Source organism: Lycium barbarum, chromosome 11, assembly GCF_019175385.1.
Source record: "Lycium barbarum isolate Lr01 chromosome 11, ASM1917538v2, whole genome shotgun sequence".
NCBI lineage: Eukaryota > Viridiplantae > Streptophyta > Magnoliopsida > Solanales > Solanaceae > Lycium > Lycium barbarum.
In genome coordinates this window covers 11,366,853-11,488,748 of record NC_083347.1, presented here as the reverse complement: position 1 = coordinate 11,488,748, position 121,896 = coordinate 11,366,853, and the positions used below count along the sequence as shown (strand labels likewise).

General features: G+C 35.6%; 4 protein-coding genes, 3 long non-coding RNA genes and 1 pseudogene across 7 annotated transcripts; 4 read left to right on the top strand and 4 right to left on the bottom strand.

The window, feature by feature from the left end:
* Positions 1-410: 410 nt before the first annotated feature.
* Positions 411-59,190, bottom strand: LOC132619420 (cytochrome P450 CYP72A219-like; annotated as a pseudogene).
* Positions 19,950-26,983, top strand: LOC132619135 (cytochrome P450 CYP72A219-like). The gene is made up of 5 exons (XM_060334089.1): positions 19,950-20,266; positions 20,696-20,913; positions 23,844-24,091; positions 25,265-25,649; positions 26,213-26,983. Exons 1-5 carry the CDS (start codon positions 19,987-19,989, stop codon positions 26,636-26,638), a joined length of 1,557 nt encoding a protein of 518 aa, XP_060190072.1. The 5' UTR covers positions 19,950-19,986; the 3' UTR covers positions 26,639-26,983.
* Positions 40,249-43,014, bottom strand: LOC132618033 (uncharacterized). The gene is made up of 2 exons (XR_009573922.1): positions 42,442-43,014; positions 40,249-40,626 (listed from the first exon to the last, which is right to left on the bottom strand). It is a non-coding gene; the product is annotated as an uncharacterized LOC132618033 (long non-coding RNA).
* Positions 59,191-64,314: 5,124 nt separating the features above from the next.
* LOC132618209 (uncharacterized) lies at positions 64,315-66,554 on the bottom strand. The gene is made up of 3 exons (XR_009574025.1): positions 66,141-66,554; positions 65,604-65,660; positions 64,315-64,726 (listed from the first exon to the last, which is right to left on the bottom strand). It is a non-coding gene; the product is annotated as an uncharacterized LOC132618209 (long non-coding RNA).
* A 3,599-nt stretch (positions 66,555-70,153) lies between these two features.
* LOC132619419 (cytochrome P450 CYP72A219-like) lies at positions 70,154-70,792 on the top strand. Its single transcript, XM_060334332.1, has 4 exons — positions 70,154-70,201; positions 70,258-70,318; positions 70,394-70,676; positions 70,759-70,792. The coding sequence occupies exons 1-4, from the start codon at positions 70,154-70,156 to the stop codon at positions 70,790-70,792; spliced, it is 426 nt and encodes a 141-aa protein (XP_060190315.1).
* A 9,258-nt stretch (positions 70,793-80,050) lies between these two features.
* LOC132619418 (F-box/kelch-repeat protein At3g06240-like) lies at positions 80,051-81,076 on the top strand. The gene has a single exon (XM_060334331.1). The coding sequence runs from the start codon at positions 80,051-80,053 to the stop codon at positions 81,074-81,076; it is 1,026 nt and encodes a 341-aa protein (XP_060190314.1).
* A 6,053-nt stretch (positions 81,077-87,129) lies between these two features.
* LOC132618834 (uncharacterized) lies at positions 87,130-88,993 on the top strand. The gene is made up of 3 exons (XR_009574350.1): positions 87,130-87,306; positions 87,647-87,702; positions 88,740-88,993. It is a non-coding gene; the product is annotated as an uncharacterized LOC132618834 (long non-coding RNA).
* A 4,558-nt stretch (positions 88,994-93,551) lies between these two features.
* LOC132619264 (cytochrome P450 CYP72A219-like) lies at positions 93,552-98,685 on the bottom strand. The gene is made up of 5 exons (XM_060334202.1): positions 98,296-98,685; positions 96,195-96,412; positions 95,667-95,902; positions 94,787-95,174; positions 93,552-93,977 (listed from the first exon to the last, which is right to left on the bottom strand). The coding sequence occupies exons 1-5, from the start codon at positions 98,570-98,572 to the stop codon at positions 93,552-93,554; spliced, it is 1,545 nt and encodes a 514-aa protein (XP_060190185.1). The 5' UTR covers positions 98,573-98,685.
* Positions 98,686-121,896: the final 23,211 nt, after the last annotated feature.

The following is a 121,896-nucleotide window of genomic DNA, read 5'->3' as shown; positions in this document are numbered from 1 at the left end:
TCACATCACTTTGTCTATGCCTAGATTTATTATATATATAAATATAGATAGATAGATTGCATCTCCTCTCCTTAAATAGGAGGCTCTTTTCGCTCCACCTTTTTGCATTAGCTTCTCCTTAGTTGGTGCAGAGATATTAATTTGACCATCTTTTTAATGGTAATATTGAAAATGCAAAAAGAAATGTTGATACTAATACAGTCGGTCAAATCTCACTTATATATGTGCAATAGTAAAATTTTAAAGTCGAATGTGGCACCTTTCTTCACACTATTATCTTCACCACTAAGGCACCAAATTCACTGTGAATGCTAGGATTTGTACGTTGACAACTTTGATTATAAAAAGCACAGATTTCAAAGTTACGATTACTATGCCTCGGTTTCAAACAAATTGAAATTATTCTGAATTTACAACTTACGTAATATTACTTGTGCTCCATACTGAGCTTGGAGTGTCACCACAAGATAAGGGGCATGGGCATAAGACAAGAAATTTCAAATGTAAAATGTTGTAAAAATGTGGCAAGTGCGACTTTAGCTTCTAACATTGCAAAATTTTATCCAATGCATACTCGAGGACCATAGCCAAATGGGAAATAACCAAATTTCCCCTTTATTGCAGTTGCAACACCTTCACTAACTCTTTCTGGGCTGAATTCATTTGCCTCATTGTATACGGTAAAAACCGGGTATGTGTCAAATCGGTGAGACCAAAGGCCGAGGGAAGAAAGGGACAAGAGCGTGCATGAAGACTGCCGTTCTGAACCGGGGGAACGCTTAGACCGAAGCGGAGGAAGGGCATCATTTGGTCCGGTTCTTTCATGACCGGGTTGTTCGAGGTCGTATGTCCGTTTGATCGTGGCCGGTGATCCGGGAGATCCGTTGCGCAGTTGCCACGCGTCGATGGCGTCCTGCTATGTTCAACTGCCAGTCATACGGGTGTCAGATCGTACGGTCTACCTAATCCAACTCAGAACTTTTTCTTTATTCTATTATTCTTTATGTTGTATGAAGCCCATGGGGCAACACTATAAATAGAGGGCATTGTCCTCTTTATAGAGGGTTGGCTCCTCATATCAAAAAAACTCTTTGTAATAGCAAACTATATATAAGAATCTCTCTCATATCAGATTTCGGTCCATATTTATTGTGCTTTATCTCTTATGTTTCTTAAATCAAATAACACTTATTTGCTAGTAGATACACGAGTCTAGAGCAAACCATTGGTCATCGATCGCTCCTTGTAGCATAGTCACATATTTCTTTTCTCTATCAAATAAGTTCAAGATATAACCACATATCCTATACCTCACCTACAATTTTTATTGATTATCCAAATCCGGGGTAAACAGTTTGGCGCCCACCGTGGGGCTAGGATAATAGTGGTCTTTTATCTTGATCTCTACCTTACCCATCTAAATCAAAAACACCTTTTGTTCGTGTCTGAAAAAACAGACTAAATGACTGACAGTGGGCAATCTGGTCACGTCAACAACGAAATCGTGGCCGAAAACGAAGGAAGTGGTCCACGAGGACCACCAAACCCCGCTGATCCTAACCCCGTTAATTCGAGGGAGGGCCTCAACCGTCAAAACACCGTGGACCAGGAGAATGCCACCTTGCCGGCCATTGATCCTCTAAATACCCACAATTCTGTTACTTTGTCCCGGGCACAGGACCGGAAAGAACTGGGAACACCTAATGATAATATTGACTTACGTTTAATTTTTGAAATGTTGCAGGAGTAGAGAGCGGCGATTGCCGAATAGGGAATCGCAATAGCCCGGTTGCAAAACGAAGGGGATACAACGACCCCGGAAAAAACGAGCGGTGTTGCTGAACCCAGAAGGGAGGAGGCATGCGTTATCGAGAGCAATGGATCCAGAGCTGGCTCTTCCACCGAGGTTCTGAATATGCTCAAGACTTTGGCAAAGCGGGTAGACTCGACCGAAAAGAGGGTCGAAATACACAACTCTCGGGTGGATCAAATACCGGGGCTCCGCCTTTACTGAAGGGGACGAATTCGAAGAGGTACATCCAAAGGCCTTTTCCTCCGAGTGCAGCCCCGAAATTAATCCCGAAGAGGTTTAAAATGCCAGATATCCAGAAATATGACGGCACAACGGACCCGTACGAACACGTGACCTCATACACATGCGCCATAAAAGGCAATGATATGGAGAAGGACGAAATTGAATCGGTATTGCTGAAAAGGTTCGGGGAAACCTTGTCAAAAGGAGCATTGACATGGTACGACCATCTGCCCGAACATTCGATCACTTCTTTCGAAATGCTCGCTGATGCCTTCATCAAAGTTCACGCCGGTGCCAAAAAGGTGCAGGCCCGTAAGGCCGATATTTTCCGTATAACCTAAAGAGACGATGAGTTACTGCGTGAATTCGTCAACCGATTACAAAGGGAACGGATGGAACTCCCCCCGGTTCCAGAAGAATGGGTCGCACAAGCTTTCACAAAGGGGCTCAATGTTCAAAGTTCAACAGCTTCGTTCAAATTAAAAGAAAGCTTGCTGGAATACGAGGCTGTGACATGGGCTGATGTCCATAACCAATACGAGTCGAAGATTCGGGTGGAGGATGATCAATTCAAGCTCCCCCCGGGGCCGATAAATGTGAATAAAAGTTTTGAGAGACTAAGGAAGGGTTACGAAACAAAGGCTGAATCGTCGAAGGAAAGGTATCGGCCATACTCCCATTCGGAGAAGCAAAGTTTTAGGTCGGAAAAATCAAGGGTGAGCCCAAGCCGTTTCTCCGGTCGGGGTAGTAAAAGGGTCGAGCGCCCATCGAACAGCCGAGGTCTCTCATTCAAGAGCGATGCCGGAAGCTCTGCCGGCAACAAAGACTCACCAAAGATATCGGGGTACAACTTCAACGTCAGTACCTCGGGTCTCATCTCGGCCATCGGTCGTGTCCCGGACGTAAGATGGCCGAGACCTCTAAGGTCGGATCCGGGCCAACGGGACCCGAGCATGGTGTGTGAATACCATGTAACCCATGGTCACAGAACCGAGGATTGTCGCCAGTTGAGAGAGGAGGTAGCCCGGTTACTGAAGAATGGTCATCTCCGAGAACTGCTTAGTGAACAAGCCAAAAGTCACTACAAAGAAAGGGAGGCTCATCGAAGGGTCGAGCTGGTAGAACCCCAACATACGGTCAACATGATAGTTGGGGGTATCGATGCCCCTCGTGGGCTGGTAATGAAACGGTCCAAGGTTTCTGTTGTTCGTGAGAAGCGCAGCCGAGATGATTTACCCGAGGGTTCTATCTCTTTCAGCAACGAGGACGCAGAGGGCATCATTCAACCGCACAATGATGCATTGGTAATTTTTGTACTTATCTTTAAAACTAAGGTTAAACGTATTTTGATTGACCTAGGTAGCTCGGCCAACATCATCCGGTGGAGAGTGGTCGAACAGCTAGGACTGCTCGATCAGGTCGTACCGGTAGCCCGGGTACTCAGCGGGTTCAACATGGCAATCGAAACCACAAAGGGAGAAATCTCATTGCCCGTGAACGTCGATGGCACCATTCAGCAAACGGTGTTCTATGTGATCGAATGGGACATGAAGTATAACGCAATACTGGGCAGACCCTGGATACATAGCATGAGGGTCGTGCCCTCAACACTGCATCAACTGCTGAAATTCCCCATCCCAGAAGGGATAAAAACCATCCGAGGTGAACAACCCGCTGCAAGGGAGATGTTCGCAGTTGAGGAAGCAACACCTTGGCCCAAAGAATCAGCTCAGAAGGAGGAAGGTCTAACCGGGGGAGAGGACACCAAATAGCAATCAAAGCACGTTGGGTCGGATCTGGGGTGTGAAGGGGATGATTTCGATGTACCCAGATTGTTTGTCATGCCGGATGACTCGGATGCAACCAAGTTGACTGTAGAGGAGCTGGAGCAGATCATCTTGTTCGAGTACCTACCGGACAGAAAGGTATACCTGGGCACGGGGCTAACCCCGAGGCTCAGGAATGAGTTAATTGAATTTCTTCGAGCTAATGCAGATTGCTTCGCATGGTCCCATATAGATATGACAGGTATATCACCAGAAGTAGCAGCTCACAAGCTTAGCTTGGACGGGAAGTTTCCCCCGGTGAAGCAGAAGAGAAGGCCCATGGCGGAAGCAAAACACGCCTTCGTAAAAGATGAGGTAACAAAGCTTTTAAAAATAGGTTCTATCCGGGAGGTAAAGTACCCGGATTGGCTGGCTAATGTGGTAGTGGTGCCCAAGAAAGGTAATAAATTTCGAATGTGTGTTGATTACAAGGATTTAAATAAAGCATGTCCGAAGGATTCATTTCCGTTGCCTCACATCGACAGAATGATCGATGCTACGGCCGGGCATGAGATGTTAAGTTTTCTCATGCTTACTCCGGGTATAACCAAATTCGGATGCACCCGGAGGATCAAGAGAAAACATCCTTCATTACCCGGTACGGGACTTACTGTTATAATGTCATGCCTTTTGGCCTAAAAAATGCCGGTGCAACGTACCAACGCCTAGTTAATGAGATGTTCGAAGAACAAATAGGAAAAACAATAGAAGTTTATATTGACGACATGGTTGTTAAGTCCCTGGAAATAGAGGACCATTTAAAGCATTTGCAGGAAACCTTCGGTGTGCTCCGCAAGTATAACATGAAGCTTAACCCAGAAAAATGCGCCTTCGACGTCCGGTCCGGTAAATTTTTGGGCTTCATGGTGTCGAATCGGGGTATCGAAATCAATCCGGACAAAATCAAGGCCATCGAGGATATCGAAGTGGTGAACAACGTCAAAGGAGTGCAGAGGCTCACCGGAAGAATAGCGGCGCTAAGTCGTTTCATATTAAGATCCTCGGACAAGAGCCACCGCTTCTTCTCCTTACTGAGGAAGAAGAACGATTTCGTTTGGACACCGGAGTGTCAAAAGGCTTTACAAGAATTAAAAAGATACCTGTCCAGCCCACCGCTGCTGCGCACGCCAAAAACGGACGAGCGACTTTTTCTCTACCTTGCTGTCTCCGAAGTAGCGGTAAGTGGCGTTTTGGTCCGAGAAGAATCAGGTACACAATTCCCTATCTATTACGTGAGTAGAACTGGAAAAATTGGCATTGGCACTAGTAAGCGCTTCTAAAAAGCTCAAGCCTTACTTTCAATGCCATCCGATATGTGTAGTAACTACTTACCCCCTAAAAAACATCATGCATAAACCGGAATTATCGGGTAGGCTAACTAAATGGGCTGTAGAAATTAGCGGGTATAATATCGAGTACAAACCTCGAACGACCATCAAGTCCCAGATCTTGGCCGACTTCGTGGCAGATTTCGCCCCGACTATGGTCCCCGAGGTCGAGAAAGAACTTTTTCTGACCCCGGGAAAGGCCTCGGGTATTTGGTCTCTACATACGGACGGGGCCTCGAACCTCAAAGGTTCCGGGCTGGGAATTGTCCTTAGAATCCCGGGCGGGGATGCTGTTCGACAGTCCATTAGAATTGCTAAATTGACTAACAATGAAGCCGAGTATGAGGATATGATTGCAGGTTTGGAACTGACCCGAGGTATGGGGGCCGAAATAGTCGAGGCAAAGTGCGATTCGCTTTTGGTCGTAAACCAGGTGAACGGCGTTTTCGAGGTCAAGGATGAACGGATGCAGAGGTATCTTGAAAAAATCCAAGTGATACTACATCGATTTAAAGAATGGACCATACAGCACATACCGAGGGAGCAGAACAGCGAAGCCGATGCGTTAGCAAATTTGGGATCCTCGGTCGAAGGGGAGGAAATCAACCCCGGTACAACGGTGCACTTGTTAAACACGGCGATAGAAAATGGACACGCCGAAATAAACGCAATGGGTTTAACTTGGGATTGGCGCAACAAGTACAACGTGTTACTTGACAAAGATAAAGGGCAAACGTTCGGATTCTCGGGGTCACACCCAACGAATGGGGACTTAATAGCACTCACCCGATCTTACAGCTCGGCTAAGATCTAGGGGACTATCACACCCACTCCGGAGGCCGCCCTCAACAAACAAAACCGGGCCAAAAATGTTAGGTTCCGATGTAAGGACCAAACGATCAAAATGAATCGTGTCCACCGAGTGTTTGCTACGGCAAAAGCAAGGCCGGACCTTCTGCTATAGGTTTCGGTGTAAGGACCAAACGATCAAAATGAATCGTGTCCATTTAGTACTTGCTACGGCAAGAGCAGAAGGAAACAAAATTCTCATGTATACAAACACTTTGCAATGCAAAATTATCGAAAGTTTGGATAGCAATATCTCGGTTATCTTCCTGTTAAAAGACTTTACCCCGGTGATAACCGCCGTATTTCGGCACTACTTCATTCACACACCCTATACCGGGAACTATGGTCGAAATTCGACAAAGGCGACAAGGTCATAGCGAACCGAGCCAATTTCGTCAAAAAAAAATTCGACTAAGGCAACGAGGTCACAACGATCCGAGCCGAAATTTTTTAACCTCCCCAACTGGGGACTGTTACGTCAAAATTCAGCCAAGACTGAGATTCGGGTGCCCGAAAAAATACCGGCCCTAAAATATTACCGAAAAATACCGGCCCTAAGGAAATGCCTATCGTGATTTGGAGGCGTCTGAATTTACAAAGAATTAGGTAAGTCCTACGGGCATAGTGAACTAATGACTACGAGTCAGCTTGTCCTTAAAACGGACCAACAATTCGGGCAAAAATAATAGCGAACATTCAAACGAAGAAATAAGAAAGATGCATTTTTCATTTATACAAGGTGTGTTTTTACATCAAAAAAAAAAATCAAAGTCCTACAAAGGCAAAAAATAAAATAACAAAAGGCTAAGTACAGGCCCAAATCTATCCGGAATGGCTGGAGTCGGAGTGCTCGAGCACTGTCCGCTCGGAGTCATCAGAGTCAGAACCGAGGGCACCCTTTGCCTCTTCCTCGATTCTTTTAGCCTCGAGAATAAGGGCCGGCAGATCCGTAAAACCGTGCTCGGCTTGCTCAAGGGTGATCCTCCGAGACTTCCATTTTTCATATTCAACGGCAATGGTAGTATGAGCCTCGACGGCCTCGACGCTCTTCAAAGCTTCATCCAAATCGGCCTCGGCCTGGGATAACTTTGCCGCTAGAGCATCCCGAGCCTCTCCAAGAACATTCTGCATTTGGATGGCCGATTGAAGCTCGGCCTGGAGAGTGTCATTTACATCGGCTGTCTCCTTAAGCTCGTTTTTTAGATCGTCACACATCTGGGCCCTGCTCTCCGCCTTCTCCTCGAACACCCTTGCACGCTCTTGGTATCGGGCACGCTCAAATTCGAGCAGCCGATTCCTCTCGGCCAGGCTCGCAGCGTCCGATTTCACCAAATCCAGCTCCCCCCGGAGTTGGGAGAAGGTGGTTTCGAGCTCACCGAGCCTCGAAGAAATTTGAGCGTTGTCTTGGCTAAGGCCGATCTTGTCAGCTTCGAGACTGTGATTGTATTCGGTCATCGCGGCCAGCTCAATTTTTAACTGACGATTTTTGGCCTTCACTGCGTCAAGCTCGGGTCGGAGATTGGAAAGAGCGACTGCTCGGTTCAACTCCTCCTCCTTCTCCTGAAGAAGGTGCAGATATTTCTCCGTTTCCCGGCCCTGGGCATCCAGTTGGCCCCTAAGATCATCCATCTCTTGCTGGGCGCGGATGAAGGCTTCGTTGACGAGCACCACACTCTGCAAGTGAAGCAAGTTAAAAACTTGAACAAAACAAGGCTAAAATTCTTAGTGAAGTTATGCAAGGACGACTAAAAAATCTTACCCGGTTGCCCGCATGTATACCCTCGTTAATGAGGCACTGCCAAGAGACCCTGATCATCTTCCGCTTGTCCGAATCCGAGACAAGAGGCCGCAGATAGCTCGCCACACCCACCGGGCGAGAAAGAAAGCTGCAGTCCTCGGGGGCAGTAACCATAACCGAGTTTGTTCTCCTCGGCTCCACGCTTGGGGCCGGAAAGATACTCACCAAGCTGTCCCTGGCCCCAGATTCGGAGATCCGGCTGGCTGACCTCGTGGCCCGAGGGATCGGGAGATGCCCGGATCCTGCAGCTTCGCCGGTAGCGGGAGGAGTGCCCAAGAACATATCCTCAAATTCGTCAGGCCTCGGAGCCAGAGTAGAGGAACTTGGAGCAGCCTCAGTATCTTCAGCAAAAGTCGGGGGCTCCGTAGTTGCAGCAGGCTCATGCTCGGGTGTCAGGTGAACGTCAATGGGGACTTCGATCTCCGGGATCGGCTCATCCATTGACCGGCTTCAGCAGCTGCCGCCTCCCCGGGTCTTTTTGTCATTTGCAGGGGCGCTTCTTCGGAAGAAGTTTCACCTGAAATGTCGACGAAATCAATCGACCTTAGAGGAGCCAGGGAAAGAATTTCTTCCGCACCTGTGTGTGAAACTGGAACTAAAAGCCCTTCACCAGCAGAAGGAAGGGGTGTAACGGCGACAACCTCCTCCGGGATCGAAGCCATGGGAGGATTGGCATCGACTCTCCGAATAATAATGTCGGGCTCTATTTCATCCCGTAAGGTCCGAGTGACGCTCCTCACCCTCTTCTTCGACTTTTGTCCTTTGTCCGAGGGCCTTTTCCTCTTGGCAGCAGCAGCAGCAGCAGCAGCAAGGGTACGAGATGCACCCGCTGAGTCAAACTCGGGTATCGATGTTGTGGGTTCGGCTGCCGACTCCGACCTGGGATCCACCTAGCCTTTGGGTAAACCTGAAAGTCAAAAACGTAATGAATACGGATAGGAGAAGGTGCAGTGAACACAGGAAGAAGCGAAATACTACCGTGGTTCTAGGCGACCCATCGACCACGTGACAGGTGGCCCCACGTCCGGTTATCATGGACATGTTGGCTAAGAAGTGCAGTGACCCATTCGCTCAGGTTCCGGACGACCGGAGGAATATACCCATTGGCTGATATGAATAAGAAAAACGGTGAGAAAGTGGGATCAAAATTTGACGAAACATACAGAAGCAATCACTTAAGGGTTCAGACTTACGCTTGTTGTTCCACTTCTCCGGAAAGGGCATATAACTGGCCGGAATGATATCCTCGGTCCTCACCCGGACATATTGTTGACACCCAATTTTGTCCCTCTTTTATTTAATTTACTCGGGTTTCTAAATTTTCTGACGAGCTAAATACTTTATTTTTCACAATATTTTATTGCCACTACTATTAATATCACTACTTTTATTTTCAACATTACGAGCATTACTTTACCACAAATTTTAAATGATTCGTCATCATTTCATTTTTTCGAGTTTGGACTCGTTAAATTAATTACAAGACAACACTTTGCAAAATATAAATTTCTACATACTAATTATTTATTGTCTTTACATAATATATATTGTACCAGTTATTAAATTAGAAGCCCAAAAATAATTAAATAGAGGAGGAAGGACCAACAATTTTCAGCCAAATTAATGGCCCAAAATACAGATACAATATTATTTCCCTACCCAAATAAATGACTTACATTTAAATACCCAACCCACATTTTAAACCCAACTAAAATTCTAAACAGACCAGCCCAAATCAGCCCATTTGCCTAAATTTTCAACCCAGTCCATTACCTAAAAAAACTACCCGACCGGTCCAGCCCAAAACAAAAAATATCCGACCCGGCCCATCGTTTTCTTTCTTTTTTCCCTAAACCTATTCTCTCTCTTTCTTTTCCCCTTCTTTTCCGTCTCTCTTTTCTCCTTCTTTTCCGCCTCTCTTTCCCCTTTCTCCTTCTTTCCGCCGCCTCATCTCCCTCGTCTCTCTCGACCCTACCTCTTTCCTCTTTCCGCCGCTACCCCACTTCCGCGCCTCCTCACCCCTACAGTACGCTCTGTCCCCCACTCGCTACACCCCGCTCCTCTTCTTCTTCCATCTAAAACCCTAATCACAATCCTATAAAAAGGGGGGATTTTTCGGTATTTGGGGAGGATTTTCAGATTTTGAGAATTGTTTCAGTACTTTTGAGAGATTCATACCATTTCCCACACTTGATTTTTTTCTTCCCGGTGAACTGTAGCCGTGGGGGGGATAATTACTCTATTTCCATTTCTTCGTTTTGAAACTTTAATTACTCTAATCGAGTTCGGGTTCGTTCGAGTTCGAGCATAGGTTCGAGACGTCTGACGCCTCACTTCACTGCACCACAAACAGGTACAATCTGATGCTATTTAGGTTTTTCGTCTTGTGAAATTTTGTTAATCGAAGTGCTGTTAGTTGCAATCCTGTTCTTATTGGATATTTGTTGGTTCATTAGCTATTAGGTGTGATTTATCACGAATCTTGATTAGCTGGGGGTCTGTTTGGTTAACCTAGATTAATCAACACATTTTAGGCTCGGATTATACTATTTTGATTTTTGTTTGAGTGCAAGCTAATTTGGTCTGAATCTCGTTTGCGATACACTTGACGGTTCATAAGTATGACTAAAGAATGTTATGTTTGGTTGTATCTGTTCTTACAAATGTGATAACATGAACAATGGGTCTGCCTCAAGCTTAATTATTATGGTTAAGTTGTTGGTTGTCGACGATTGCGTGAATTATACTGGTTCATTCAGGGCAGGTTCTGTTATGATTTGGGTAGTGTCATATGGATTCATATAGTAGAGAATGCTTAGGTGCAATAAAGGGTTAATTCTAAGTTTTATTGTTTAAGTGTATGATGAATTCTGCTTAGAATGGGTTCGTAAGTTCCATATATATTCAGCATATAAACTGGTTGGTTAGTTTTGGTCTTAATGTATGTTAGCATATGAGCTAGTTCTATCTTAGTTTATTTATCTGTGTTAGCATTAGCATGCAGTAATCGAATCCAGTTGGTCAATATGCATTATCACATGCCTGTTTGCTTATTCGAAACAACGATGAACTTGCTCTAGCTTCAACTATTGGGTCCATAGACCGTCTTTGTGATAGGAGTTTGTTGGGATTGTCTGTATGATATAGCTTATTGTATTTTTTGCTGTGTTGGTTAAAAAAATGGAATTGACAAATGATTTATGCTTGGTGGATATCCTGTAGTCCCCTTCCCCATCTCAGTCTTTCTAGGCTCAACAAACCAGTCCTGAAATCCTTCAAAATGTTTCATACTTGGAAGTTGGCTTGTTAAGTAGTTATCTTTGATTTTGCCCACTCTTTCCCTCTTGATCTTGATCCATGTTTAACTAATTTATAGTGCTATCTGAACTTGGGAAGTTATACGAAGTTGGGTTTGTAGTCTGCTTTTTCAACGCTTGCCCTATGAGAAGACTGTTTCCCTGGTTTCTTTATGTGTAATAGAAATCATGCCTTAAGTATTTTATTTTGGATATACGACTATTTTTTGAGGCATGTGTTTGACTGGGATTTCTATGTTTTAAGAATCATGTTCGGGGTTTCGTTCCTCAAATCGTTAAAAGCGAGTGTAAAGATCATAGTCCGAACATTTGCAATCTTCTATACAAGTTAAAACTATGATCATGGTTTTTATGTTAAAATGTGTGTTAAATGAAACGTTCTTGAGCTGGTAGCACGCTGACTGAGAGTAGTCCCCTGTTTTAATAAAAATCATTAAGTTGTTGTACTGCTATTTTCTGAGTTGCTGCTGTCTTCTGAATTGCTGAATTTACCGAATTACTGTTTGTAACCTTCTTGTCATTTATGTATTTTTATCTGCCCATTATGATCTTTTTTTTCATAATTAGCTGCTTATCACAAGTCTTTTAGTAAATTTCCTCTCTAGCTAAATTAGCTTCCCTGTATTGTTTGTACCAAAATATGATGTTTGTTCTTCATGTGTCCTTTGTTTAGTTGAAGTTTATGTTAGATTAAGTTTGTGTCGTTTAGGATATGTATGGGAATGTCGAATGATAGTTCATTTACAGAGATTTCTTCTTTATTTTCTTTCTTGTAAATCATACGCCATTTAGTACTTAGTTTATCTTCATTATCATTTCAAGTTCAAGTAAAATCAGTCCTTTAGTTATTGCTCCCCTGCATTTTGCGCCATTGTTTAGATTCGGAATTTCTTTAGGCATTAAGTACGAGTTTTGATCCATTTCTTCAATTGAATAAGTCTGCTCCTAATTCGAAATGTAGTAAAATGGGTTCTCCCAAATCAAGTGGGGTCTGGTGATTTAGGATCTAATGCTTGTTTTAATGTTCATCACCCCTAATGGCTATTCTTCTATGGTTGTTTCCTTTTCCCAGAATCTTTCTTTTTCCCTTGTTCGAAAAATCAAAAAGTACCTAGTTCATTTTGTGATCCTTTTTTTTATTTTATTTTATCATTCTTTAAGCCAAATTCGTGATGATTCTGTGCTAAAGAATTCTTAGCATACGCCTTATCCTGCATTCGCGGGGCTTTGATTGTGCTTATTTTTTGTATGGTGTTGTATATGGTCTGGTTATTACAGTGAATGTTGCACAGGGTATATTTGGATGTTACTGTTATGTGTCCGTTAAATAGCAATGCCGGCCCTTTGTTTGATTGCTGACCATAAATCTGTTGCTGAGCATTCATAGACCATTTTCTTATTGCCTAACTTTCATTTGGCTGATACATGTGTAAAGCATGGAATCAATTCCATTCCTTCTCAATTTTGTGTTCATTTCAATTATTACATGAGGCCATTCTTACTACTTGGACTGCCTATGTTTTCCCTTTGCTAATCCCACTTTTCTTTTCTTTTCTTTTGCATGACACACCGGAGCCGAAGAGTCTCACTGTTGGGACTCAACGACACCGCTACCGCATGGAATCCGCAACCATATACTAAATTCGCTGGGCTGAAGCCCAGCTGCAAACAGATCATAGCAGGCCAAATGAACCAAACCAATTTACATTATATCTACTCCTCAATTTTTATTTTTGTGTGCATTTAACATGTAACGTATGACTAACATTTGTGCTTGTTAATTAAGATAAATTTTAGTAACATTAAGAGTTGTAGTTTAGTAATGGGTAGTTAATTTCACAATTTATATTCACTTCTAGTTATGTTCGAAACTATTAATGGCATCTATAACATTTATTCGAGTAATTGATTTTCAAATAGCATGCCTACATATTTTTGAGTTAAATAAATCATCTTTCATTCTTACTATCTCATGAATTTCAAAACGTCGTTAAATAGGAATCCAATTATATTTTATAAACATTTTCAAGATTTATCCAACTATACATATTTTTAGCCGAAATTGGTTAAATAAAGAGTGATAAAAATAGAAAGAAACTTATGGACTTTTCATCATATTTAAGAACATAAGTCTAGGCATTTCTATACCACCATATTCATATAACATCATTTTATCTAAAGATAACATTTGACAAATCATCTTTTAAAAGGCTATTATTCATAGGCAAATTACCCTATTTTCTACAAAATCTTATTTTTCGAATAACATTATTATATTTTCATTTAAGGCCTTAGCAATATTTTTGAGTCTCATTTAACATTTAGAATCTTCTTTTACGCATATTATTACATTTTCTACAAGTATTATTTTAAACAACACTATTACACTTTCCTTTTAAAACCTTGACGACATTTATAAGTCGTGTTTACAAAATAACATTAGAAATACTCTTTTATACAAATCATTATTTTTATACAAGTTTTATTTTAAATAGCATTCACACATGGTTATCTACAACTTTAGTCATATTTACAAAGCTATTTCCTTTCCTATAATACTATATTTACACTTAGCCTAACTAATCATAAGTCCGGTCGGTTAACCATTGTTAATGGGTCTTAAAGGGTGCCTAATACCTTCCCTTTAGACTAATTGAACCCTTATCTAGAATCTTAAGTTTCGCAGACCTTAAACAAAGCTAACTTTAAAAAAAAATAACTTTAATAAACTTTAGGTGTCCTAATTCACCATAAATAATTAAGTGGCGACTCCTTAAAACAAATAAACAAAAACAGGAATCTCCAATATGTCGTACTTCTACTTTAATCTCGGTTAAAATGGGGTATGACACATATCGCTCCAACCAGCCCCTGTCTCTGTCCTCGTCCATTTTTGAGAAAAATGGATTTCGGCTACGCTTGGCAAGTTTTATTACGCCACCCCGGAACAACCTCAGGGAGTATAAGCGTATCATGTGGGCCAGCGTGAGCTCCTTTCCGGCATTGTTGGCCAACAGCCGTAGGAACGCTACGACCCTCCAAACAATTAGACCAATCTGTGCCAAGGTCACATCATAGGTCCGGCACATGTCCAGGATGACCGGATCAATCGGAGGGTTGAGCTTGAGGGTGAAAGGGTAAGTATAGACATACAAGTAGCCCTCTCGATGGTCGGTGACTGACTCATCGGGCCCGGGGGCAAAAACTCGGACCGGACGATTGCCCCATCCACAGTCAGACCGGACCAGATCAAGTTTATCCTCGGTAATGGAGGAGGGGTATCGTCTCACATCATACCCTCTGTCAGACACCGAGGAAGGTTTTTCGACCTCTAAGTCTTTGTTGAAATTGGTTTTGGACGGTATAATGTCCGAGGCCGTGGGCTCGAAGGAGCCCTTTGTCTTAGAAGGGGAAGTAGCCTCGGTTCCCGGAGATGAAACCGAGGGAATGTCATGAGAAGTGGTTTCAGACATCTGAAAATGTGAAAAAAAGAAGTTGAGTGGATTCGAAAGAGGAGTTAAAGAAGACAAAGGGGAATAAAGGAACAGACAATAAAGGAGAAGTCAGAAGACGAGAAGCAACAATAAACAATGGCAGATTAGTGTAAGGGAAGAGCAAAGTTTCTTCCTTTCGCGTAGAGTAAGCGATGAATCAGCAACAAACTTGGTATAGAGGGTGAACAGATGTGATGAAGACGAAGAAATGAAGTGAAAAATCGAAAGCAAAGAGGAAATGAGTTGAAGAGTTGAAACGTGTTCAAATGGAAAAATGAAGGGTTAGAGGACATTTTATAGTTATGGGGTTTAGGCGGTTACGGTTTTCGGCCGATCGGGAGGCGCCACGTGTCCCCATAATTAATAAGGAATGACTTGAAACGACGTGCGTGCGACAGTTTTCAGAACCGACCACCCGGGATAAGACACGTGGCCGACGAAAGGGGAACGTTACGCAACTGTTCCTGCCAAAATGAAGAGATAATTACGGGCAAATGGAATCACCGGTTTCTTGATTCATCCGCTTCCCGTTACTCCGATAAGGCTTCGGTCCGAGAAGCGTGGGGACTATCTGTATATGGTATAAACCGGGTATGTGTCAAACCGGTGAGACCAAAGGCCGAGGGAAGAAAGGGACAAGAGCGTGCATGAAGACTGCCGTTCTGAACCGGGGGAACGCTTAGACCGAAGCGGATAAAGGGCATCATTTGGTCCGGTTCTTTCATGATCGGGTTGTTCGAGGCCGTATGTCCGTTTGATCGTGGCCGGTGGTCCGGGAGATCCGTTGCGCAGTTGCCACGCGTCGATGACATCCTGCTATGTTCAACTGCCAGTCGTACGGGTGTCAGATCGTACGGTCTACCTAATCCAACTCAGAACTTTTTCTTTATTCTATTATTCTTTATGTTGTATGAAGCCCATGGGGCAACACTATAAATAGGGGGCATTGTCCTCCTTTTAGAGGGTTGGCTCCTCAGATAAAAAAAACTCTTTGTAATAGCAAACTATATATAAGAATCTCTCTCATATCAGATTTCGGTCCATATTTATTGTGCTTTATCTCTTATGTTTCTTAAATCAAATAACACTTATTTGCTAGTAGATACACGAGTCTAGAGCAAACCATTGGTCATCGATCGCTCCTTGTAGCACAGTCACATATTTCTTTTCTCTATCAAATAAGTTCAAGATATAACCACATATCCTATACCTCACCTACAATTTTAATTGATTATCCAAATCCGGGGTAAACACTCATTGCCCCACATTTCTTGGTCACTATGAATGAGAAGCGTAGGATATACATTATTTGCAACTATTACGAAGGTGGAAACTAGTAGTGCCTATCAATTGTTGTAGTATAGCTCGTTAGTATTCGATAAGTAGAGAAAGATTACGAGATAAAAGGTATGCATTTGGACATTGCTATTTTAATATGTATCTATTTTTTTTTGCACGTCTATCCACTTAGGAACAACTTCTTACATGCGGGAATTCAGACAAAAATGTATGAAGTTAGATATGACCGAATTTCGAGTATTTTTAGCAAACTTAACTTCAGACAACGTATATATAAAGTTGCTCTAAAGTGTGAGACTTGTAAATTTTTATACACTGAAATGGTAAGTCCGTTCTTAGCGGGCTGGACCCAACCCAACCTTTATTTGAAAGGGCATCTTAAATGACAACTCACCCTAACCCTAAGGGGGCCGCGAGCTAGCATTCCAAATTTTCTTTTAGAGAAACCTATGATATACTAGTAAATTTTCTGGGTGGAGAAAAACTTTTAAATGTAAACATAAATAAGGTTTGCTATTTTTTTTTCTTACTTGTTGAATAAAGACTTTGTACATTTCCTCCTAAAGGTTCTCAATTCTTTTTGATGATATGTTACCGGCTTACCACATTAACAAGAGGAGCTTAAGGTAAGAACAAGAATTATGAGCAACGAAGACTGTAACAATCTGTAACTATTGTTCTTTCTTGAATTCATCGAAGTATTAACTAACAAATATACTTTTCTTGCAACTATATATCCCTAGTTTACCCAAACAGTACCTACATAGAGCCTCGTCAGGCGTTAGCTACAAGCATCCAGACATTGAAATGAGAAGAGTGAATGGATTCAAATAATTAATAAATAATGGGTGACCCCTGGGAAGTCCTCTTGTTGCATCCCTTAAAAAATAAAAGAAAAAAAAATAGCTTGCGTCACTGTGTCGGACTAGCTAACCATTTAAAGTTTCTAACCTCAAGCCTCGCTAGCTATTCTCACTTGTTAGCAAACTCTTTTTTAGTTTTCATAATTTTACCCCCTCCGTCTTAAAATAAGTGTCACAATAGCCCCTCAAAAAAATCCAAATAAGTATCACCTTAAGAGTTTAAGACAAAATTGGCATGTGTTTTCAACTATGTCTTTAGCATTAAAGAAGTATTCCTCTCTAATATTGCTCAATTCTTAAAAAAAAAAATAAAAAAAATAGGGATAATTTAGTAAATTCCACATTGTATTAATTTATTAATTTCTTAATTGACGTGATTTTTGCTAAGATGACACTTATTTTGAAACGGAGAAAGTATGTACTTTTCGCTTATAATTAATTGTTAATTTCTTGTGAAAATTCCGTCTCGTCAGGCGGTCCAACCCATCTTCATGAGATTGTTGGCTGGTTGAGGCTTGACTTAGAGATTTGGTCATGCTTCTAGGAAGCCAAAAACACTTATTTAGGGCGGGTGTTGTGGGGGTGGGGTGGGGGGGGGGGGCATACTTTTTTGAAATTTTGAGGTGTTCGGCTAATAAGTAAAAATGCTTTTGAGTAGAAGCAGAATGAATTTTTCTGATGTTGAGAAGAAGCTAAAAATTTCTACTTCTTCAAAAAAGCAACAACAAAAATAATTTTTCTCAAGACAAAGAGTCTCGTCGCTTGCTGCTCTAATTCCTGTTCTGTCTCAATCATAAATACATATTTATCAAGCATATCCCTCATCAATTCATTATTTTTAATTACTTATAAAACAGCCGGCGTTTCCTTTTCGTTGGGTAACTACGTTCTACTTTTCAGTGTTTTAGTTTTTATTACTTGATGTATTTTAGTAATTCTAAAATATTATATTTTTAATATTTTCTTTGATTTATCTATGTATCATAATGCTTAAAAATTTAATATGTATTTTTAATTTTAATTTATAAAGTACAAGCTTAATTAAAGCCTTTCATAATTAAAAAAAATAACTGATATAGTACCTTTTAATTAATTATTTTTATTTTTTTCGAATATCAATTATCAAAAAACAACTTATCCTAGCATATAGTATATCAAATCATATATTGTTGAAGTATACTGTGATACTTACACGATATATATCATATACTCACAGCGTATCATAGAAGACTGGTTCATTTATTAAAAAAAAATTGCTCAGTCATCTATGATACCCTCGTGATATATATATATATATATATATATATTTATATCATGGTATCATAGAGCACTTGTCATTCATTACAAGAAAAATACCAGTCTTCTATGATACCAACCTGATATATATCATATACAGATAAAGTATCATAGATGGCAGATTTATTCCTTCAAAAGAACATTATCCATTCCTCTATGGCGCTCACATGGTATATATGTATATATTATATACTGACATAATAACATAAAGAACTGGTTCATTCCTTTTAAAGATCACACTTCTCAGTCCTTAATGGTACCCACATGCTATATATCATATATCAACAGGGTATCATAGATGGTTGGTTCATTCCTTTAAGAATAACCCAACTCTGATACCCACATGACATATTTGAGCCTTTTCCGTTTAGCCAAAAAAATATAATTTCATTGACCATGATTTTTTTATATGCCTTTTAAATATTTTTAATTATAATATATTTTATGTAATTTCAAATATGTATATTTTATTTCAAAAATTTTAAAAATTTATATCTGAAAAATACAATCAAAATTAAAAAGCTTGATTTTCAAAATCCAAAATAAGACAAATAAATTAAATCCATGGCGGGTTCTAGGATTTGAGGTTATCTTTTTCGGTCGTATAATGTGGATGAGGAAAATAAGAATAGGGATTTGGGTTAAAAGTATTATGGGTGGGTCGGGTTTTTATTTAATTTGGGCTGGTTTAAGTTGGCGACATGTATCTCTAATTGGAGGCCACGTTAAAATCTAATATTCTAAAATCAGTCATTTGAGCTGTTAACGATGAGTGGCATAAATGCACCATTTCGGTGACGACAGTGGCATAAATGATCTCAATTATTAACAAATGGATACTTTTGGCTAAATGTATGTAGCATATGACACCCTTTCTAGAAGGTTGTGATGCAATTAATTTTTACAATCAATTTGGTATATATACAAAAAAAAAATGTTACATTTATATTGATATTTTTGGCTAAACGTATGTAGCATATGACACTAGAAGGTTGTCTTTGCCACTGCATCTGTATATATTAATTGTATGTATATATCTGTCCTTTTTTCTCGTCGATGAGGAAAAAGAGAAGTTAATTGTGATGGAAATCAAGAGTATCTTGTCGTATTCAATTGATTAACTTAAGGGTCACATTTCAGCACACCTCATGCACCGCCACCGGGGTGACAAAATCAGCTCATGAAAAACATGATCCACCTAACCGGCTCAAATTTGGGCTGGTCATTGACCCGCCCAATTATTAGTTCAGTCGGTTTCAGCCAACCCATTTCAGCCTATATAAAGTTGGGTTGATATCATGGCGGAGCCAGGATTTATGCCAAGGAGGTTCAAAAATATAAAGAAACCATAAATGAAGAAGCTAAGGGAGTTCAACGTCTACTATATATATATAAAAAATAATTTTTAGCTTGTATATACAGTGCAATTTTTCGCCGAAAGGGGTTCGGATGAACCCTCTGGGCTCTTACTAGGTCCGCCACTGGTTGATATGTAGCTCAAATTGACCCATAAAAAATCTGGTCAAAATATTTTTAAAAATACATTTGTTTTTATTTCATATGTTATAGTTAGTCATGATAAAGAAAGAAAATAATTTTATTTGATACTAAAATATTATTAGAAAACAAATAAAGAAATTAAAACTTTGTAAGAATTAGGCAGGATGTGTTATGACCCGCTTTTAATTAACCCATTTTAACCCAATGCATTTCAGCCCAAGTACTATTTATTAACTAAGCCTATTTTGACCTGCCAAATTCAGCCCATTTGACAACCCTAGCTACCAGCTACTTAGCTTCTTGCATATATAAATATGTATTAATGGAAGGTCCACCTCTGGAAAGACTGTCTTAACACAAAAATCCCTTTTGTGAAAAGTAATGGAGATTGCTTACTACTTAGTCTCATTTTTATTTGCATTTACTTTAGTAGTAATATATGCATGGAGGTTGTTGAATTGGGCATGGTTTAGGCCAAAGAAACTGGAAAGATGCCTCAGAAAACAAGGTCTCAAAGGAAACTCTTACAAACTAATTTCTGGAGACCTCAAAGAGTCGTCCAAAAGCATTGAAGATGCTAAGTCCAAGCCATTGAATGTGTCTGATGATGACATATCACCCAGAATTCTCCCTTATATCGTTGAAACAATCAAGAAACACGGTAAGTTTTCTTTTTTGTTTCCTATGATAGTATCTACAGTTCGGTACACGCAGTGAAATCCGATTAATTCGAATTCATGCTGGGAAGTCTCACTCAGACGATTCCATTCCTATGACTTGTATCCAAGCCATCTAATTAAGAATGGACGGATACATTAAAAAAATTAGGAATTAGCTAAGAAATGTGTTGCTATCTATCAGTAAATAGCCCGTGGTTAGGATGATTTATTGATGCTAATCCGTCATTAACTTAGATTGGTGATAATTTTTTATTATTTAACTACAAAAGTTATTATCGCTAATTTGTATTCTTTTCATAGTGTACTTACCAACCCGCCACAACTTTTGGTGGGGGTAAATTAAGTTTTCAATTCTTATGGGATGTAAGAAAAAGTTGAGCTAAGAATTTTGAAATTACAATATTTTACAGGTAAAAACTGTTTTATGTGGGTTGGGCCTAAGCCTATGATACTTGTAAAGGACCCTGAGGTAATAAAGGACGTGTTTATCAAACATGCTCCCTATCATAAGCCAAATTCAACTCCCCTGACCAAGTTGTTGGTACAAGGAGTTGCAACTTACGAAGACGATAAATGGGCAAAGCACAGAAAAATCCTCAATCCGGCTTTCCATATGGAGAAGATAAAGGTATTCTTCATTCTTTCCTTTCCCAACAAAATTTCCAAACATGTAATTTAAGTAAATAAAAGTGTGTCGTTATTAAATGAAATGGTCACCCAATTCTAGAGTAAACTTCTCAATTGGTCACTCAAGTTGAGTAAATTATGTAGTAAAGTCACTCTGCTTTGTTTTGTATCAATAAAAGTCACTTAACTTGTGCGTTATATCTTAGAAAATCACTATTGCCGAATTGTGAACTAAGATTAGCCGGAAATCCTTGTGATTGCCGGATTGTGAACTAAGATCATGGGAAACTTCTAAGTCTAAAGTTTAATTACCAACATGTCCATCAAAAGTTGAACGACCTTTTTACCCTTCAATCAATTAATGCTCTTATAATCTTGTTGTATATAAATGTAAATACATTTAAATAAATACCTTTTCTGCCATATTATATTAATGAATCATTAATAAGTAATTAATTCAGTTTATGAACTTTTCACCAACTTACATATTGTATCATGTCATATCTAAATTCTTTTCACCTTTTAAAGTTTAACCTTTGGGCTTTCTCTATGTATCAGTGCAAGTACTCCCTCTATTCACTTTTACTTGTCCAGTATTCTAAAAATAGATTTTCACTTTTACTTGTCATTTTTAGCATATCAAGAAAAGACAATTTACTTTTTCCTGTTTTACCCATAATATTAAATACTCACTTCAAATTATTTTTCAAATCCAATAAAAATATGCACCAATTAATATGGGTACATTGGTAAATTATGCACTTCATTTATTATTTCTTATACAACGTGAAAAGTCCAAAGTGGATAAGTAAAAGTGAATGGAGGAGGGAGTAGTATACTAGACGAATCATTAATTCATAAGTTGGTGCACTAAATACTAAAGAGCAATGAAATTTCTTCCTATTATTGCATCATTTGCACTCTTTCACTTTAGCGGTCTAAATTCATTTGCCTTGAATTCATGATGACATTTCATGACACTTAATATTTAACAAAAATAGTGACTTTTTAAAAAATATATATGTGTGTTATTACTTTATGGCTATTAATTATTCTTGTACGTTTTGGATTAAAATTATTTCTTTTTCATTACACACATTGAATTGTAATAAAATTAATTTGGGAATAAATAAAATTACGTAACACCTTTTCTTTTGTCTAAAAGTATAAATAGTTTTCTCCTTCTTTTTTTTTTTTTGGCATTTTTCATAATTTTTCCTATTTATGCGCTAGACTAAAAATGAAACCTCAAAAGTCACTACTTTAACTCTCTTAATTATGTATCTATATCCCTCTTTTTCTCTCCTATTTAATATATTTCAGAAATCATTATACCACATTAGTTACAAAAAAACATTTTACCTATTTGACTTTACCACAAAGATAAAAGATTCCTCCCCTGTGCTTAAATCCCCACGGTTTCACCCATCTCTATATACTGCCTCCAGTGTCCACTTAGTCATTTGAACACCCCCTAAGAAAATACTAACTCCTACGAAAAAATAGGTAATTTGGCTAAAATTCTCCTAATTAAATAAGTATTGTCATTTAGTCACTTAATACTTAATAAGGGTCAATCTGAAAAGAAAGGTTAATTCTTTCTTAATTTAGTAAGTGGACACTCTTTTTGAACCAAAAAATAAAGGCTAAGTGAACACTCTTTTTTAACCGGAGGGAGTAACACTTTGCACCTAAAAATGACCTTAGCAAGCTCTTCCCTTCTTTTCCTCATCCTAATTGGTGGCCAGATCAAAGACGATGGAGTTCTTTCTTTTACTTATTTATCTAACAATTTTTAGTACTCTTCCTACCAACTAGTAGCTGTTGATAATTTGAAGTGTCAGCCAAAGTATTATGCAAATAAGTGATTTTGCCTTTTAACATTTTAAGATAATATGTATGTATATATATATATGTGTGTGTGTGTGTGTGTGTGTATTCTTGGAGCTTTTGATTTTACAGTAAGAAGTTTCATCAGTTGAATAAATTTATTCATTTAGCTTATGCAGATTGTTCCCATCAATTTGTCGTGGTTTCTGCGTTTTGCTGTAAAAAAAAGTTGTTTTAAATTAAAAAAATTCAATGTTTTGAATATCTCTTTTGAAATGTATGAATTTTTGTATGTCTTAAGATAGTTGGACGTCTCAATTTCTCTATAAAAGTATTCTGTAACAACTGATATATTATCGTGCATCAAACTCTAAATAGCTTCTACAAATACTTCCTTTCATTCCACAACTTCTTGACATGTACTTTACAAGTTTATTTTCTAGCAATTTCTCAGTACAATTGTGTTTTGTAATGACAATAATATTGATCCGATTAAGCTCGTCCCATTTATTAGTTTGAGCTTGCATTTTCTCCTTCAATTTCAATGCAACTCATTACACACTTATTGTCATATTTGTAAAATGTTTGTACTAATTAGTATGGAATGCACGTGCAACGCGCGTGTTCGCGAAAACTAGTTTGTATAAATATGGTAGAATAGGCAGAGAATTTAAATTTAGATTTCCTCGCCACCCAAAAGCATAAGATATTTCCACGGAAGGGCGGAACTAGGGGAATGAAGGGGGTTCATCTGAATCTTCTTCGTTGAAAATTGTATATATATAAGATATTGAATAACCTTGGCTTCTTGGTTCTCCATCACTGTTCACGTGTTTGGGGTATGAGAAAAAAGATCTGGCTTACGTGACGTGTTGAATATGAAGTGTTAATAATTTAAGCTTTTAAACAAGATACACATTTCAATTAAAAAACCTCATCTCCAAGGTCTCACAAAAAAGTTTATTTCCACTTGTATTCACACCACAAATTCATGACATCAACTTTTCTTTCATTCTGTTTTCTTATTTTCATTTTCACCCCCTCTAGCTTGCAAATATAGCCTAAGTTTCTTGCACTAACGAGTGATTCACAAATATGTAGCATATGCTTCCAGCATTTCATATGAGCTTCAGTGAGATGGTGAACCAATGGGAGGAGGCTGTCTCAGTGAAGGGAACATCTTGCGAACTCGATATATGGCCTTACCTTCAAAGATTTAGTAGTGATGCGATTTCGCGCACAGCCTTTGGAAGCAATTATGAAGAAGGGCGAAAGATATTTGAGCTTCAAAAGGAACAAGCTGAGCATGTCATTGAAGTGTCTCGTACGTTATATATTCCAGGATGGAGGTAATAAAAAGTTATTTTTCCCGAGTTTAAGTTATATATTACGAAATTCGTCGCCAATCTGTTGTTAAATGGTCCCTAGCTAACATATTCTTTTTTAGTAATGATGTCTAATCCATCATTTAATAGGATTAGTAATGATCTTTTGCTATTTAGGACAGAAGTTTTCCTTTAATAACAAGTTTGATAAGCTATGCTATTTTGTGTTTTGATGATTTGACAAACCTACTCGAGGAACTAGGTATGTCTTCAGAGGGACCATATATGTTTACAGAGGGAATGAATGAGGGACCAAATGCGATCAGGTTCCCTAGCCGTTGCTCGGTCAACTCTACATCTGTAAAACGGCTGACACTGTACCGACTGGACAGTGCAGTAGCACAGCTGTAGTGTGCTAGTGGACACTATAATGTCCCTTTCATCTCAACACTTGATCCTCATATATAAACAATGTTATACAAGAGAAACCCTAACACTTTGAAATCAAAAAGAATATGTTGTTCTCAAGAGGCAGTTGTTGCTGCTTCCAAAGTGCTCTTTCAAAGATCAAAGCTGCAACAACTAAAAGAACCAGTTCCGTATTCAATGTCTAGGTCTTAGGTTCTTTTAGTTGTTAAATCTTTGTTTTTTATTCTTAACTTGTATTCCTACATGGCTTTCAAGAAGTGTAATAATAGGATAGATCTACAACGTTTGTTGGTTTATATTCTTGGCTAGAGTTAGTGAAGGCGTGATTGGGTTCTTGGCTAGAGTTCGTCAAGAGTTGTCTTTGCAATAGAGTTATTGTAAAGGGCTTACAATAGAGGTACTGTAAGGGGTAGGGATTAAGAGTTAATTCGTAGGTTACAATAGGTTGTACAGTTTTGGAAATCCTACTGGGGTAGGTTGTGGTTTTTAATCTCTTGAGCAAGGAGTTTTCCATGTAAATATCTTGTTTTATTTACTTTCTATTTCTACTTGAGGGAACAGGTAGAGAACCTGGTTCTCTATCCTATTTGATGGACTTATATATTCTATCAAAGTTAAATACACTGATAGGAGTGAATATTCTTTAGGCGTGTATATAATTTATACCCTTCTTTCCCATATCTAAGTCCAAATAGGATCGGGAAAAGAAGTAAAAATGGTGATTGTTTGATGACAATATACATGTTTTTGTTTGTTAAACTAATGCAGGTTTATGCCAACTAAGAGAAATAGAAGGATGAAGGAGATTGAGAAAGAAGTTCAAGCAACAATTAGGGGAATCATTGATAAAAGAGTGAAGGCAATGAAAGCAGGGGAGGTCAATACCGGTGACTTATTAGGCATATTGTTGGAATCCAACTTTAAAGAAATTGAACAACATGGTAACAAGAATTTTGGTATGACTAGACGAGAGGTCATCGAGGAATGTAAATTGTTCTATTTTGGGGGGCAAGAGACCACCTCTGTTTTGCTTGTATGGACTATGGTTTTGTTAAGCAGGCATCCAGACTGGCAAGCTCGTGCTAGAGAAGAGGTTTTACAAATCTTTGGTGATAACATGCCAGAATTTGATGGACTAAATCGCTTGAAAATTGTAAGCTATTTAGAATTTACCTTTTTTAAAAATAAAAAATTAAAAAATCTCCACGATATATGGTGCTACTTTTATTTAGCGCGGATTAAGGATTTAAACTTGATAAGTTTGAAGTTTAGGTTCTTAGCATTGAACTCATTGTATTTTTGAAATTATAGGTTCAGAATTTAAAATTTCTTAAAATTTTAGTGCACACAAACAGTCCCTCTGTTCCATTTAGTGGGACACATTTTTTTTAGTTTTTTTTTTCTTTCTTTTCTGAAAAGAATAATACATTTCTAATTGAAAACAATTTAATCCTTAACTTCTCATTTATCCTTGATGACATGCTTTTATAGCCAAAGAAATGTCAATGAATGTTAAGGATTACAAGTTTAAAAGTCTTCTTTTCTTTTTAATTCTGTGCCTAATCAAATAGTGATTATGCGTGTGTATATATGGTTTGTGGAAAATATTATATTCAGTTGAAGATGCTGAACATAGGCTCCATCAGCCTCAGGTTATCTCTTTCTTGATTTCTTTATTACTATGCTAATTCTATGCTAAACTCCTTTTAACCATAGGTGACAATGATTTTAAACGAGTCGTTAAGGCTATATCCACCAGTTGGAGCGCTTGATCGACGTATTGCAACCAATACCAAGCTAGGGGAACTAAGTTTACCAGCTGGAGTGATGCTCTCAATTCCAATAATTTTAGTGCATCATGACAAGGAAATATGGGGTGAAGATGCAAAAGAGTTCAAGCTGGAGAGATTCAGTGAAGGCGTTTCAAAGGCAACAAAGGGCCGAATGACATTTTTCCCATTTGGTGCAGGACCTCGGATATGCATTGGACTAAACTTTGCAATGATAGAAGTGAAGATGGCTTTGGCTATGATTCTACAACGCTTCTCCTTTGAGTTATCTCCTTCTTACACACATGCGCCGCAGTCTAGAATAACTATGCAACCCCAATGTGGTGCTCCTCTTATATTGCACCGGTTGTAAGTGTAGAGACTTGCATGAACTTCCTTATTCGATGAATAACTATGGTAAAGCCAACATAAGTTGAAACATTTTGCAGCTCTGGCCTCTGCTTTCTTGCAATCAAAGGCTAGATTATTCAATTACGTGATTGTTTATGTGGAAAGTCCCTTTACCGATACCAAGGGGAACCATGAATTAGAAAAATAGGTACTGCTCTCCGCCGGTCGTAACAATGTTCGATGTTAAGAAATTTCTTAACTAGGCTTTGTTTGATCTTTTTTTTTTTTTTCAATGACTCAATGTTGGAGAATTTTACAGAAATAATGGATGTTCTCTAATGGCCTAGAGCTAGCTCTATCTATATCTTGAATTGAATGAATTGTCTAGTGCATGTTGGCTGGAAACGATACATATATTTGTGTAATTAAAATCTATATTATATATACTATATGTAATTTAGTATTTAGTTTATATTTAGTAGTAGTAGAGACAAGAAGCTTTTAGTCTTAAGGATTTTAGGTCTTTTGTTAATTTACTAGACGGCAGCACGGGTCCAACACATTGAATTATAGTGTATTTATGTGTGTGTAGTTGCGTTTGAATAGTGATAATATATATATATATTTTATATTGCTAATAAACATACATAAGTTTGCACTATTTTTATGCATATATATATATATATATATATATATATATATATATATATATATATATATATATATATATATACTATGTTCAAAACACGATTAATATAATATTGTAGTTTGTGCTCCGTATGCAAAACTTTATTATATTAGTGTTTGCTATGCTGACACCCAATTTTGTCCCACCTTTCCTCCGAAATACCTATTTTTCGCTTCCAATATTTTTGCAACTTTAAAAAATAATTATATGCATTTTTTACTATAATTATTAGCTTTTATTAATACCGGCATTTCACTATCCTGTCATTATCTTTTACTACCGTCACTACTACCATTATTATTATTATTATTATTATTTTTTGTTATTATTATTACCAGTATTATCATAATTTGCGTTTCAGCATTTTTTTTACCACCTTATGCATACGCATCGCATTTATTTCGCACAATTAAATGATAACGTTTATTTGTTTTCAAAATATTATTGCACGGCTATTACAACGTCATATGACTTTATTACCTGAGCACTAATAATTACATATTTTATATTTTAGCACACTTAGTATATAGTTAATTAAAATGGGTCTTTTATTAAATTTAGAAGCCAAACTGTTTCTTTCACTCAACCCATATTTTTAATTCATCTGGCCCAAATCAAAGCCCAATCGACAACATTATTTTTTGGACTAGCCCAGTATCACTTAAAATAATTACCAGCTCATCCATTTTAATACCCAGTCCATTAAATCATTTGACCCGACCCAATTCTATTTGAACAAAAGGAACCACTAGGGTTCCTTTCTTTCTCATCAGCGCCGCACACCCCCTCTTTTCTGCTCTCTCTTCTCTCCCTCTTTCATCGTCATCTCATCCCCACCCCCGCCGTTTGTCCTCCACGCCTGTCTCTTCCACTTCCCTCTGTCCCCCCGCTCCTCTCTCTCTTCTTCACAAACGAAAAACCTATAAATAGTGGCTAGTTGAATCGAAAAAAGAGGTTTTTAAGTCGCAAAAAAAAAAAACCCCTGCAAAATTAAAGTTCTGAAAAAGAAAGTTTTTCCAATGGCAAAAAAATCCCCTAAGCAATATTAGTACATCAGCTTTACTTCTGCATATCGGGTCAAGAATACCCAAATCAAATTTTGTTTTCATTTGTTTTGGTACTGCTTTGAATCCGAACATCGCAAGCTTGGATTTGATAGTGTTCGAGTAGATTGGAAACCCTCCGCACCCACTTCGCTGCACCCGAAGAAGGTCAGTGAAGCTTCTCTTTTTAGTTATCTTGAATTTATAGCTGCTTCCCCGCTTAGCTGTGTTCTAAGATGGTATTGTGGTAGCTTTTAATTACTAGTTCAATATCTGCTTATGTGTGTTGGTTGTCGTTCTTATTTGGTTATGTTCCTTAATGGTTGCAAGCATGTTTAGGCGCATTAGCTTTTTAGCATTGTTTCGGGTTCAGTCGTATTGTATTGTTTAGTTGGTAATCTTCATCTCCTTTTAATTTTATCGTTTTCTTATGTGTGTTTTAATTCTTGCTCGTTTGTTTCAATTCTCGCTTAACATAGTGTTTAGTATTCAACAGTATGATCTCATGTTAGCTGCTTAAATGATTTGCCTCCATGTTTCGTGTTAATGTTTTAAGGTAGTTTGAAGTGTTAGTTTCATGTATATTTAGCTGCTAGTCTTTATCCCATTATGTCTATGATTCAAGTATGGTAGTGTAGTCCAGAGCAGCTTGAACTATTAATCTGTTATTTGTTTGAAGTATTAATCTGTCAGGAAGTAGATCTCTGTAGCATGTTCTGTGTCTATCGGATGCTAGTTATCGTGTGTGGTAGGAATAATCCAATAAATATTACGATGTTTGATTCAGTTTATATTGAGTGTTGCCCTGTTCATGTGTCATAAATGTGTGTTGGCCGAATTGTGTATATATACTTAAATATACACAATATATATATTTAACTTACCGATCTGTTTTGAGTTTGTATCTTATATGTTTAGCCATATTTATCGATTACATACTAATCTTTTTCCTTTCGTTTTTATGCATGACCACCGCGTGCGAGTCCAAGGAACTCGTCTTCTTCCACATTCGATGTTGGGCCAAAGCCCAACGAAACATTCTATCGAGTCAGCCCCCATCAGCTGTGTAAAACGATTCTGGGCCGAGGCCCATAACAGCAGCAACAGTGCACAGCAATTGGCCTGAAATGGGCCGATCCATTTAATTTCTTTCCTCCTCTATTTTATGCTCCATTGTGCATTTTTGCTTTGGTACTGAATGACTAATGCTTTGCCATGTTTCGTTTTCTTAACATTAGATGAATCCTAGCGGATTAGTGGGGATAATGTTAGTAGTAACGGGTAGTTGAATTTAAAGGAGAAACCAATAGTTAATTCCCTAGGTTTCAGTTCTTATGTTAAAATTATTTAAAGTCTTCTTTTATGCAAATTATTATATTTTCTCTAAATCTTATTTTAAGCAACATTCTTATATTTTCCTTAAAACCTTAACAACCTTTCTTAGCCCTTTTTTTTTTCTTAAAATTCAAAGCACCTTATTTAGCATTAATTAATTAACCTAAGTTTGGCCGGATAACCGTAGTTAACGGATTCTAAAGGATGCCTAACCCCTTCCCTTTAGGATAATATAGAGCTCTTACCTAGAATCACACTGATTAAGCAGACTATTAACAGAGGATTAGTTAGCTTTACCTTAGTTAATAATTAGGTGCCCTAATTCACCTTAAATCAATTAGGTGGCGACTCCTTAAAACAAAGCAATTTAGGAATCACCAATATGTTGTACTCTAATTTAACCCGGTTAAAATGGGGTATGACATGCTACGAATACAAAGTTGGCAAAAACTTATTAATTCTTTATATCATTATAATACTAGGATAATAAATTTAATAACTAGAGTAAATAGGATATAATTTAGTATTATAATCTTACTAGTAATAGTAATAAAATGTCATCTGAGTTATATTTTTTGATTAGCAAGTGATAAATTAGTAATAATGTAAGATCAATAATAAGATAATTATAGATGTAATAATTAAAATAAAGATGTCTATTAATAGTAAAAGTAGCAATAGTGAATTGTAGGAAGTATTTAGTTTATTAATAAACTGAGAAGCTCGAGGAAGTGAACTGGAAGAGGAAGGGTCAAAATTGAGTGTCAACAACTTGCCCCTTGTTGACCGGAGATGATGTAAGAGTTTTCGGGCAACGAAGTTGACATAATCGACAATTTTGTCCCGACCGACAAATACGACCTTGGGCAAATTAGAACAATATCGCTATAAAAAAGGACTATGCGTATGAAATGTTTTGAAGATTAATGGGGTAGAAGGGATGTTAGAAAAATTTATGGGTTGGAGGGATGTTGGAAAATATTATGGAATGGAAGGGATGTTGGAAAATTATGGCCGAACCTCGATTTCGAGTTGCCTACATATCTCGGGCTCCATGAGAATTAGGCCATATGTAGTTCGAGATTTATATTGGGAGAATGTTATTTATGAATTTATAACTTTGCGGGGTTGTAGCCAGGTGACAAGAATGTTCGAAAATGGAACATATGTTTAGAGCCTCCTAATTAAATGTGGCGCGCAACACACCTATAAGTAGGACTCTACTAGACACGATACGAATTCTCAAATATTGCCCCAGTGTCGAGTTACGGGGTCACTGGGATATAGGAAGGGGTAGGATTATGAAAGAGTTGATTGAATTTAGATTTAATGGTATATATGAAAGAAAAATTGGAAAACCCCACGTATCACATTTTTTGGACAAGGGCGGAGTTTAAGAGTAGATCCGTGACCTTTGCTAGCGAGTTTGATATTCCTCTTCAGCAAATTTTGCCCCAGTTCACTGCATAAGATAGAGTTCCACGTTGTGTTACGTCTCGTGTAGATTGTATTTCCTGTCAAAACTTAAAGTAAATAATTAGCAAATAAAGTACATAAAGTAAAATGTAAAAGTAGAATATAAATTGAGATAAATGTGAAGCCCTATGGCTATGAAAATGAAGTTGTGACGAGTTAAAATAATGTATTTATAATCTTGATGTGGTTTCCTCAGCGAACGGTGTGTTGTAATGTCTCAAGAAAAAGTTACTTGAAATTTATGTTAAAATCATCAGTAAAGTTGGGCATAAAGTTAAAAGTATAAAATGCATATAGAGTTTAAAAATGATAATGACTATGAGTGTGAGAATGAGGATGAAGCCGTATGACTTATGAGATAATGAGGCCGTGTTGCCAAATTTTATCTCTGGTTGTCTTCAGGGACTTGAATGATGAATGATGTCTCTGGTTGTTTTCGGGGACTCGATGGTAAATGATGTCTGTAAAATTTGAGGTAAAGTCGTTAAAGTTGGTAAAGTCAATGATAAAGTATAGAGTAAAATAAGAGTGTAGCCGTTTGGCTTATGCAAATGAGGCTGTATAGCCAAATGACGTCTTCGGTTGTCTTCGGGGACTTGATGATGATTCCTGTAAAGATCAGGGTAAAGTAGTTAAAGTAGGTAAAGTGAATGATAAGAGTGTAGCCATTTGGCTTATGCATATGAGGCTGTATAGCTAAATGACGTTTCCGGTTGTCTTCGGGGACTTAATGTTGATTCCTGTAAAGTTCAAGGTAAAGTAGTTAAAGTAGGTAAAGTGGATGATAAAGTAATTGATAAAGTATAGAGTAAAGTAATAGCATAGCCATTTGGCTAATGATGTTGATGAGATCGTGGTAAGCCAAATTAATGACGTCTTCGATTTTCGACATGTAATCCTGATTTAATTCGCCTTCGATCTCGACAACCTACGAAAACAGGTGTATTTGTTAATAAAGTCATAAAGTTATTGTGATAAAAAATAAAATTAAAGACAAAGTTAGAAATAAAGTCGTTTGGCTTTTAAGGCGAGGCCACAATGAGCCAAATGATGCTTTTCGGCCATGATTGATAGACTTGACTGTTGATCTCGCGGTCTTTGATTCCTGTACTCAAAGAAAAACTCTTAGTTTGGGAGGGGGAAGTTGATTCGTGTTGACTCGAAGCTTGACGTTGTTGGCGCTCCATTTGTCTTGTTTTTTTTGGATATTTTGATCTCCGTTCAAGCATCGGTAGATGAATAGTAGTGAAAACAATTGAAAGAAAGTGTTTCATTTGAAAGATATATATGTAAGTCTATGTATATAAGGAAAGATATATATGTAAGTATGTGTATATAAGGAAAGATATATATGTAAATATATGTATATAAGTTGTAAAAATTTCTGCCAACTTTTAGATTGTGACACTTCCAAAACAATTGAAAAGTCATTTGTCTATAATACTTCGTGTCTGGTAGCCTTAATCTTGTCGATGTCCAACCATTCTCTTGTCTATATCTTTCAAAATCTGCCCCAGTTTTGACTTCGGGAGGGTACACTAAACTTGTGTTGTGGTGTGACCGAACCTTATATAGGTTGCCTACGTATTCTGCCAAGGGAATCAGGTCAGAACGTAGTTCGTAAGGTACATAAAAATGGTTTGAAATTTTTCTAATAAAGGGACCGAACCCGATGTGGATTGCTACGTATCCCACCAAGGGAATCAGGTCAGCGTAGTTCCGTTACATAAATGGCAAAAGGTTTGTTGGACTTCTACCTAAATATGACTGAACCGTATGTCGGTAGCCTACGTATCCCACTGAGGGAATCAGGTCTGGCATAGTTCTTCTTACATACAAATAATAAGGATTTTTTTGGATTTTCTGCTATAATGCAACCGAACCCTATGTGGGCTGCCTACGTATCCCGCCGAGGGAATCAGGTTAGCGTAGTTCGTAATTACATTAAACGAAAGGTTGCAAACTAGGCAATCTAATCTAATGTCGTCCTTTGATTTCTTCTTGAATTGATAGCCTTTATGCTTATGTCATTATCTATCGGCTATTTCAATTTCTTCCAAGTGGAATCTTGTCTTGTCCTCTAATTTCTTTGTTATTCTCTCGAGATGTATGTTGTTTTCCCATTCTTCATAATCGTGTTCGGCACATAAACTTTATTCATTCGTTTCATTATATGTCACAATCATAAAATTGGCAGATTTGATAATTTATATACTAAATAAAATAGAAAATAACAAATAATTGACAGTTATGGAAAATTAGAAATGCATTCATAGATTTTGCAATTAAGCTTCCAAAAGATGAGGCAAAGCAACAAAAAGTTTTGGGCACGATTCAGGCCTCAATTTTTAAAATCGTGCTATTTCAAAAGTTCACTACATGTTAAATCTACCAAGACTCCCGGCGAACCAAGGACGAAGTAGAAGTCCAATTCTTCAAAATCTCTCCTGGTTCAGCACCCCAGATGGTCGGTGTCTCGGTATTGCGAGTAGTAACCTTCATTGGTTCTTGTCTTTGGACTGTTTCCACGGGAGCGACAAAGGTTAATGACGTGCCCCTTTCCACCTTTCCAATTGACATGATGGTTTCTTTCAAATCCCAATCTTCCTCAATAGTTATCATGTTCACATTAGCATTTTCGTGAGTAGGTAGAGGGTTTTTGTCCACATTGTGCTGAGCCCCAGTAAGTTAAATTGCCCCTTCCTTGATTAAGGCTTCGATCTTGTTTTTGAGACCATAGCAATCTTCGGTATCGTGCCCAGCAACTCCAGAATGATATGCACAACGCTTGGAACCATCAAACCATCTCGGAATAGGATCCGGAATTTTCCCTTCAATTGGTTGTATCACGCCTGCTATTTTCAATCTTTCAAATAATTGAGCCAAAGGTTCGGCAAATCAGGTGTAGTTGCGAGTCTTTCTGATTTCAGGGTTTGAACGGGCTTTAGGTGTAGCATGTGGTCGATTTTGGTAAGTTGGAGCTTGAATGGGTTGGTATGGACGTGGGTTTTGGTAGACAGGGGCTAGAGGTTGGTATTAGTTTTCTTGGGCGTTGTAGACAGGGTAAGGAGTTGGTGGAGCTTGGTAGGGTTCAACATATTGGTAACGGTAGAAAGGTTGTTGTGGATGGTTAAGGTATGTAATGGCTTGGCTTGGCTTACGTCCTTGGATATTCATGACTGCAGCTACATCTTCTTTCTTCTTTTTGGTCCCGCTGATAGAACCAAATTGAATAGCTTTGCTTGTAGCTTACAAGGCAGTGAGATCTTGAATTTTTCCCGATTTGATTCCTTCTTCTAAGGCTTCTCCCATTCTGACAACTTCTGTGAACTTTTGTCCCATCATGCCTATAATTTTCTCATAGTATATGCCAGCTTGGCATTCAATGAAGGTAGCAGTCATTTCTCTATCACTCATCGGGGGTTGAACCCTGGCTGCTTCTGACCTCCAACATAGCGCATACTCGCGGAACGACTCAGTTGACTTCTTGGTTACCTTAGTCATGTAGAATCTATCTGGTGTGATATTGGTATTGAAACTGAATCGGTCCATGAAGTCTTATGCCATATCACTCCAACCACACCATTTACGGATATCTTATTGCGTATACCAAGTAAGAGCCTCACCAGATAAGCTTCTTATGAATAGCTTCATCCTTATATTCTGATCTCTACCTACTTTAACCAGTTTGTCACAATAAGCCCTTAAATACGTATGAGGGTCGCCTGTTCCATTAAATGTATCAAATTTCGGCGGCTTGTAGTCTACGGGCAAATCAACGTCAGGCTGAACACACAGATCTTCATATTCTACACTCTTGCTTCCCCTAGCAACTTGAAGGTTTCTCATTGCTTCTTTAAGAATGTGGATCTCTTTTAACAACATATCATCTGCCCTTGCTTTTGCATCCTTTTCCATTTCCTCATATTGATCCACCTCGGGTTGGAACCTGGCCATCATTAGGTTGGTAAAGGCTTGTGGTTCCGATGTATATACTGGAGGAACATATTGCGCATTAGGAGTGGCAAAATGTGCCCCTTGTATATGCTGGGTTGGATAAGTTTGGACGGTGGTAGTATTTTGGATTGGAGGTGGTGTGTTATAAGTGGTATTTATAGGTAGTTGGTTTGGTGGATTTAGAGGAGTAGTTGTAGGTGGTGGATTAGTGTTAGTGGATAAAGGAACATAAAGAGTGTGAACTAGCGATTGACTTGGTGGCTTGACGGGTGGTGGATTAGGAGTAGCATAGGTAGTGTAGGTGAGTGGTCGACTTTGGGGAGGAGTATAGACGGATGATGGATTTGCGAGGGTGATTGGAGGTAATTTGTTGTTGGTAGGTGCATTATTTTGTGGAGGGAAATGTTCAGGAACTGGAGATTCAAGTGATGGAAAACGAGGTGGGTTTGGTGCGACATTTCTAGGTTCAGGAGGTGGACTTTGGAGTGTGATGGACAAATTGGTCAAGTCCCTAACCCGATTCATCTCTCCACGTAGATCCTCAATCTCTTGAGTCAGGCGGGCGATATGTTCATCATGTTGAATAGTAGTTCTATGTTCGGAAGTCTCGGGAGGATCACTAGAGATCACGATGTTTTCCAAACCAGTTGAAATAGATGCAGCTGGATCAGACATAGTAGTTTTCCTTCCTTGAACGACCCAACTACGTCGAGGTAATACTAACGTCTTTAACCTTGTGAAGTAAGGATGGTCGGCCAGTTCGAATGTCAACACGAATCAACTCTTTTGGGAATAAAAAATAAACAGGAAGAAACATAAAATGCAAATGATATTAGTCTCATATTAAAATATCTAAGTAAAGTCATAATCACATAGAGTCAAATAAGTCATGTAGCAAATAATTCATCAAATAAAGGCAAATAAGTTGTCTAGCAAAATGTAAACAAGTATATCAAAAAACAATAACACGTCCTAATATGCATGTGACCTCTTTGTGCCGGAAGTAGGCCTAACGTCTGTTGGAAGGGTAAAATGTGCCATGATACGTCATCCCATTGCTCTTGGCTAATTAAACAAATTCTATTTCCCAAAAATAAAGTACAAACGTGGTGTAATATTTATTACATATCAAATGAATACAACATAAAACACTTCCTAACCTAAGCAAAATAAATACAATTTGTCATGTCTAAATTTCTGGCTCCATTTTTTGATGTCCTTGGTTCTCATCAGTTATTGATCACATACATACTCCAATGTAAAATCCATTCCTTTCATAGAAAGGTTAGTCATTCCCTCCCTCCTAAAGTTTAATTAGTTAGAGCAAATAGTCAATATTTAGGCACAATTATCCTCCGAACATGCACATAAAGTATGAATAGTGTCACTTGGGGTTGTGGACCCACTTGGACGTTTGGGTAAAGTCATCTAATGGGCTTAATACACCATGGGTATTAAACCTCCTAGGTCATGAAATGTATGCTCCTAATAAAGGGTGTTGGTTTAGCTCTACGCTAGGTTGACTAAGAGTGGGCTCACTAGACACAGGGTTCCCGAGCGGACAACAAGAGTGAGAAGGCTACGCGGTCACACGAAAAATTCGGACACCCCACGCATATGCCAACTCTCCTAAAATTTGGGCTTTTGAAATAAATTTGCGGGTGCGCAAAACACACCTCGCATGTACGTGTGATAGTGTGAATTTCCAGAAGTGGAGAAAAGTGAAACAGAATGACAGTTTATATCAAAATAGTAACACATACAATTTATATCAAACAAACAATTAATAGCAAGTAAAAACCGTTAACAATAAATAAAGTAATTAAAAAAAGCACACAAAGCCTATTTAAACTAAGTCTGTTATGGTAAGAACCTAAGTAAGTCTCCAGTAGAGTCGCAAAGTTATTATACCCCATTTTAACCAAAGTCAAAATGGTTTACAACATTCCGGTAATTCCGGGGTTAATTAAAGTTAAGGAGTCGCCATCTAATTATTTATGGTGAATTAGGACACCTAAAATTTACTAAAATTATTGTCTAAAGTTAACTCCGTTTATGGTCTGCGAAACCAAAAGATTCTAGGTAAGGGCTCAATTAATCTAAAGAGAAGGTATTAAGCACCCTTTAAGACCCATTAACAATGGTTAACCGACCGGACTTAAATTAATTAGCCTATGTGCTGAATATGCTGAAGGGTTGTTTAAAATATATAAATGTCTATTGACTATATTTGAATTATCTCTTTTTAAAACAAAATGTTGAAAACAATAGGCAGTGATTAACGTAAAACTTGTAATATTGCATTCACTTTTGAAAATATTTCTAACTGGGCAAGGGATATAAATGTACAACATCAATAATGTGATTTTAGCTGGTAAGGTATTGTTTAGAAGCTGATTTTTAAAGTTGATAAAAATCTTGAGTATATTAGCCAAAAATCAGTAAGACATCCAATGATGATTAAAGCACAAATTTTAAAATCTTTAAAAAAACTGGCGTCATAAAATAGATAATGAAGTAGCTTACTAAGTCCGAGAAGCACTTAAATGATTGAAAATAACCTTGTTATTAATCCTATGTTAGTCATGGGTCCTAACAACTAATGAATAATTAAAAGTTTCAAATCACACCAGCAAATATATAACGAAGCAAATCAATGGCACATTCCGCCGAGTTTCGACGGTTTTTGTGCAACTAGAATATAAAGAATATGTAGCGGACAACTTGCACTAAAACTCAGAATTTCGCCTTGCTCCTCTTTCGTTTCTTTGTTCGGATGCATTTAGGAGGGAGCGAGGGAAATAAATGGCGAGGAATGGAGAGGTAATGCAGACTCCTTTGCGAGGCATCGTTGAGTTTCAAATGAAACTCTTCGGCTCCGGTGTACATGCGAAACAAAGTAAAAAAAGAAGAAGGAAAAAGATTAGAATGAGAAGCAGATTTGGATATGGAAAATAAATAGACGAGATAAAACCATTATAATGTGACCCGCAAATGTCTAACAAGATTCAAAGAGAAACAGGAAATGAAAAAAAAACTTTGGCTTCAATGAATAAACTAAACTCCAGAGAACTCAAAGTAGTTTTTTTTTGTTTTGTTTATCCTGTTCATTTTCGATCATTAAAGCAAGTATTTGTAACTTAGTCTCTAAACTCCAAAGTGGTAAATATGGAACACGAACTTAGGTGAATTCCAGAGCCACATTGAACATTACAGATTGTCAAATTCAAGATTTAGCCTATGAACACATTGTTAAGAACTTGGTTTAACTTTAGTTTAACTACATTACTTAAATGCTCAAATCATTTTTCTAACTGAACTTAAATATAAAGATCACATCCAGAATATATGAAGGAAAATTCCCGACAAGTATTTAATGCTATATTTCAAACAGAGAAAACACGTTTCTTATTCAGCAAAGTTCAAACATAGGAGAAGCATTTAGACGCCTAAAAACGACTACTAAGATGCATACTTATATGAATATTTCAGAACTCATCGAAATTTTAAGTCATGATCTTCCTACAACAGAATACGATGTTTGGACAGAAATGAGAGAAGAGCAAGGTCGAATATTATCTCTTTGTGGTGCAGTGAACGTAGGGCGTCGGCAGCCTTGAATCTACTCTCTCGTTATGAATAGATCCGAACCTCAACACAAATGAGTTCGAAAATCTTTGTTGTGGCTAAAGTCCGCCGAAATAGAATGAAAAGTTTAAATGATTCTAGGTTTGAAGTAGTAATCAAAGGATGAAAATGTTGAGTGTGGTAAGATTTCCAGGTTGTTCCTAAAATGGACCTTTTGCTGTGGAGTTAGAGAGATATTTATATATGAAAAGTTGTAGGGTTCTTGAGACTTTGAAATTCAAAATTTCCTCCCCAGAGTGTCACGGGTTGGGGGCTTCTAAACGGACAGAATAGTGGCAAGAAGACAAGAACGGGGCAGCTTTGTTAGTGCTGATGATGAACGTTGCTATCACCAAAAATGGGGAAACACATCTGCTGCAACAAAAAGATAAAGAGAAAGTGAGAAGAAGGGGAAAGCTTTTCAATTTTTGGTCAAAACTCACGTGAAGGAGATGGACAAAGAAGCTAAGTAGATTTAAATGAAGGGTAGTTTGGTATTTTTGTTATTTGATAAAGACCTAGAATACATATTGTCACACCCCCTTTTTAACCCCGGAGTTAAATTAGAAGTATGACATATTGGAGATTCCTGTTTTGTTTATTTGTTTTAAGGAATCGCCACCTAATTATTTATGGTGAATTAGGACACCTAAAGTTTATTAAAGTTATTTTCTAAAGTTAACTCTGTTTAAGGTCTGCGAAACTTAAGATTCTGGATAAGGGTTCAATTAGTCTAAAGGGAAGGTATTAGGCACCCATTAACAATGGCTAACCGACCGGACTTACAATTAATTAGGCTAAATGTAAATATAGTATTATGGAAAAAAGAAAGTAGCTTTTTAAGTATGGCTAAAGTTATAGATAGACATGAAAGAATGTCATTTAAAATAGAACTTGTAGAAAAATAATAATTTGTATAAAAAGAGTACTTTTAATGCTATTTTGAAATAGCACTTATAAATGTTGTTAAAGTTTTAAATAAAAGTATAATAGTATTGTTTAAAGTAATACTTATAGAAAACATAATAATTTGCGTAAAAGAAGATTCTAAATGTTAAATGAGACTGAAAGATATTGCTAAGGCCTTAAATGAAAAATATAATAATGTCATTCAAAAATAAGATTGGTAAAAATAGAATGATTTGCTTATGAATAATAGCCTTTTAAAGGATAGTTTGACAAAAGTGATCTTTAAGTAAAAATGATATTACATGAATATGATGATATAAAAATGCCTGGACTTATGTTCTTAAATATGATGAAAAGTCCATGAATTTCTTTCTATATTTTTTATCACTCTTTATTTAACCAATTTTGGTTAACAATATGTATAATTGGATAAATCTTGAAAATGTTTATAAAAATACACTTGGATTAATATTTAGGTATTAATATATTGATGTCTGGAAAGTTCATGAGAATAACATGATTCCCGTGATTTAATATATATCTTCATGCCATTTTGCAAATCAATTATTCCAATAGTAGAAAATATAACGGTATAGATGCTATAAGTAATTTTACCATAAAAGAGGAAGATGAAACTTATGAAATTAATCATTGGTTCTTCCTACCCATTTTTTACTAAAATCAAACCCATTAATTTCATTAACTTCACTACGGTTCACCTAATCTAGTAAGACAAAATAAAATGTTAGTCATACAAAGCAAATAAAATACACAATAATAAAAATAAGGAAGAGAGTAAAGAATGAGTGGGTTCGGCCCATTCATTAAGGATTGACACTGTCCACTGCTATTGGGCTTCGGCCCAGCGAAAATAAATGTTGCGGACTGTTGCTGATGGGGGTGACTCGAGCGAAATTATGCTGGACTTTTAGCCCAACACCGGATATGGAAGACGATGAGTCCCGAATTAGGACTCTGTTTTTTTTTCTCCGATGTGTACATGTAAAGAAAAAGATAAAGATTAGCGACAAGGAAACTTACCCACGAATATTCATGGTTTTAAATTCACACATAACATTTAATGAACGCATAGTTACTGATTTTTATTTTTGTTAATTCACGTGACAAAACATGGTCCAATTCCGATAGTAAATGCAAGAAAAAAAAAAGAACAAGCTTAAACATAAAGGAGGGGGAGCAGTCCCAAGTATTATTAAGGCAGTGAAAGGAGGATAAATGCAACCAACCTGCGATAATGTTTATAAGGCCTGTAACATGAATCTCTCTAATGATATACGTAGTATACCTTCTCATATACACCTAAGTGTATATCAGCCATGTATATCTCATGTATTCCACATATATAATCAAGATTTTAACCCAGCAATGCAGCAAAATGCTCACAAGCTAATTTTGACTAAACCGACCACACAGAGATCAGAGTATATGGACAGGTGATGAAAGCAAGAAAAGACACAATGGGTTAAAACCATTCCTTTACTTATTCCAGCAGAAACAGAACAATATATTATTGGCACGAATTTCCCATTCAATAAATACAGACTTATGGCCTCAACTTAAAAGAGCAAAACAACATTGATATTCAATTTAATGGGCACACACAGTTCTGAACAGACGTACGCTAAACAAATTGAATCCAAAATAATCCTCCATTTTCAAATTAGGTGTATAATTACTCATGTTCGAATAAGGGGACAGGTTCTAAACAAGAATGTAAATCAAAAATGCATATGCATCCGAAGATTAGATCATGCTATCTAATAGCCCATACTTTTAGTGTCTTCTTAAACTAAATCGTTTTTGAACCGATAGAAAGAGTACTAAAAGCTGCAAAGGATTCATACTTCTTAATTCGCACACCAAATCTGCGTAATACTAAGATGCTTACAGAATTAAATCAATCAAGCCATGTTAAACTTTAAACAAGTAGCAAACACGAACCTACACGAATCCTATCAAGCTACTAACCAAAGCTAGATTCACTAACGACTGAACACCCATAAACAAACTAAACTGATTGAAACGACAAGCATATATGAACACATGAACACTTACAAACTGAAATTATAACACACCAGCTGGAAACATAAACATGTAAGACTGTTAACTACTGAACTGAAAAAAAATTAAACCAAGCCGCGAACACACGAACATTATTAGAACCGCGATTAAACTAATTAAACATGAATATACATAACTCGGCTAAGTTACTAAACTGCAACCCGAAGCTGAAAAATGGAATAAGGTCTAATACACCCCTGTTGATGAAACTACACTCAGAATCTAGATTTGGAATCAAACAGAATTCAACAACCAACGTCGAAATGCAGTATAATCACTTTATCGTATTTAAATCTAAGCATATTACATTCATCGCAGGGTATATTACTTAGAACAAATAGGGTAAAGAGGGATAGTTTAGAACTGTTTTAACCATATACACAATATACCTAAAATATACATATCAGGTGTGTATATCGCATGTATATCTCCTTCTTATCTTGTTAACCCGATAGTATATCCTATGTATATTTGACTCTAAATGGATTCTAAATCCTGGAAATTTAATCTAAACACCCAAATCACAGTGACATCTTTCAAAATTCACTATTTGGCGATTAACACCCTATCCTAACAGCACTCAAACATCAAGCAAATAACAGGAAAACCGAGAAATTACCTAGCTACTACAACGAAGACAGAAATGAGCCAGAATTTTAACTAAAGCAGAAACTAAAGATTAAAAGCAATAAATGTATCAGGGTCTACCTTTTTTGTGAGCAGTGAACGAGGCGTCGGGGTCTCGAATCTATGTTTCGAACAGATGAACTCAAATTCTTTTGAGTTCTAAACTCAACAAATCCGCAGCAGAAAGTTTTAAACCGGAGAAATCAAATTAAATTTTTTGAGAAACCCTTTGTCGCGGCTAAAGTTCGCCGGAAAAGGAAAGCCAGTCTGGAAAAACAGCGGTGTATTTTCTGAAAACGATGAAATGATCCTTTCACAGTGTAAGCTTATGTTTTTTGTAGGAGGAATCTTTGGATTCTAGATCTTGTTCGATCTCTTTTTTTTTTTTTCTTTTAAAACTCCGATTCCCCCCTTAATCAGATTTTGCTCCTCTCCTTTATAGAGTGAGGAAAGAGAGGAGCGGAGGGGAGCGTAGGTGATGATGAAAGAGGAGCGGGGGGAACAAGTGGGGAGTGTAGGGTAGGGGGGTGCGGCGGTATTGAGATGAAGAAGAGAAAGAGAGAGAGCTGAAAAGGGTGGGGGTGAGGGAGATGAGGCGAGAATGAGGGAAAAGAGGGAGGAAGGGAACGTGAGGGAGAGAGAGGGAAAATAAAGAAAGGGGGGGGGGGGGGGGGCGGCTGAAGGGTTTTAGGGAAAAGAGAAAGAGAAATTAGGTTAGATGTTGAGATGTAGTAAAAAAAAAAAAATATGTGGAGCCCATTAAAGAAAAGGGGAAAAAGAAATCAGATTATGGGGAGATGTGTGGCGTGGAAAGAGGAATACAAATGCAAAGTTTTCTTTCTTTTTTTTTTTTTTTCTTTTTTTTTTCTTTTGGGGGTAGATAGCTATTATCAAGAATTTACCCCTTGTAAAATAATATTTTGATGAAATAAAAATTATAATACGTTGTTTTAAAATACGAGCTTCAAAATGAGTCCAACATTGATATACTTCCGAGCAATTGCTTATGAGGTGAAAATTGTTGATTCTTCCTCCTCTATTTAATTATTCTTGGGTTTCTAATTTAGTAACTAGTACAATATATACTATGTAAAGACAATTAATAATTAATATGTAGAAAATAAGGATTTAACAAAGTGTTGTCTTGTAATTAATTTTAACGATTCTAAACCCGAAAAAAAATGGAACGATGACGAATATTTAAAAATTTGTGACAAAGTAATGCTCGTGATGTTGAAAATAAAAGTAGTGAAAATAATAGTAGTGAAAATAAAGTATTTAGCTCGTCAATAAATTTAGATGCCCGAGTGAATAAAATAAAAGAGGGACAAAATTGGGTGTCAACACATATACATGGGCTGCTATGTCTTGGGCTTACTTTGGATAGATTTGGGTTGCGTTTTGGGCTGGTCGTTTGGGTTTTTGGCTATTTAACTAGGTGCAGCAATGGGCTTAAATGGCTGAACTTTGGTGTTTTTCTTTCTTCAAAGCATTCCATGTGCTTCTTTATATCATTAAAATACTAGGATAATAAATTTAATAACTAGAGTAAATAGGTTATAATTTAGTATTATAATCTTACTAGTAATAGTAATAAAATGTCATCTGAGTTATATTTTTTTATTAGCAAGTGATAAATTAGTAATAATGTAAGATCAGTAATAAGATAATTATAGATGTAATAATAAAATAAAGATGTCTATTAATAGTAAAAGTATCAATAGTGAATTGTAGGAAGTATTTAGTTTATTAATAAACTGAGAAGCTCGAGGAAGTGAACTGGAAGAGGGAGGGTCAAAATTGAGTGTCAACAACGAAGAACTACTATTTTTTAATTTTTGATAAATATTCTTGGTTTAACTCATTTTACTTGTCATGTTGTTTTTTGCATGATTTTTTAAGGAAACGTCAATTAGAATTATAATTTGACTAATTTACCTTATTAATTATTTTATCTCCATTTAATATTATTTTTTCTTTTATGATATTAATCTCTTTTCACATTTATTAGAGTAAGAATGAAAAGTAATTAAATTCTATCTTATTTTAAAATATAAATATTTTAAGTATATTTATTTAGTAAACATAACAAATAAATGACATGGCGGAATAGTAAATATAACAGTTAAATATCTAGATTAGATCTCAGGCTAATATAAGAAAAGAAAGGAAATTGTATGGTTTGACTACTTAACCTTTTGAAGAAATAATTTCATTTGTTCCCACTAATGAGTTGATACGCATGTGGCAATGGATCCACCATTATTGACTCAATGGGGATACTTTGGGAATTACATGAATATTGTTTGATTTTTTAATAAGGGGTGCACGTTTTTTATTTTATTTTTTTATTGCTTATTTTTTTAATGTGGGATCCACTTTTTTTTTTTTACATGAGTTTGGAGATGGTGGGGTCCACTTGTTTTCCTTTTTTTTTTTTTTTTTAATATTGCTTGGTGTTTTTAGTATGAAGCTCACCTTTTTTTTAAATTTTTTTTTTAGGGGTGACTGATGAGGAAGCGTGGGCAAAACCCATGCTTCTATATAGTAGAAATATTAAGATTAATTAAGTTATTTTCTATAAAAAAATAACCGCCTAGATTTGGAAACGGGGGTGGGGGTCTAGGGGGACTGGGCCGGGAAAGTTGGGCTCGGTTGTCCAGCAGTTAATAATTTTTTTAAAAAAAAATTCAAAAACGTGGCAGCGAGTAGCCATTGAATTGTAATCAACTTAGAGAATACAACAAACCCTCTTTTTAGGACAAATTTCTTTTGAATGTTAGACAAAAGGAAATAAGACAATGAATCTTGTTTTATGAAATAAGACAATGAATCTTGTTTTATCTTTCGGAAATAATAGGAGTATTTATTAGAAAAGGGAAAATAGCGCTTTTGGTCCCTGATTATGATGCTTGGCATAGGAGATTTTCTAACTCTTTAAAAAAATAACTTTTGAAATCAAACTAACCCTTTAAAAAAAAAAAAAAAAACTAGGCTTCACGCACAGAAAGGAGGTACTTTTTCCCCCCTTTTTTTAAGCTATCAAAAATCACGTTTTTTTTCATACTTTGGGCAAAGATTAGTCATGTTTCAAAACCCCAAAATATAAATATTTTATATAGAACTTAATATATTTTTTTGCGTAAAATAACGTCGGCTCATTACATTAAGTATACCTAAACGTTTGGATTGTCGTTTTAGGGGTTGTAGAGCCCCGAAGTAAGTTTTGTTTGCTTGGAAACTTATCATTTTTAGATCTAAGTGTCATATTTTATAGGGTTTTGATTTAAGTGTTTTGAAATAAAAATATTATATTAAAAAATAATTCATCAAATACGAGAGGTTCAATCAAGGTATAATATATCTCATTCAATGCTCCCACCAAGGTTTGATCCCATGTTGTTGGCATAAAAAAGAAGTAGTAAAAAAAAGAGGCTAAACCACCAAGCCAAATTGGTGAAAGCAACAAAGTAGACACTTTTTATTTTTTATAATGTTCACTAATGCTATCTAACTCGTTTTCATAAATTGAATTTCGAACCTCGAAATTGACATTCAAAACATCATTACCACGGGATTAGTATCTCGAAATAGATTTTTTATCATTAAATTTTTACTAAAAAATGAAATTTTTGCACAAATTTGGGACAAAATTCAAATTGAATGGGATAACGGGCGTTTTTTCGAAAATCGGCTAGGCCAAACGGCAGTTTGTCCGCGTAGATCTCGAAAAAATACCCTGGGTAAAAAAAATCGCGTAAATCGGACATCCGAGTGCAAAGTTATGACCATTTAAAGTTTCAACAATTTACAACTAGTTTTCTACCTATGCTCCCATCCTTATTTTTAATTTACGTGAGTGAGAGGCATATGTATACTTGATGTAATGAGCCGATATTATTGTACGCTAAAAAAAGTATTAAGTTCTATATAAAATATTTATATTCTGACGTTTTGAAACGTGACTAATCTTCGGTCAAAGTACGAAAAAAAACTTAAAGATAACAAGTTTCCAAACTTACTTCGAGGCACTTTACAACTCCTAAAACGACGATCCAAACATATATGTAAACTTGATGTAATGAGCCGACATTATTTTATGCTAAAAAAAGTATGAAGTTCTATATAAAATATTTATATTCCGGTGTTTTGAAACGTGACTAATCTTCAGTCAAAGTACTAAAAAAAGCTTAATTTTGAGTTTGATTTCCAAAGAACAAAGATGACAAGTTTCCAAGCAAACAAAACTTACTTCGAGGCACTCTACAACCCCTAAAACGACAATCCAAACGTTTAGGTATACTTGATGTAATGAGCCGACGTTATTGTACGCAAAAAAATATATTAAGTTTTATATAAAATATTAATATTTCGGGGTTTTAAAACATGACTAATCTTTGCTCAGAGTATGAAAAAAAAAACGTGATTTTGATAGCTTAAAAAAAGGGGGGGAAAAAAAGTACCCCCTTTCACGCACAGAATCTGTGCGTGAAAGGACCAAACTCAAAAAGTTACAGTTTGGTCCTTTCACGTACAAATTCTGTGCGTGAAGCCTAGTTTGGTTTTTTTTAAAAGGATTAGTTTGGTTCCAAAAATTATTTTTTGGGTTAAAAAAGTTCCAGGCTCTTCTTTTTAGGACAAATTTCTTTTGAATGTTTGACAAAAGGAAATAAGACAATGAATCTTGTTTGATGAAATAAGACAATGAATCTTGTTTTATCTTTCGGAAATAATAGGAGTATTTATTAGAAAAGGGAAAATAGCGCTTTTGGTCCCTGATTATGATGCTTGGCATAGGAGATTTTCTCTCTGTGATTGAGATGTTTGATAGAATTGTTCGAGAAGTGACCAGAGCTTTTATGGATTTATGCCTCGGAAAATCAGTCATGGTGATGATCACGTAGAGGTTGACTCAGATATCCTCTCTTTTCATTCATTTTTTTTTTTACTTTTCTAGTATTTATTTTTTGATATGTGATTTTATTAATTATTTAACATATGTTAGGTTAAAGGAGTAAAATCACATATTTATGTTAATTGAAGATCTAATGCACTCAGTTGAATAACACAAGGACTAAAATCATAATAAAGTAATAATTCGGGATCGCAAACACCATTTGCCCTTAGAAGAAACATTTTTTCTTTTTGTAAATAATGTTAAAATTCATTCCTTATGTGGTGAGGATTAATTAGGAAAAGTTTGTTTCCTAGAAGGAAAGAAATTTTAATTTTTGTGGTATGTTGTTTTCTTTCTCTAAAAGCTAGCACACTATCGTTCTTATTTAATAGCCTATATTACTCCTATTTAAGTTAACCCCTAGTATTTTTCTTGCAAAAACTGAAAAACCTTGGGAGTTTAATCAGGTAGTATTAACCGCAGCCCTTTCACGCTGAAAACCAAAGGAAAAAGCATCACGTCAAAAACCAAAACAGCTAATGGCAGATCATCTACCCAACGAGATAACTGTTATTATTCTCTCAAATTTACCAGTGAAATCCCTCTTACGGTTCAAGTGTGTTTCTAAGTCGTGGCATTGTTTGATTTCAAGTCCAAATTTCCAGCGTATGAAGCAGGGACAAGAAGGGGCAATCACGATGATGTATACACGTCGTTCAACGTCGAGAAGAAGCTCTAGACGACCCTCCTTCAGCTTCATAAACAAACAACTCACTTCAGAAAATCTCAGTTTTCCTTTAAGAAAAAGGCGTGGTATAGAAGATTGTAAGTTTTTGGGTTCTTGTCATGGTCTTATACTATTTAATGTAAATGAGCATATTTACTTGTGGAATCCCGCCACTCGATTTTGCACCAAAGTGCTTGAGCTTTACCACTCGGTATGGGATTGTTATGTTACAAGTGGGGGAAATGACGCAAACGAATTGAACTTGCAACACCTTCACCAAATCTTTCTGGGTTGAATTCGTTTGCGTCCTTTCCCCATATTTCCTGGTCACGATGAATGAAAAATGTAGGTATGTTGACTTGAACTCCACTAGGTAAAGTTATGTTTCCCAATTTGGTTGTTTCTCCAAGTATTCGTGAAAACATAACTCCTGGTGGATATAGCCTTAGAGTCTCAAGAAGAATCATATTGACTTGTGAGAATAAAAGAGATCATCAAAAGTAGAATTTACACTATTTTTGTTGGAAGAGTAAAGTGAAAAGAGAAAAATGAATGTTATTTTAGTAGCTAGAGGTGTCAAATAAGCAGATTGAATTACATTTGGACGGGTTAAAGTAAGCCGAATCGATAAACGGAATGTGCTATACCCATCCAACATTTGTTTGGGACTTTGGGTCAAGGTGAATTTGTCTATGAATCTTAGCACAACCCACCCAACTCTGCAAAAATAGTGTTCATTTGCCATTTTTAGATTTGGAATTTGAAAAATAGTAATGTCCTGGATTTTGAAACTTCATTATAATAGCTATTTTTTCAATTTACAGGTTTGAAAAGTGCCGATTTGTGAACTTTACCCCCTAACTCAAACAATAATTTCATTTGCTTGTTGGTTCTTTATAGTTTGTTTAATTATCAAATAACACTAAATTTGTTTATATATATTTATTTATCATGACTATGTCAATCTAATCAAACCTAGAAAACTTATTTTCCTAATTCCTATTTCTTGATTACTATATATATAAGTTTTCTTAGAGGTCAATTTGGAGCACAAACTAACATAAGCTTTTATATGAACTAACTTGAGCTATATGCTCAAAATGATGGACAAATGAAATTACATCTGGTCCAACCCGGCCCAAGTCAGGAGAATTGTGCCAATTAAATATTTATGGGCTAATTTTATACCCTACATTTGAATAAATTTAAACTCAAAATGAGATCATTGAAGAATGGAGAGAAACTTACGACTTTTAATCGCGATAAATCATCAAAGTCTGGGTTTTGGCCTCCAAGAACTTGTAAAATCTCTTGTCTAGCACGTTCTTGCCAGTCCAAATGCTTAGACAATAATATTAGTGCCCACATTATCAGAACTGAAGTAGACTCATGCCCAGCAAAATAGAAAAACTCACATTCTTCAATGACCTCATCCATACTCATCCCCAAATTATTTTCTTGACCTTTAATTTGCCTTAAATTGGATTCTAATAATACTCCCAGTAAATCATCATGTTTAATACCAGCTTTTGTTGATTCCATTGCCTTCAACCTTTTAGTAATAATACCTTGAATCGAAGATCTCACTTCCCTAGCAATCTCCTTCACCCTTCGATTTGTTTTAGTCGGCAAAAGACTATAATAAAGTTCAAAATAAACTTGTCAAGAGACGTAAAAGGTAGATAATAGTCACTGAACTTCTTTCACTGTTAATAAAGTTCAAAATAAACTTGTCAATAGACATAAAAGGTAGATAATAGTCACTGAAATTCTTTCACTGTTTCAGTAAAGTTACAAAATTAATTTTTGTCACATCAGAGTAAGCAATTTTTACCCACTATTACAGTTAAATCATAAAACTATAATTACTAGTATTACAGTAAAGTTACCTTGATGTATAAGTTTTGTTGATATAGTCAGTGAAGTTTATAGACTTTACCGTTATAGCTAGCCGGTAAAGTTAGGTGACTTTACTGTTATAGTCTATAAAGTCAAGTTACTTTATATTGTGTCAAAAAAATAGTTTTATGATTTTATTGTTACAGTAAATGAAGTTCCGTGACTATATGTGAAATTTAACCCAAGGGAACATTTATCTAATACACAATCTACATATGTAATGGTAATTTTACCTTGCTCCTGGAAGAGGAAATGGTTTCATAACTAGCTCAGTGAGTTCCATTTGAAGATCAAATATTATTTTACCTTCTTCATAATTTGAACCAAATGCAGCTCGTGAAAGTGCATCTGAAGTCAATATTTCAAGATTGGGCCATAAATCCAATTCATATGACCCATTTTTTAAATCAATCTTCTCCCATTTGCTTACCATATCACAACAACTTGAGTGAAATATTGGTAACATAATCTTTTAAAAAAATATATATCAATGATAATGGTAAATATATAAGAGTTTAAGTTATGTAAATTATCAGTATAATATAAATTTTACACTATCACGTCACGGAGAGGATATTTACAGGTAAATTTCCTTCAGAAGTTGGATTTGTAAATTGTAATCATGAAAATAAGACAAATTATCTGCTACAACAAATAAAAATGACCTGATAGTATAAAACTTATGTATATAACTTAAAACTCAATATATGAACGTGAACCTAGCTATGAGAATTTAATTCATATATCTATAAACAAACCTTAAGTTTTTCAAGGTGGAAAGCAAAATTGATGATTTTACGTTGTCTTGACCATGTGTGTTTGTTAGCTGCTGCTAATCCTTTTATTAGTAGCTTAATTGTATGATAATTCTCTGACTTTAGAAAAATGTAAGGCTTTGAGAAAATCTCCTTGACGATTTCAGCATCATTGATGAACACAGCAGGTCTTGGCCCAAACCATGTAAAGGCAATTTTACCTGCAATTATTAATTTTACACAACTTAAAGATAAATACAGATAATTGTTCATAACAAATAATATTAATAACATGAAAAAATTTAAACCATTTGAGGTGTGTTTGCTATGGACCAAAGTATTTTTCAGAATTATTTTTCAATTTTGTCATGTTTGGTTGATTAAAATACTTTTAAAAATATTTTCTCTAGCAAAACAAATTCCTTAAAAATAATTCTTTTAGTGGAATTGAAGTAGGGAAAACATATTTCATAAGTGACATTTGATGCAGATTGTCTTCCTCACCTCCAACTAGGGGTGTCAATGGTTTTGTAAAAACCGACTTAACCGACCGATTATTAGAAATTCTTAATAAAGTCGACAGTTTTTATATAAATTTCTAACCGTACCGAAAAATTGGGTAGGTTTTTTATTTTATAGAAATAAACTGAAAAATACCGAACCGTACCGAATATATTTATATGTGTAATATATATTTTATATATTAAGTTTAAAATTAATAAACCATTAAATGTTTCGCCTTGTGCCTTGGATGATGGAAATGACTACAAGTCGGCAACAAGTAATTAACACTAATCGAAATATGAAACCTATAATGTTACCTGATAACGTCCAAATACACTCCTCAAAGAGAAAGTGTACACGGTCGTATGCAATATATTTACCCAACTATGAGTCGGGGTCGATCCCACAGGGAACAATGTGCTAGGCGATTAAGAAAGTAAGGAACTTTAACCAACTAAGCTAAAGCCAAACGATAAATAATATTTTGGGTTTTTGAGAAAGATTATGACTAATGCGGAAATGTAAACTAACCTAGAAAGCAAGTAAAATGATCAATGACCACAAGTATGGATAATAGGAGATTACACTCAAGTAACGATCCAACGTATTTTACGATTTTACAACTAAGAGCAGGTTTGTGTTGATAGATAATGATATCTAAAATCTCATTGAAAGTCTTCCAACCAAATCAATGAATTTCACTCTAAGCTTTTCCAAGCCTTAGAGTGTGATATTAGGCACAATCAATTTAACCTCAAGTAACTATCCTCTTCCGAGCTCAAGTTATTAGATGAATTTAATGACCCAAATTCTTGTTAATTAATCTTTCCCAACCTAGATTTCCTTTTCCAAGCTCAATCTAAGTAAATGGGTGAGTCCTAGGGTTAGCTAATCCCTTTGGAAACATTCAAGAACGAGATTAATTAAATCAACAAAGACCCACTTCACTAGCAATAAAAATCATTCAATACATAAGCAAAACAAGAGTTTCAATCCAAACTTTAATCAAGAATATTTTCATAAACAAGATTCAAGTCTAGAAATGAAATACTACACACTAAAATATTCAATACAAAACAAGGAATTGAAGAAAGGTTTAAGAATTATCTCATTAAAGTGCTCCAATCTTCTCCTCCAATTGTGTAGGTGAAACCCTAGCCTCCAAAACTTGCAAAATGACCAAAGATGATAATGTTTTGCCCTAGCCTCTCTTTTGTAGCTCCCCCCAATTTTTCCAAGTCCAAAAAAATGTCAAAATCTGCCCCCATATTTCTGTTTTTGCAATTCTGCCCGTTTTTGCAAAACTGTCCACTTTTGACAGTTTTGCAAATCTGTCCCGTTGTTTTGCAAAACTGTCCAGTTTTGACAGTTTTGCAAAAATGTCCAGTTTGGCCTCTTTTTGACTTTGTTTTCACTTGGTTTCTTCCGATCACTCATTTCAGCTACTTGGCTTGTTTTGCTCTATTTTGTTCCATTTTGGTCCATTTTGCTCTTTTATGCTCTCCGGGCATCTTTTCCTACAAAACAACATAAAAACACAAAAAGTAACAACAAAAGTGCTTAAATAGTCGCAAAAACTTAAGGAATTAGCATCGAATATCGCGTAATTTCACGACTCATCATTACCCACGTTGAAACTAAATTAGTTCTAGCACCTCAAGTAATAACTAGTTATAAGGTATTCCAACAATCTTTAGTGACAAGCTACAAGGTATTAGATATTTTTCTTTTCTTATGATTTAAATTCTTTTATTGGATACCGAATCTTACTAGACTCAGTTCTTGTGTCTCATCTTGATTGATTACTTCCCATTCGTGTGATCTAAATTTTTTGTCTTTATTTAATATTATCGTACACTACTAGAAAATAGTGGAATGAATCTCTATTCTTGTCGTGATTCATATTTTCTTAATTCTTCACCTTTTAAACAATAAAATGTCTAGAGAGTTCTTGCCAAAGTCTTATACAAGTATGCATGGTATTGTGTACAACTTCTACTTGTGACTTTTATATGACGTTTTTAAAAAAAATACCGAAAAATTAACCGAACCGTATCGATACCGAAGAAAAACCGAGATGATGGGACGGTTTCGAAAAGTCCAATTTTGGTTATAAAAAATGAAGTAAATGAAAAATTGGTATGGTATAAATTTTATAAAATAACCACCCGAACCGTACCATTGACACCCCTACCTCCAACACTCACACTTTACCCCATCTCCACGCTCACCCTTCACCCAGAGGCGGATCCACATGGAAGGATGTGAGTGCATGTGTACTCGTTAGCTTCGGAAAAAATTATGTATATATATGTGTATATATCTTGAGAAACTAGTATATATTTAATTGTGCACTCTAACAAACAAAAGGCATTGGAGTACGATCGATGAGCTCGCCCAGATTCGAACCTGCACTGTCAACACATGTTGCACAGCCTTAGCCAGTGATCAATCTCTTTCATTTGCTTCACTGTGTTAAATTTTATTACACATATTTGACCTATATACTTGTATTTTCGTCACTGCTACGCTATTAGTGACCGGTCCGACACGGCATTATCCTCAGACGTCATTAAAAATTTTGTTGGTGTTTATGTCAAGATAATGGTGCCCCCGCCGTCTTAAAATCCCGGGTCCGCCTCTGCCTTGCTCAGGAACAAGAAATGGAGCTATTAAGTTCACCCCCACCCACCCCATCTCTGCCTTCACGATATTTGTCTAAATTATATATAAATGTCTCGTGGATAATATTTTTTGTTTCCTTACCAAACATCAGAAAATAAGTAAGAAATTACCGATTTTTCAGGAAAATATTTTCCTTTGTACCTATTTTTCAGGAAAATGTTATTAATTTGCTCAGACCAAAAATTAAAAAGCGTTCATGCATATATATGGGAATTACAATAAATTTGATTTATACTTACCATATTTGGTGAAGGTTTTGTGGAGGAGAGGGGAAACTCTTGGTGCAATATCATGAGAGAATTTCATTGGTTTGGACTAAGCTTCTTTAGACATCATATAACCTTCTTTCAAGTCACCAAATAATAATCTGTATGAGTTCCCATTTAGACCTTGCTCCCTCAGGTATTTCTCTAACTTCTTTGGTTTGAACCATACCCAATTCAATAATCTCCATACCCAAATCCCAACAAAAACTGCACAAATTAACACTGCAATTGTGCTTGGTATTATTTCCATCTCTCTGGTTATTTGTTTTTCAAATGTACTACAAGAAAAATGTTCTTTCACCCCATCTAGTGACAAAGTTTACTTGGTCACATTTTAGTTATATAATGAGTAATGTTTGTTGTGTTAAATCTATCTGGTTGGTAGTATTTATTAGAGGAATAATTGGAACAAATTCAGATCCTTTTTTGTTTCTTTCATAAGATTAATGGTAATTAAGCTTGTATTTGAATAAAAAAGTCATATCCTTCGAAAGCTATCTTCTTGACATTCTTGATGTGTAATAGTATGATACAAACACATAATTTCCTGTTTAACTAATTAATTAACATAATCATTAACTTAAGAATTCTAATTTTTACTTTATATTATTACCACTGAAATACTTAAAAAGAGAAAGATTCCAACTTGAGCTGAGTTAGTCCTAATCCATATTCCAACTGAATTCAAATGGAGCAATGTGCAGTTAACTTCTAATTATACAGGCCGGCAAGAAGATAATTTTGGTACAAGAAAAAAGAAAGAAAAATTAATTATACAGGCCGGCAAAGAGAATTATATGAACAAATCTTCAACACATATTGGTACCTAGCAAAGCATAGACTACGCTATCTATGCATGTGCTTTTTCCTTGGCTCGTAATTACTCACTAATTAATAGATGAAAAAATTCTGCTAATTTGATTATCGGCAGAATCCACTACTAGAAATAAAGGTTTTTCCCACCGATATTCAGTGTGAAATCTGTGCTTTAAAATATCATTTTTCCACCTCATTCCTACCGAACTAGCTCACTGGAAAAATGCATGGTGGGAAACAGGTTTCCATTGAAATGTTGAGAAATTTCTTAATTTTTCCGTGTGAAAATATTACTACTATGTAGGTTTTTCCAACCAAAATTCAGTGAGGATAGCCACTGAACATTTTTCAGTGAGAAATTCAAGGGAAAAATAGAGATGTTTTAGTAGTGATCCTTTGGCTAAGAACTTAGATTAGATGTATTTCTCTTACGCAGTGGGTGCCTTAAATTTCTTTTGATCACTCCAGTAGCAGTGGCGAATTTATGCAGCTTAGTATGACATTCCTCGTACCTTGAAAATGGTTTCATTTCAACAAAATCCATCTTGAAGTTAACTCTCTGATCATTATCAGCTGTATAATACAGAATCTGGGACATTCCATGGAAAATCCAGGACACTATAGATAAGATCCGTGAAATGATTATTGATGAGGAATTTAAGATCGACCTCCCAGTCTATGAGATCAATGACTTCCTAGCCAAATGCGTTGTCGATCATCAATTAACTAGACAACTTTAGATTGACCAAAGACCGCAGATAGACACACAAAATTTCTTTCTTAGTACTGTTATCTTCACTAACATGTTCTATCGTTTTCAGGTAGCTTGCAGATTACAGGTACTTGGACGCAGAAAAAGGCATTTTAGAAAAAAATGTTCATAACCGATTAATCTCAAATAACAAATGAACGAGTAATTTTACTAATCTGTAATACTTTTGTATCAAAACTAACATTGCGTTGTCCACATACTTCTATCCATGAAACCTTGTCAAATATGTATGTCTTTTCAAAACAAACCTTTTAACTTGACATCGAACGATTTTTTTTAAAATGTACAGGCGTAGATGTTTTTTCTTTAAATTTTAGCTTTTCAATTTTAATAATTTATCTTTGACCATCAAAGTCTCTTTAATACCAATATATGCTAACTTCAGGAGTATCTGGAAAATTTGCCATATAACTCTCATTGCCGGCCCATATAATTAGACCAAATGGAAATCCTTCCACGTTGCTCCATTTGGGTCTTCTGTATATCCAATAAAGAAAAGGACAAGTATTCCAACCACTGATTGTTGAACAGGACTTTTATATTTGTAAAAGCTAAACCTAACCACTAATTGTTGTTATCCAGACTGTGCTCAAAACGACAAACGACGTTAGTAAAAGAAGATTCAAACAACGAAACAATATCTCAATAAAACGAGAAAAGAAAATGACAAAAACAGTAAACCAGAAACTGGAAACGATATAAATATTTAGAAAATAAATATCCGAGTCCACAGAATTCACTGTGTGTCCTTAAGGAATTTAATCCCCTCAAGTACCCGAGGTTAAGGATTACTTCCTCCCAGGATAAAACGGATAAACCTGTCAAAGATGTAGCAATACTTCAAATGCCTTTGACTTTACGCGAACTCAAAAATGACAACGAATCACACAAGACACTGACTTAGTTTGTTTTGTAAGAAATATGCAGAATGGCAGAATGCAAATTGTATTTTCGAAAATTTTCAGTAGTTGAAAAATGAGGCATTGCCTTTGTATTTATAGCTTGTGAAATACCTGTTCTGAACAGGTATGGTGTCTGTTCAGAATGGCCATGCCTTTTTCCGAAAATAAGAAATATTTCTGTTAGGGAAAATATTACATGGAAAAATGAATAAAATAAATTTGGTCTAAAAAGATTATCAATCAATCAGATCATTTGACTAAATCCGAAGCCAAACGACTACGACGGCGTGAGAGGAGTCCCTCTTCTCAACTCTTTAAGAGCTAGAAGAAGTGCTTCTATATTAAGCACACAAATGTTACTTTCTACCACCAATGTGGGAGAAAGAGCACTTAGAAAATTTACTTCTCCAAATTTCAATTTTCCCTCAATTTCTCATTCACACTCACTGAGCTAGCTTATTCATTAGCTAGCTTCAACAATCCCCCACATGAATGGAGAATGGCTATATGACGAAAAATATGCATGCATGAAAAACTGTGTGATTCGTAAGCAAGAATTAATTGCATCTGGATAAGTAGGTTCCCCTTTGAACTTTCTGTAGTGAACATATGTCGGATATACTCAGTCAATCGGTAGATTTGATATCTTTGAACCGTCGAACTTTGGTGATACCTACACAACCACATGTCACACAATTAACCCTTTAACCGTCTTTGGTTCTCACTATTGTGTTCGTTTCAGCCATGAACACCGCCTGGTTTCATGAGTGCATAGGGCATGGGCCTTTACCTAACATACTACTTGAAGCGGCTTACACTTGACACTCACATAGGTGATTCCTAAACGTGGCATCCCGTAGATACACTATCTGGCCATACTTGCCAAACTTAGAAACCATTAAAAACCTTAAGCTTTATTAACTCATTAAAAAACCTTAATGCTTTATCCTTGTTTATGAACATTGTCTTTATCGTGAGAATGGGTTGAGTTATTTGACAATGTTGAACCTTCATTCACAACTTCATTTGATCTCTTTGAACCTAGCTCTTGGGATCTCCAGTCTACTAGGTAGAGGTACTGCCATGATGACTTGTCCTAGGCCTTAAACCTATTCCCCTCGATGATCTTTCAACCACCTCTCTAGTTAGGCCTTTTGTAAGTGGATCCGACACATTATCTCTTGACTTTACATAATCAATTGTGATAACTCCACTAGAGAGTAGTTTTCGAACGATATTGTGTCTCCGTCGTATGTGACGAGATTTCCCGTTATACATAACGCTCTTTGCCCTTCCTATTGCTGCTTGGCTACCACAATGTATGCATATAGGTGCCACAGGTTTGGGCCAGAAAGGAATATCTTCTAAGAAATTCCGAAGCCATTTAGCTTCTTAACCGGCTTTGTCTAGAGCTATGAACTCAAACTCCATTGTAGAGCACGCAATACACGTGTTTTTATACGACTTCCATGACACTGATCCTCCACCAATCCTGAATACATATCCACTTGTGGATTTAGATTCTATTGATCCGGTGATCCAATTTGCATCACTGTGTCCTTCAATAACTGCGGGATATTTATTGTAATGCAATGCAAAGTTTTGGGTTTGTTTTAAATATCCAAGAACTCGTTTCATTGCCATCCAATGCGTTTGATTGGGATTACTCATGTACCGACTTAGTTTACTTATAGCACAAGCTATATCTTGTCGCGTACATTTCATGATGTACATTAAACTTCCCAATACCCTAGCATAGTCCAATTGACACTCACTTTCACCTTTGTTCTTTGCAAGGGCAAGGTTTACGTCAATTGGAGTTTTTGCAGTTTTGAAATCTAAATACTTGAACTTCTCAAGTAATCTTTCAATGTAATGAGACAGAGATGGAGCTAGACCTTGAGGAGTCTTGTGGATCTTAATTCCTAAAATTAAATCGGCAACACCTAAGTCTTTCATATCAAATTTTCTAGCTAGCATACGCTTAGTGGCATTTATGTCAGCAATGTCTTTACTCATTATCAACATGTCATCAACATACAAACAAACAATGACTATATGATTCGGAGTGTTTTTAATGTAAACACATTTAACACACTCATTAATCTTGAATCCATTGGACAACATCGTTTGGTCAAATTTTGCATTCCATTGCTTGGGTGCTTGTTTTAGTCCGTACAGAGACTTAACAAGTCGACTTACTTTCTTTTCTTTCCCGGGAACTTCAAACCCTTCAGGTTTTTCCATGTAGATTTCTTCATCTAAATCCCCATTTAAGAAAGCTGTCTTAACGTTCATTTGATGGATTTCATGATCATACACAGCGGCTAAAGCTATTAACACCCGAATAGATGTTATTCTTGTTAACGGTGAGTATGTGTCAAAATAATCAAGATCTTCTCATTGTCTGAATCCTTTGACAACTAGTCTTGCCTTATATTTGTCAATAGTACCATCATCTTTCATCTTCCTTTTGAATATCCATTTAGAACCTAAATGTTTGTTCCCGGGTGGAAGATCAACCAACTCCCATGTATGGTTGTTTAATGTGGATTCAATTTCACTATTGACAGCCTCTTTCCAATATTGAGCTTCCGAAGAAGTCATAGCTTCTTTAAAATTTTGAGGCTCATTTTCTAACAAAAATGTTAGAAAATTTGATCCAAAGGATATAGACACTAGGGTGTACATGGACCGGGTTGGTTCAGATTTTTTAAATACCAAACCAAACCAATTGCGTCGGGTTTTTAAATTTATACACCAAACCAAACCAATAAAATTCAGGTTTTTCAACCTCGGGTTTTCTCGGGTTATTCGATTTTCTCGGATTTTTTTCAGGAAAAGTCTTCATACAAAACATATAACTTTTACTTCAAATATTTCTTTAGTCCTAATAAGATACAACTATATAATTAAGGGTTTTCTTAAGAAAATAACACAAAATGTGAGATGAGTGATGAGTGATGGCATTGTATTAAAATATTCAACAAAAAAAGATAATAAAATTGATTAAAATAAATATTACTAATTAATAAGCCATAAAGAAAATGACCATAATCTAAAAATACTGAGTCATGCTAAAATAAGTACGGTTAATAAGTATTAATTACATGACAAAGAAAAAAAATTAAGTTATGTATTTTCACTCTCTAGACCATTTATGCAAAACTAAAGAATAAATATCCAACATTATTGTCATTCCTAGTCGTAGAATTGATTTTTTTTTTAGCATTAGCGTTGAGTTGGTTTTGGTTTGGACTTTCTTTGAGTTACTAACATCCATGGGATATAAAACTCATTGACATTCAAAATTCTAAGTTCAAGCTTGAAATAATATGATAATAGACAAGAAGCTACGAAAAAATTTAAGAAATATTTATAAATTACATTACAAATAAATATTTTTATGTATAAATTATTAAAAATTGAATAAATGTAATGTTTGGTTAGTTTGGTTCGGTTTGACTTTTTTTAGCTAAAACCAAACCAAACCAATTATGGTCGTTTTTTTTTTCCAACACCAAATCAAGTCAAACGAAACCATTAGTCGGGTTTTTTTCTCGGTTTATCGGTTTGATGCAGTTTGTTGGTTTATTTTGTACACCCCTACCTTTGACGTTTACTACACCTTGTATTTTCGTTACTTGATGTATTTTCCTTTAATTCTTCCCTAGGTTGTTTAGATCCTTCGCTAGATGAATCACATTTACATTTATACGGATAAATAGTTTCAAAAATTTTGACATTATCTGATTCTATTATGGTATTGGTATGAATGTCGGGATTTTCTGATTTGTACACCAAAAATCGATATGCTTTACTATTTGTAGCATATCCAATGAAAACACAGTCAACGGTTTTGGGTCCTATTTTTACCCTCTTGGGTTATTTGTACACCAAAAATCGATATGCTTTACTAGTTGTAGCATATCCAATGAAAACACAGTCAACGGTTGTGGGTCCTATTTTTACCCTCTTGGGTTTAGGAACCTGCACCTTTGCCAAACACCCCCACACTTTAAAGTATTTCAAGTTGGGTTTTCTTCCTTTCCATACTTCATATGGAATGGACTGTGTTTTGCAATGGGTTACTCGGTTGAGTATTCGATTAGCTGTAAGTAAAGCTTCCCCCACAAATTCTGCGGTAATCTAGAACTTATCAATAAAGCATTCATCATCTCCTTTAAAGTTCGATTCTTTCTTTCCGCAATCCCATTGGATTGTGGCGTGTAGGGAGCAGTTGTTTGAACCTCGTTTTCACCACCCCTATCACTTCGTATCATTTTGATCTTCTTTTCGAGTTGTGTTTCAACCTCGTTTTTATATTGCTTGAATGCATCTATTGCCTCATCTCTACTATTAAGTAAATAAACATAGCAATGTCAAATACAATCGTCAATAAAAGTTATGAAATACTTCTTTCCACCGCGAGATGGTATTGACTTCATATCACAAATGTCCGTATGAATTAAGTCTAACGGATTAGTATTCCTTTCAACGGAGTTGTAATTAAAGATGCTTATAATATTTAGATTCAACACAAAGTTGACATTTTGATTTGTTGCATTCAAACTTAGGCAATACTTCCAAGTTGATCATTTTCCGCAAAGTTTTATAATTAACATGTCCCAAATGTTCATGCCATAAAGAATCTCACTTAAGCAAGTAAGACGAAACCTCAACTTTAAGCAAGTAAGACGAAACCTCAACTTTATTATTATTGATAGAAATTATATTAAGTTTGAAAAGGCCCTCGGTAAGGTAACCTTTTCCCATGTACATATCGTTCTTACTTATAACAACTTTGTCGGATACATAAACACACTGAAGACCGTTCTTCACTAGAAGTCCGGTAGAAACTAAGTTCTTCCTTATTTCTAGAACATGAAGAACATTCTTCAAAGTCAATGTTTTGCCCGAAGTCATTTTGAGAGTAATATTCCCAACGCCTTCAACCTTAGCTATTGCGAAATTTCCCATAAAGATCGTCTCTTCGGGACCTGCAGGAGCACATGAGATAAAACATTTCTTTGTTGGAGCAGATATGGCGTATGGCGCCAGAATCAATCCACCAATCTGTTGGATTTCCAACCAAACTGCATTCGGAGAACATTGCACACAATTCCTCCTCTTCTTCATTCTTATCGTTTATGTTTACTTGATTTTTCTTCTTCTGGTTCTTGGGGGCACGACATTCTACAGATTTATGTCCAGTCTTGCCACAATTGTAGCAGTCTCCTTCAAACTTTTCTTCTTAGAATTGTTCGCCGACCGAGATGATTTCTTCTTCTTGCTGGACTTTAGTTGAGCAGTCTCAATAATATTTGCGCCTTATATTATTGAATTACTACAAACCTTCCTCTCTGCAGATTTGTTATCTTCCTCGATCTTTAGACGAATCACAAGATCTTCTAGCGTCATTTCCTTGCGTTTGTGTTTGAGGTAGTTTTTAAAATCTCTTCACGAAGGAGGCAATTTTTCAATCATAGCATCCACTTGAAATTCCTCATTAATTATCATTCCTTCAGCAAGGAGATCATGGATAAGGACTTGAAGCTCTTGGACTTGAGTTCCGACAGATTTATTGTCCATCATTTTATAGTCAAAAATTTTTGCAACTACAAACTTTTTCAAACACGCGTCTTCAGTTTTATACTTCTTCTCAAGAGCATCCCATAACTCCTTTGAAGTCTTTGCAGTACTGTAGACATTGTACAAATCATCCTCTAAACCACTAAGGATGTAGTTTTTGCACAAAAAATCTGAATGCTTCCAAGCCTTGATAACCACGAAGCGCTCGTTGCCCGACACTCCTTCAGGAACTAGAGCATCTTCCCTTATGAACCATTGCAAACATAGGGTGGAAAAATAGAAAAACATTCTCTGTTGCCATCCTTTAAAATTAATTCCAGCAATTTTTTCAGGTTTCTCCGCCGGTTGCGGTGCCGGAGCATAACGGCTAGAACTAGCAACATTGCTCGTAGAGTCAATGACAGGGGTTGTTGTGCCAGTACCAGTAGCAGTCACATTTGCAGTTTAGTCTCCCATAGCTGTTTTGAAAAACATAAACAGGATTAAGAAAATTGGTAAAGTTTTTATATCTTTAAACCGTATATACTCGATGAGGTTTTATATCTTCAAATCGAGTAAACAATTGAGTAGAAAGTTACGAAAACTTTAATCTCAATACCAGAGTAGAAAATCCAAAGATTTTAGTCTCCAAATGAGTAGAAAGTTACGAAAATTTTAATCTCAAAACTGGAGCAGAAAATTTGAAGATTTTAGTCTCCAAATGAGTAGAAAGTTACGAAAACTTTAATCTCAAAATTGGAGTAGAAAATATGAAGATTATAGTCTCCAAAAAGGTAACTTTTTGCTCCTGAAAAAGTAGTTTTTTTTTTCCTTAAGAAACGAGTACTTTTATTTCTGAAAAAGTAGGTTTTTCCTTAAAAAGGAATACTTTAAAAACCAGCGAAAATGTTGTTTGTTCAAACCAACACAATTTTCTAACTTCGGCAAAGTTTTGAATTCTTTAAACTGAATTTACTAACTTGACAAAGTTTTTATATTCTTTAAATCGAGTAGTAACTTAGGAGTAGAAAAGAGCACAGAAAAGTATACATTTAACTCCTTAAGATTGTTATCCAAACTGTGCTCAAAACAACAAACGACGTTAGTAAAAGAAGGTTCAAACAACTAAACAATATCTCAATAAAACGAGAAAAGAAAATGACGAAAACAGTAAATGATAACAATATTTAGAAAATAAATATCCGAGTCCACAGAATTCACTGTGTGTCCTTAAGGAATTTAATCCCCTCAACTACCTGAGGTTAAGGATTACCTCCTCCCAGGATAAAACGGATAAACGTGTCAAAGATGTAGCGGTACCTCAAACACCTTTGACTTCACACGAACTCAAAAATGGCAACGAATCACTCAAGACACTGACTCAGTTTGTTTTGTAAGAAATATGCAGAATGGCAGAATGCAAATTGTATTTTCGAAAATTTTCAGTAGTTGAAAAATGAGGCATTGCATTTGTATTTATAGCCTGTGAAATACCTGCTCTGAACAAGTATGGTGTCTGTTCGGAAGGGCCATGCCTTTTTCCGAAAATAAGAAATATTTCTGTTAGGGAAAATATTCCATGGAAAAATGAATAAAATAAATTTGGTCTAAATAGATTATCAATCAATTAGATCATTTGACCAAATCCGAAGCCGAGCGACGAAGGCGCGAGGGGTGTCCTTCTTCTCAACTCTTTAAGAACTAGAAGAAGTGCTTTTATATATAAGCACACAAATGTTACTTTCTACCACCAATGTGGGAGAGAGAGCACTTAGAAAAGTTACTTCTCCAAATTTCAACTTTCCCTCCATTTTTTTTCCTTCCATTTCTCATTCACACTCACTTAGCTAGCTTATTCATCAGCTAGCTTCAACAATTGTTTCATATTTAAAGGAATAAGTGGGTGACAGGACCCCGAAAGTCTTTTCCTTGGTGGCAGGTCCCCTATTTTATTTTTCATTTATTTTTGGTCTAGAAATTACTATTCAACTTATTAGCAAACATGCGGGGGCCTTTGTGTATTTTTAAAAACTTTGGGGTTTAGTTTTAAATGTCACGACCCAACCCCATGGGCCATGACTAGTGCCCGAGCTGGACACTCATATACGTACCTGTTAGATGTAGTCAAACCAGATCTATGAAACAGTATGGAAACTCGCATAAGAACCCCAAAGGTTCATAACGTCATCATATATATACATACTCAGATAACCTGTCTCATGAGGAGTCACAACTAGTCAAAACATAAAATGATACACAAGCCAACAAGGCTGCCACTACATATCAATATCATGCGCAAGCCGACAAGGCTGCCACTACATACGAACATGTCCATAGCACCTCGTATAGACACAGCTGAACAAACTTATACACAACCCACACACATGGCTACAGACCTCTAAGAGTATCGATAGCGAAATGCGACGGGACAGGGACCCGCTGTACCCCTGGGTAAACATATACGTACATCATAAGATCTGTACCAAAAGTCTAGGCTCCGGAACAACAGAGCTCTCCAAGACAGCTGAGTGGAAGTCCTATGCTGAAGGGTCACCAAACCGACTATCTGTACCTGCGGGCATGAAACGCAGCCCCCCGAAGAAAGGGGGGTTAGTACGAGATATGTACTGAGTATATAAAGCATGAAATATATTAAGGAAGATCATAACTGAAGTAGAGATTCCAGGAGACAAGTATGATAACCAAGGAATCACTGTACCTGTGCCTTACGAAACAAAATCATGCATATCATTATCATATACCGTACCCGGCCCATTATGGGACTCAGTGAACAAAGTCGTGTACACATATACCATACCCGGCCCATCATGGGACTCGGTGCCATAATCATATCATCATATCGTCATATCATCATATCATCATGTCATCATGTCATCATATACATATACCATACCCGACCCTCTAGTGAGGGACTCGGTGAACAATGCAGTGAAACTGTGCACGAATACATACCCGGCCCGGGACTCGATGAATGATACAATAACAGTATGCACGAGTAGAATATCATGAGCAACCATATGCAACTAAATCATCATCTGAGACTCAATAGAATAAGTAGAATAACTAACACTCGAGTATCAAGGCGATAGTCATGTTGAGTACCCTTTAAATGTCACTATGGACTATATCAAATAGATCCTCACGAATCATAGACATATATCAAGATAATATGAAATAGTTTATGGAAGTCAAGGACATTAGTCATCGTAGAGTCTCTAAGAATAGGAGCTTATACATACCGACTACTATCCAACGTATAGAAGACCCGAGAGGCAATAGCTGAATTACCTTAAGAGTTCTAACATCAAGAAGTGAATAAGGATCATGGATCACACTTAAAACTTATGAATAGAATTACCCCAAAGATCATATCATATGTCACTTATATCTAAGACATGCCAAAAGAAAGAAGGGATAACTTTACATACCTCACGTCGTTCAAGAACTCAGTCCAACCACGAACTTCCACAATTAATATGCCAAACCTATAATCGTAAGAATATGCACATGACTTAAGAAGGCTTTCGTATATCATATATATTAATTGATAACTTAATTCTAAAATGAAACAGGCAGCATCTCCCTTATATCATTAGTATCTCCCAATTCGGTATATCACCACAACAGCTCAACAACAAATAAATCTCAAAAACACCATGCATGTCCATAACATCTCCATAATACTCTATAACAAGCGACAAGCTCGAATTACAATCCGTATACTCCATAGCACCTTTTCGTATGTTTCCTTCTTAACCTTAAAAATATTCTCAATATGATAAGGGCATCATTTACCACAAATCTCAGCTTTATATCATAAAAATTACAACAAGAAAAAACAGCCCACAACTCCAACTCTATCAAATGACAATTCCATTCGCAAGTTCGCGTTTATTTTATCAATTCCCATAATTTAGCTATGACTTAGATGAATTTAAAAATATCTAGGAGAGAGGATTTTTTACCTTATATGCCAAGAATTACTCTTCTTTCATCTTACTTCACTTCGAAGAAATCTCCGATTCACCATGGTCCGATTCACCATGGTCCGGAGGGAACTAGCGTTAGAATCATAAACTCGTTGAAGAAATAATTATAGAAGAATGAAAGCATACTTAGTTGCCCTTCATACAAACACTTCTCCTTTACGTTTTGGTGCTGGTGCGGAAATATATATATGATGCCTTCCAACACAATCAATATAAAATTTTCCTAACTTGCTCAAGACCTCTTACACGTTATAAATTATTTCCTTTTGATAAAAACAACCAAAATACCTTGTAGTCATTTGCTGCTCACGTTAATTAATCCCTTAATCATAGAACAAAATATTTGTTTGTTGTTTGCTTCTTTTGCTGAATTCCAAGGGAATTATGTTGCCCCTCCCTTCCATTATGTACATAAAAATATGACACAAAGTCATTACTAATTCGGCCTTTTACACGTGCACCATGGCTGGCCAACTCTTTTAAATAGTCATCATCCAATTGACACCAAGGCACCACGTGTTATGTATATATTTGCAAGCTTGCAGCCCACTTTAAATAAAACACGTGGACTATGTCCACTAATAGCTATCCAATGATCTTAATTAATTTCTAGATCTCAATTCACTTTAATAACAATTATTTTTAATACACTTCATGTACTCATTGCCATGATTATGTGACATAGCACTAGTCCATAGTCCCCTTTTGGTACACATAAAATATTATTCTCAATCACTGTGGTCGCACTTATTACGTCCTAAATTATTTCGGGACCTCAAACTCTTTGTACACCGAGCTCTCGATTTTCATGCTTGAATATGATCGAATTCTCCGGGCTCGGGTAATTTTGCTCATATTGGACGATTAAATTTTTCTAGTCCAAAAATACGGGATATTATAGCTTGGACCATATTTCATCAAATAAATTTCGAACCTCGACAAAACTTATTTTCTTAGGTTTGTTTAACTTCAAATATTTATAACACATCTGTACCATCACTACAACCACCCATAAGCTTGGGAGGATAACCTCATTTTCGTTACTAATAACATTTATCTCGCACGCTTTCCAACACGTGAAAATACGGGATGTAACATTAAACTAACAAAAAACTTTCAATTTTTTGTCCAGCTGATGATCATCACCGTCATGTTCCCACCATATCCATTGTTTGATCTTCCCACTTCTCGAAACTACAAAAACAAGAGGAAATCCTAATTTACATTAGCAGTTATTGTAAGTTCTTGAATATCCCATTCGTCAACCTCCTTGAAAAATATGATTTCAAGATTTTATCTACCTTGAAGATATAGGTATGGAACCCCAATTTTATCCTTTTTTTATTTATTTTTGGCATATCGGTTTGTAATATTTCCTATTTTTGTTCACAGTTTGTATCTTGGGGTTCAAGTTTTCATTATATTCATGGCTAGGATGAAATATGTTGGGAAAAATTTGAGAAACATGAATCAACAAGTAAAATATTTGTTGGGAAAGTTAAATTTACGGTGGAGTCCACTGAAAATAACATGCAAGGTCGGAAAAGGTTGAGAGTGGAGGAGGAAGAAGATGAAGACTTTGTGCTGTGTAATTTCATGAATAAACAAAAAAATGTTCTAATATACCAGTAGAAAAAGAAAAGAATGGTGATGTTCAGGAAGAAGAATCTGTTGATGATGATGTTGAAGAAGAAGAAGAAAAAAATGATGATGAAGAAGAAGAGGAAGAAGAAAAAGAGGAGGATGAGAAGAAGAAGAAGAAGAAGAAGAGGAAGAAGAAGAAGAAGAAGAAGAAGAAGAAGAAGAAGAAGAAGAAGAAGAAGAAGAAGAGGAGGAAGAAGAAGAATAAAAGGAGGAAGAAGAAGATGGTGATGATGATGAAGAAGATCAAGATGAAGAGGAAGAAAAGGATGAAGAACAAGAACAAGAACAAGAAGTAGAAGAAGAAAACAACGTTGATGAGATGACCATAGACCTCGCAAGTTATGGACTGACCACATGAAGGGCTAAACTTGGTGGTACTTTCCCTGGCAAGATCTCAGTAAGGTCTAGGATGTCAGTTTTTTTCGAATTGCTAGAAATTATTAAAGCTCAAAAACATACCGAAGAATTTGAACAATCTTCTTTTGGCCACATCATGTCATTGTCAACTTTATGGAATGGATTCAATGGGAAATTTGTTCATTCTCTTCTTCTTCGTCAAGTTACAAAGAATGAGAAGAAGCATAAATCAAAATGAAGGGGGCGCTTTGTTGTTTTGGGTTGAAGGAGTTTGCACTGGTCACAGGTTTGAATTGCAGAGCTTTTCCCAATGAGGAAATGAAGAAGGTTATTTTCTCAAGAGGTTTGGGTTTTTGGAATAAACTAAAAAATCTTACTGGACCCTCGGGGTTTACCACTGCTGAGTTGCTGAAATTGGTTTAAAAAAAGAAGATAAATTGACCAATTTAGAGAAGTTTAAGACTGTAATGGCTGTATTTGTCCATACTGTCTTGTTGGCTCATGATGTTTCGAAAAAAGTTGATAATGAGTGGATCGCCATGGTGGATAGTATTAATTTATTTCAGAAGTATCCATGGGCCAAGCAATGCTTCAACCTGACCTTTGAATATTTGAAGAAGGTGGACATTCCGAAGTTGTATAAACTATCTTGTGAACAAAAGTAACCACCACAGTATGCTCTTTATGGCTACCCCTGGGCCTTCGTTGTAAGTATTTTATTACAAACCAATATAAAGATTATATTATTATAGATTAGTGATTTCTATCTTACTGCTTATTCTACTTATTTGTTTATTCCTGTTTACTATAGGCATGGGCATACGAAGCTATGTCATTTGCTGAAAAAACTGCTGGCCTATCTAAACAACGTCCTTTGCCGATTCCAAGGATTTTGAGATGGCGAATGGAGGAGAAGCTCGAAACTGTTGATCCTTTCAAAAATGCAATTCACAGTCGTGCGGTAATGATACAAACTTACTAATGCATTAGAACTTAGGTTGGTGAATGTCTATTATGATTTAAGCTGTAGTTGTTTTTGTTAACTTGAGGTGGTGAGACCTTTCTACACCCCGATGATGCGGAGAAGAGGACGGACTACATTAAAAATCTTGTAGATTATGATGAAGAAGTACCAAACCCGAATATTGATGCCCTAAAGAGGGAGATTGGGGATACTCGTCAATTTTGCGTGAAAATGGTATTTGCATCAGGTTCTGAGCACGAACATGATCATAATAAAGACCAAGTTCAAGATCGAGATCTTGGAGGACTGGGTAAAGAGGCGTGCAACCATTGGGGTCGTGCGCCGAGTGTCATTGCAAATGGATTGACATCAATTGAGGAAGAACAAGTTAGCATTCGCAAATTGCTCGAGGGAATACCAAGAAGGCGTTCTAAATGTGTTTCTCCTTAAATTAGGTCCAGTAGGAAGAGAATCAGGAACGTATTGCAATGTACCAATGCTAAGAAGACCAAAGGTAATGTCAACTTCTGTGACATTCAAGTTAGTTAGTAGAAACTTGTATGGTCTATTGTCAATTACTGTGCTACTCGCCTCTGTTAATTTTGACCCAATGAATGCTTTTGCTGGTTCTCCTTTCAGTTATCCTGCCCATGTCACCAATGATGATGATCCTAATTGCAAGATTCTTCCTTCTTCTCCTTTGAGTGATCCTGCCCAAGTCCCCAATGCTGATGGCCCTTCTAGCTTTGCTTGATCATGCTGATGATCCTAATTGCAAGACTCTTCCTTTTTCTCCTTTGAGTGATCCTGCCCAAGTCCCCAATGTTGGTGGCCCTTCTAGTACTTCTCCTGATCATGAAAATAATTTAATCTTTAACTTCTCATTTACCCTTAATGACATGCTTTTATAGCCAAAGAAATGTCAATTAATCTTAAGGATTACAAGGTTTAAAGTCTTCTTTTCTTTTTAATTCTGTGCCTAATCAAATATTGATTATGCGTGTATATATATGGTTTGTGGAAAATGTTATATTCAGTTGAAGATGCTGAACATAGGCTCCATCTGCCTCAGGTTATCTCTTTCTTGATTTCTATGCTAATTCTATGCTAAACTCCTTTTAACCACAGGTGACAATGATTTTTAACGAGTCGTTAAGGCTATATCCACCAGTTGGAGCGCTTGATCGACGTATTGCAACCAATACCAAGCTAGGGGAACTAAGTTTACTAGCTGGAGTGATGCTTTAAATTCCAATAATTTTAGTGCATCATGACAAGGAAATATGGGGCGAAGACGCAAAAGAGTTCAAGCCAGAGAGATTCAGTGAAGGCATTTCTAAGGCAACAAAGGGCCGAATGACATTTTTTCCATTTGGTGCAGGACCTCGGATATGCATTGGACTAAACTTTGCAATGATAGAAGTGAAGATGGATTTGGCTATGATTCTGCAACACTTCTCCTTCGAGTTATCTCCTTCTTACACACATGCGCCACAGTCTAGAATAACTATGCAACCCCAATATGGTGCTCCTCTTATATTGCACAGGTTGTAAGTGTAGAGACTTGCATGAATTTCCTTATTCGATGAATAACTATGTTAAACCAACATAAGTTGAAACATTTTGCAGCTCTGGCATCTGCTTTCTTGCAATCAAAGGCTAGATTATTCAATTACGTGATTGTTTATGTGGGAAGTCCCTTTACCGATACCAAGGGGAACCATGAATTAGAAAAATAGGCACTGCTCTCCGCCGGTCATAACAATGAACGTTGTTAAGAAATTTCTTAACTAGGCTTTGTCTGATCTTTTTTTTTTTATTTTATTTTTTATATTCAATGACTCAATGTTGGAGAATTTTACAGAAATAATGGATGTTCTCTAATGGCCTAGAGCTAAGTCTATCTATATCTTGAATTGAATGAATTGTCTAGTGCATGTTGGCTGGAGACGATACATGTATTTGTGTAATTAAAATCTATATTATATATGACTATATGTAATTAAGTATTTAGTTTATATTTAGTAGTAGTAGAGACAAGAAGCTTTTAGGCTTAAGGATTTTAGGTCTTTTATTAATTTACTAGTATTAGTACCCGGCGATGCGCGGTAAATATTAAAGAATATTAATCATGAATTTTTGATGTCTTATTGGAGATTCTTTAAATGTACTTTTAAAATTCATCTTATTTTTTTAATAATGCATTATACCTTATAACAAAATCCTTATAAAACTAAAGGAGATGAATTATATAGCCGTTCAGTAATTCAGAGTTACATCAGGATCATAAAATGAGGCCTCGGGTAAATTTATAAAATTTTAAAATCTGAAATGCAGAATTAGATAATTCACTCAAGTTTTTTTCCTGGCTTCTATCAAATAAAATATAAAAAAGTAATACATTGTGAACGTAAACAAATTAGATAAGCATTAACATGAACCAACAACCTTTACACAAAAAAATATAACAGGATGCTACAAATTATCAAAATCTACTTCTCAATTAATTCATCTTCACTTCACCAACTTTCTCCTTCACAATTCTTAAAACACAAAGAGATCCATGATGTTTAATAGACGATTTCAAGAGATATTAACAGATAAGATTATATATTTTTCCCGTACATCAAACAACACACACACAGGGGCGGATCTACACACAAGTGAGGGTGTTCTCGGCAAAACAATTACACTGTATATATAAGGTATTTTTTTTATATATACATATATAGATTTTGAACACCCTGAACCCTAGAGTAAGGGTTGGTTCAGTGGTTTTCGAACCCCCTTAATGAAATTTCTAGATCCGCCACTGCACACACACTTGAACTTCCATATATGAATTTGAAAATGATCTTATGCTTTTCTGCAAAGGATCTTATTCATTAACTTTTCTCATCATATTCTAAGAAGTTTTTCCATATTTAATTCAAATAAATCTTATCTTTATCTATTTCTAAATTGAAATTATATATTTACATATTTTTCCTCTTCTTTTTTAATTCATTGTTTTGTGTTACCATTCTAAATGTTAGTATGTTACTAACTCTTTTATGTGCTCGCCACATATTTCATATCTTTGTCCGCTACTCCCATCATAATATATTATAGATAATATGATTTTTCTTTCTCTTGAAATAATTTTTTAATAATTTTTAGTCTTTTTATTCAATAACGTTTAAATTTATCAATAATATGTTTTAGAAAGTATTTTTAATTTGATTTATTTTATATTTTTAATTTAAATAAAAATTTATATCCTTCACACTATCTCTATCCCCCTCTTTCATATTATTTTCCCTACTATGATACTTAATTTAATTTTAGATTTAGTGTTTAATCCATTAAACTAAAAAAATGTATATCATGTCCTACTTTAAATATTTCACCAAAATATCATAGTATTTCATTATTTAATTTTTTAGTGATTTTTTTTTTTGCAGATAAGTAAGCTTTTAGAGGTTTTATTTTATTGTTATATGATAATTTTTGCAAGTTGTGAATGCTTATAACTTATTTTACTTTGTACGTTAAATTTAAAAAACCATCAAATAATTGGAAGCTTTGAACAGTCATGTTCATTTCAAACTCGTAAAGTAGACTCAAATTTGACTCTCTTTTTTCTTAAAATCATATGAGTTGGGATTTTTTTTAATAACCCAACATTAAATCTTTTTTTTTTCTTGCACAATATTTCAAACGTGCAGAATCTTATAACGAAACTAAAGTCTATCTAAACAAAGACATCCTCACTAACAATGTACACATAAAATAACTAAACAAAATATTAAAAAGACAAAAATAAAAAAAAGTAAAAGAAATTAAAAAAAAAAACACGAACGAACAATATATATAATTAAAAAATTAAACATAATAAACCTATCATGAAAATTCATAGAGAAATGGGATTTTTCTAATCAATTCTATTTTATAATCTCCAAAAACTTAATCAATTCTATTTTATAATCTCCAAAAACTTAAGAACTCTCTTCCTTGAATTCTTTTTTTTTTTCCATTAAATATAAATGGAACTCTATAAAATATAAGTACATAATTACTTCATGGTATCTTAATTGCTTCAAGAAGGACAAAAAAGAAATTCAATTTTGTATTCCAACATTTCAAAAAATGTCCAATACTTGCATGTTTGCAAGAACATCCATTGCTATTTGTTTGTAACTTTGTATTATTGAGAAGACTGATTGCCACCTAAAAATCAAATAATAATAGCTTAAAGCATGTCAAAAATAAAAGTGATCGATATCTTTAATTAAAATACTGCTCGATCAACATTAGTAAGTTAATTATTAAAGCATTCAACTGAACAAATCATTTAACTTACCCACTTTATGCATTAATACCTAAATTTCTTGATTCAAAAGTCAGAATTCATAAGCTTTTTTCGTTGCTTTATTATAACTTTTTGAATCTGCAATAGATAAAGATATAGAAGTCAGTAATAATCTCGTGGACTATAAGTAGAAAAATTTATAACTGAAATACGGTAAAATAATTGATCAATAGATAAATCGAAAGTCATAGCATATACACATACTTAAAACTCATAAAATTACAAATCAAGCAAACAATTAATTGCTAATTTCTTCAAGCAAGCAAAAATGCACAATTTACCGATAAATCTATAAAACTTTAATAATTAAAAAAAATCAAGAAGCGCCAAAATGAGACAAACTTTTGCATTTGTAGGCCAAAATCCAGATGTATAAAATTTTCTGCATCGAAAATATTTCATTCCATCTTCTGATAAATAAAATTTCTCCATCAATAGCATTTTTGCCATTCCCTAGACCGTCTTTATATAGCACTTGAATAAATTTTTTTTCCCATTTATAAGTTTTAACCATACGGTAAAAACTTGAATATATTTTATTTCCGATTCTTTGTTTAGTTATACTCTAATAGTGTAAGCAGTCTATTTGTTTCCTTATATATAATACTAGACGGCCTATGCCCGTGCTGCGCACAGGCCCAACACTTTAGATTATAGTGCATCTATGTGTATGTAATTGTCTTTGAATAGTGATTATATATATATATATATATATATATTATGTTAAAAACACGATTAATATAACGTTATAGTTTGTGCTCCGTATCTAAAATTTTATTATATTAATGTTTGCTACGAATACAAAATCGACAAATTTATTAATATTTTTTAAAAGAAAAGACTTGTTTAAAAGGAAACTATTTTCCTCTCTTTGAGATAAAACAATAGCAATATGTAAGCATTAGTTGATACTTTTAATTTTAATTCGATTAATTTAAAGGTGTAAAATACTTATTATTTTTATCAAATTTTGATTTGGATAATTCTAATTCAAATTATTAAATTAATTTTACATGCTTAAAACGAAACAAAGTAGAAATTAATTTTCTATTTAAACGAAGAAATACTATTTTTTAATTTTTGATAAATATTCTCGGTTTAGCTCATTTTACTAGTCATGTTGTCTTTTGCATGGTTTTTTAAGAAAACGTTGATTAGAATTATAATTTGACTAATTTACCTTATTCATTATTTGATCTCCATTTGATATTTTTTTTACGACATTAATCTCTTTTCACATTTATTAGAGTAAGAATAAAAATAAAAAAGTAATTAAATTCTATCTTATTTTAAAATATAAATATTTTAAATATATTTATTTTAGTGAACATAACAAATAAATGACATGGCGGAATAACAAATACAACAGTTTAATAGCTAGATTAGATCTCAGGCTAATATAAAAAAAAAAAAAAAAACTGTATGGTTTAACTACTTAACTTTTTGAAGAAAAGCAATTTCATTTGCTCCCACTAATGGATTGATACGCACGTGGCAATGAATCCATCATTATTGACTTAATGAGATACTTTGGAAATTACATGAATATTGTTTAATTTTTTAATATGGAGTGCACTTTTGTTTTTTGGACATTATTAATTTGCACTATTTTTATGCATATATATATATATATATATATATATATATATATATATATATATATATATATATATATATATATATATATATATATATATATTTTTTTTTTAAAACACGATCAATATAACATTGTAGTTTGTACTCCGTATCTAAAACTTTAGTATGGGGTTCATTATTTTTTTGATATGGGGTTCATTTTTTATTTAGTATGGGGTTCATTAAAATATAAAGTCTGCACTTTTTTTGACATTATTTTTTTAATATGGGGTTCATTTTTTATTTTTTTTTATATTGCTTGATTTTGTTAATATGGGGTCCACTTATTTTTACAGTGAATTTGGAGATGGTGGATTCTACTTTTTTTTTTTTTTTATATTGCTTGATGTTGTTTAGTATGAGGTCCACCCTTTATGGGGGGGCACTTTTTTTTTGGACATTATTAGTTTGTACTATTTTTATGCATATAATATATATACATATACTATGTTCAAAACACGATTAATATAACATTGTAGTTTGTGCTCTGTATCTAAAACTTTATTATATTAGTATTTGCTACGAATACAAAGCCAGTACTTTTTTTTTAACATTATATTTTTTTTAATATGGGGTTCACTTTTTTTTTTTTTTTTTTTTTTTTTTGATATTGCTTGATTTTGATAATATAGGGTCCACTTTTTTTTTCTTCCCTTTTTTTTATTGCTCGGTGTTATTTAGTATGGGGCCCACTTTTTTTTTAAGGGACAACGGACGACGAAGCATGGGTCTAAACCCATGCTTTATATAGTTTCTTTTTTATTTTTATTTTTTTTATTTTTTATATTTCTTGGTGTTGTTTAGTATGGGGCCCACCCTTTTGAACATTATTAGTTTGCACTATTTTTATGCATATATATATACTATGTTCAAAACACGATTGATATAACATTGTAATTTGTGCTCGGTATCTAAAACTTTATTATATTAGTGTTTGCTACGAATACAAAGTCTGCATTTTTTTTTACATTATTTATTTTTTTAATATGAGATTCACTTTTATATATATATATATATATATATATATATATATATATATATATATTGCTTGATTTTGTCAATATGGGATACTATGTTCAAAATACGATTAATATAATATTGTAGTTTGTGCTCCGTATTTAAAACTTTATTATATTAGTGTTTGCTATGAATAGGCACGTGGCAATGAATCCATCATTATTGACTTAATGAGATACTTTGGAAATTACATGAATATTATTTGATTTTTTAATACGGGATGCACTTTTTTTTTTACATTATTAATTTGTACTATTTTTTAATATTAATTATTATTTAAATAATATATATGAGGTCCACAATTTTTTTTTTTTATGAAATTACAACGGACGACGAGAAAGTGAGTTGGAACTCACTGTTCTTAATAGTAGTAAAGTAAAGTAAAGTAATAGAGTCAGTGATTTGATCATGTATATCTTATGATTAATAAGTCAATTTTTCTGTCAAATCTTTCTAGTCAGTTAGGAGATTGATTTGGAAAAAGAGAATTTTTCTGATCCATAATTAATAAGTTGATTGACAATTAATATGACAACCCTTCCTTTTTATTGTTCTACTGATTATGTTCCACGTTCATTAATATCCTGTCACGATTCCTTGCTTTACTCAATTTGAAGAAAATCGTGAATATTTTGTCATATATAATTATACCTATATGGTAGTGTTGTAATCTAATTATTAAAAGATCTTTAATACAATAATTCTTTTCAAAATTAGTACAAATAAAAACACTGCTTTATTTTTTTTATTTTTTTAAATTCTATCATGTAATATTATATCTTACCATTTAAGAGAGTATTCTTGACTATAAATTAAATCCAAGAATATCAAATAATTATATTTCTTCAATCAAATCTAATTATCTTTCAAAGCAAATTTAAACTATTTTCTAAATCTTAATTAAAATATGGCATTTGGTTAATAAATACCTCGTTTTTTAGAAGATCGTTGAGCTTTTAAAGTCCTATAGATTCATATGTAATAAATATTTCATTGTGAGTTTAAGTTAATTTTAAGTTTGAATTAGTTATTCTTAGTTCTTAATTCACACAATTAATCAAATACTAATTTTAAAAATATAAGTATCTTCAAGGCAAATCTAATAGTACAATTTTTCATTTACTAATTAATAGTATATGAAGATTGCATATTTTATTTCATAATTTCAAAGGTAGCATTATAAATTCGGACTATTTCTTCAAAAGTATTCCTAGAAAATAGTAATTGATGAGTTAATTGTCCGTAATTATAGGAATCTTCCAGATAAAATAGGAATTCTTATTTTTCAAAAGCTTTTGAAATTTATTGTGAAAATATGAGTCAATTGACTTGTTCATATTACGCCACTTGGCTTAATATCAAGCTAGACTACCCTCCTTTTATTATACGGAAAAGGGCCAAAATTACTCCTGAACTTTGAAAAATAGTTTATCTATACCCTTCGTTATACTTTAGGGCCAATTATACCTTATCGTTATACTATGGGGTCAATTATACCCTTATGTCTAACAGCTGCCACGTGGCATCATCCCAGCCCTTCAAAATTATTTTCCCCTCAAATAATTTTTTACCCACTAAAAATAACCCAACCCGACCCAAATTTTTTTTCCAGGCAAACTGATACAGACCCAACCCATTACCCCTTGGCTGGAAAAAAAAATATTCGGGTTGGATTGGGTTATTTTAGTGGGTAAAAAATTATTTGAAGGGAAAATAATTTTGAAGGCCTGGGATGATGCCACGTGGCAGCTGTTAGATATAAGGGTATAATTGACCCCATAGTATAACGGTAAGTAGGGGTGTACATGGATCGGGTTGGTTCGGTTTTTTTAAACACCAAACCAAACCAATTGCGTCGGGTTTTTAAATTTATACACCAAACCAAACCAATAAAATTCGGGTTTTTCAACCTCGGGTTTTCTCGGGTTTTTCGGTTTTTTTTTCTTTCGGAATAGTCTTGATACAAAACATATAACTTTTACTTCAAATATTTCTTTAGTCCTAGTAAGGTACAACTATATAATTAAGGTGTTTCTTAAGAAAATAACACAAAATGTGAGAAGAGTGATGACATTGTATTAAAATATTTAACAAAAGCTAATAAAATCGGTTAAAATAAATATTGCTAATTAACAAGCCATAAAGAAAATGACCATAATCTAAAAATATTAAGTCATGCTAAAATAAGTAAGACAAATAAGTATTAATTCATGACAGAGAAAAAAAACTTAAGTTATGTATTTTCACTCTCTAAATCAATTATGCAAAACTAAAGAATAGATATCCAACATTATTGTCATTCCTAATGGTAAATTGAATTTCTTTTGTTAGCATTAGTGTTGAGTTGATTTTGGTTTGGCCTTTATTTGAGTTACTAACATCCATAGGATATAAAACTTATTGACGTTCAAAATTCTAAGTTCAAGATTGATTAATATGATAATAGATAAAAAAACTACGAAAAAATTTAATAAATATTTATAAATTACATTACAAATAAATATTTTTATGTATAAAATATTTTAAAAATTGAATACATGTAATGTCGGGTTGGTTTGGTTCGGTTTGACTTTTTTTAGTTAAAACCAAACCAAACCAATTATGGTCGGGGTTTTTTTTTTTCAACACCAAACCAAGTCAAACCAAATCACTAGTCGGGTTTTTTTTCTCGGTTTGACTCGGTTTATCGGCTTGGTGCAGTTTGTCGGTTTACTTTGTACACCCCTAACGGTAAGGCTATAATTGGCCCTAAATTATAACGAAAAGTATGGATGAACTATTTTCTAAAGTTCAGGGATAATTTTAGCCCTTTTCCGTTTATTATAATATAGATATTAAGATTAATTAAGTTATTTTCTATAAAAAATAACCGCCCAGATTTGGAAACGGGGGGTGGGGTCTAGGGGAACCGGGCCGGGAAAGTTCGCTCGGTTGTCCAGCAAGTAGCCATTGGGTTGTAGCCAACTTAGAGAATACAACAAACCCTCTTTTTAGGACAAATTTCTTTTGAATGTTTGACAAAAGGAAATAAGACAATGAATCTTGTTTTATCTTTCAAAAATAATAGGAGTATTCATTAGAAAAGGGAAAATAGCGCTTTTGGTCCCTGATTATGATGCTTGGCAATTGGCATATGAGATTTTCTCTCTATGATTGAGATGTTTGATAGAATTGTTCAAGAAGTGATCAGAGCTTTTATGGATTTATGCCTCGGAAAATCAGTCATGGTGATGATCACGTAGAGGTTGATTCAGATCTCCTCTCTTTTCATTCATTCATTTTTTTATTTTTATTTTTTTACTTTTCCAGTATTTATTTTTTGATATGTGATTTTATTAATTATTTAAAATTTGTTAGGTTAAAGGAGTAAAATCACACATTTATGTTAATTGAAGATCTAATGCGCTCAGTTGAATAATACAAGGACTAAAATCATAATAAAGTAATAATTCGAGACCAAAAACATCATTTGCCCTTAGAAGAAACATTTTTTCTTTTTGTAAATAATGTTAAAATTCATTCCTTATGTGGTGAGGATTAATTAGGAAAAGTTTGTTTCCTAGAAGGAAAGAAATTTTATGGTATGTTGTTTTCTTTCTCTAAAAGCTATCACACTATCGTTCTTATTTAATAGCCTATATTGCTCCTATTTAAGTTAACCCCTAGTATTTTTCTTGCAAAAACTGAAAAACCTTGGGAGTTTAATCAGGTAGTATTAACCGCAGCCCTTTCACGCTGAAAACCAAAGGAAAATGCATCACGTCAAAAACCAAAACAGCTAAATAGCTATTGGCAGATCATCGACCCAACGAGATAACTGTCATTATTCTCTCAAATTTACCAGTGAAGTCCCTTTTACGGTTCTAGTGTGTTTCTAAGTCGTGGCATTGTTTGATTTCAAGTCCAAATTTCCAGCGTATGAAGCAGGGACAAGAAGGGGCAATCACGATGATGCATACACGTCGTTCAACGTCGAGAAGAAGCTCTAGATGGCCTTCCTTCAGCTTCATAAACAAACAACTCACTTTAGAAAATCTCAGTTTTCCTTTAAGAAAAAGGCGTGGTATAGAAGATTGTAAGTTTTTGGGTTCTTGTCATGGTCTTATACTATTTAATGGAAATGAGCATATTTACTTGTGGAATCCCACCACTCGATTTTGTACCAAAGTGCTTGAGCTTTACCACTTGGTATGGAATTGTTATGTTACAAGTGGGGGACTTTGTTTTGACTCCTCAAAGAATGATTACAAGGCGGTGATGTTTACATATGATGGGGATTCCCCAGATTGGACTAAGTTTGTTGCAGTTGCTAGTCTTAAAGGCAAAAAATGGAGGCGACTCGAATTTGCTTATGATATCATTTCAGTCCATGATGGGATTACATTGCATGGACGTCTTCACTACCGGGTAAGAGACATAAATTTTCTTCCACATGAAAGTATGTGGGACAGTTTTGGTCATAACAAAGTAATATGTTTTGATCCCATCTCTGAAAACTTCCATATGTTGCCTGTCCCTGAGGCTGATCAAGAAGAGAAAGAGAATACTATCGCTGCTTTAGGAGTTTTAAATGAATGTCTTTGCATGACTCGTTTGAAACATGATAGGTGTATTGAGATATTCGTCATGAAGGAATATGGAATAAAGGAATCATGGACATCCTCATTTTTGATAAAGAATTTAGAAATATATTGTTATGGGTTTGTAGCGCCTTTTTCCGTGACAGAGAATGGAGAATTTGCTTTGATAATAGATCAAATTGAAAGTAAAGTTGTTATATACAATCCAAAGAATGATAATATGCAAGACATCGTGATCGCAGATGTGGATAGATCTACCATTATGTATGTGGAAAGCTTGATATCGCCGAAGGGATACTACTGGTGTGAGAAGCGGCACAAAAAGTACTTTGGAAGAAGAAAGCAAGATTATTTTTGGAATTAGGTTCTGAATCCCAATTTTTAGCAACAAATCACACATATCTACTGCATAAAACAACAATATAGTAGTACCTGTTATGAATGAGCCCCGACCCACACTAACAACTATTGGTCCGAGAAGAAGCAATAGGGTCAAAAGGTTTTCACAAAGGCTGATTTGGGATCCAGGCGCATTTAACAACTAGATAAAAAGAACGAGGAGTTAGAAAGAGCGATTACGCTTATTATGATGTTCAGTATTCTCTCTTGTCTCTGCTCTGTATCTCTGAGTTCCCATCTCCTTCTGTATCAATGTCCTTCTCGTCTCCTCCTTCTTATCGTGTCTTAGTTACTATTATTGCTATTTCTATTCTTGTAATCGACTTTCAGTAGTTAATCAAAGGCTATTGAACTTTCCATGTTCTCTGTTTGTTCTTGAGTTAAGCATTTGTTGCATTGGTGCTTTCATCGATCATACTCCAATGGCTTCGGTGGTACTAGATAGATATAGCGGCAGCAACCTGGAAGGGTGGATTCTTAGGGAGGAACAGCAATTCAAAGCCGGACCAAGTGTTTGGCGCAATGTCCAATGGAGTTTGTAAGGTATCCAATCCCACGTCCACTTCATTACTGGTTGGGGTGCTCATTGAAACAGACAAACAAATAAAAATTGTTCAGCAATGCCACTTTAAAGACGATGCAAATTTTTCTAATTTCTTTTGGTAGTCAAGAATCTGAAATGTCAGTTGTACGTTCCGCAAGAGCCCTACCAGCGAGGTATCTTGATTCCAACTCTCATTATAGTGACTTGACTAGATGGAAAACTGATTTTGGGACATTTGAAGACATATATCTGTAAGAATATTGTCTTTTTAATGAGACATTTAATGTGGCCCACAATTATGGTAACAAATTATTTACCTTCTCTTCCAAGTAAATAATATTATAGCAGATAATAATTTTGATTATGCATATCCGGAAGTTTCCTTGATTGGAGGAAACATTTATTAGGTGTCCCTAGGGTAACCTTAATTTATGGAGAAGTCCCTAGGGTTAAAGTTATTGCCTAAGAGTCCCTAGCCTACCTATAAATACGCCCGTGACTCCATCAGTCCAGCATTCTAAAATTGTGATAGGCATAGGCTAAAAGGCTCTAGGGTTTTCTTTTCACTATTCTTTCAGGGTTACAATTCGGTAGTAAAACAAAGAAGACGATTCTCACACTTGAACAACTATGGCTGAAGGTAAGTTCCTGTTTAATATTCCGCTGCGATGACTCTGTGTGTATGTGTTAAGAATTATCACATGTGGCATCAGAGCTTATACTTTAGCCGTGTTATTCAGTGTTCTATATTGATCTAAGCTAGTAATAACCTACAATTGTGAAAGTCTCCTCTTTGTGGTTTATTGCGGTCTTTGCTGTGTTGGTCAGTATCCTGTTGTTACGCTAACAAAATTTGTGAAATAAATCTGAGAATTATATTTCAATTGAAAGTATTCAGGACTGGACAATTATAAGTTATTTTGTAATTACCTTATTGAGTCCCATGATTGAATTTCTGTACTTGTCGGATATAATATTCAAAGCTTAGTTCATTAAAGTTCTCTGCATGTATTTATGGAGTATTAATACTTGTCAGAACACTAGAACTTTTAAAGTGTTTGTCATGAATATGAACAAGTGCTAATGCTATGGACTTATGTAATATTCAATATTTGTTTTAGTAGTAATTACTCGATTTTAACCTGAGATACTGCTTTGTTTAAGTAACGTTGGAAATTTCAGATTTTTTTTTTGAGTCTTGTCCAATTGTTTGTTAATTGATTAAATACTCCCTTCGTAGATGTGTGCCAGTATGAATTTGGTTCTAGTGTTCAGAATTTTAATTTTATCTCTCAGAGAGGGACTTGGATTTAGAATTAATAATAACAAATGTTTGTTTAAGTTCTGGTACATTCATACATATTTGTTTCCGTTCCTGCTACTGTCATAAGAAATTATTACAATAATTATAATTTGGGGTTACATGGGCATTGCGCCTACAGTGTTGTAGTCCACTTTGAATCTAATTAACGTTCGAATTGAGTTGATTATTATGATGTCAATTTTAAGCCTTCTTTATATCTTGTGCTTAGGACTAGCCACAGCATCTTGCGTACTTGATATAAAGGAAATAAAGTTGTTTAATCACATAAAGTTTAGTGGTTAAAATTATAATGACATCTATTTAGTTCAGTTATTTCATTAAAATGGTAACCCGGCCCCACAGGGAGGTAACTATTTTGGTGAGATTAATTGGAAGGAGATAGTAAACCTTTTAGTTTGAAAATTTTCCTATACCCACAGGTACGGATTGTTTTCTAGTTTTATTTTGGTTTACTAGTCTAATAAAGTTAAGTAAATTCTGTGCACATGTTGCAACCTCTACCCACAGGAAGGTCTTGAATTTACTTAGAATCGGTATTTACGCGATTCAGTTTGATGGTTTGTACTTCATAGCTTATGTGTGCATCCTTGTTTTGTAGTTTTCACAGCTTTTCCTACTGCTATCTTTAATGAGAATGCTCGAATTCCGATGCTGTCTGGTGACAACTTTACTGAATGGAAGGAGAAAGTCCTTCTCACTTTAGGGTGCTCGGATTTGGATTTGGCAATCCGTGTGGAAGAACCACATAAACCCACGGAATCAAGTATGCCAGATGCTAAGGCTTATTATGAGCGGTGGGAACGATCTAATCGCTTAATCTTGATGCTCATAAAGGCTCATATAAGCCAAAGCATTAGGGGTTCCGTCCCTAATAGCGATAAGGTCAAAGCTTATATGAAGGTAATTGAAGAACAATTTGTAAGCTCTGACAAGGCGCTGGCCAGCACCCTTATGAAGAGTCTCTCAAGTATGACCTTTATAGAAGTCGTACAGTGCGCAAGCACATTATGGAGATGAGAGATATTGCTGCTAAGGTTGATATGTCTGCACCATTTCTTGTGCATTTTATCCTCAACTCTCTTCCTGCGGAATATGGTCCGTTTAAGATATCTTACAACACACATAAAGATAAATGGTCAATTAATGAACTCCTGACCATGTGTGTTCAAGAAGAGGAGAGGTTGAAGCATGAGATACCTGAAAGTGTTAATTTGGTGACTCATGATAAGAGAAATGCGAAGAAGGGCAAAAGTGTTCCTATGAAGAAGAAAGGCATTATTGATAAAGATTCTTGTCGTTTCTGCAGAAAGAAGGGACACTGGAAGAAATATTGCCTGAAATACAAGAAATGGCTTGAGAAGAAAGGTAATTTTACCTTTGTATGTTATGAATCTAATTTTACTGAAGTTTCTGATAATACATGGTGGATCGATTCTGGTTCCACGACTCATATTGCCAAAACCATGCAGGATTTTCTAACTCTAAGGAAGCCGATGGGAAGTGAACAAAAAGTTTATTCTGGAAATGGGATGCCATCAACTGTGGAAGGCGTGGGGACTTATAGGCTTATTTTAAAAGATGGTTGTCAATTAGATTTAGAAAAAACCTTTTATGTTCCATCATATTCTAGAAATTTAATTTCTCTTTCAAGACTATCAGTTGCTGGTTATGATTTCAATTTTCATTATTCTTCAGTTAAACTTTTGAAAGATAATAAAGTTATTGGTTTTGGAAATTTGGATGGAAGATTATTTAAATTTGAGCTAGATCCCATGATTGAATGTAATGTTTTAACTCTGCATGATAAACAAATTGGCACTAAGAGATGTATTATCAATGAGAACTCATCAAGTCTTTGGCACAAAAGATTGGGACACATCTCAATTGACAGAATCAAAAGGTTAGTTAATGATGGAGTTCTAGAAGCTCTTGATTTTTCTGACTTTGGGACTTGTGTGGACTGCATAAAGGGTAAGCAGACCAACAAATCCACTAAAGGTGCTAAAAGGAGTTCTCAATTGCTTGAGATCATACATACAGATATTTGTGGACCTTTTCCTACCCCTTTCTTGAATGGTGAAAGATATTTTATCTCGTTTATTGATGACTATTCAAGGTACATGTATCTTTATTTTCTGTTTAACAAATCAGAAGCACTTAATGCTTTTAAAGTTTACAAAACAGAAGTAGAGAAATAGACAGGAGCTCAGATCAAAATCGTAAGGTCTGACAGGGGTGGAGAATATTATGGTAGGTACACAGATAAGGAACAAGTTAAGGGTCCATTTGCTGAGTTCTTTGAAAGTGAAGGTATAATTGCTCAATATACCATGCCAGGAACACCACAACAAAATGGTGTGGCAGAAGGAAGGAACCGAACATTAATGGACATGGTAAGATGCATGATTAGCAGATCAAGATTACCTTTATCCTTATGGAGTGAAGCCTTAAAAACCGCTCTGTATATTTTAAATAGGGTTCCATCCAAGGCTGTTCCCAAGACGCCTTTTGAATTATGGAAAGGATGGAAACCTAGTTTAAGCCATTTACACATTTGGGGGTGTCCAACTGAGGTGAGGGTTTATAACCCTCATTTGAAAAAGTTGAATGAAAGAACAATAAGTGGTTTCTTTATAGACTATGCAGTTAACTCTAAAGGATTTAGGTTCTATTGTCCTTCTCATTCTCCTAAAATTGTTGAGGCTAGAAATGCTAAATTTCTTGAGGAACATGAAGTAAGTGGGAGTGGTTCGACTCAAGTGGTGGAATTGCAAGAGATAAGGGAACCGCCTGTGGTACCTTTATATATTGGGAACTTGAATATAGTTCAGACAAATTCTCATGAACTGTCTGAAGAGCAACAAGTTCAAGAGCTACCACCACATGAGGAGCCACATGAAGATCAACCCACTTTACCTGAACCCATTGAAGGAGTGTCTGAACCAGTGTGAGTAAGAAAATCCTCAAGAGTTCGCAAGTCAACAATTTCTAGTGACTATGTTGTATACCTTCAAGAGTCTGATCATGATATTGGACTTAAAGATGATCCATGCTCTTTTTCACAAGCCATGAGTGGAGAGAACTCCACACTTTGGTATGATGCCATGAAAGAAGAGTTGGAATCTATGGCCAAGAATAAAGTCTGGAATCTCGTTGAATTACCAGAAGGAGTCTCTACTATAGGATTCAAATGGGTTTATAAAACCAAAAGAGATTCATCTGGTAATATTGAACTGTAACACCCCGCATTTTGGGACTGAGTTTAAGCTCATATCATTAGAGTTCTAGTGGAAACATGGAAGGTTTGAACGTTTTGCGAAAATGGTTGATAGGCCTATTTCGGGCAGCGATAACTCCTTGATCGGTTTGGAATTTGGGAAAGTAACCCCAATGAGGTTGTAGTAGGTATAAATACCTTTCTAATGATATAAGGATCAAGCCAATCAGAGATCAGAGCAAGGAGATATGATCGTCTCAATATGGCTAATAGTAAGGCACTTGAAATCCTATAGAATCGGCTAAGTTTTTGATACGTCTGGCTTCCAGTCAAATTTCATGAAAATCCGTTGAGAATTTGAGAAAACTTCCTTGACGAAAGTTGTAACCCTGTGAAATAGCTTTCCAACGGTATCTTACGGGGGTCAAACGGACATCTGTGCAAAGAGTTATGCCCATTTTACTGAAGCATGTTCGCTGGAAATTTCTGCCAGCGTAACGGTGACGTTACGGACCGTAACACGTGTTACGGGCCGTAACAGTGGACCGTAACGTCCCAAAAATTTCCAGAAACTCACTGGAAATTTTCACCAAGATACGGTGCCAAGTTACGGTCCGTATCTCGTGTTATGAGACCGTAACAGTGACCGTATCTTGGTCCGTATATACGTTTCGGGTCACCTGACTTCGGGAGGCCATAACCCTATCATAACTTGGGAATTTGGGAAAACTCAAAGAACGAAAGTTGTAGATAATTGAAAAACCTATCCAACCATAGTCTGTGGGTTCACAGGAGACGTCGGGATAAGGAGATATGGACGTTTTAAGACAGAAAGGTCTAAACCCGTTTTCAAGTTGGGTCAAACCCATTTTCCCTTGGTATAAAAGGGAAATATAACCCTAGCAGCCCATTTCTTTCTCCAAATTCAGATTTTAGAGAGAGGAAGTGAGAGAGAAGGGAAATTAGAGAGAGAAAGTAGAAAATCAACCAAGTTTAAGGCCCCGAATCCCAAAGCTCGTGAAGGAAAAAGTGTAGTACAAGTCGTTGTCGTCATTTTAAGCCCAAGATCGGACTTGGGGGTGTTGATTTCGTGATTACTACTCTTGAAAGGTAATATTTCTACTCCCTAATCCTTTATGGTTTTGAATTGATGAATTCTTGGGAGAATAATAATTGGGTTGTTGAAGAGAATTATATGAACTATGCTAGGATTGTTGGATGGTTGATGTGGGATTGTTGGATTCATATGTGTGATGAAGAATGATGTTAATTACACCTAATTGAGATTGTAGATTTGGCTAGAAGTAAAAGAATGGGGATTTGGTGAAGAAAACACCATTAATGAGGGTCATAGAGCTTCATGCCCACTAAGTGTTTGATAAAATGCTTAGATGAACAAAACATGGATATTGTTGCTAATATAGAATCCCTATGACTTGTATTGCTATAGATTGAAGTTGAAGGGATTGAAGAACATTGTGATACGCTCAAAAGCGGGAAGTTAAGGTATGTAGAACTTCCATCCACATGTGGGAATCTCTACGTTCTTCCCCATGATCCGTTTCGTAAAATCTATGAAGTTCAAATCCTAGGGCATTAAATCCAACATATTGGTAGCCCGTAATCATGTATGTATGTATACGAATTTCGTATCTATGTTCGTTATTGTATTCCTAATCTTCCATTATTGATATTAGGAATCCCAGCTTAATCCATGAATCATGAATTCCTCCTCATGTGTTCTCATTATGTTCATATGAAACTTTATGATTTTATCTAGTAAGTTACAAGCATGTTTTCAAGTCAATTATATATATGATTTCGAAATATTCTTATTACTCATGAATCAAGAACATGTTTGCAAGATTATGACAAGTTATCTTATGAAACTATTTTACAAGATTATTTCATGAAACCATGTTTACAAAATTATTGCATGAAACCATGTTTACAAGTTATTTCATGAAATCATGATTACAAGACAAGTACAAGTTAATTCACGAAACCATATTACAAGTTATTTCGTGGAATCATGATTACAAGTTAATTCACGAAAATCATGGGCTTCTTAGCCAATTATATTATGTTCATGTTTTTGGGAGTTGCACGAATTACCGAGAAGGCTCAGATAGCCTGAAACTATGTAGCCACCATAGGACAAGGATCGCTCCGCCCAGTTAGGACGATACCTTAATTTCACACTGAATGGTTCCATCAGGTACGTTATTACCTTATACCCTGGCAAGGTATAGGGGCTCTGCTGGTCCGGCGAGGTACCAGACTCCACGTATCCACGTGGTGATATCATGTTGTCGGTTTATGAAATGCTCTCCCCACTTATCATGTTTTACTCATGTTATATATATATATATATGTACTCATGCTCATGCTCATGCTCATGTTCATGTCCAAGTTTTCAGTTTCAGTTCTTATCATGTTATTCCATGTCCCATGTTGTTTCTTCCGGTTGCTTTACATACCAGTACATTCAATGTGCTGACGTCCCCTTTTTATTGCCCGGGGGCCTGTATTTCACGATGCAGGTACGGATTTACAGGACGACGCTTCTGATCATTAGGATTTGCTCGTATCAGCTTATTGGTGAGCCCCATCTCATTCGGGGTTTAGTCAACTTTTACTTTATGATTAATTATGCATCTAAAGGTATGCTGGGGGCCTTGTCCCAGTAAGTATGTTTTCCAGTCAGACTCATGATAGAGGTTTCATAGACTAGACAAGTCAGTTATGCTATGTCAGACATTCGGAGTCGTATAGCCATTTTTGGCTCATTCGTGTTATTTCCGCACTCATGTTTAAACAAGTGTTTTTATTAAGTATTATGACTTACTACATTTTATAAAGGCTCATCATGCATTCACGTTATATTTCCGCTCATGTATGCCTCATGATAGTTCAGCAGGCCATGTGGTTCGCTCGGTCACATGCAGTCAGGCACCGAGTGCCGTGTTACGTCCAGGCCATGGTTCGGGGCGTGACATGAACGATATAAAGCCAGACTTGTAGCCAAGGGTTTCACTCAAAAGGAAGGCATTGATTACCATGAAACCTTCTCTCCAATTTCAAAGAAGGATTCATTAAGAATAATCATGGCATTAGTAGCTCATTTTGATTTAGAGCTACATCAAATGGATGTGAAAACGGCTTTCTTGAATGGAGATCTTGAAGAGGAGGTATACATGCGTCAGCCTGAAGGTTTTTGTGGTAAGGATAATAGTCACCTTGTTTGCAAGTTGAATAAATCCATTTATGGACTAAAACAGGCTTCCCGCCAATGGTATATTAAATTTGATAATGTTGTTTCTTCATTTGGATTTACGAAGAACGTCATTGATCAGTGTATATACCTTAAGATAAGTGGGAGCAAATATATTTTCCTAGTCCTATATGTGGATGATATTTTACTTGCTAGTAGTGATTTGGGATTGTTGCATGAGACGAAACAGTTTCTTATTCAGAATTTTGAAATGAAGGATATGGGTGAAGCCTCCTATGTCATTGGCATAGAGATTCACAGAGATAGATCTCAAAGATTACTTGGACTATCTCAAAAGGCCTACATTGAAAGAGTTCTGGAAAGATTTGGAATGAAGAACTGTTCATCTATTGCAGCACCCATCATTAAAGGTGACAAATTCTCATTGAATCAATGTCCACAAAATGCATTGGAACAGGAGCAAATGAAAGCCATTCCCTATGCTTCGCTTGTTGGGAGTCTTATGTATGCACAGGTCTGTACTAACTTGATATTGCCTTTGCAGTAGGAATGCTTGGCAGATATCAAAGTAACCCTGGTCTTGATAATTGGAAAGCTGGTAAAAGGGTTTTGAGATATTTGCAAGGAACCAAGGATGTTAAGCTCACATACAAATATTCTGACTCATTGGATGTCATTGGATATTCAGACTCTGATTTGGGTGGATGCAAAGACTCTGGTAAATCTACTTCTGGATACATTTTCCTTCTTGCTGGAGGCACTGTATCTTGGAGGAGTGTTAAGAAAACCATTGTTGCAACATCCACAATGGAAGCTGAGTTTATAGCATGCTATGAAGCTACATCACAGGCGTTATGGTTGAAGAATTTCACTTCGGGCCTTAGAGTTGTCGATTCTATAGCAAGGCCATTGAGAATTTTTTGTGATAATTCAGCTGCAATATTCTTTTCAAAGAATAATAAAAGTGGAAGCCGAAGCAAGCACATCGACATAAAGTATTTGATGGTTAGAGACTATGTCAAGAAGCAAGATGTGAGTTTTGAACATGTTAGTACTACTTTGATGATTGCTGATCCTATGACTAAAGGTTTACCAGCTAATGCTTTCAAGGATCATGTAACCCGTATGGGTCTTAGTAACTCAGTTTAGTCTTGCTTTGTTCTCTAACACTTTGTCTAGACACTATCGTTTCTTTGTTATACATGACAGTGCACATTTTGGTTTTCATGTATTATGTTGTGATCATTGGATCAATAAAGTTGGACTCTGAATGACTTATATTAAGTTTATTCATAAAGATGTTGGACACTTTGTTAGAATATATTATACATCGTAATACATGGAAGGAAGTGTTTGTTTAAAAGCATGACCGCCATGATTCGTGTAGTAATGTGTTCTAGTTGAACTGATTGTTGCATAACAATTTAGATGAGTGAATCAAGTTTATGGCCATGATTATCACTCAAATAATTGTCTGATTATAATATGAGGGCCAAGTGGGAGAATGTAAGAATATTGTCTTTTTAATGAGACATTTAATGTGGCCCACAATTATGGTAACAAATTATTTACCTTCTCTTCCAAGTAAATAATATTATAGCAGATAATAATTTTGATTATGCATATCCGGAAGTTTCCTTGATTGGAGGAAACATTTATTAGGTGTCCCTAGGGTAACCTTAATTTATGGAGAAGTCCCTAGGGTTAAAGTTATTGCCTAAGAGTCCCTAGCCTACCTATAAATACGCCTGTGACTCCATCAGTCCAGCATTCTAAAATTGTGATAGGCATAGGCTAGAAGGCTCTAGGGTTTTCTTTTCACTATTCTTTCAGGGTTACAATTCGGTAGTAAAACAAAGAAGACGATTCTCACACTTGAACAACTATGGCTGAAGGTAAGTTCCTGTTTAATATTCCGCTGCGATGACTCTATGTGTATGTGTTAAGAATTATCACAATCTTGACAAAGTTTTCATGGAACCTAGGTTAACTGAGGATCTATATCTTGATAAACTAGTTTCGGAGACTTCGGGTGGTGCTCCACTTAGTGAAATGCATTCTGATGATTGATGTTGAAAATGCAAAATTTAATAAGGGAATAGGACATACTGAATGTATCCTTCCATTCGATCCCAGTGTGCCTCTCCGCAAGCAAAGAGTGCCACGCACGAGCGGAGCAAAAAGAAAGCAAGAGGAATTCTTCGGCGAATTTATTCCTTGTTATGATTGGTAGAACTGTGATGGTTAACTATATATGGGAATCAGGAATTAGTTGTAAAACTATGAACCCAAATGGTCTTACTGAGACCATTGCGACACATCTGTTGTTGTGGTCTACTGATGCTACTTCTCCAATTTCACAATGCTTCTATAATCACTTGGAAATGAATACTCGATCTGACGAAGAGAAGCAGAGGATATCAAGGGGACTCTTTATATTCCCTTAGTTGTGGCTGAGTTTGGCACTGGAAACATGGTATATCTTACTTTATTTCTTGTTTCCACAAGTAGTGTTTAAAAGCTCAATGATATTAGAACAGCCACAGGGTGCGTGGGGTGACAAAATTTTAACCATTGAAAGGATATTGGAGCATCTAACTAAATGTGCCAACAGACCAATGTGCTAACTTATGGTGTTTGATAAAGATATATATATATATATATATATATATATTTCTCATGATGGCATCTCATTTTGGCCAGCTTATAGTTATTGGGACTTGCAAATGGGTCAATGTTGTTCAACCTATTAAGTTGGTTCCGGGATACAATGACTTCCTAATATTATCCAAGACAATTGGTGAAAAGTGTGCTACGAACATTGTTATTGTCTTGAACCTTGACGACAAGGTTCTTATTGAGGACGGGAGTATTGTTATGAATCCGCCCCGACCCACACTAACAACTATTGGCCCGAGAAGAAGCAATAGGGTCAAAAGGCTTTCACAAAGGCTGATTTGGGATCCAAGCCCATTTAGCAACTAGATAAAAAGAACAAGGAGTTAGAAAGAGCGGTTATGCGTATTATGATGTTCAGTATTCTCTCTTGTCCCTGCTCTGTATCTGGGTTCCCATCCCCTTCTATATCAATATCCTTCTCGTCTCCTTCTTCTTATAGTGTCTTAGTTACTGTTCTATTGCTATTTCTATTCTTGTAATCGACTTTCAGTAGTTAATCAAAGGCTATTGAACTTTCCATGTTCTCTGTTTGTTCTTGAGTTAAGCGTTTGTTACAATACCCAGTGTCATATCAACTGCTTATATATATTTTAAAATACTGTGTGACACATTATGGTAATAACTTGTTTTGCGAGCTCATGAGCTATTGGGATTTGGTTCTGAATCTTCACAGGACATGGCACAAATTTAGTATATTTTCCTGACAAGAACTTTTTGGTTGCCCTTAGGGTGATGCCTTGGTTGTGGGGAGCTTATTTTGTTTTTGTACATTATGTGTTGGGGTACCAGCTATGACAAGATGTTGAAAACTATAATATTAGATAGTTTTCCTAATTGTTAGGATTTCAAAATTTACTATTAGTTCTTTGATTTAAATATCTCTCCATACTAGATCTTCTTTATGGATTGTACATGTAATTTAATATTTTGGTGGTACTTTTATAAATAACGAATAACGTAGCAGAATCCAAAATATTTTGAAGTACATACAAATACTCAATACCAAAATCGAAATGCCGAAAATTTTGATTTCATTATGTGAATTCGATATTTACCAAAGTATGCGCACTCTTTGGTGGTCACACTCTGATCAAGTCGAGTAATTATACTCATAAAGATTAACTGATAATGAAAAGGAATTGAGAAATATAGAGTGAATGAAACCTCACATGCAAATCAGTTTGCAGTAGTGTGTGTAGCTTAATTTTTAAATTCGAATGAGGCACCTTTCTTCCAAAAATTCTTGGTTCATGGACATATGCAATTGGGTACATTATAAGAAATCATCATACGATTCTCTTCATAATTGATGCACCAAATTCACCATGTGAATGCTATTTAATTTGTTTGACCGCATACATTATGAGAGGTAAATCGGTGATCGGATTCCAAAATAACTATTACTATGCCTCAGTTTCAAGCAATCGAAATTACTCAGAATTTACAACTTACGTAATATTACTTGTGCTCCATACTGAGCTTGGAGTGTCACAACAAGAAAAGGAGCATGGGCATAAGACGGAGAAAGTTCGAAGCTAAAATGTTGTAAAAATGTGGTAAGTGCGACTTTAGCTTCTAATATAGCAAAATTTTGTCCAATGCATACTCGAGGACCATAGCCAAATGGGAAATAAGCAAATTTTCCCTTCGTTGAACTTGCAACACCTTCACTAAATCTTTCTGGGTTGAATTCGTTTGCGTCATTTCCCCATATTTCCTGGTCACGATGAATGAAAAATGTAGGTATGTTGACTTGAACACCACTAGGTAAAGTTATGTTTCCCAATTTGGTTGTTTCTCCAAGTATTCGTGAAAACATAATTCCCGGTGGATATAGCCTTAGAGTCTCAAGAAGAATCATATTGACCTGTGAGAATTAAAGAGATCATCAAAAGTAGAATTTACACTATTTTTGTTGGAAGAGTAAAGTGAAAAGAGAAAAATGAATGTTATTTTAGTAGCTAGAGGTGTCAAATAAGCAGATTGAATTACATTTGGACGGGTTAAAGTAAGCCGAATCGATAAACATAATGTGCTATACCCATCCAACATTTGTTTGGGACTTTGGGTCAAGGTGAATTTGTCTATGAATCTTAACCCAACCCACCGAACTCTGCAAAAATAGTGTTCATTTGCCATTTTTAGATCTGGTTTTTGAAAAATAGTAATGTCCTGGATTTTGAAACTTCATTATAATAGCTATTTTTTCAATTTACAGGTTTGAAAAGTGCCGATTTGTGAACTTTACCCCCGAACTCAAACAATAATTTCATTTGCTTGTTGGTTCTTTATAGTTTGTTTAATTATCAAATAACACTAAATTTGTTTATATATATTTATTTATCATGACTATGTCAATCTAATCAAACCTAGAAAACTTATTTTCCTAATTCCTAATCAAACCTAGAAATCTTATTTTCCTAATTCCTATATCTTGATTACTATATATATAAGTTTTCTTAGAGGTCAATTTGGAGCACAAACTAACTTAAGCTTTTATATGAACTAACTTGAGCTATATGCTCAAAATGATGGACAAATGAAATTACATCTGGTCCAACCCGGCCCAAGTCAGGAGAATTGTGCCAATTAAATATTTATGGGCCAATTTTATACCCTACATTTGAATAAATTTAAACTCAAAATGAGATCATTGAAGAATGGAGAGAAACTTACGACTTTTAATCGCAATAAATCATCAAAGTCTGGGTTTTGGCCTCCAAGAACTTGTAAAATCTCTTGTCTAGCACGTTCTTGCCAGTCCAAATGCTTAGACAATAATATTAGTGCCCACATTATCAGAACTGAAGTAGACTCATGCCCAGCAAAATAGAAAAACTCACATTCTTCAATGACCTCATCCATACTCATCCCCAAATTATTTTCTTGACCTTTAATTTGCCTTAAATTGGATTCTAATAATACTCCCAGTAAATCATCATGTTTAATACCAGCTTTTGTTGATTCCATTGCCTTCAACCTTTTAGTAATAATACCTTGAATCGAAGATCTCACTTCCCTAGCAATCTCCTTCACCCTTCGATTTGTTTTAGTCGGCAAAAGACTATAAGTTCAAAATAAACTTGTCAAGAGACGTAAAAGGTAGATAATAGTCACTGAACTTCTTTCACTGTTAATAAAGTTCAAAATAAACTTGTCAATAGACGTAAAAGGTAGATAATAGTCATTGAAATTCTTTCACTGTTTCAGTAAAGTTACAAAATTAATTTTTGTCACATCAGAGTAAGCAATTTTTACCCACTATTACAGTTAAATCATAAAACTATAATTACTAGTATTACAGTAAAGTTACCTTGATGTATAAGTTTTGTTGATATAGTCGGTGAAGTTTATAGACTTTACCGTTATAGCTAGCCGGTAAAGTTAGGTGACTTTACTGTTATAGTCTATAAAGTCAAGTTACTTTATATTGTGTCAAAAAAATAGTTTTATGATTTTATTGTTACAATAAATGAAGTTCCGTGACTATATGTGAAATTTAACCCAAGGGAACATTTATCTAATACACAATCTACATATGTAATGGTAATTTTACCTTGCTCCTGGAAGAGGAAATGGTTTCATAACTAGCTCAGGGAGTTCCATTTGAAGATCAAATATTCTTTTACCTTCTTCATAATTTGAACCAAATGCAGCTCGTGAAAGTGCATCTGAAGTCAATATTTCAAGATTGGGCCATAAATCCAATTCATATGACCCATTTTTTAAAACAATCTTCTCCCATTTGCTTACCATGTCACAACAACTTGAGTGAAATATTGGTAACATAATCTTTAAAAAAAATATATATCAATGATAATGGTAAATATATAAGAGTTTAAGTTATGTAAATTGTCAGTATAATATAAATTTTACACTATCACGTCACGGAGAGGATAATTACAGGTAAATTTCCTTCAGAAGTTGGATTTGTAAATTGTAATCATGAAAATAAGACAAATTATCTGCTACAACAAATAAAAATGACCTGATAGTATAAAATTTATGTATATAACTTAAAACTCAATATATGAACATAGTGAACCTAGCTATGAGAATTTAATTCATATATCTATAAACAAACCTTAAGTTTTTCAAGGTGGAAAGCAGGATTGATGATTTTACGTTGTCTTGACCATGTGTGTTTGTTAGCTGCTGCTAATCCTTTTATTAGTAGCTTAATTGTATGATAATTCTCTGGCTTTAGAAAAATGTAAGGCTTTGAGAAAATCTCCTTGACGATTTCAGCATCATTGATGAACACAGCAGGTCTTGGCCCAAACCATGTAAAGGCAATTTTACCTGCAATTATTAATTTTACACAACTTAAAGATAAATACAGATAATTGTTCATAACAAATAATAATAATAACATGAAAAAATTTAAACCATTTGAGGTGTGTTTGTTATGGATCAAAGTATTTTTCAGAATTATTTTTCAATTTTCTCATGTTTGGTTGATTAAAATACTTTTAAAAATATTTTCTCTAGCAAAACAAATTCCTTAAAAATAATTCTTTTAGTGGAATTGAAGTAGGGAAAACATATTTCATACGTGACATTTGATGCAGATTGTCTTCCTCTCCTCCAACTAGGGGTGTCAATGATTTTGTAAAAACCGACTTTACCGATCGATTATTAGAAATTCTTAATAAAATCGACGGTTTTTATATAAATTTCTAACCGTACCGAAAAATTGGGTAGGTTTTTTATTTTATAGAAATAAACCGAAAAATACTGAACCGTACCGAATATATTTATATGTGTAATATATATTTTATATATTAAGTTTAAAACTAATAAACCATTAAATGTTTCGCCTTGTGCCTTGGATGATGGAAATGACTACAAGTCGGCAACAAGTAATTAACACTAATTGAAATATGAAACTTGTTATGTTACCCACGTTGAAACTAAATTAGTTCTAGCACCTCAAGTAATAACTAGTTATAAGGTATTCCAACAATCTTTAGTGACAAGCTACAAGGTATTAGATGTTTTTCCTTTCTTATGATTTAAATTCTTTTATTGGATTCTGAATCTTACTAGACTCAGTTCTTGTGTCTCATCTTGATTGATTACTTCCCTTTCGTGTGATCTAAATTTTTTGTCTTTATTTAATATTATCGTACACTACTATAAAATAGTGGAATGGATCTCTATTCTTGTCGTGATTCATATTTTCTTAATTCTTCACCTTTTAAACAATAAAATGTCTAGAGAGTTCTTGCCAAAGTCTTATACAAGTATGCATGGTATTGTGTACAACTTCTACTTGTGACTTTTATATGACGTTTTTAAAAAAAATACCGAAAAATTAACCGAACCGTACCGATACCGAAGAAAAACCGAGATGATGGGATGGTTTTGAAAAGTCCAATTTTGGTTATACAAAATGAAATAAATGAAAAATTGGTATGGTATAAATTTTATAAAATAACCATCCGAACCGTACCATTGACACCCCTACCTCCAACACTCACACTTCACCCCATCTCCACGCTCACCCTTCACCCAGAGGCGGATCCATATGGAAGGATGGGAGTGCATGTGTACTCGTTAGCTTCGGAAAAAATTATATATATATATATATATGTGTGTGTGTGTGTATATACCTTGAGAAATTAATATATATTTAATTGTGCACTCTAACAAACAAAAGGCCTTGGAGTACGATCGATGAGCTCGCCCAGATTCAAACCTGCACTATCAACACATGTTGCACAGCCTTAGCCAGTGATCAATCTCTTTCATTTGCTTCACTGTGTTAAATTTTGTTACACATATTTGACCTATATACTTGTATTTTCGTCACTGCTACGCTATTAGTGACCGGTCCGACACGGCATTATCCTCAGACGTCATTAAAATTTTTGTTGGTGTTTATGTTAAGATAATGGTGCTCCCGCCGTCTTAAAATCCTGAGTCCGCCTCTGCCTTCACCCCCACCCACCCCATCTCTGCCTTCACGATATTTGTCTAAATTATATATAAATGTCTCATGGATAATATTTTTTGTTTCCTTACCAAACATCAGAAAATAAGTAAGAAATTACCTATTTTTCAGGAAAATACTTTCCTTTGTACCTATTTTTCAGGAAAATGTAATTAATTTGCTCAGACCAAAAATTAAAAAGCGTTTATGCATATATATGGGAATTACAAAAAAATTGATTTATACTTACCATATTTGGTGAAGGTTTTGTGGAGGAGAGGCGAAACTCTTGGTGCAATATCATGAGAGAATTTCATTGGTTTGGACTTGGCTTCATTAGACATCATATAACCTTCTTTCAAGTCACCAAATAATAATCTGTATGAGTTCCCATTTAAACCTTGCTCCCTCAGGTATTTCTCTAACTTCTTTGGTTTGAACCATACCCAATTCAAGAATCTCCATACCCAAATCCCAACAAAAACTGCACAAATTAACACTGCAATTGTGCTTGGTATTATTTCCATCTCTCTGGTTATTTGTTTTTCAAATGTACTACAAGAAAAATGTTCTTTCACCCCATCTAGTGACAAAGTTTACTTGGTCACATTTTAGTTATATAATGAGTAATGTTTGGTGTGTTAAATCTATCTGGTTGGTAGTATTTATTAGAGGAATAATTGGAACAAATTCAGATCCTTTTTTGTTTCTTTCATAAGATTAATGGTAATTAAGCTTGTATTTGAATAAAAAAGTCATATCCTTCGAAAGCTATCTTCTTGACATTCTTGATGTGTAATAGTATGATACAAACACATAATTTCCTGTTTAACTAATTAATTAACATAATCATTAACTTAAGAATTCTATTTTTTACTTTATATTATTACCACTGAAATGCTTAAAAAGAGAAAGATTCCAACTTGAGCTGAGTTAGTCCTAATCCATATTCCAACTGAATTCAAATGGAGTAATGTTCAGTTAACTTCTAATTATACATGCCGGCAAGAAAATAATTTTGGTACAAGAAAAAAGGAAGAAAAATTAATTATACAGGCCGGCAAAGAGAATTATATGAACAAATCTTCAACACATATTGGTACCTAGTAAAGCATAGACTACGCTATCTATGCATGTGCTTTTTCCTTGGCTCGTAATTACTCACTAATTAATAGATGAAAAAAATTCTGCTAATCTGATTATCGGCAGAACCCACTACTAGAAATAAAGGTTTTTTCCCACCGATATTCAGTGTGAAATCTGTGCTATAAAATATGATTTTTCCACCTCATTCCTGCTGAACCAGCTCACTGGAAAAATGCATGGTGGGAAACAAGTTCCCATTGAAATGCTAAGAAATTTCCTAATTTTTCCGTATGAAAATATTACTACTATGTAGGTTTTTCCAACCAAAATTCAGTGAGAATAGCCACCGAACATTTTTCAATGGGAAATTCAAGGGAAAAATAGAGATGTTTTAGCAGTGACCCTTTGGCTAAGAACTTAGATTAGATGTATTTCTCTTATGCAGTGGGTGCCTTAAATTTCTTTTGATCACTCCATTAGCAGTGGCGAATTTATGCAGCTTAGTATGACATTCCTCGTACCTTGAAAATGGTTTCGTTTCAACAAAATCCATCTTGAAGTTAACTCCATGATCATTATCAGCTGTATAATACAGAATCTGGCACATTCCATGGAAAATCCAGGACACTATAGATAAGATCCATGAAATGATTATTGATGAGGAATTTAAGATCGACCTCCCAGTCTATGAGATCAATGACTTCCTAGCCAAATGCATTGTCCATCATCAATTAACAGATTTCATCAATTAACTAGACAAATTTACATTGACCAAAGACCGCAGATGGACACACAATTTCTTTCTTAGTACTGTTATCTTCACTAACATGTTCTATTGTTTTCAGGTAGCTTGCAGATTACAGGTACTTGGACACAGAAAAAGGCATTTTAGAAAAAATGTTCATAACCGATTAATCTCAAATAACAAATGAACGAGTAATTTTACCAATCTGTAATACTTTTGTATCAAAACTAACATTGCGTTGTCCACATACTTCTATCCATGAAACCTTGTCAAATATGCATGTCTTTTCAAAACAAACCTTTTAACTTGACATCGAACGATTTTTTTTAAATGTACAGGCGTAGATGTTTTTTCTTTAAATTTTAGCTTTTCAATTTTAATAATTTACCCTTGACCATCAAAGTCTCTTTAATACCAATATATGTTAACTTCAGGAATATCTGGAAAATTTGCCATATAACTCTCATTGCCGGCCCATATAATTAGACCAAATGGAAACCCTTCCAAGTTGCTCCATTTGGGTCTTCTGTAAATCCAATAAAGAAAAGGACAAGTATTCCAACCATGATTGTTGAACAGGACTTTTATATTTGTAAAAGCTAAACCTAACCACTAATTGTTGTTATCCAGACTGTGCTCAAAACGACAAACGACGTTAGTAAAAGAAGATTCAAACAACGAAACAATATATCAATAAAACGAGAAAAGAAAATGACAAAAACAGTAAACCAGAAACTGGAAACGATAAAAATATTTAGAAAATAAATATTCGAGTCCACAGAATTCACTGTGTGTCCTTAAGGAATTTAATCCCCTCAAGTACCCGAGGTTAAGGATTACTTCCTCCCAGGATAAAACGGATAAACCTGTCAAAGATGTAGCGGTACTTCAAACGCCTTTGACTTTACGGGAACTCAAAAATGACAATGAATCACACAAGACACTGACTTAGTTTGTTTTGTAAGAAATATGCAGAATGGCAGAATGCAGATTGTATTTTCAAAAAATTTCAGTAGTTGAAAAACGAGGCATTGCCTTTGTATTTATAGCTTGTGAAATACCTGTTTTGAACAGGTATTGTGTCTGTTCGGAAAGGCCATGCCTTTTTCCAAAAATAAGAAATATTTCTATTAGGGAAAATATTCCATGGAAAAATGAATAAAATAAATTTGGTCTAAAAAGATTATCAATCAATCAGATCATTTGACCAAATCCGAAGCTGAGCGACTACAACGGCGCGAGAGGAGTCCCTCTTCTCAACTCTTTAAGAGCTAGAAGAAGTGCTTCTATATTAAGCACACAAATGTTACTTTCTACCACCAATGTGGGAGAAAGAGCACTTAGAAAAGTTACTTCTCCAAATTTCAATTTTCCCTCAATTTCTCAATCACACTCACTGAGCTAGCTTATTCATTAGCTAGCTTCAACAATCCCCCACATGAATGGGAAATGGCTATATGACGAAAAATATGCATGCATGAAAAATTGTGTGATTCGTAAGCAAGGATTAATTGCATCTGGATAAGCAGGTTCCCCTTTGAACTTTCCGTAGTGAACATATGTCGGATATACTCGGTCAATTGGTAGATTTGATATCTTTGAACCGTCGAACTTTGGTGATACCTACACAACCACATGTCACACAATTAACCCTTTAACCGTCCTTGGTTCTCACTATTGTGTTCGTTTCAGCCATGAACACCGCCTGGTTTCATGAGTGCGTAGGGCATGGGCCTTTACCTAACATACTCCTTGAAGCGGCATACACTTGACACTCACATAGGTGATTCCTAAACGTGGCATCCCGTAGATACACTATCTGGTCATACTTGCCAAACTTAGAAACCATTAAAAAGCTTAAGCTTTATTAACTCATTAAAAAGCCTTAATGCTTTATCCTTGTTTATGAACATTATCTTTATCGTGAGCATGGGTTGAGTTATTTGACAATGTTGAACCTTCATTCACAACTTCATTTGATCTCTTTGAACCTAGCTCTTGGGATCTCCAGCCTACTAGGTAGAGGTACCGCCATGATGACTTGTCCTAGGCCTTAAACCTATTCCCCTCGATAATCTTTCAACCACCTCTCTAGTTAGGCCTTTTGTAAGTGGATCCGACACGTTATCTATTGACTTTACATAGTCAATTGTGATAACTCCACTAGAGAGTAGTTGTCGAACGATATTGTGTCTCCGTTGTATGTGACGAGATTTCCCGTTATACATAACGCTCCTTGCCCTTCCTATTGTTGCTTGGCTACCACAATGTATGCATATAGGTGCCACAGATTTGGGCCAGAAAGGAATATCTTCTAAGAAATTTCGTAGCCATTCAGCTTCTTCACCGGCTTTGTCTAGAGCTATGAACTCAAACTCCATTGTAGAGCACGCAATACACGTGTTTTTATACAACTTCCATGACACTGCTTCTCCACCAATCGTGAATACATATCCACTTGTGGATTTAGATTCTATTGATCCGGTGATCCAATTTGCATCACTGTGTCCTTCAATAACTGCGGGATATTTATCATAATGCAATGCAAAGTTTTGGGTTTGTTTTAAATATCCAAGAACTCGTTTCATTGCCTTCCAATGAGTTTGATTGGGATTACTCATGTACCGACTTAGTTTACTTATAGCACAAGCTATATCTGGTCGCGTACATTTCATGATGTACATTAAACTTCCCAATACCCTAGCATAGTCCAATTGACACTTACTTTCACCTTTGTTCTTTGTAAGGGCAAGGTTTACGTCAATTGGAGTTTTTGCAGTTTTGAAATCTAAATACTTGAACTTCTCAAGTAATCTTTCAATGTAATGAGACAGAGATGGAGCTAGACCTTGAGGAGTCTTATGGATCTTAATTCCTAAAATTAAATCGGCAACACCTAAGTCTTTCATATCAAATTTGCTAGCTAGAATACGCTTAGTGGCATTTATGTCAGCAATGTCTTTACTCATTATCAACATGTCATCAACATACAAACAAACAATGACTATATGATTCGGAGTGTTTTTAATGTAAGCACATTTAACACACTCATTAATCTTGAATCCATTGGCCAACATCGTTTGGTCAAATTTTGCATGCCATTGCTTGGGTGCTTGTTTCAGTCCGTACAGAGACTTAACAAGTCGACTTACTTTCTTTTCTTTCCCGGGAACTTCAAACCCTTCAGGTTTTTCCATGTAGATTTCTTCATCTAAATCCCCATTTAAGAAAGCTGTCTTAACGTCCATTTGATGGATTTCATGATCATACACAGCGGCTAAAGCTATTAACACCCGAATAGATGTTATTCTTGTTAATGGTGAGTATGTGTCAAAATAATCAAGATCTTCTCATTGTCTGAATCCTTTGACAACAAGTCTTGCCTTATATTTGTCAATAGTACCATCATCTTTCATCTTCCTTTTGAATATCCATTTAGAACCTAAAGGTTTGTTCCCGGGTGGAAGATCAACCAACTCCCATGTATGGTTGTTTAATATGGATTTAATTTCACTATTGACAGCCTCTTTCCAATATTGAGCTTCCGAAGAAGTCATAGCTTCTTTAAAATTTTGAGGCTCATTTTCTAACAAAAATGTCAGAAAATTTGATCCAAAGGATGTAGACACTAGGGGTGTACATGAACCAGGTTGGTTCGGATTTTTAAATACCAAACCAAACCAATTGCGTCGGGTTTTTAAATTTATACACCAAACTAAACCAATAAAATTCAGATTTTTCAACCTCGGGTTTTCTCGGGTTATTCGATTTTCTCGGATTTTTTTCAGGAAAAGTCTTCATACAAAACATATAACTTTTACTTCAAATATTTCTTTAGTCCTAATAAGATTATATAATTAAGGGTTTTCTTAAGAAAATAACACAAAATGTGAAATGAGTGATGAGTGATGGCATTGTATTAAAATATTCAACAAAAAAGATAATAAAATTGATTAAAATAAATATTGCTAATTAATAAGCCATAAAGAAAATGACCATAATCTAAAAATATTAAGTCATACTAAAATAAGTACGGCTAATAAGTATTAATTACATGACAAAGAAAAAAAAATTAAGTTATGTATTTTCACTCTCTAGACCATTTATGCAAAACTAAAGAATAAATATCCAACATTATTGTCATTCCTAGTCGTAGAATTGTTTTTTTTTTTTGCATTAGTGTTGAGTTGGTTTTGGTTTGGACTTTCTTTGAGTTACTAATATCCATGGGATATAAAACTCATTGACATTCAAAATTCTAAGTTCAAGCTTGAAATAATATGATAATAGACAAGAAGCTACGAAAAAATTTAAGAAATATTTATAAATTACATTACAAATAAATATTTTTATGTACAAATTATTAAAAATTGAATAAATGTAATGTTGGGTTAGTTTGGTTAGGTTTGACTTTTTTTTAGCTAAAACCAAACCAAACCAATTATGGTCGGATTTTTTTTTCCAACACCAAACCACTAGTCGGGTTTTTTTTTTCGGTTTATCGGTTTGATGCGATTTATTGGTTTACTTTGTACACCCCTACCTTTGATGTTTACTACGCCTTGTATTTTCGTTACTTGATGTATTTTCCTTTAATTCTTCCCGAGGTTGTTTAGATCCTTCGCTAGATGAATCACATTTACCTTTATACGGATAAATAGTTTCAAAAAATTCGACATTATCTAATTCTATTATCGTATTGGTATGAATGTCGGGATTTTCTTATTTGTACACCAAAAATCGATATGCTTTACTATTTGTAGCATATCCAATGAAAACACAGTCAACAGTTTTGGGTCCTATTTTACCCTCTTGGGTTATTTGTACACCAAAAATCGATATGCTTTACTAGTTGTAGCATATCCAATGAAAACACAGTCAACGGTCTTGGGTCCTATTTTTACCCTCTTGGGTTTAGAAACCTGCACCTTTGCCAAACACCCCCACACTTTAAAGTATTTCAAGTTGGGTTTTCTTCTTTTCCATACTTCATATGGAATGGACTGTGTTTTGCAATGGGGTACTCGGTTGAGTATTCGATTAGCTGTAAGTAAAGCTTCCCCCACAAGTTCTGCGGTAATCTAGAACTTATCAATAAAGCATTCATCATCTCCTTTAAAGTTTGATTCTTTCTTTCCGTAATCCCATTGGATTGTGGCGTGTAGGGAGCAGTTGTTTGATGAATAATTCCATATTTCAAACACACTTCTTCGAAAGGAGATTCGTATTCACCACCCCTATCACTTCGTATCATTTTGATCTTCTTGTCGAGTTGTGTTTCAACCTCGTTTTTATATTGCTTGAATGCATCTATTGCTTCATCTTTACTATTAAGTAAATAAACATAGCAATGTCAAATATAAATCATCAATAAAAGTTATGAAATATTTCTTTCCACCGTGAGATGGTATTGACTTCATATCACAAATGTCCGTATGAATTAAGTCTAACAGAGTAGTATTCCTTTCAATGGAGTTGTAATTAAGGATGCTTAGAATATTTAGACTCAACACAAAGTTGACATTTTGATTTGTTGCATTCAAACTTAGGCAATACTTCCAAGTTGATCATTTTCCGCAAAGTTTTATAATTAACATGTCCCAAACGTTCATGCCATAAAGAATCTGACTTAAGCAAGTAAGACGAAACCTCAACTTTATTATTATTGATAGAAATTATATTAAGTTTGAAAAGGCACTCGGTAAGGTAACCTTTTCCCATGTACATATCGTTCTTACTTATAACAACTTTGTCGGATACATAAACACACTTAAGACCGTTCTTCACTAGAAGTTCGGTAGAAACTAAGTTCTTTCTTATTTCAGGAACATGAAGAACATTTTTCAAAGTCAATGTCTTGCCCAAAGTCATTTTGAGAGTAATATTCCCAACGCCTTTAACCTTAGCTATTGCGGAATTTCCCATAAAGATTGTCTCTTCGGGCCCTGCAGGAGCACATGAGATAAAACATCTCTTTGTTGGAGCAGATATGGCGTATGTCGCCAGAATCAATCCACCAATCTGTTGGATTTCCAACCAAACTGCATTCGGAGAACATTGCACACAATTCCTCCTCTTCTTCATTCTTCTCGATTATGTTTACTTGATTTTTCTTCTTCTGGTTCATGGGGGCACGACATTCTACAGATTTATGTCCAGTCTTGCCACAATTGTAGGCAGTTTCCTTCAAACTTTTTCTTCTTAGAATTGTTGACCGACCGAGATGATTTCTTCTTCTTACTGGACTTTAGTTGAGCAGTCTCAACAATATTTGCACCTTATATTATTGAATTACTACAAACCTTCCTCTCTGCAGATTTGTTATCTTCCTCGATCTTTAGACGAATCACAAGATCTTCTAGCGTCATTTCCTTGCGTTTGTGTTTCAGGTAGTTTTTAAAATCTCTTCACGAAGGAGGCAATTTCTCAATCTTAGTAGCAATGAAATGCCTCATTAATTATCATTCCTTCAGCAAGGAGATCATGGATAAGGACTTGAAGCTCTTGGACTTGAGTTCCGACAGATTTATTGTCCATCATTTTATAGTTCAAAAATTTTGCAACTTTTTCAAACACGCGTCTTCAGTTTTATACTTCTTCTCAAGAGCATCCCATAACTCCTTTGAAGTCTTTGCAGTACTGTAGACATTGTACAAATCATCCTCTAAACCACTAAGGATGTAGTTTTTGCACAAAAAATCCAAATGCTTCTAAGCCTTGATAACCACGAAGCGCTCGTTGTCCAGCACTCCTTCAGGAACTAGAGCATCTTCCTTTATGAACCATTGCAAACTTAGGGTGGAAAAATAGAAAAACATTCTCTATTGCCATTCTTTAAAATTAATTCCAGTAAATTTTTCGGGTTTCTTCGCCGGTTGCGGTGCCGGAGCAGAACGGCTAGAACTAGCAACATTGCTCGTAGAGCCAATGACAGGGGTTATTGTGCCAGTACCAGTAGCAGTCACATTTGCAGTTTGGCCTCCCATATTTGTTTTGAAAAACATAAACAGGATTAAGAAAATAGGTGAAGTTTTTATATCTTCAAACCGAATGCACAAACTTATATATACTCGATGAGGTTTTATATCTTCAAATCGAGTAAACAATTGAGTAGAAAGTTACGAAAACTTTAATCTCAATATCAGAGTAGAAAATCCAAAGATTTTAGTCTCCAAATAAGTAGAAAGTTACGAAAATTTTAATCTCAAAACTGGAGTAGAAAATTTGAAGATTTTAGTCTCCAAATGAGTGGAAAGTTACGAAAATTTTAATCTCAAAATTGGAGTAGAAAATATGAAGATTTTAGTCTCTAAAAAGGTAACTTTTTGCTCCTGAAAAAGTAGGTTTTTTTTTTCCTTAAGAAAAGAGTACTTTTATTTCTGAAAAATTAGGGGTTTCCTTAAAAAGGAATACTTTAAAAGCAGCGAAAATGTTGTTTGTTCAAACCAACACAATGTTCTAACTTCGGCAAAGTTTTGAATTCTTTAAACCGAATTTACTAAGTCGACAAAGTTTTTATATTCTTTAAATCGAGTAGTAACTTAGGAGTAGAAAAGAGCACATAAAAGTATATATTTAACTCCTTAAGATTGTTATCCAAACTGTGGTCAAAACAACAAACGATGTTAGTAAAAGAAGGTTCAAACAACTAAACAATATCTCAATAAAACGAGAAAAGAAAATGACGAAAACAGTAAATGATAACAATATTTAGAAAATAAATATCCGAGTCCACAGAATTCACTGTGTGTCCTTAAGGAATTTAATCCCCTCAAGTACCTGAGGTTAAGGATTACCTCCTCCCAGGATAAAACGGATAAACTTGTCAAAGATGTAGCGGTACCTCAAACACCTTTGACTTCACGCGAACTCAAAAATGGCAACGAATCACACAAGACACTGACTCTGTTTGTTTTGTAAGAAATATGCAGAATGGCAGAATGCAGATTGTATTTTAAAAAAATTTCAGTTGTTGAAAAATGAGGCATTGCCAATGTATTTATAGCCTGTGAAATACCTGCTCTGAACAAGTATGGTGTTTGTTCGGAAAGGCCATGCCTTTTTCCGGAAATAAGAAATATTTCTATTAGGGAAAATATTCCATGGAAAAATGAATAAAATAAATTTGGTCTAAAAAGATTATCAATCAATTAGATCATTTGACCAAATTCGAAGCCGAGCTACGAAGGTGCGTGGGGTGTCCTTCTTCTCAACTCTTTAAGAGCTAGAAGAAGTGTTTTTATATATAAGCACACAAATGTTACTTTCTACCACCAATGTGGGAGAGAGAGCACTTAGAAAAGTTATTTCTCCAAATTTCAACTTTCCCTCCATTTTTTTTCCTTTCCATTTCTCATTCACACTCACGTAGCTAGCTTATTCATTAGCTAGCTTCAACAATTGTTTCATATTTAAAGGAATAAGTGGGTGATAGGACCCCGAAAGTCTTTTTCTTGGTGGGAGGTCCCCTATTTTATTTTTCATTTATTTTTGGTCTAGAAATTACTAATCAACTGATTAGCAAACACGCGGGGGCCTTTGTGTATTTTTAAAAACTTCGGGGTTTAGTTTTAAACTAACAAAAAACTTTCAATTTTTTGTCCAGCTGATGATCATCACCGTCGTGTTCCCACCATATCCATTGTTTGATCTTCCCACTTCTCGAAACTACAAAAACAAGAGGAAATCCTAATTTACATTAGCAGTTATTGTAAGTTCTTGAATATCCCATTCGTCAACCTCCTTGAAAAATATGATTTTAGGATTTTCTCTACCTTGAAGATATAGGTATGGAACCCCAATTTATCCTTTGTTTTTTATTTATTTTTGGGATATTGGTTTGTAATATTTCCTATTTTTTGTTCACAATTTGTATCTTGGGGTTCAAGTTTTCATTATATTCATGGCTAGGACGAAAAATATTGGGAAATTGAGAAACATGAATCAACAAGTAAAATATTTGTTGGGAAAGTTAAATCTGCGGTGGAGTCCACTGAAAATAACATGCAAGGTCGGAAAAGGTTGAGAGTGGAGGAGGAAGAAGATGAAGACTTTGTGCTGTGTAATTTCATGAATAAACAAAAAAGTGTTCTAATATACCAGTAGAAAAAGAAAAGAATGGTGAGGTTCAGGAAGAAGAATATGTTGATGATGATGTTGAAGAAGAAGAGGAAGAAGAAAAAGAGGAGGAAGAAGAAGAAGAAGAAGAAGAAGAAGAAGAAGAGGAGGAGGACGAAGACGAAGAGGAGGAGGAAGAAGAAGAGGAAGAGGAAGAAGAAGAAGACGAGGAAGAAGAAGAAAAAGACGAGGAAGAAGAAGAAGAAGAAGAAGAAGAAGAAGAATAAAAGGAAGAAGAGGAAGATGGTGATGATGATGAAGAAGATCAAGATGAAGAGGAAGAAAAGGATGAAGAACAAGAACAAGAAGAAGAAGTAGAAGAAGAAAACAACGCTGATGAGATGACCATAGACCTCGCAAGTTATGGACTGACCACATGGAGGGCTAAACTTGGTGGTACTTTCCCCGGCAAGATCTCAGTAAGGTCTAGGATGTCAGTTTTTTTCGAAGTGCTAGAAATTATTAAAGCTCAAAAACTTACCGAAGAATTTGAAAAATCTTCTTTTGGACACATCATGTCATTGTCAACTTTATGGAATGGATTCAATGGGAAATTTTTTCATTCTCTTCTTCTTCGTCAAGTTACAAAGAATAAGAAGAAGCATAAGTCATAATGAAGGGGGCGCCTTGTTGTTTTGGGTTGAGGGAGTTTGCACTGGTCACAGGTTTGAATTGCAGAGCTTTTCCCAATGAGGAAATGAAGAAGGTTATTTTCTCAAGAGGTTTGGGTTTTTGGAATAAACTAAAAAATCTTACTGGACCCTCGGGGTTTACCACTGCTGAGCTGTTGAAATTGGTTAAAAAAAAAAGAAGTTAAATTGACCAATTTAGAGAAGTTTAAGACTGTAATGGCTGTATTTGTCCATACTATCTTGTTGGCTCATGATGTTACGAAAAAAGTTGATAATAAGTGGATCACCATGGTGGATAGTATTAATTTCTTTCAGAAGTATCCAAGGGCCAAGCAATGCTTCAACCTGACCTTTGAATATTTGAAGAAGGTGGACATTCCGAAGTTGTATAAACTATCTTGTGAACAAAAGTAACCACCACAGTATGCTCTTTATGGCTACCTCTGGGCCTTCGTTGTAAGTATTTTATTACGAACCAATATAAAGATTATATTATTATAGATTAGTGATTGCTATCTTACTGCTTATTCTACTTATTTGTTTGTTCCTGTTTACTATAGGCATGGGCATACGAAGCTATGTCATTTGCTGAAAAAACTGCTGGCCTATCTAAACAACGTCCTTTGCCGATTCCAAGGATTTTGAGATGGCGAATGGAGGAGAAGCCCGAAGCTGTTGATCCTTTCAGAAATGCAATTCATAGTCGTGCGGTAATGAATGTTATACCCCATTTTAATCGGAGTCAAAATGATTTACAACATCCCGGTAATTCCGGGGTTAATTAAAGTTATGGAGTCGTCACCTAGTTATTTATGGTGAATCAGGGCACCTAAGGTTAATTAAAGTAATTATCTAAAGTTAACTTCCGTTTTAATGTCTACGAAACCAAAAGATCTAGGTAAGGGTTCAACTAATCTAAAGGTAAGGTATTAGGCACCCTTTAAAATCCATTAACAATGGTTAACCGACCGGACTTATGTTAATTAATTAAGGCTAAAAGAATGCAGATGTAACATTTTACAACGCTTAAGAAAATATCTTGTAAGTATTGCTAAAGTTATAGATAGACATATAAGAATGCTATTTAAAATAGGACTTGTAGAAAATAACAATTTGCATAAAAGAGTTTAGTTATAAATACACTGAAGAAAGCGTGGGATGGTGAAACGTTTTATAAACATTTGGAGAAAATAAGTTCTACCAACTAACAAATTAAAAGAGTCATTATAAGACTAATATCAATAAAGTTTTAAGGTTTTAAAATATGACGAAATCGTCAGAAATCGGAGAGGATTTTGATGTCCAAAAATATGATCCAAGCCTTCATCACTTAAAATATTATGAAATCAACATGATTTGTTTAAGAAGGTATGGTTATTATTTAGCCTTTGGCGTCTTTCTGGGAAATCGTTTCGTTTAGCCAAAATTTTAACGATAATCAATCAGTTAATTTCATTCTAAGTCTTAAACGATTACACTTAATGTTTTAAGCTACGATTCCCATTATCACTAAAATTATCCCCACAAATTCACTAGGATTCATCTAGACTAAGAAATAAAATGTTAGTCATGCACTGCCAAATCAAATACATAGCGGAAAATAAGATAGGAGGGATAAATGCGAGCAAATGGATCTGGCCCATTTAGGCCAATGTTGCAATCTGTTTTCTGCTGTATGGGCCTCGGCCCAGAATCTTTTTACACGGCTGATGAGGATGACTCGAGAAGAAAATTTCGTTGGGCTTTGGCCCAACACCGAATGCGGAAGATGACGAGTCGCTTGGACTCGTATGCGATGGTCATGCATAAGAACGAAAGAAAAGGTTTAGTATGTAACCAATAAATAAGGCAAAACATATATAATGTAAATTCAAACAGACCAGTGGACTATGTATATATATGTGTATATTTAAGTATACCTCATGTATACACACTCATAAGGATGTATAGAAGGTTAATATCGGAAAGCTTTTGCCCCCGTCTTCCCGATGTTGCACAAGTTCCAAGGGATGTCATGAATCCCAGGCATGGCTGACACCGGGAGGGTTCAAGCTTAATCCATAGTGACCCGCTAATCTCCCTATAAATGTATTTACTACGATATACTAATCACATACATACATATACATAACCAAACACAACATGCTTGCAATGCAAGAATCGTAAAGATCGAGCAAATAGGAACACAACAAACTCTACAGATCTGATCCTATACTTCTAAACCTTCCACGGGGCAGTTTAGGGACAAGAAGACAACAACCCAGTACTCTATAGAATATTTACTAAGTATAGCAATCCATTAACAGCTTGATAACTCTTACTCAGAACAGGGGACTGCCTATGGTTAACGTATTAACAACTTCCAAGCAAACAGTAAGAAAAACTTCAATGAATGCAGCAGTCCTTTGATTCATTTTAAAATCCAGAACAGTGTCAAATAACAAACTTCACGCGTAGGACAAGACTAAAGCTAACTTAACTTTAGAAACGAAGAAAAATGATTGTCCCTTCCATTTTCAAGAAAACAGATTTTCAGCCCAGTGATACTAATTCTAGTTCCAATCAACATAATGCATCACTTTGAGTATAGTATCTAACATATCATTCACTATTATCATATTTCATCCATACAGAATTTCCAGCATTCATTAACTAATTCCAACAAAGTACAAAACAGTTTTAAAATGGCAGAACTAAATTTAAATACCCTTACCCATTTAAGAGGAACCTATTCTGAGATATTTAGACACTGCCACAATCAGCAAGTAAATAGCACAGGCCATACAGTTTAGACATAATTATTTAAGTCAGGGTTGGCTATTCTATAAGGTTTAAAATGTCTAGAACACAACAGACAACAAACAAACAATTTAAACCCTAAGTCATTTATACATTGGCATGTACTAAACTAATCTTACAACATAATAGAAAAGGAACCAACATGTTCATCATGCTCTCATTTCAATTATGGCAGACTTCAACGACATATCCTTATTTGATTCACAAATGCATCAGAACAAGACACAGAACACGCATATGTGACAAAAGAGACCATGCTATCATTTTAACTCAACTGCTTAAACTTTAGCCAAAGCATTAACAAAACTGAATTAATGCATAACATGCTTGACTGGGCCAGTTAACTCACACAAGGGACAAATTGGATAAGCAACTGTTTGTCTAACCGAATTGAACTAACACTTAAGTACACCTAAATAAGCTAGCTATCATGCTTGACCGGTTGAATCTAACATGAACATGCTTACGAAGACCAACATGTAAGTAGCTTGAACTAAAAAGGAACCAAATAGACTGAACATGCACAGTTAACAGGCTAAGTTTTCATGTTTAAAATATACAGATTAAGCTAACACAAGTATGCTGTATCAACTAAGCTAAACTAGCATAGAAACATGAATAACTTGAATAACAATCATGCTTAAGCTAACATAAATATGTTTATCCAGACTAAACTAATGTATTTGCAGATTAAGACGAATCAGGTTAGGTTGAACATGCTCAGTTTAAAGCAGGCCTAATCAAATACTTAACAATATATATTAAAACTAACACGAGCATGCTAGACAAGCTGAATTTACTGCCATAGACACAAATTTCACAAGATAGCATATCACATAACTAACAGATCTAAACAAATCAAATTAAACTGACATGCATAAACATTACTTAATTACCAGCAAACATCTTCGATTACACTAACATACTAGACTGCCTAAATCAGGAAAATACACCAGGATACACACAGACCCTTGTTAAGCCAACTAATTAACATGCTCTAATACCAACTAACACATAATAACTCAAGCAAAACAAAAAATAAAAAAAAATACAAAGAAAAATAGAAAGGAAAGGAAAATTACACACCTTCTTCAGGTGCAGCGAACTGGGTGTTGAGTCTCCGTTCTACACTCGAATTTTGGAATAAAAGCAGAATAAAGGAGAATAAACGACTCAATATTTCAAATGAACACTCAGAAATATAAAGACTGAAGAATGTTTGTATTTCTTAGAGGAGTTAAGGCGGCTAAAAAAGAACTCCCCTCAAATGGATAACGAAATAAATATTTATAGTAGAATCCCTAGGGTTTGCTAGGTTCAAAATTGGGCGGGATTTCAACATCTAGGGTTTCAAAACGAGTCAAAAATGGACCCGTTGAAATCCAAACCAATCTTCACGTGATTTGTCTTGGGTATTATACTGAAATAGTTCGACCACTCTGGTTTTGAGGATCTGTTGCGTCTCGAAGCAGGAATGGGAAAGCCCTTTCCATTTCAATGCCAGAATGATGCAGGTAAGCAGAAGGAAAGGTGAATTTGGTACGAAAATGTGGTAGACAAGACTGTGTATGGTTAAAGAGGAGTGTTTTGTAACCAAAAATGGTGAGGGAGAGAAAGAGAAAGGTGAAGAGGATGCGGCCTGATTGAGAAAGAGATGAAAACCTAATTGTTTCCTTTTTGTTAAATAGGCGGGTCGGGTAGGTTCGGGCAGTGGGCTGGGTGAATTAAAAATGTGGGCTGGATAGTGAATTGGCCTCATACGGATTGGGCTCGTAAGAATGGGCTTCAAATAGCTAAAATTCTTGGGTATTTTCTTCTTCCAATTAATTTCTTTGGGCTTCTTAGTAATTAACTTCTACAACTTCTAAGTCATTAACTTATATAATATGTATTATGACAATTAGTAGAAAATAAGCATTTAATAAAATATTGACTTATGATTAATTTAACGGGTACAAATCCTAAAATGTCATGATGACAAACCATTGATAGTAAAACAGTGAAGATATAAGCAATAAGAGGGATAACGATATTAATAGTAGTAATAATAAAAAATAGTTGTGAAAATAAAATATTTAGATTGTTAATAAATTTAGAAGCCCAAGGAAATAAATTGGAATAAAGGAGGGGCAAAATTGGGTGTCAACAGATGCCCCTCTTCGACCGGAGACGATGTAAGAGTTTTCGGGCGAAGAAGTTGACGTAGTAATCAATTTTGTTCCGACTAACAAATATGGACTTGGAAGAACTTGAGAAAATATGGGTTAAGGGAATTGGTGAAACATATTATGGGATGGAAGGAATGTTGGAAAGATTACGGCCGAACCCCCGTTTTGAGTTGCCTGCACATCTCGGGTTTCGTGAGAATCAAGTTGTGTGTAGTTCGAAAGAAGCGGATCGATACCTACGCTACGCTTTTTGCCCCAGTGTCGAATTATAGTGAGACTAGATATAGAAAGGCTACAGGATTGTGAAAGGAGTTGATTGAGTAGAGTTTTAGCGGTGGATATGAAAGAAAAAATTTGGATAACCTACGTATCACATGTTTGTGGACGTAGGCGGAGTTGAGTTCGAGAGTAGATCTGTGACCTTTGCTTGTGAGTTTGATATTCCTCTTTAGAATATTTGCCCCAGTTCACTGCATAAGATAAAGTTTCATGTTGTGTTGTGTCTCTGCATGTAGATTGTATTTTCTGGCAAAACTGAAATTCATGTCAAAATCATTAATAAAGTCTGGGGTAAAGTTGAAAATGTAAAACTTATAAAGAGTGTAAAAAATGATAATGAATATGAGTGTGAGAATGAGGATGAAGCCATGTGACTTATAATGGGGCCGTGTGGCCAAATGTTATCTCTGGTTGTCTTCAGGGACTTGAATAAATGCGTGATGTTTATGCAGATGAGGCTGTATAGCAAAATAATGTCTCCGGCTGTTTTTGGGACTTGATGGTTAATGATGTACCGATGAGTCCGTACAACCAAACAATGTCTCCGGTTGTTTCGAAGATTCGATGGTAAACGATATCTGTAAAATTAAAAGTAAAGTCATCAAAGTGAATGATAAGGTAATTGATGCAGTAGAGAGTGAAGTAAGAGTGCAGCGGTCTGGTTTATGAAAATGAGGTTGTATAGCCATATGATATCTCCGGTTGTCTTCGGAGACTTGATGAAGATTCCCGTAAAGTCCGGGGTAAAGTCGTTAAAGTAGATAAAGTGAATGATGTCTCCGGTTATCTTCGGGGACTTAATGATAATTTCGGTAAAGTTCAGGGTAAAGTCGTTAAACTTGGTAAAGTGAATGATAATGTAGAGAGTAAAGTAATAGTGTAGCTGTTTGGCTTATGCACATGAGGCTGTATAGCCAAATGACGTCTCCAGTTATCCCTGGAGACTTGATGATGATTCCTGTAAAGTTCAGGATAAAGTCGTTAAAGTTGATAAGGTAAATGATAAAGTAGGGAGTAAAGTAATAGTGTATCCATTCGACTTATGAAAATGAGGTTGTATAGCCATATAATGTCTCCGGTTGTCTTCGGAGACTAGATGAAGATTCCTGTAAAGTTCAGGATAAAGTCGTTAAAGTAGGTAAAGTGGATGATGTCTCCGGTTGTCTTCGGCGACTTGATGAAGATTCATGATAAAGTAATTAGTAGAGTAAGGTGATAGTGTAGCCGTTTGGCTAATGCAGAATAGGCTGAATAGCCAAATGATGCCTCCGGTTATCTTCGGAGACTTAATGATAATTCCTGTAAAGTTCAGGGTAAAGTCATTAAAGTTGGTAAAGTAAACGATAAGAATGTAGCCGTTTGGCTTATGCACATGAGGTTGTATAGCCAAATGACATCTCCGGTTGTCTTTGGAGACTTAATGTTGATTCCTGTAAAGTTCACGATAAAGTGGTTACAGTAGGTAAAGTGAATGATAAAGTAATTGATAAAGTATGGAGTAAAGTGATAGCGTAGCCGTTTGGCTGATGATGTTGATGGTATCGTGACAGGCCAAATTAATGACAAGTAATCCTGATTTAATTCGCCTTCAATCTCGACAACCTACAAAAACAGGTATATTTGTTAATAAAGTCATAAAGTTATTGTGATAAAAATAAAATTAAAGATAAAGTTGGAAATAAAGTCGTTTGGCTCTTAAAATGATGCTTCTCGGCCATGATTGATAGACTCGATTGTTGGTCTCGCGGTCTTTTATTCCTGCACTCAAAGAAAAATTCTTAGTTTGGGAGGGGGAAGTTGATTCGTGTTGATTCGAAGCTTGACGTTGTTGGCGCTCCATTCGTCTTGTTTGTTTGGATCTTGTGATCTCCGCAAGCCTCGGTAGATGAATAGTAGTGAGAACAATTGAAAGAGAGTGCTTCATTTGAAAGATATATATGTAAGTATATGTATATAAGGAAAGATATGTATGTAAATATATGTATATAAGGAAAGATATATATGCAAACATAGGTATATAAGTTGTAAAAAATTTATGCCAACTTTAGATTGTGACACTTCCAAAACAATTGAAAAGTCAGTTGTCTATAATACTTCCTGTCTGGTAGCCTTAATCTTGTCGATGTCCAACCATTCTTTCGTCTATATCTTTTCAAAATCTGCCCCAGTTTTGACTTCGGGAGGGTACACTAAACTTATGTTATGGTGTGACCGAACCTTATATAGGTTGCCTATGTATCCCGCCAAAGGAATCAAGTCAGAACGTAGTTCGTAAGGTACATAAAAGTGGTTTGAAATTTTCTAATAAAGGGACCGAACCCGATGTGGATTGCCTACGTATCCCACCAAGGGAATCAGGTCAGCGTAGTTCTGTTGTGTAAATAGCTAAAGTTTCTTGGATTTCTACTTAACTATGACCGAACTATATGTCGATAGCCTACGTATCCCACCGAGGGAATCAGGCCATGTGTAGTTCTCCTTACATGCAAATAATAAGGCTTTTTTGGATTTTCTGCTATAATGCAACCATACCCTATGTGGGCTGCCTACGTATCCCAACATGGGAATCAGGTCAGTGTAGTGTACATTAAAGGAAAGGTTGCGAACTAGGCAATCTAATCTAATGTCGTCCTTTGATTTCTTTTTGAATTGATAGCCTTCATGCTTATGTCATTATCTATCGGCTATTTCAATTTCTTCCAAGTGGAATCTTATCTTGTCCTCTAATTTCTTTGTTATTCTCTCGAGATGTACTTTATTCATTCGTTCATTTTATGTCACAATCATAAAATTGGCAGATTTGATAAATAACAATAATAGACAATTAAGGAAAATCAGAAATGCATTCATAGATTTTGCAATTTAAGCTTCCAAAAGATGAGGCAAAGCAACAAAAGTTTTGGGCATGATTCAGGCCTCAATTTTTTAAAATCGTACTATTTCAAAAGTTCATTACATATCCAATCTACCAAGACTCCCGGCGAACCAAGGACGGAGTAGAAGTCCAATTCTTCAAAGTCTCTCCTGGGTCAGCGCCCCAGATGGTCGGTGTCTCGGTGTTGCGAGTGGTAATCTTCATTGGTTCTTGTCTTTGGACTGTTTCCATGGGAGCGACAAAGGTTGATGGCATGATGGATCCTTTCAAATCTCCATCTTCCTCAACAATTATCATGTTCACGTTGGCATTTTCATGAGTAGGTAGAGGGTTATTGTCCACATTGGGTCGAGCTCCAGTAAGTTGGATCTCTCCTTCCTTAATCAAGGCTTCGATTTTGTTTTTGAGACCGTAGCAATCCTCGGTGTCATGCCCAGCAACTCCAGAATGATATGCACAACGCTTGGAACCATCAAACCATCTTGGAATAGGATCGGGAATTTTCTGTAACACCCCGTACCTTTAACGAAAGTTTTGACCACGATCCTAGACTTAGAACATCAGATAAAGAATGTGGGAATTGAAATTTTTCCGTTCAGTTGTGATATGGTGGTTTACGCCCATGAACAGTGGTCGTATTCCAATTTACGACCATGAACAGTGCCCGTAAACTGAAACCAAGAATTTCTGAACATTCTGGAATTTGACATTTTGAGGTCATATGGTTAAATACGGACCGTATTTTACTTTACGGCCCGTATTTCACACCGTGTTTGTAATTTGGGAAAACTTCCTTGATGAAAGTTGTAGAGCATTGAAATACCTTTCCAACGGTATCTTACGGGGGTCAAACGGACATCTGTGCAAAGAGTTATGACCATTTTACTGAAGAGATGCAGTGCAGTCCGTATTGCAAAATACGGCCCGTATTGCAGTTTACGACCCGTAAACTGAATTTACGACCAGCACTATTCAGAACGTAAATTGCAATTTCACAGGACAGTATATATTCATCCATATCAGTTCAACTCATTATTTTTCATTCCTTCAAACCCTAGAACGACCTCCTACTCTCCTCCAACATCAAGAACACCAAGGTAAGTCCATTCTAATTATTCCAACTCAATTCTAACATATATCCTTGTAATCTAAACAAGAAATCATCAATCCTAATCTAGGGTTTTCAAGAAAACCCATCTCAAGATTCAAGAATCAAGATTTAGGAAATCTTCTCCAAAATCCAAGTCTTTAATTCAAGTTTTGGAGCAATTAAGGTATGTAGAACTTCCATCCACATGTGGGAATCTCTATGTTCTTCCCCATGCTTCGTTTCCTTGATATTCATGAAGTTCAAATCTTAGGGCATTAAACCCAACATATTGGTAGCCCGTATTTATGTATTTATGTACATGAATTTTGTATCTATATTCGTTGTTGTATTCCTAATCTTCTATTACGGTTATTAGGAATCCTAGCTTAATCCATGAATCATGAATTCTTCCTCATGTGTTCTCATTATGTTTATATGAAACTTTATGATTTCATCCAGCAAGTTACAAGCATGTTTTCAAGTCAAGTATATATATATGATTATGAACTATTGTTATTACTCATGCATCAAAAACATGTTTTGCAAGACTATGACAAGTTATCTTATGAAACTATATTTACAAGTTATGATTTATGAAAACCATGTACAAGCAAGTTGATTTATGAAAATCGGGTACAAGCAAGTTATGATTCATGAAAACCATGTAAAAGCAAGTTATGATCATGAATACTATGTACAAGCAAGTTACGATTCATGATATACCATGGGCAGCAAGTGCCACTATTTTACATGTTCATGTTTTGGGAGTTGCATTAATTACCGAGGAGGGCTTCAGATAGCCTGAAACTACGTAGCCACCGTAGGATGAGGATCGCTCCACCCATGTCCCGGACGATCTCTCATAATGACTGGATCCTTTCATATTTTATTAAATCTCATGTTCCCTGGCAAGGACTGAGTGTTCTGCTGGCGGGACGCAAGCACTAGACCATGGATCGGTTATAAGTTATTGCTCTCCCTACTTATGATATTTTTACCACGTTTTATATATTTACATGTATGCACTCATGTTCATGTCCAGGTTTTCAGTTTCAGTTCTTATCATGTTATTCCATGTCCCATGTTATTTCTTTCAGTTGTTTTATATACCAGTACATTCAATGTGCTGACGTCCCCTTTTTATTGCCCGGGGGCCTGCATTTCACGATGCAGGTACGAACTTACAGGACGACGCCTCCGCTCATTAGGATCTGCACGTACCAGCTTATTGGTGAGCCCCATCTCATTCGGGGTTTAGTTAACTTTTGGTTTTATGATTAGTTATGCATCCAAGGTATGCTGGGGGCCTTGTCCCAGTAGGTATGTTTTCCAGTCAGACTCATGATAGAGGTTTCATAGACTAGACAAGTCAGTTATGTCATGTCAGACATTTGGAGTCGTATAGCCATTTTGGCTCACTCATGTTTAAACAAGTATTCTATTAAGTATTATGACTTACCATGTTTTATAAAGGCTCATCATGCATTCACGTTATATTCCGCTTATGTCATGTATCATGATAATTCAGCAAGCCATGTGGTTCGCTCGGTCACATGCAGTCAGGCACCGAGTGTCCGTGTTGCGTCCAGGCCATGGTTTGGGGCGTGACAAAGCTTGGTATCAGAGCCTAGGTTCAAGTGTCCTTAGGGAGTCTATGAAACCGTGTCCAGTGGGGTCACTTTTATATGTGTGAGGGCCCCATACATATAAATAGTTGACCACCAAGACATTCAGGATTGTCTCATTTCTTTCATATTCTAGATCGTGCAGTTAGAGCAGTATTTTTAGGATGGCTTCCTAATTCGTGCGTGTACGTGTTTTCAGAAAATGCCTTACAAAAGAAATTACAAGAAGAGAAACACAGCCACCAGCCAAAGGGCAGCCGCAGAAGTAGCTCACGAAGAGACTGTTCCAACTCAAACAGCAGTCCCCACGGCTCCTACAGCTACACCTCCTAACACTTCGGACATGGATATGAGAGGAGCCATCCAGCTGCTTACTCAGATCGTTGCCAACCAGGCGCAGCGACAAGAATCAGCCCCTAGCTTAAGTGCTAGTGTTGGGTCAAATAGTTCAAGAACTCAGGAATTCTTGCGAATGAAACCTCCAACTTTCACAGGGACTAAGGCTAAGGAGGATCCGCAGAACTATATTGATGGCCTACAGAAAGTGTTTCGTATTATGCATGTCACTGAGACTGAGGCAGCAGAGTTTGGTGTTTTTCAACTGCAGGATGTTGCTCAAATTTGGTATGAGACATGGGAACAATCTCGAGGGGAGGATGCATCTTCTGCTACTTAGGATGCGTTCGTTGATGCTTTCCTTGGCCACTTCATGCCTATCGAGGTCCGGGAAGCAAAGGCTATGGAATTTGAGAGGTTAAGGCAGGGTAGCTTGACCGTTCAAGAGTACTATCTCAAATTTATTTCGTTGTCCAGATATGCCCCTCACATGGTTCCTGACATAAGGGCAACGGTTAGGAGATTTGTACTGGGGTTGAAACCCAAATTACATAGAGATGCCAAGACTGCTGCTCAGAATGATAAGATGACTATCTCTAAGATCTTGGCATTTGTGCAAGGCAATGAAGCTGAACTGAAGGAGGAGGAAGCTCTGCAGAAACAAAAGGACAAAGAATTCAACAAGAGGGCTAAATTTTCAAGTAACTTTAGTCAGGGAGGAGGTAGGCGGTTCTTTAAGAATAGGTCAGCAGGACCTGCTCCATCTGCAGCTAGTGCCCCAGTCCCTAATTCCAGAAATGACAAGAAGCAGAACTTTAGACCATCGAGTTCTCATTCTCAGGCTAGTGTGGGTCAGTCAGTTTATACTATTCCAACTTGTAGCAAGTGTACCAAGAGACACTTAGGTGAGTGTCGTATGGGTACAAATGTGTGCTATGGTTGCGGCCAGAAGGGGCACATTCAGAGGGACTGTCCATCAGCCAGACAGGGTACCGGAGGTAATGCGACGCAGTCCATAAATTCAACAGCTCCTCGTTACAATCAGGCCCAACAGGGGCATGGCACAACAAGGTCCGGCAATACAGGCGGTGGTCAGAAC

Coding starts and splice junctions, on each gene's coding strand:
- LOC132619419 (XM_060334332.1), top strand. CDS start 70,154: ATGTTATATTCAGTTGAAGATGCTGAACATAGGCTCCATCTGCCTCAG. Junction 70,319..70,393: donor AGTTGGAGCGCTTGATCGAC/GTATTGCAACCA, acceptor CAATAATTTTAG/TGCATCATGACAAGGAAATA. Junction 70,677..70,758: donor GCTCCTCTTATATTGCACAG/GTTGTAAGTGTA, acceptor AACATTTTGCAG/CTCTGGCATCTGCTTTCTTG.
- LOC132619264 (XM_060334202.1), bottom strand. CDS start 98,572: ATGGAAATAATACCAAGCACAATTGCAGTGTTAATTTGTGCAGTTTTT. Junction 95,175..95,666: donor TTTCCTCTTCCAGGAGCAAG/GTAAAATTACCA, acceptor TTGAACTTATAG/TCTTTTGCCGACTAAAACAA. Junction 93,978..94,786: donor ATTTATTGCGATTAAAAGTC/GTAAGTTTCTCT, acceptor TAATTCTCACAG/GTCAATATGATTCTTCTTGA.
- LOC132619135 (XM_060334089.1), top strand. CDS start 19,987: ATGGAGATTGCTTACTACTTAGTCTCATTTTTATTTGCATTTACTTTA. Junction 20,267..20,695: donor TGAAACAATCAAGAAACACG/GTAAGTTTTCTT, acceptor AATATTTTACAG/GTAAAAACTGTTTTATGTGG. Junction 24,092..25,264: donor TTATATATTCCAGGATGGAG/GTAATAAAAAGT, acceptor AAACTAATGCAG/GTTTATGCCAACTAAGAGAA.
- LOC132619418 (XM_060334331.1), top strand. CDS start 80,051: ATGAAGCAGGGACAAGAAGGGGCAATCACGATGATGCATACACGTCGT.